The sequence below is a fragment of the Phalangium opilio genome, unplaced genomic scaffold (assembly GCF_054372755.1).
Source record: "Phalangium opilio isolate 3A_F unplaced genomic scaffold, DU_Popi_V2 ptg000329l_1, whole genome shotgun sequence".
In the NCBI taxonomy this organism is placed as follows: domain Eukaryota; kingdom Metazoa; phylum Arthropoda; class Arachnida; order Opiliones; family Phalangiidae; genus Phalangium; species Phalangium opilio.
In genome coordinates this window covers 4,866,438-5,010,616 of record NW_028324226.1, presented here as the reverse complement: position 1 = coordinate 5,010,616, position 144,179 = coordinate 4,866,438, and the positions used below count along the sequence as shown (strand labels likewise).

Here is a 144,179-nt window from a genome sequence, read left to right as displayed (position 1 = left end):
TCGATAAGACTGAGGTTATCACTTGACTGAAGGATCAGATATTAATTTTTCTTTCTAATTGAAACTTAAAGGCATGCTTAAGAAAAAACAACGTTCCATTACCCTTTTCCGTTGAAATAACTTATTTTACTGGTAATCAATTTCAAAAATTTACTTATCTCGGGTTTTCGGGCACAATTCCATTCCCCCAAAACATTTTATCATTACATTAATTACTTTTGAGAGAGTGCGTGTATGGCTTGTTTTTCAGTTTATTAATTAAACGATAACTCAAAACCTTTGGCCCGGACATCAAAATGTCATAAAACATAAAATACTTCGAAGAACACTGCCCATAATTATTAACACCTTTTATTAACCTTTCAGAAACACCCTGTATCTGTTGATTTGTATAATTCTCCACTTGTACAATATCATTATAGTTTCTGAGAGTCTATTTCATAGGTCCCTCCCTGAATCTTTTGAGTGTGAATAAATACTCATTCATTCATTCATTCATTAAAAACACCCGAATGTGGTCTTGCGAAAAAATTGTAAATAATGATATCGTGCTTTCGCTGTCTTTTCAAATCTTGAAAAGTCGAGGACGTAGGAGTATCATTTTCACGATAAGATTTTGCCCCTTTTAAAACTAATTAATTGCCTTCTACTACTTTAATATCAGTTAAACAGTAAAGATTACAACCGCAAAATTATATGGTACTTGAAATTCAATGCGTAAAATCTTCAATCTTGTAATATTTATCATACATGTTTATTCGTGTCTTGACACATTTTGTTCGGGGAAGAACTAAACAATTTTAACCCCACTGTGATCCTTTGACCTTTTTTGAACTCAACCCTAAGGGTCGAACCCGAACATTGATGGATTTTGAGGTTTCAATTTCGTGTGGATAATTTTGTAATAGACTCTTCCATTAATTCTAGAAGATAATCAAAAACAAAGGGGTTGGGGAGGTCATCTTTTTGGGTTATTTCCCTGGCACCAAGAAGCTCCGCTAGAGGCAGTGCGAGTCGGCTAGCCTTCCGTGTTTAGTGAACTCGAGCTCCGTCTAGCGATGCCTCAAGGCACGATGGAAATAACCAAATAGGGCAGTCAGTGTGTTGGGTTCTCTTCAATAATTAATAGAATGGTCCATATAGTTTTCGAAATCTTTAATTTTCGTCGCGTTTTGCAGTCTTTTGGGGGTTGTTCGGTATATTTGGCACAATGAGGGAAACTCACGAGGTTTGAAATTTATTATTGTGTATAGAGAAACCTTTGTAACCCCAATCAGTTCTTCGTCGTGCCGAAAACTGACGTACTTTTGATGCAATTCCCCTATGGAATTTTGAACATTCAAAAATAACAAAAATACAAGATTTGTTTCGTTTATACGTGATTTAAGAATGGGTACAAAAATTTATTTTTGAGAGGTTAAAATTTCGAGGTTGTTTAACTGAGATATTTAAAAATCTGATATTTGGAATTGGGAGTCAATTGGTTCCGTTCTTGGTGTAAATTTAACCTGGAAAGTACCCAAGTCAGGAAGGAAATGTTTAACCAATCCTACTAGTTAAGAATATCCGACCCCTCGATTTAACCTCGTATTTACACACAAAGATCACGTGGTCAGAATTAGCATTTATTGTTAAATTTTATTGAACTACGTCTACACTTAAGACTCGTGTGTTTCCGGGTGTCTGTTTAAACTTTTTCCTGACTTTTCTTCCTCTATTATCAAATTTTAGTGACGCCATATTTAAAAATAATAATTATTTTTCTCTTATCTTCTTATTTATCTATGTTATTACATCATTATGAACGAATCTTTCGTTAGAAGAATCGTGTCCTTAACTGACCTTAACATTCTATTCCCCATGGCACACACTAGCAGTTAGCGCCGCGGCCAGTAACGAAATATAAATGAGTCAGTTTCCGTTAAGTAGTTATCTTCGTCGTAAGCTTTATCTTACCATTATTCTTTTCCCTGACACATTTTCAAGCCCACGTGTGCTGCTCATAAATCAATTTGGCATATTTAAAGAGAGGATAATTTTTTTTGTATAAAATTAAAGGAAAGGTGTAGGGCTAGAATTGTTGTTAATCGGCATAGCCTATAAAATAAGTGAAGAAGAAAAATAAGAAGGAGAAAGTGATGGAGTAGTAATCATAAGTTTATAAGATATGTTCCATAAGTATGACACTACCTATACTTCGTAATGCTAGAGAGGTACAGCTCGAGCTGGTTCGAAAACGACAAGCGAGAATTGCATGTCTACACTCGGTTAGTTTTGCAGGACTTTATCTTCCTATTTAGTCTGTACTAAGGCTTTGACAGCACCTCACCAGGCGTCGCTTTACGAGAATCTATGACGCTTCACTTACGTCACAAGGTATCGGTAACCAGTGACAAACTTATGGAATGTATGTTATGAACTTACACTATAACGTTGCAGTCTGTACTCCCATCTACGGAATGGCTACGAAGTCCTCCCAGCATTCTCAACGTTTTGCTAGGGGTCGTAGGGTATAATTCCTTCTGTGTCTTAAAAAAGAAGCTAGTTCTCGTACAAATACAATGGCGCTAAGTGGCTGCACTTAATTATCGCCTATCGAAGGGTAGCCCTGGGCTTTCGCAAGGTACACTGGGAGCAGGATGAAAAATAATATGCCCGGTAGAGCCCAAGCACTTTTATTTAAGAAACTGGACATTGGCCACCTAAAATTTTGAAACCTTGGAACGCTTTTAATTACTTAAGCGGCCATAGAGCCCCCAAGCATTTAATTCTTAAACTAGCCCAGATAATTTTTAAAGTGGATATTTGTCCAGGGCCATCGCCTTATTTCTTAGCCTGTCCAATACTTTCATTTCAAGAAGCGATATCTAGTTTACTAGGGAGAAAGTGTAAGATGCCCAACTACTCGCGCGCCATAGTCCTAGTTCCCCTTTCAAAATTTCAGGGGGGGGGGTGAAAAGGGGCCGGGCTATTTCGCCTCTCCTCAGTCGGAAAATACGTAATTTTCGTCTATATATCGCTTCTTGTTATCTTATAACTACGTAATAAAATAATTGGTGGTTTAGCCATTGTTTATAAAGACAAAAAAAGTTTAAATATCCAGGAAATTCTTATGTTTTACTCTTGATTTCTTTTTAGTAGATATTAAAAATATCATTTCAGTCTCTCTTTAAAGCTCTCTTGTAAAATATAAATTTCTTGATTTAAGCTTTCTTGAGCTTATATATCGTTTGTTTATGCCATCAGAAATTCAGAATACAACGTCACTGTTATAAAAAGCATCTCTTTACGACCAAGGTCGTTGAAAACTCGAACCTCTAAAGTTGGCCGCGTACGTAGACTTTTGGGAAAATGATATAATACCCTCCTGTAAACTTTCTCAAGAAGAAGAAAGAAAAGATGCCTTGAAAATAAGACAGTAGAAAAGATATTTCCCAAGAATGCAATAACAGGGAGTACGTATTATGAAGGAGAGGATCACGCGCGTTAAGGAACTGGCGCGTTTTCTCTTCGTTCACGAGTCATCGCGTCATGCGGAACATAACTTTTCGATGTAAAATAAGGCACTAGGCAACCCTCAGTATCGGAAACTGCAAGGGGGTTAATACATTGCCAACCGTCTCTGCTCACTCTCATGATACATAAAGACTACAGCGCAGGCGCAGAAGGCAAAGTTTTACCCCAGTCTCTTTCCCTTTTAGCAGAAGGGACTAGAAGTATCGAGGCAACTAAATTCTTCACTTGGCGAAAGTGATTATTCTTGATAACACACCAACTGTTGGCTCTCTGGTAGCGGTTTCCGAATTTTCCCTCCAAAACGTGAGACGTTCGCGGTGGTAGACGGCCGAACTAGATTCAAGCACCAGGATCTATTACCAATGCTAGAGCACTTTACTTCTAGTCCCTTATCTTACTTCTGCTTTTAGTTACATCGAAATGGTCTATTAGACCCACTTATATGTACCGATACTGAGGGATGCCTACCCCTTTTTTACCTCGAAAAGGTCTATTTATCAAATCGACGTTTTTTGCACCTAACAGGTGTGCGGGGTCAGGCACTATTGCGCCCCAAGACTATGATGCCAGCGGAAGCTCGGTTTTCCCTTCACACTTTTCCCTTTCGTAACCAAGGACTTGAAATTGTAAACCCCTGCCCAGCATACAGATTTTCCACTCCTTCTATTCATCCTCCCAGAAAATATGTTATGGCATCTCTTCTTGGAGGGGAGGGTTTGAATATCCGAGTGCATGATGTAATCTACGATTCATTTTTCTAACGGGGTCGTTACGCGCGGTTTTTTAGCCTCCCCAGACCGTTTTCCATTCTGAGTCTCCATGCACGTCCTTCATTTATTTTTCTGCGTAATTACGAGTATTATCATCTCTCCCCCGCATTTTATATTGTTAGTCCTATATTTGTCTAAGGTTTAACTAATTACCCTTAATTTCGAAGCCGCGCGGGAAAAAATAATTATTTTCGCGCTAATTTGCACGCTAAATTTAACGCTTGTTATTATAAACTTATTTATAGTAGACAGGTGCACCTGAATATCCAATTTTGCAAAATATGTAATTTATTTTTTTAATATTTAAAGAGGCCAAACCACTTTACCACGTTACTCTTTAGTAGGCACGCAATTAGAAATATTTTTCCAAACCGCCGCCATCTTGAAAAATGGTGGCCATAAATATAAATACCCTTCTTTATGGAATATTAAACGTTGATTGCTAACAAGCAACGCCGGGTGTCTTTGCTACATTTTCACTTTAAGAAAAAACGTTCCCAATTAATTGCTGCGAGTTTGTTCAACCGATGTACGTGGATTATGCCTACTAAAGAGTCCTAATCCCACCTTGAATATGCACAAACTACTTTTACTCTATGAGCTACTACATTATATATCACTCCACTGCGTGGATCCCCATCATGTACTTTGTTTCCTTGAGGGTTGATTATAATTCTGCCAATATTGGCTCGAGTATATTAAATAGAAGGTGTTAGTTGGTTTTTTTTTATCAAAATCCAAACCCTGAAAGATTGTACAGTGATAATTTCCCTAGCTTCCTGTAGACACAGGGAAATTATAGGGCCATGGAGGAGAGAGGTGAAATGCAATAGAAATGTTCGTATGGAATGAAAGTCTCCCAGAGTACCTTGCGCACGCCCTCTACCTTTGACAGGGGAATGTTAAGTGCTGCCGCGTAGCGCCATTTAAAAATAGAAGCCAGTTCTCACGAATTAACTTCTATTTTTAAGAGACGGGGGGCATTGGGGACGTTTTTGTAAACCGGGTACGACCTTACTTAAACGCTGAGGCTGCTGGGAGAACTTCGTTGTCGTGAAGAGGCTACGTTTGGAGTAGAGATAGCTCCATCCCATCTCTCGGATTCTCTCCTCCAGTTAGACATCATTCCTTCAGTGTTTTCCGAAACTGTCCAGTTTAAATCAGTTACAAAGATTAGAGATGGGCCGATACCGAAACCATATCGGTATCGGTTTAAACTGGTATCGGCCCATCTCTACCAAAGATGGACTGGACTCAGATGCCCTGGTAAAACCATTATCCCTTTAGTACAAGAACGCTGAGTAACTGGCCCCTCGAGCGTGCCCAAAAAGTTGTATTGAATTTTCAAAGAAATGAGAAGAAGAAAAAGTAGAATATTTCACCCTCTCTTGACAAGCCTAACATTATTATTCCATTGTTTCGACTAGAGTACTAAGTCATGGATACTTTTATGGGTTTAGCAAACTCTAGTTACTAGCCTAGTTTTCATCCCCAAATTCGATTACAAGCCGAAAAAATGTAGGAGAAAAATAAAAGTAACAAGTTAAGATTTGTTAAAGAAAACAAGAAACGAATTATTAAAGTCTCCCTTCTCATTTATTTGTCTTGTTACTTTTAGTTTTTCTTTACATCTTTTACTAAGAAATTAGATATGTCTAAGTTTTACGTAAAAGAATGGATTTAATTTAATACACAAGGAAGGAAGTAACGCTAATATAAAATAAGCAGACACGTAATCTCTAAGGATATAAACATACTTTAGACTGTAGAGTTAATCGGCTGAACACTGCTAAGAAATTTAATTTAAATTCAGTGGCGTTTTTGATGTCTTGAGATGTTTGTGTTTGATTTTATTGCGCTCGTTATTACGAAAATGTTTATATCATAAAATTTTACAAATGAGCTTTATATCTACCTTCATTAATTATTAAATTTGTTTTATATATAACTTTAATTATTGAGCTTGTTTATTTTATTTAAGAAAATTAAATTTTTTATAAAAATATCTTTTAACGAAAATAAAAAAAAGGTATGTACGAGACAAATCTAATTTTAATTCTCGCTCAATGTGAAGCGTGAGTAATTTCAGGTGTGTGTTATCTTTGTAATTGATGCTCGCTTAAACGCGTTAACAATATGAATTAAAAGCTCTATGTCCATGTTGAAAATCTAGATATCTAGAGTGTGATAACATCAAAATATTCTTTTTATATTGGTCGTGGAGTCTTGGGTAATACTAGAAGTGTATGATACTTCCCTTCGAGAGAAGTGTACCAAAAAGCGGGGTAATTTTTTGTAACATGATTCTTCCCAACATCGGAGCATTTGGAGCAAGGTGACTAAACCGAATCGCATACGCGATAAATAGTTCAGTACTCTATTAGCTCTTAACTATTTACCAAGGCGCATGCGCTTGTGGATTTTTGTTCCACGTCAAGACAATCAAGGTTTGTAAGTTGATTGCTCAGGATTTAGTACTGGCAAACAGTATAGAATTCACCCCACGGTGCGATACCCATGTAAAGTTTGATGAGCGGGAGAGCAAACAAAAAGGTCCATGAGCCTGGGAAGAATCATGTTACATAGCTAAAGTATAAAGAGGATACAGAGTGTCATCCTTCTTATATTATCCTCTTCTGGTAATACATCGTTTTTGGGCTAGGAGGGCTCATACCACTTACACAATTGGCGGACAAATTAGTCAGCAATATTGTCCTCCAAGTAGCTTGACCTAATTGTGTAAATGATATGATTCCTCCTAGCCTGAAAACCATTTATTGAGTTGAAATTTTAAATTTCCACGAATTTTTGAGTATCTCTTTGTAAAGCAATCAATTCAGTACACGGAGAGAGCAAGATTCATGGGCAAAATGAACAAATTCGTGGCTGCTCGAACCAGTATTGAATTTAATCATTATGTTTTCACTTATTTTAAAAAACTTTAAAGGAATCTTTATTATCATATTAACGCAAAAAAGGGTGATTTTATTAAAATACTCGAGAAAAAAGAAAAAAGTGCTACGGAAAACCAGATAAATTTAGCAACTTGTATAATTATCTTAACGAGCTCGGGAAAATTAATGTATTCAATTCGTCGGAACTTCGCTTAATTTAATAGTCAGAATACGACAGCCGCTTCCAGCTATCTTTGAAGACACTAGCACTAGACCGACGTGAATACGTAATTAGATATATGTGAATTTCAATCCAAAATCTCAGAGTTAGGATACGAAGTCTAAACACCTAAGTGTAAATATATGGTCAAAGGGAGAATTAAAGTCGCGCGTGATCTGAATCGAAAGGGTCTATTAGAAAACGTTAAATATTTGCATAAAATCCCTATCTCCCACTTTCATTATCAGTATCCCCCCCCCACGCCACCAAAAAAACCCCGTACAAAAAACCGATTTATTCACCACGTGTTCTGAACCATCTTTTAAGACAAATTTTTTTTGCCAAAAGAATTTTTGTTAATTTTTTATTACACCATTTAACATGGGGTGTACTTGAAATTTTAATGGTATGGTATTTTGAACCCAATTGTGTCACGTGACAAAATAGGGGGAAAACTCGTGCGATGATTTAATAGGGTTAATACCATTTTGCGCGCGCTGTCTTTAGTCAAGGTCTTTTTAAGCCTAATTTCGTGATAAAAACCGGAATTAGGACTTTGTTAGTTGACGCAGATAGCCCTCCTGGGTATTTATTATACCACCCGTGTTATGAATTGATAAATATTAAAATACTTGACATTATACATTTTTTAAATATTATGCCTTTTTCTTTCATTACAGAATCAAAATAGCTACGAGACACTCAAGACGTTCAATATGGCTATTTTTGGAAATTGTTGTCGACGCGTTGCCGTTGTACTTCCATCCAGAGCCAACGGCAAACGTTTTGTCTATTGGGCCTTGGTCTGGACGGCCTTGTGTTACTTAGTCATCCAGGTAACCAATAAGCAAGTGGCGGTGACGAATCTAAATGTGCACGTTCAAAGAGGGCTGTTGCAGAAAGCCGTCGTCACGGAACAGAATGGACTGCCAGTAGGGGAAGGAGTAGCGCCAAACCGCTGGACGGTGGCTCAAAAACCGATGATGGACGACGAACTAGACATCCATGTCGATAGAACGCCGGAAATAGCTGAAAACCAGTTACTTGCCAGGTTGACGAATTTGACCAATTTACCCAAAGAGTATTGGTCCATGGATACCAAGCAACGGGCGGCTATGAGCACCGTCACGGCTTGCGCTAGATTCCCAAGCCTGTACGACATCGAGTTCAACAATGTCTACTGGCAGAAGATGATGACGCGTAATGGCTCCTCTTTCTACCTCTACGGCGCCTATTACGACGATAGGTGGCGTGGAGGCCCAACGGCCCAGATACGAATCCTTGGAATGGTGGATAGGGTCAAGCCTCCTCCGGCTTACTGTCAAATTTGGTTCACTCCTCAAAAGGATAAGGATGGAAATAATCTAAAGTCGCCACTTTTCGCGCCAGTTGCGTATACTTACGGTTGGGTAAAACAGTGGGGTAACTACAAGGACAACATACTTCAACCGTTCCTCATGTCGTGTCGGGTACCCCAGAAGGACGCTGCCGGTAGGATACCCGTGTCGGTGTCCTTAGTGGAAAAGCAGTGCGATAAGCAAACAACAAACTTGCGCGTCATCGAGGACCGACCCTTTAACGCCGGTAACGTGTCTCAGTTGTATCCGCCGCCGCCATCGGATGCCACTTCTTGGAACAGTCATAACCACACGTTCTACAAAACAGTTTCCTCTCCTCCAGGTGATACGGATATCGCGAAACGCGGTCATTTCGCCGTTTGCGTCAAGGGCCTCGATTTCCTTCACGAGGACCTTAGCGTGCGACTCGTAGAGTGGTTGGAGCTTCTTCGTATCTTGGGCGCCGAGAAGGTCTTTCTTTACGAGTTGGAGATACATCCTAACATATCCAAAGTGCTTCGTTACTATCAGGATGTCGAAGACTTGGTTCATTTGACACCCATCACCTTACCCGGAGCGCAACCCAACATGCCCGGTTTGCGGCATTTGTACTTGAAGGCCAAATTGACCGCCAAGCGTCAAAACGAGGTCATACCCTATAATGATTGCCTGTATCGTAACTTGTATCGTTACGAGTATTTGGCGTTGTTAGACATAGACGAAATCATCATGCCCAAGAACCACGAGGGTTGGCGCGACATGATGGAGAACGTCGTCAAATCCGCCATGGCCGTGCGCAATTATACTCGCGCCAGTTATAACTTCCGGAACGTCTACTTTCTGGATGATTTGCAGGACGGTAACGAGTTGGCCCACGAGGCGCACGAAGTGGGCATTCCGCGCTATTTGCACATGCTGCAACACGTGTACCGTTCGCGTAACTACACCAAGCCAGGTTCCTACGTCAAATGCTTCCATAACACTGATCGGGCCGTTTGGCTTCACAATCATTTCCCTCTAAGTTGCTTAGGTACCTGCACCACGTGGAGCGTGGAACCGGAAGTGGCTCATATGCAGCATTATCGTAAAGACTGCGTCGGGCCCTTGAAAAAACTTTGTTCCAAAGACTATAGGGTTTTCACTACCAGAGACACTACCATTTGGAAATACAAGAACGAATTGGTAAGAAAGACCAATTCGGTGCTAAGTCGACTCGGATTTTTCGGGTAATAATTTAAATTGTCAAGTGTCCTCCGCTACGTATCCGCCAAATGTTGGATAAAATTTCTTCCACCAACACCGCAATTATCAACGTACATTACATCTAAAATAAACCCCCCACTCCCTCCATGAAAACAATTTAAACCATTTTTAAAAAGATTTAATGCCGCGTACCCTTAATTAATTAAGTACTTTATTCATAAATAAATTTTTTTTCTAAGAAATTATTAAAAATTAACAAATTATTAATGTTCGTTGGTTATTATTCCCAATCATAAATCGAACCACAAAATTTTCACGATAATCGGAGCCATAGCTTCAAGTACTTCCCAAAAACAATTACTTAACCATACAAACATAAATAAATACATCTTCTCATATTTAAATTTAATTTTTTTAAATCAGTGTAATTGCGGTATTTTTTAAAAGTGAACTACTATTTAAACAAAGAAATAAACAACCCCTGTTTAACCGCGAAATACGCCTACGTTTCGACAATAGGTTAATTTTAATTTATGCGTTTTAATTAAAACATTCCATTTTATGAGGTCGGGAAATTAAGCGAAACTTAACTCCTCGTTAATTAATGTGAGAACGAACTGTGCTAATGATTAATTAAATAATTAATGAATGAATTTCGCGGGTTTTTAAAAAGACAATTCCATTTACCCGTATATACTCTTAAGAGTCAGTATGTGCTATATACGTATTATATTTTTTTTTCTTTAGATAATACATTTTGGCTCTAAAGGATTTATCTAAAAATAAAAATAAAAATTAAATTGTATTTCTGTAACTGATAAACGCCAAGTGTCTTATAACTTTATAAAAAGAAAAATGTTAATTTATGATAATTTTTTATTTTTCTCTCCTTACTTGTCCCTTAAACTGTGTGGTTTATTTTTGTGGCCCCCGTATGTTTTTTCTTCCACTTTTCGTGTTGGAAAATTGTAAAGTTTTACCTAATTGATAAAAGAAAAATTCTGGCGAGAAATTCAGAAATAAAGGAATGTTCCTATTTTTCTCATAAATATATCAGAAGTTAAGAGTCTTTTATATTCATATTCTTATCTTTGGGTTCTTTAATATTACAATCAGAACTTTATCAAGAATACTCGTGAATTTTTTATTAATTTTTTTCAGAGGAGACTGACACAAAGTTATCAGTGTTCTTCAGTAGGTAGGAAAGTTCTCTTCAGCTGGTGTAGAAATTTCAGCTGTATTCTTAATTTTTCAACTAATGTTTTAAAGGTATTTTGGCTGTTATTTTTGGGATAATTTTTATCAGAAGTATATAATACTTCTCTTCGAGAGAAGTGTACAAGCACAAATCGGGGTAATTGTAACATGATTCTTCCCAACATCATTTTTCATTTGGAGCAAGGTTACTAAACCGAATCACATACGCGATAAATAGTTCCCTCATCATTACTCTATTAGCCCTTAACTATTGCCAAGGCGCATGCGCTTGTGGGTTTTTTTCACACCACGCCAAGACTAGGTTTGTGGGTTGATTGGTGGGTACCAAAAAGTTGTAAAATTCACCCCACGGTGACGGTGAGATGCCCATCTGAACTTAGTTTGATGAGTAGGAGAGCAAACAAAAAAGGGGTGAGCGTGGGAAGAATCTTGTTACATAACCGAAGTATTAAGAGGATACAGAGTGTCATACTTCTTCTATTATCCCCTTCTGTTTTATTTTGAGATCAACTCAAATGTGGTATTGTCCGGCCTAAGGTATTTCTCAGTGACTAATTTCGGTAACTTTTTAATTAAACAGATTAAGATCTGCATTATATCTTAGCCCTTTTCTTCAAATTCGACCTGTATCATTAGATATTTGAGGTCAAAGGTCAATCCATTCAATATCTTTAGCGAAATTCAATTGACACATTTTTTTAGCTCAGTTCGGAACCAATCAATTTCATTGCAGTTGATTTTTTAAGTAAATTTAAGGTAAAAATTGCCCAAAACATATTTTTAAACCGCTTTAAAAGAGAAAAGCATTGATTACGAAATATGTGGTTACATCAGTGTGTATTGCATGCTGACCTTAATTATTTTCCAAAGCTAGCTGTCACTCGCCCTTTAAGAGTGTAGTTATGACGTTATCATATTTCTTTTTTAAATAATAAAATAGTTTTATCATTAGATTGGAGACCATTTAAAATACGATCCTTTCCACACTAGAAATCAAGGTATGGGGAAAATTATAGCAATAAAACCTTTTTTATCTCTATCATTCACAGAGCTAAGTGAGCCAATCTCGGGACGGAGTAAATTCTTTTGGAAGGTTTTTGGTGGTAAAGATTAACCTGGGATAAACTTGTTCTAAAGGAGGAACGTTTCTCAAACATTCCAACGCACTTAGATTTTTACCTTTCCTGGTACACGTAAACGAGCCCAAAACGACAGCCATTTGCAGTAGTCTCTTTACTCTGGGGTTCGTTCCAAAACGCGTGAACATTTAATTGGCCTAGACCTCCTCCCTCCTTCATTCTGAATTGTTTTTGTTTTGAGAGATTGTACCTGTACTTACGTCTACATTTAATCGCTTGGGAAAACATTATTTACGTCGAGATCTTTCTCGTTATCATGGAAGTCCATACCAAAATGAGTGTTCGGTATTTTTACTAACATAAGTTCATAAGATATGGTCTCTAAGTTTGTCACTGGGTACAAACTGGAGCTTGTCATGAAGTGACGATAGGTCATAGATTCGAGGTAAAGCGACGCCTGGTGAGGCGCTGTCAAAGCATAGGATAGGGGCCGGTGAGGGACATTTAATATGGTTTCTGTAGTATATTTCCTAACATTGTCAAAGGTAACTTCGACCATGTCACTATGATTTGAGTAAAGTGTCTCATGACATCAGTAGCAAAGGCAGGGACATAACTTGTTCTGAATCACTGCAGAAGTATAAGTGACGCCCAGTTTGTGTTTGGACGTCATTACAATTCAGAGCATGGTTATAAGTATTTCGCCATAGTTCTTACGTAATAATGTCAAGGTCATTGGGAACCAAAGCTAAAGGACACCCCATTCCCTAGAATAAGCAAAAAAAAAAAAAAAAAATACGCTAGAGGAGTATAAAATTACCTTTTAGCTATATACAGGGTGATTTAGCTATTCTAGCGTTACCCATTGAAGCTTTGACGTCAAATAGCTAACCCACCAGGTATAGTTGTCAAAATTTGAGTCCCAAGTAAGCTAGTACCAGGGATAGATTTAATTTTAGAAGTAGGAATGGAGAACAGAGTAATCTGGGCACGCGTCAAAGTCCCGGACCCCTTCACCGGGACGGAGGGGTGTGAAAGAAGAGGCGGGTCATAGCGACAGAGGTAAAAAGGAATTACGTATTTTTCGTCGTCCCCGTCAGCAACGTCATCAAAACGTAGTTTAAGTGAGCCAATAAGATAATTTAAACTTTTCGTTACGTGTTGGAGGGAGGGGCTCTATACTGGGCTATGAGTCGGACTGAAGTAAATACTAACCGTTCTCCATTCCTACTTCTAAAATTAAATCTATCCCTGCTAGTACTTTTAATCTTTGGGATGATAAATGTGGAATTTTGTATTGCACCGGAAGTGACGTATTAGCGGGTATTATCCATTCTTCTATAGCATATAGTTTTCCATGACGTTATATAGATAACGGGAGCTTATCTTGGCATCAATTGCACATAAAAGTGGGATGAACTCTATCTAAATAAATATAGAATCCGGGTTTGGGTTGTCAGAAAGAAAAAGAAAATTACAGATAATAGACCACCCCGAGGGCGTTATATTTGTTTTAATTGGGATTAATGCCTGCTCCAACGAATGGATGAGAACTAGACTATCTACAACAGACGGGCTATAGGCTACGCAATATTTTAATTCACGGAGCGCTTCTGCTGTTAGCGAGCGGTTCAGCTCGATGGCGGCGAAAATTGTTTTCTGCCGAGGTCACTTTTTTTTACTCAATGATGAATCATTTTTTAGTAGCTCAGTGTAGAATGTAGTCACATGATTCATTTACGCGATTATAGAAACTCATCATAATAATTTACTATGGATGGAAGAGTTCTCGTTAAATAGATTGCGAGATAATCTTGAAATCTTTGATTTAATAACGGGAAATGTAGTGAAATGTAATACCCGGCGTAATCAGTGTGAAAATTATCGCGAAGGATTAAATTGTCGAGGTTACTATTTTCATACTACCGAATTACTCAAAAAATAGGGCAAAAATAGATAAGGGAAAGGTCCAGAGATTATTTAGATAGGCTATATAAAAAATAGGTAATTATGGGTGTATTTCATGGGTCAACTTCTGAACTATGTAAGAAAATAGGCCAAATGTAGGCCTATAGAATGGGAGGGAGATGGGTGCAGACTGGGGTGTAGAGGTGTTCGTGCTGCGTGTTTACGCTTCGGTTGTTCCTATTTGGAAAAAGTAAATAGAGTAGTATTATTTTATAAATGTTGAATTTCCCCTCTCTAATCCCTCCGGACCTCCCCGCCTTGTTGAAAAAGAATCCTGCCGCGCGCTTTGTCTTTGAATCGAATTTGTCCGCTAAACCGCCGCTCCGCGTTCCACGTTCGGAGAATTGGAGTGCACTGGTGCCACGCTGGAGCAGCGTATCGCGTCATCATTTTGCTATTGGAACGAAGAGAACGGGAACGGGACCTCCGCGTAGTCGCTTTCACACGGAGTAGTGTAGTGCGATTCGCACTCTTTTTTACGTTCCCCGGCAGCCACCTTATTTTTTGCATCAGTCTTTCTCGAAGTTCGTAACGAAAGCTCCGGTGGTCTAATCGAAGCCATCGATACTTTCTCGCCGAAAGTTTTTGTTCCTGTTTTGGTAAGTTATTAACTCGCTACTTTATAACATATCAGTACTTAAATTGTAAAATTTAACCGCGGTAACGCCTATTTCGGTCAACGCCGATCGGCACGAGTTAAGCCTCGGTTGTACAAAAATTTTCCCTCCATTCGGGGAAGTTTCGGCCTTACGTGAATTTCGTGCAATGGCTTTTACATAGAAACCAAGGCCTAACGTCTATAGGAAACGCCTAGATTTAGTTTCGTTACATTCGTATTGTAAGTGTTTTTACGAATTAGTTTCATCCGTTAGGTTTAAATTATTGTTTAAGTGTTAGTCTATCGTTTAAAGTAGTTTTTACATTCAATTAATAGTATAATGTAAATATAATTAGCCAAGATTGGAGGAGGTAAGGGTGAATTTCGGTGTTGGCATATTTAGCGGTGGAGAATAGGTCACGTACTTTATGGGTGTTAAATGTTTTGGGAAATTCTAAACCCGGCCTCGAAACGTTCCTCGTTTTAGTGTTCTTTCGTGTAGGTGTATGGTTTTCCCAATGTAATTTGCTTAAATCAAACAGGGTTGTTATTACAGTTGTTGTTATTGAAAAATCTCCCCATGAAATTCCCTTCCAATTCCGTCAGTTTCATTTTCTGTTTTTAAAACTGTATGTAGTTACTTACAAGTGTTTCTGTATTGCAACAGCACACTTCAATAATTCAAAAATGCCGAAACCTGTCAATGTACGGGTTACTACTATGGATGCGGAGTTGGAGTTTGCCATCCAACCCAATACCACTGGCAAACAATTATTCGATCAAGTAAGACCAATTTTTTTATTTTTCATTTATTTGGAACTGGGTCTTCGTTTTTTTATGCCTGGGAAGTTATATGAGCAAAAACTAAGTTAAATGACATGAAGTAGATTATAAACTGATCCCTTCCTCTTATTCCCGACCTTGTAACAGTAATTTGAGAAATTTAGCGAATAGGATATTGCTTCGCTCATGCTAAATTTAAGAATTAAACCATAGCAAAAGCGGGGAAGGTATTAAGCACATACAAACCTGGAAAACAGGGAAAACCTGGAAAAATCAGGGAAATAAATAGCTGACAAAAACCTCAGGGAAATTTCGAATTTTTTGTAAAATTCAGGGAAATCAGGGAAATTTGCGTCAAACAGGGGCAGAGTAATTAAGCAAAATGTTTATAAACATACCCCCCTCCATAGGATTAACATTACACTAAACTTTGGAGGCGCATAACTCTGGTTATGTTAGAGATACGGGGATGTCCTTTGAGTATGTTATAGTCCTATTTATCCCCCATCTAACGATACTAAAAACGTACGGCTACGACAAACAGGGGCCGAGTAATTAAGCAAAATGTCCGTAAACATCCCCTTCATAGGATTAACGTTACACTACACTTTGGAGGCACATGTCCTTTGAGTATGTAATAGTCCTATTTACCCCCCCCCCCTCTTTCGATAACATTTGATCCATAAGATATTCTATATAAGGGAAAAACATGGAAAACTCAGGGAAGTATATGGGGAAAAGCCTGGAAATCTCAGGGAAATTTGTTTTCCAAAAGTTGTGTGAACCCTGAACTGTAAAATGAGGAAGTTTTGAATTGGAACTAGAATAATGTGGGCATAGGGTGGAAAAAACATCAGGGAATTCTAAAACCAAACTAATCATTTCTGACAATATCAGGGAATTTTGAAACTTGTCAAGTGTTGATAGTTATGTGAGATAAAGTGCTGTTGAGTTGTGATTGTGATTGATAGGCGATTATGTTTTAGTTTGTTATCAGTAATGGTTCAGTTTAATTTATACAAATTTCTTAATACCATTTCCTTAGGTTGTTAAAACGATAGGTTTAAGGGAAATATGGTTTTTCGGACTCCAATATACAGACAGTAAAGGATATTCCACGTGGTTGAAGTTGAACAAGAAGGTAAGCTTAAAAATTAACAAATATAGACCTAGTTAAAATTAGAAATAGTTTTAACGTTTCTTCACATTTAAAGGTATTAAACCAAGATGTCAAGAAAGAAAATCCACTGCAGTTCAAATTCCGTGGCAAATTTTACCCTGAAGATGTAGCGGAAGAACTTATTCAGGATATTACAGTCGTAAGTGAATTTGTTTTTAGTTTTATTACATGTACTTCTGATTTCTTTGCATTGGACGGGATCAAAGTCTTGTTTTCACTAGTATTTAAAAACTGTGGAAGTCTAAAGATTAATTATAAGCAATTGAATGTTACCTATTACTACTAACTTCCTCTCTTTTAACGTTAAACAAAGCTCGCCCTAAATAGGTCATTGTTTTGCTAGAATTTTCTTTTTGTGGGGTATGAGTCCTTATAATGGAATTTTTTGGGAGGTGGTTTGCATAGTTTGGTTGTTAAACAGTTCAAACATTTCTTTTTTTTTGGTTTTTTTGTCTTCGCTTCGCTGTTTTGATGAGATATTGTGAAAGGTAGTGGGAAGGTTTTATTGATGGTTTTGTTTTTATCGGAAGGTTATTTATATTATTATCTGAACCTTTTTTGTATTATATTTAGTTAAATGTGGGGTTATTTCCCAAAAAAAGGGGTCTGAAATGCAACCGGAATTATATGGGTACTACTCCTCTATCATTCGTAAATAGTGTTTCATGTGAAATGTAAGAAAATGTTCTTTGAACAGAGAAAACTAGTTGACTGGGAAATGTAAGAAAGTGGGCAGTGTTCTTTGAAAAAAGATGCTAGTAGCCAGTGTTTGATTTGAAATGTAACAAAATGTCAAAGATAACTATTAGTCAGTGTTTCATGTGAAATGTAAGATAGTGTTCTTTGAAGAAAGATAACTATTAGTCAGTGTTTCATGTGAAATGTAAGATAGTGTTCTTTAAACAATGATAGTAATCAGTGTTTCATGTGAAATGTAAGATAGTGTTCTTTAAACAATGATAGTAATCAGTGTTTCATGTGAAATGTAAGATAGTGTTCTTTAAACAATGATAGTAATCAGTGTTTCATGTGAAATGTAAGATAGTGTTCTTTAAACAATGATAGTAATCAGGGTTTCATGGGAAATTTAAGAAAGTGTTCTTTAAACAATGATAACTAGTAATCAGGGTTTCATGGGAAACTTAAGATAATGTTCTTCAAACAAAGATAACTAATAATTAATGTCTCGTGGGAAATGTTAAGAAAGTGTTCTTTGAATAATGGTAACCAGTGTTTAGTGGGAAGTTTAAGAAAGTGTTCTTCGAAAAAAAACTAGTAATCACTGTTTCAAGTAAAATGTGAAAAAATGTTCTTATAACAAAGATAACTAGTAATGAGGGTTTCATGGGAAATGTAAGAAAGTGTTCTTTGAACAATGGTAACTAATTATGAATGTGTTTTATTTGGTTTTTCAGCGCTTGTTTTATTTACAAGTTAAAAATGCCATTCTAAGTGACGAAATTTACTGCCCTCCCGAAACGTCTGTTCTCTTGGCCTCTTACGCTGTCCAAGCCAAATACGGAGACTATTTAACGGAACATCACAAATCTGGATGTTTAAGCAATGACAGGCTCCTTCCTCAACGAGTTATGGATCAGCACAAACTTACGAAAGAACAATGGGAAGAGAGAATCACTAACTGGTGGGCGGAACACAGGAGTATGCCAAGGTAAGTCAACCATTACCTGGATTAATATCTCAGGGTTCATACAAACCTGGAAAACTCGGGGAAATAAATAGTTGACAAAAAAACTCAGGGAAATAATATATGGGAAAAACACCTGCAAAACTGGGGGAAAAACCTGGAAAACTAGGGGAAATATATTGGGGGGGGGGAAAACCTGGAAAACTAGGGGAAATACATTGGGGGGGGGGAAACCTGGAAAACTAGGGGAAATATATTGGGGGGGGGAAACTAGGGGAAATATATTGGGGGGGAACCTGGAAAACTAGGGGAAATATATTGGGGGGGGGGGAAACCTGGAAAACTAGGGGAAATATATTGGGGGGGGGGAAAACCTGGAAAACTAGGGGAAATATATTGGGGGAAAAAATCTGGAAAATTAGGGGAAATATATTGGGGGGGAAAAATCTGGAAAATTAGGGGAAATATATTGGGGGGAAAAAATCTGGAAAATTAGGGGAAATATATTGGGGGGAAAAAATCTGGAAAATTAGGGGAAATATATTGGGGGGAAAAAATCTGGAAAATTAGGGGAAATATATTGGGGGGAAAAAATCTGGAAAATTAGGGGAAATATATTGGGGGGAAAAATCTGGAAAATTAGGGGAAATAATCTGGAAATATATTGGGGGGAAAAATCTGGAAAATTAGGGGAAATAATCTGGAAAATTAGGGGAAATATATTGGGGGGAAAAACCAGGAAAATTAGGGGAAATATACTGGGGGGAAAAACCAGGAAAATTGGGGGAAATATATTGGGGGGGGGAAACCAGGAAAATTGGGGGAAATATATTGGGGGGAAAAACCAGGAAAATTGGGGGAAATATATTGGGGGGGGGAAACCAGGAAAATTGGGGGAAATATATTGGGGGGGGGGGAAACCAGGAAAATTGGGGGAAATATATTGGGGGGGGGGAAAAACCAGGAAAATTGGGGGAAATATATTGGGGGGGGGGAAAAAACCAGGAAAATTGGGGGAAAAACCAGGAAAATTGGGGGAAATACCAGGAAAATTGGGGGAAATATATTGGGGGGGGGAAAACCAGGAAAATTGAGGGAAATATATTGGGGGGGGGAAAAACCAGGAAAATTGGGGGAAATATATTGGGGGGAAAAACCAGGAAAATTGGGGGAAATATATTGGGGGGGAAAACCAGGAAAATTGGGGGAAATATATTGGGGGGGGGAAACCTGGAAAACTAGGGGAAATATATTGGGGGGGGAAAACCTGGAAAACTAGGGGAAATATATTGGGGGAAAAATCTGGAAAATTAGGGGAAATATATTGGGGGGGAAAAATCTGGAAAATTAGGGGAAATATATTGGGGGGAAAAAATCTGGAAAATTAGGGGAAATATATTGGGGGGAAAAAATCTGGAAAATTAGGGGAAATATATTGGGGGGAAAAAATCTGGAAAATTAGGGGAAATATATTGGGGGGAAAAAATCTGGAAAATTAGGGGAAATATATTGGGGGGAAAAATCTGGAAAATTAGGGGAAATAATCTGGAAAATTAGGGGAAATAATCTGGAAATATATTGGGGGGAAAAATCTGGAAAATTAGGGGAAATAATCTGGAAAATTAGGGGAAATATATTGGGGGGAAAAACCAGGAAAATTAGGGGAAATATACTGGGGGGGAAAAACCAGGAAAATTGGGGGAAATATATTGGGGGGGGAAACCAGGAAAATTGGGGGAAATATATTGGGGGGAAAAACCAGGAAAATTGGGGGAAATATATTGGGGGGGGGGAAACCAGGAAAATTGGGGGAAATATATTGGGGGGGGGAAACCAGGAAAATTGGGGGAAATATATTGGGGGGGGGAAAAACCAGGAAAATTGGGGGAAATATATTGGGGGGGGGGAAAAACCAGGAAAATTGGGGGAAATACCAGGAAAATTGGGGGAAATATATTGGGGGGGGGAAAACCAGGAAAATTGAGGGAAATATATTGGGGGGGGGGAAAAACCAGGAAAATTGGGGGAAATATATTGGGGGGAAAAACCAGGAAAATTGGGGGAAATATATTGGGGGGGAAAACCAGGAAAATTGGGGGAAATATATTGGGGGGAAAAAACCAGGAAAATTGGGGGAAATATATTGGGGGGAAAAACCAGGAAAATTAGGGGAAATATATTGGGGGGGAAAAACCAGGAAAATTAGGGGAAATATATTGGGGGGGGGGAAAAACCAGGAAAATTGGGGGAAATATATTGGGGGGGAAAAAACCAGGAAAATTGGGGGGAAAAAACCAGGAAAATTGGGGGAAATATATTGGGGGGAAAACCAGGAATATTGGGGGGAAAAAACCAGGAAAACTCAAGGAATTATATGGGGAAAAAAGCCTGGAAAGCTCAGGGAAATATGTATGGGAAAAACTTAACAGATGTCAGCTGTATAGAAAAAAGTTAACGTTAATATTTAATAATAAACCGCTTATCTTTAATTTTTCTTTAAATAATTGCAGGGAAGATGCCATGATGGAATACCTTAAAATAGCGCAAGATCTTGAAATGTACGGAGTGAACTACTTTGAAATTAAGAATAAGAAAGGAACGGATCTTTGGCTGGGTGTCGACGCGCTTGGTTTAAATATTTATGAGAAAGATGACAAGTTAGTTTTCAGTATTTATTTTTTTCTTTTTGATTTATTTATTTCAGCGGTTGCCACTCGGAATTAATTGAAACGTTTTCGCTTTTCTTAAAGATTGACGCCAAAGATTGGCTTCCCGTGGAGTGAAATTAGAAACATCGCTTTCAATGATAGGAAATTCGTCATTAAGCCTATTGACAAAAAGGCTCCCGATTTTATCTTTTTCGCCCCACGTCTGCGCATCAATAAGCGTATTTTGGCTCTCTGTATGGGAAATCACGAGCTTTACATGAGAAGGCGCAAGCCTGACACTATCGAAGTCCAACAAATGAAGGCCCAAGCTAGGGAAGAGAAGCTTTCCAAACAACAAGAGAGGTTTGATAGTTTTTTATTTTTGTGGAATGGGGCGTGTCTTTGGGAAGTAGCTAGACATTATGGTTTGGACATTGACAGAGTTCATACAAACCTGAAAAACTCAGGGAAATTTGCTGCAAAAGGGTTGCTTCAACTATAAAAAACCCACTTCTGTTGTTATTAAAATGGTAGGCCTATTAATTATAATATTATAGCCTACGTTAATCAAGGCCTGCGCATAGCCTTCTGGCTATGGGCGGCATTGAAAGGACGCGCCAGCTTGTTTTTTGCGCTTGATTCTCGAAAGGTGGCGCTTTTAGATAGTAAATGTTAAGGGATCTTCCATTTATTTGAATTTGTAGAGCGGGAAGATTAGAGGGATCATGCATAAAATTGTTTTGACTAAAATATTTTTTATATAAGGAAACGCATGCATTTCTTATATATCATTATAATTATTATTATTTAAAAGATAAAATTTATAATAATAATTATTAGAAGGGTAAAATTTATAATAACAATTATTAGAAAGATAAAATTTATAATAACAATTATTAGAAAGATAAAATTTATAATAATTATTATTAGAAGGATAAAATTTATAATAATTATTATTAGAAGGGTAAAATTTATAATAACAATTATTAGAAAGATAAAATTTATAATAATTATTATTAGAAAGATAAAATTTATAATAATGATTATTAGAAAGATAAAATTTATAATAATGATTATTAGAAAGATAAAATTTATAATAATTATTATTAGAAAGATAAAATTTATAATAATTATTATTAGAAAGATAAAATTTATAATAATTATTATTAGAAAGATAAAATTTATAATAATTATTATTAGAAAGATAAAATTTATAATAATGATTATTAGAAAGATAAAATTTATAATAATGATTATTAGAAAGATAAAATTTATAATAATTATTATTAGAAAGATAAAATTTATAATAATTATTATTAGAAAGATAAAATTTATAATAATTATTATTAGAAAGATAAAATTTATAATAATTATTATTAGAAAGATAAAATTTATAATAATTATTATTAGAAAGATAAAATTTATAATAATGATTATTAGAAAGATAAAATTTATAATAATGATTATTAGAAAGATAAAATTTATAATAATTATTATTAGAAAGATAAAATTTATAATAATGATTATTATAAAGATAAAATTTATAATAACGTAGGCTCTGATTGAAATTTTTATTTTAATGTTGGAGTCGCAAATATTCATTATATATTATTATAATTAGAAAGATATTATAGAAAGATAAATATTATAATTATAGTTAGAAAAATCAATTTTATATTTATAGTTAGAAAGATAAATTTTATAATTCTTATTGGAAAGATAAAATTTATAATTCTTATTTGAAAGATAGAATTTATAATTCTTATTGGAAAGATCCAGCGGCTCCAACCCAGCACTTATGCTTCTGCTCTCTGGCTCTCTGCACGAAACGGGATTTGGATTGCGACACACGTTGCAATCGCCCGCGAAAACCAATTTTAAATTTAAAACCGTACTCTTAAGAGCGCACCAAGCGGAGACACGCGGCGAACTAAAATGCCAAAAAAAAAATCCTGGAAAGCCAGTATGCGCGGGCCTTTATTAACGTAGGCTCCGATTATACGGAACTTTGGAGGCTCAGAACTCCGGTTCTATTAGAGATACTGGCATGTCCTTTGAGTATGTTATAGTCCCATTTGTCTACTTTCCAACAGTAGCAAATACTTTGGGTTACCGCAAACAGAGGTCGGGTAATTAAGCAAGATGTTCATTAACATTCCCTCCATAGGATTAACATGGGCTTATTTACATGCAACTTTGGAGGCTCGTAACTCTGGTTCTATTAGAGATACGGGGATGCCCTTTGAATATATTATAGTCCAATTTATCCCCTTTTCAACGCTAGTAAACACTTGGCGTACAGCAAACAGGGACTGAGTAATTGAGCAAAATGCTCGTTAACATTACTTTCATGGGATTAACATGGGCTTAATTACACGCGACTTTGGAGGCTGGTTCTATTAGAGATTTGGGGGTGTCCTTTGAGTATGTTATGGTCCTATTTGGCCTCTTTCCAACGGTACTAACAGGGGTCGAGTAATTACGCAAAATGTTCGTTAACATTCCGTCCATATGTGGGAAAAAATTTGGTGAAGTCGGTTTTCCAAAAGTTGTATGAAATGTATTGGAATATCATGTTTTGGGAAAGTGAAATTATTATAATGATTTGTGATAAACATTGGGGAATATGAACTGTTACCTATTTATTTATCCATACACGCAATCATAAATGTTTATCACATCCCATCCTTTTCTTACCTTAGAGAGAAATTAAGGCGAGAGATGGAAGCTCGAGAACAAGCTGAGAAGAAGCAACAGGAATACGCGGAACGTCTGAAGGCCATGATGGAGGACATGGAAAAGAGGCAAGAAATGTTGACCGAAGCTCAAGAAACCATCCGTCGCCTGGAAGAGCAGCTAAAATTGATGCAAGCCGCCAAGGAAGATCTCGAGAAGAAACAGAACGAGCTCGAAGCCCTCATGATCAAATTGAAGGAGGATAAGCAAATGGAAGCCGAAGAAAAGGCGCGACTAGAAGAAGAGATCCGATTAAAACAAGAGGAAGTACAGAGAATACAAGTGGAAGTCAACGAAAAAGACGAGGAAACGAAAAAGCTTCAAGACGAGGTTGAACAAGCTCGTAAGAGGCAGGAGGAAGCCACCGCCGCTCTCGTCGCCGCCACCACTCCTCAAAATATCCATGTCTTTGAGGATGAAAACGATGAAAATGATGATGAGATGATGACCAATGGTGAAATTGGTAAGTTTGAATTGGGTTTAACGCTCGTTGTTGTTGTTGTTGTTGTTGTTGTTGTCGGCAGTGATAGTTTTTGTGATTTAAAGTAATTAACACGCATTCTTTCAAATTGATTACGGGACAAGCAGGTGCGGATTTGACAGGCGATGACGTTTCTCTTAACTTACCACGTCCCGAAGAAGACCGTAAAACTCAAGTTTCCAAAGAAAGGCACCTCCAAGATCAATTAAAGGTGCGATACGTTGAAAAATATACATTTCTAATGAACTTGTGAATAATGATAAGTATTCCACTGGTATTTGGGGCCCAAAACAGCATGATATCTCATTTTTTTATTTATTATTTTACGTTTTTATTTATTTATTTGCTAATTTCTTTTTTTTTTTTTAATTAGACCGAACAGGCCTTATAAATAGTATTATTTATTTAGGCCCAGCCTAATTTTTACTAAACTATAGTATCAAACCAGAAGATCTCAAATATTAAGACATTTCATTATGTCTAAATTAAATCGTTACTTTTCACCCAAAAACGTTTTTATTTTTTTTTATTCATTTGATTATTTATTTATTTATTTACTATTTATTACTATTATTTGTTTTTTTATGGAATAATTAATGTTTTAAATGGGGGGAAACCCGTCAGTTCATAAAATTAAGGTCCCTGTAACCTTCCATTCCAAAATTAACCATGAAGAGTGATTCCCAAACTAACCTGTTGGGTTGGGGGTATTATTTCCTTCATCCATTCCCTGAATGCACAGGTTTGTTTATTTCTCAGTCCCATTAGATCATTTCAATAATTCCAGCTGAGAAGCTAACACCGCAAGAGAGAACCCCCCCCCACCCACCCATAATGTTAATTTCTTCGCTCCGCGTGTAGTGAACTCTGGCTTTGTCTGGCGGTGCTTTTTGTTGGGAGGGATTTACCCTATCATGGCCGCCCTGCTCTTGTGCGTTGGTTTCTCTGCAATAAAAAGACCTTTTCGATGTAAAAAAGGTGTTAGGCAACCCTCAGTATCGGGACATATAGGTGGGGTGGCGTAGCGGTTAGCGCTTTCGCCTCGCAGCAAGAGGATCCCGGGTTCGATCCCGGACTGTGGCACCGGATGAAAATCTGGGAAGAAATCCTTCTGCGTAGAGTTTGCAAGTTCTCTCCCCGCTTGTTAAAGGAGTTTTCCTCCGCGGTCTAACCCGGTTTCTCCTTTCCATCAAAACTTGCAGAGGTTAACGGTAATAGTTAGTATAGGGCGCTGTCGGTTAGCTGTGGCATAGGGGCTAGCCACCACATCTCTATGCATTGTAAAGGCGTTAGATAAGTGGCAATAAGTCGCAAGATGACTTGGTCCAATTAGCTAGCTGAACTTTATTATACATTGTCATCTCTGCGCACTCCTATGATACAAAGCAGGGTTCGTACGGAACCTGGATAAGTCAGGGATATGAAAATTAGGGGAAAAAGTCAGAGATTTAAAGGGATTTCGTTTGGTGTATCAAACAATGCTTCGAGAAATACAAAATATGGGACAGGTGTTATGAAATGGGCTCTGGTAAGCACCTTAAAATGGTCAGGGATATTGCCAAAATTTGGTCAGGAATAACCTGGAAAAGTCAGGGATTTTCAATGTAAAAATTTCGTACGAACCCTGCAAAGAGACTACAGTGCAGGCGCCAAAAAGTGAGGAGATGGAAGGCAGTTACATCGAAATGGTCTATATTGCCTTAAATCAATGCCTTAATTTTCATAGCTACAAACTCTCGTCACATAAATTTAACCAGAAGTAAGATGAGACTAGAAGTATTGAGCTAACCAAATTCTTCACTCGGCAAAAGTGAATATTCTTGATAACACACAAACGGTTGGCCCTCTGGTAGCTGTTTCTGAATTTTCCCTCTCTCCAAAACGTGAGACGCTCGTGGGCGGCGGTAGACGGCAGAACTAGATTCAAGCTCCCGCGTCCGTGTTCCGCGGCTTTAGGTTGAGGGGAAGGGGGTAGGAAATGTTTTTGGAACTCAAGCCAATTTTTTTTTCTCTAGTGTAGGCGCGATGGAAGCGGCATAAAATCCTCAAATTTGTTCACTAATGCCACGATCTATTACCATTGCTAGAGCTCTTTACTTCTAGTCTCATCTTACTTCTGATTTAATGTGTAGATTCTAACAAGTTTAGAACATTTACGATTTACATTACGATAAGGCATTGCAAAATGCATAGTTGGTATGACTAGTATAAATCCAACTAATCGCGATTAAACAATTAATGTTGTTTCTAATCAACTTGCTTCCTTCCGTTTTTTGAAATGTAATCAGATGTTGAGCAAGGAGTTAGCGGTATCCAAGGACGATGCCAAATTGACCAAGAACGATCTTCTCCATCAAGAGAATGTCAGGCAAGGACGAGATAAGTACAAGACGTTGCGAGAAATCCGTAAGGGTAACACAAAACGAAGGGTCGACCAATTCGAAAACATGTAATAAGGAAGAAGAAATTGAGGAAAGTGAAACATTTTTTTTATTATTATTGTTTTCCTCTCCCCCCAAACAAAAACACCATCCATCGTTAAAAAAAAAAAAAAAAATCTCTTAGCGAAAGATTATTTTCAATCGGTTGTTTTAAACAAGCATTAAATTTAAATTTATTATAAAGTTAAAAACATTGAATTAACCATAAAAAAGAAAATGAAAGAAAAACATCTACATCCAGATTGGACTTGGCTATTCTTTAATATAATAAAAACAATCCCCTTTCAATTTGTTTGTTTGTTCCACGTCCTTCTTCCGTTATTTTTATTTTTATGTTTTTCCTCCCAAAATAAAAATTAAGAAAATTAAATTAGATAACCCTCCACTTAGTAACACCATCCCAAAAATATAAATTCATAATTTATTCATTTCACGAGTCCACCAATCAATCAACTTTCTGCTCTTGCTTTTGGCTGTATTAATAAGCGCTTTATTTTAAAGAAAAACAAATTAAATATAATTAATTCATAACCATTTTATTTTGGTTTAAAAACTAATTTTTGTAGGTATTAACTCTCTAATCCTTATTTTGGGCTGATTTATTATTTTTTTTAATATAAAACGAATTGCATTCCATATTAATTAATTAATATTTTTTATGTTTAATTAATGTAACATAGGAGAGGGGAATCGTTTTTGCGTAGTTAGTTTTTCACCTTAGCATGCTTTAAACTTAATTAGATTGAGTTTGAGAACAGTTTTTCCGGATTTGGAGTAATTTACTTGAATAATAATTAGTATTTTTGAAAATATAAACGTCCCAACTTAAGCCTTGGCTGTTGAAAAGTCATTAGTGAATTTGACTGAGAAGTTATCGTTCACAGTAGCTTCTAAAGGACTTAAATTTTTTGTGTGTACAGGGTAAATAAATCTGGAATGATTGTTCGCAAACTTGAAAACAAATATTTCCCCTCTTCGCTTAAACTAACTTATCGTGAAAAGTATTTTCTAAAAAAAAAACACACTGCGTAGCAAAGATAGCGAGAGCGTTAAATCGGACCAATTGAAACGGGAACTTTTTTAAAATGGGAGAATTTTTTTACATCGTCATAATTTTTTTTCCTCATTTTGATTAAAAGAATAATGAATTAATCAGATGTTAAGTATTCCTTTTTTTTTGTTGGCAAGGCGAGATTTTTTATTATTATTAGTATTTTGGGTTTAAAAAAAACTATAAATTTAAAATAAAATCATCGGGAGAAATTTTTTCGCAAAAAAACCCCCCCCAAAATCTTTAATATAAGAAACGATAAAGGACTTCCATATTCTATTTTCTTAATAAAAAGAATAAAAAAAAATACAAGAAATAAATAAATAATAATAATAATAATAAGAGACTGTTTTAAAAGGAAAAGGTTAAAAGGCCCACTACATAAAATAAAAAATATCAAATTTAACTTTAAAATTTTATAAAAAAAAACGAACTATATTTAAAAAATAAAAAAATTAAGAAAAATCTTGTTAATTTAATTTAAAAATAATAAATGATTAAATTCAAAGGATGCAAGAAAAGGTTAATAATCGGATTTAATTAGGACCTTAAGTAATTAAATTTAGGTATAAATTAGTAAGTATATAAAATATTTTTTCCCAGCCTAAAAAAAAAGAAAAAAAAAATGGTTTTAGTATATTTTAATTAATTTTTTTGCGCCTATGAGGAATTAAAAAGAAACTGAAAAAGTAAATTGTCATAAAATGTATGTTGAACTTGTTCATGTTGGAGAGAAAAAAAAAATCAACTTGTGCCTTTTTTCCCAAAGTTTTTACATCATTGTATACTCTATATTCAGATATAAGAAAAAAAAAAGTTCGATAAAACTTAAAAATTTTGTAATTTTTACATAATTTTTTGGGGAAAAAAAAAAAAAAAACGATGATCAAATTAAGAAATTAAGAAATTTATTTTTCTTTTTGATTATCGATATATATGGTTAATTTTCTTTAAAATTTAAATTTAAATTTATCGAATCTGTATTAACCCCTACCCCTACTACTACGTCACAGTTAAACCGGTTAAAAATTAAATGAGAATTTTTTAATAGAGTTAAAAATAAATAAAATGTGATTTAACTCTTGAAATTCTCTACCCTACTTGACGAGTTAATAAATTTATCTCCTAGTGGATCTGATTAAATTATAAATTTATTAATTACTCAAAAACCATCCCCCTCCCCTCCCCCCTTAATTTTTAATTTTCCATCCAACAATCTGGTTACTTAAAAATTATAAACCCTCCTATATATATTAAAAAAAAATGAAGACAAGAAATTTGGAAAAAAAGGAATATTGCCAAAATAATAGTCCTTTTTTTGTTTCAGTATAAATGCTGAATATCTTAATTAAAAAACGAAAAAACTGTACGTTTTTTTTATAAGTCCATGAGTTAAGATTTTATGTAAAGCTAGTTAAATAAAAAAAAGTTTAAATCAAAATTTCAAATATTGAAATAATTATTTGAACATCAAGGGGTCAATGGAAAATATAGACTATTCCATTAATTCCAGTAGAGAACCAAGCACCACGGGGATGGGCGCCTTGGGTTATCTGTTTCGCGCGCAGGCCCGTCGAGAGGGGGGAAAATAGACCATTTCGATGTAACTAAGTGGGAAAGACACGGGGGTAAAACTTAGCCTTCGTTTTTTGGCGCCTGCGCATAGCCCACTCGATCTCGGGCAACACGACGCAAGCTGCGCGCGCTATAGAAGCCCGTTCAAAGAATTCCATTTACATGTATAAGCGCGACTTTTGAAGAAAATTCAAAGGAACCCAAAATTAACAGCAAGTTCTATGGGAGGAGGTAGGGTTTTGGCCAGATCCTGATCCTTTGTCCTATTCATCCAAATAACCGACGTGTGTTTTGACGTGTTTTATTATACCAAGAAGGAATATACTATAAGAAGGCCTAAGCCGCGAGATTTTAGCTTCTACTCTTACGAAGGTGTCAGCTGACATGTAAGCCCCACCCCTTTCATTCCGTCGTTGCTCTGCGCTTTCCCATTTGATCCCGTGGGGATAGGTCATACATGTTATGTAATAGCCTAGCGTAAAGTTTAATAGATGGCGCTGGCGGATGATCACGTGGTACGGGCGAGTGAACCCGAGTCGGAAAGAGCTAGAATGATCATTATACAATGTGCTACTGACCTGTTAACAATAAACTAAATTAGACTTTATAAAGTGTTACTTTATTAATCACAACATGGTGATAGAGGTGGGATAGAAGTGACAAACGTACTGTATCACTCCGCTCAATAGATTAGCGACGAACAACGATCCCTGGACTAATAATAATGACAAGTTTCAAAGGCCCAACGCACTTTGTGCCAGGCGCGGATCCAGCCTCGGCCTGGCGTGAGTATAAAGAAAGTTTTGAAATCTATGCGACTGCTGCGAATTTAGGCATAGAGACTGTATCTCGACAAAGAGCAACGTTTCTGCATATATTAGGCCCGGCTGGCCGACGCATATATAACACGTTAACGATACCTGAAACTGGCGATGCACTAACCCTACCTGTGATTTTTGCCGCACTCGACGCTTATTACGCACCCTATAAGAATGTAACCTACTTGCGATACCTGCTGTTATCGACAACACAAACTCAAGCACAGACATTTGATGAATTCCTTATTGACGTGCGGACCAAGGCCCAAAACTGTGAATTAGGTACTCTACATGATGACATCATCACTTTAATGATTGTTAAGGGTGTTAGATCCGAAATAATACGCAAAAAGCTTCTTACAATACCGCGTTTGACATTACGTGAAGCAATGCAGATATGTCAGGCTGATGAAAGTTCCACCGTTTATGCCGGGGCAATGTCCAGCCATCAAAATCGAGACTCTCATACACAGCCTATAAGCAACATTGATGTCATTCACCGACAAAACAAGATGAACGCCTACCGCCCTTCGGGTCGCACCCGCACTCGGAGGCCACTCACGTCACAACCACGTTATGGACATACTCGTTTCTCGGGACGCCATCACAACCATTCGACTCAATTTCGCCCCGGGCCGCCCCACCATTTGCACCCGTACAACACATCACCACGCTGTTCTCGATGTGGCACCTCTCATGACAATCGTCCCTGCCCTGCCCAGACTACTTCCTGTGTGCGTTGCGGTATTCGCGGCCATTGGGCTAGCCGCTGCCGGGTTACTCACGCTATACATAGTACACATCCTTTACCAGTGAATGAAGATTATCAACGACATCAACCGCCTGATATGTACTATACAGATTATGATACAGAAGATTCCAATGACACCGAAGAACACTACGATCCCAACGTGCCCATGGAGCCCTTTTGGGGACAGAACCAGGAATACACTGATGATTACGTCACATACAGCCTCACATTACAGCCGCTTTCGGCAGGGAATCTTCCTATTCCGTCCTGCCTCACTCTACATACATTGGCTCAGGATAAAGATGAGATATATGATCAGGTCTATCTGTATGACTCCCCTACCACTTTCAAAGTGGATACGGGATCGCAAGTAAATATCATAACGGAACAGATGTACAACTCCCTTCCGGAACGACCACCAATCTCGCCTCCCTTGCATACAATCACAGCCTACTCGGGTCATATGGTCCCAATGATAGGAGTCACCATGATACCCTGTTCTACACTTAACGCCAAGGCTACATTTCCGTTCTATATTTCAAGAGAATCCCGCACTCCCATCCTTGGCGCCAAGGCTTCAATGGGATTAGGGCTGATTTTCAGAAAGCCGCCAAATGGACAAATACTCCCATTGCCCCACAAGGATATGATTACCGCCAACGTTGACTCACTTCTGATTCAACCTCAAGCCGTCATACAGCAATATCACGAATGTTTTGACGCCATAGGACAACTCCCAGGTGAATATTCCATAGAACTCAAACCTAATGCGATACCATCCATTTCAGCGGCCCATCAAATACCTTTTGCATATCGGAACGCAGTACATACTGAACTTCAACGTATGCAACAGGAAGGTATAATTATCCCCGTTACGGAACCGACAGACTGGGTCCACCCAATGGTGGTAGTACCTAAACCAAGTCCAGATTCAAACCAAATCAAAGTCCGTATATGCCTGGACCCCAGGAAACTTAACACTTCCATAAAACGACAACCATATCCTCTTCCGACCACACAGGAGATATTTTCACAACTGCGGGGAGCTAATATCTTCACCGTATTGGACGCTCAGAGTGCCTTTTGGCAAATTAAACTCACTGAAGAAAGTTCCAAACTCTGCACATTTGCCACACCTTATGGACGTTTCCGGTTTACCCGTTTGCCTTATGGTATCGTCACAGGCACTGAAATTTGTCAACATGCAATGCGCTCACTCTATCCTACGAGAGACTTCCCTAACGTCTACATTTCTACAGACGACTTCCTAATTGCCGATGCTGACATCACACGCCATACAGATACTCTCATAAAAGTATTTGATCGCGCTATTACGACGGGATTGAAGTTTAATTCCACAAAAATGCAATTGGCCGTTCCTAAAATAAACTATCTGGGTCATATCATAAGTGCCGTGGGCATTGAGGCTGATCCTAAGAAAACCACCGCCATTTGCTCCCTTCCACCTCCACGTGACAAAGCTGCCTTACAGAGTTTTCTAGGGATGATAAATTACATTGCTAAATTCATCCCTGAAGCCAATCAGCACACGGCACCCTTGAGAACACTATTGAAGAAGGAAGCGGTTTTCACGTGGGAGCCAGACCACCAACAACATTATGACCAACTTAAAAAATTCGCCTCTACAACACCGGTCCTAGCATTTTTTAATCCTCAAGCTCCAATTATTCTCTCCGTTGACGCAAGCCAGATAGGCGCAGGAGCTGTCTTAATGCAAGACGCGCACCCTGTCGAATACGCGTCGACTTCTTTCAATCTCACCCAATCAAGATATGCCCAAATCGAAAAGGAACTCTTGGCCATCGTATTCGCATGTGAACATTTTCACTACTATGTGGCCGGCACTCCTATCACCGTCCATACAGATCATAATCCCCTTATTGGACTTTCGAAAAAACCGCTCCATTTAATATCTCCACGCTTACAAAGGTTGCTAATGAGACTTTTTCGTTATCAAATTAAACTAGTATATGTCCCAGGACCACAATTGCATATAGCGGACATGCTATCAAGAGCCCCGCAACAACATCAACTCATTGATACGACTAATCTAGAAGGACCACACACAGCAGTTCATGTCATCACTGCCATACCAACAGACGAACTAGCGCAATACAAAATGGCCACAAATCAAGATGAGACCTTAGTAAAGGTAATAGAATTATCACAGAAAGGCTGGCCCCGCACTGTGAAAATGCTCGCCCCTGAAATGCGGCCTTACTGGCCACACCAAGAAGAACTTTACACGCAGGACGACCTGCTGTTTCGGGGAGCTACCTTGGTAATCCCTAAAGCTATGCGGACGCAAATCATGAAGAAAATACATAATACACACCAAGGTATCAACTCCTGTATCGCAAAAGCAAAGATCAATGTTTTCTGGCCATCTCTTACTCGGGATTTAACAGAGTTCATCCAAGCATGTGACATATGCAACAACAGAGCGAGCGCAAACCAAAAACTTCCGTTAACACCTCATCCGATACCGACCCTACCATGGGAACTTGCCGGCATGGATTTGTTTCAAGTGAACTCTCAGAAGTACATATTACTGGTGGACTACTTTTCTAAATACATAGAAGTACAAGAAATGTCTCTGACAACTACACAAGCGGTCATGGTCTTTCTGGACGCTCAATTCGCTCGTTACGGCCCCCCTCAACGCATTATTTCGGACAATGGTCCTCCTTTTAATTCTGCCATATTAAAACAGTTTATGCTACAATGGGGAGTGGACCATGTGACATCTTCGCCACATTACCCTCGATCCAATGGTATGGCTGAACGGGCCATTCAGACAATAAAAAACTCCCTTATTAAGGCTCAACAGGAAGGCAAAGGCCTACAGCAGGTTCTTCTCGAATATCGTACAACGCCAAAAACCAACCTACCTTCCCCAGCCGAACTTAGTATGGGACGCCGTCTAAGAACTCCAATGACAACAACAAACTATGCCCTGGAGCCGCACTATACGCTCCGAGACACACGGCACCAACTTCGAAAGCAACAAGACGATATGATATCCCAGTATAACGCAAAAGCAACAAAAAATCTACCACCGTTACATCAAGGACAACTTATACACTATCAGGCTAACCATAGAAACTGGCTCCCAGCTAGGATTATCGAAAAAGGGCCCGAACCTCAATCTTACATAATCCTAACAAACGATGGTAAACAGCTGCGCCGAAATCGGATACATCTGAGACCAACCATAGCCCCGACAATTGGCCGGCCTATCAGTAAAACGAGACAACCAATACATACTGAACAAACAAGCAATATAAGTATGGCACAGACAATAGTGCCATCGAAACGATTGCAGCGGACCACTCTCCAAATAGAAAATCTTAATGGCAGGGAAACAGGACAGATATCGCAGACAAATGAAGAAGTTCAGCCAACAAACAGATTACAGACACAGGACAAACCACAAAGTCCACAACAAATATCATTACCACCATCACATGAACCAAACCTAAGGAAGACCTATCCAACAGTGCCAGGAAACTCACCACGACTCGCACCACCATCGACAGCCAATTTGATGTCCCCAATGGCATGCAAAGGACCTCCTAAACAACCCGCGTTCACACCACATTTATCATTAAATAACGCAGGCGACACCATTATAAGGACAAGAAGCGGACGGATAACTCAGCCGCCGCTATGTTTTAAATAATATAGAAGAAATTGTAAAAGCGAAATATTAATTGTAAAATAGACTAGTGTATGGTATATTGTCAAAATATTAATGATGGAATAAGTTAGAGATTTTAAAATGTATTTGTAAAATATTGGAAGAGAAAGATGTTATGTAATAGCCTAGCGTAAAGTTTAATAGATGGCGCTGGCGGATGATCACGTGGTACGGGCGAGTGAGCCCGAGTCGGAAAGAGCTAGAATGATCATTATACAATGTGCTACTGACCTGTTAACAGTAAACTAAATTAGACTTTATAAAGTGTTACTTTATTAATCACAACAATACAGACGCGAATGACGTATTCTGATTAGAGAAAAAAAACCTCGAGCGAAGTAAACAGAAAATGTTGCCATTAACAAGTTAGTTAAAGGTTTTCAACCTAACTTGATAGATATTGAATATGTGTCTCTACGTGAAAATAGTCTTATAATTATTTCTAAATGGAATCAAGTGGTCTAATGATTGCCTCTAGGAAAAGAACCTAACAGGGCGACATCCCGCCTGTGTGTTGGTTTCTCTGTAAGGAATTAGTGGAATGGTTTATAGCATATTTGCTTCAATCTATGACTTTTAGGTCAACTGCCTTCATTATACTAATAATAGATATAGTTCAAAGGTCGAGGGGAAAATAGACTTTTGTGTTTGACCCCCTTTGTTCCTTAAGACGGAACAATGATTTGTAGGTGGATCCAAAGACGATAGATATGGCTTGAAACAATAAGGAATTTGGTGGACTAGTAACTTTCAACGGGATAAGCCTAAAGAATTATTTTAATTATAAATTACCCCGTAATAGTAGGTCTAGATCGAGCTATTCGGATTTGCGTAGGTCAAAGGTTAGACGCCCAATGCGGTGAAACGAATGATAAAATTAGCCATTTCTTCTCGGGCAGTTGAAGCGTGCGGTTTAAATTATTAGGGTGACTGAAACATTTTTCATTACGTGCGTATTGTAGAACGAAGTTTATAAATGATTCGGGAGTCGCGCTGCTTTAGTGGGCTTTAAAACTATCGTGAAATTAAAATTAAACGCAAATGTTCTAACTACTGGTACGTTATTCTGGAACGATGATTAAAAGAAAACGCCGCCGCCATCATGAACGTGTAAGTTGCGGAGCTTTTTTGACCTATTAATAAACGGCGTTTATTTATCCTTGTAGCTAGTGGAGATAAACTAAATGTTTTATAGTTAAATAAAGATTCAGGGATAAGGCGAGAGGCAACCTGAGTCCTGAAGTATTCATGGTGTATATTATGTTAGTTTAGGGTTTAGTTTGTTAGCTTGAGTTCAATGAGGAGGGAGAGAAGGGGGGGGGGGTTCAGGTTGCCATCTTATGGCCAAAAATGAACTTGAATACATCGTTTTAATTGATTGTCTAAAGTGGTTTGCTTATAAGAATTATTCGTATCGAAACCTCTCACCCGCGTCTTGGAGCCACTTACCCTTAGAAATTGGTGTCAAGAAGCGATATCTAGTTTATTAGGGAGAATATCTAAGATGCCGAAGTATTCGCGCGCCATAGTCCCAGTCCCCCTTTCAAAATACAAGGGGGGCGTAAAAGGAGGCCGATCTATTTCGCCTCTCCTCAGTCGGAAAATACGTAATTTTCGTCATTCGCGTCGCGCTAATGTGAGTTTTCAAGAACCAATGAGATGCTGGTTGTAATTTAGAGGCGGGGATTAACTCCGGACCTACGTTTGTTTGGACTGGAGATAAAGGTGGAAATGTGGAGGCGAATTTATACCTTCTCCCTAATAAACTTGATATCCCTTCTTGTTGGTGTGCCTTGAAGGATAGTTGTAGCCTCCATACCAGACGTTGCAGTCTGTACCCCCACATAGTGACGTGTTAGGGTGGGTTAACATTAAGTTGGGAAAATAAACAGGTTAAGCGTCCCATTTTATTCGAAAATTTTCAGGTATTTGGGAATATCTCTAACAGTGTTAAATGTAGGAAATTGTCAAAAGAAATTTTAAAATACCAAGGGCCAAATGATTTTTATGCTAAAACGGTTCATCCGCACAATGTCTACGCACAAACACACGGCTCAAAAGTTCAAAATTATCACGCTTGATTGCTATTTTATTCAATCAAAGAACAGCCGTCGTTGATTCGATCGGCTTTCGGCGGGTGTCGTTGGTAACGGGACAATTTTTCTCTATTTCCATTCTCCCTCACTCTCTCTCTCAACTCAACCCTCAAGATTTACCAGGCGTATAATGTACTTGTCCGAAACTGAGAATTTGCCATCGAGACAGGAGTATCGCAACCACCATAAGTTTGACTTAAGTATAAATTCGGAGTGAAACTTATTAACAAGGAACAAATAATTTTACACGAATTTTCGTTCTGGTCATTGCTTTGTAAAAGGAACAGTAAACACCACTAATCGGTGTACATTAATTACTGTGCCTTTGAATATGCTAAAGGGATTACGCGTAACTCTTCAAAGTTCTAAAATGATTACACGCACCCTGTTTTCAGTGGTTATCTCTGTTTATAGCTGTCAGAAATTTGTGATGTGAAATTACAGTAATTTCTTATGATAATTAGGGACTTATATTTTGAGAAAAAATATCGGTGATTTATTATAGTAATTAGTACAATACACCAAAGTTTTACCCCTGTGCCTTTCCCTCTAAGTTACATCAAAATGCTCTATTTATAGCTCAGTATTTCGTAAGTTACCAATTCACCTATCCCTTGTAATCAACATGCGAATTTAGTTGTTGTAAACAGCTCTTCATTCTGTGACCGGCTCTAAATCGAACTATATATTTTAAACAAAAATAAGATTTTTTGTAACTTGGAGATTTATGGAAAACCAATCTAGTAACACTTCGCATTCCGCATTTAGTAAGTAGAGTGATCACTGCTTTCCAGTTCAAGCCGTGCAACACATTTCCCTCGGAATTTGCGCTTGGAAACAAACCAATGAAATGAGGCATACTTACGTTTGTATGTTACTTAAGTTCCAGAGAATCTTCTGATTTTTCACAGTGATCCGAATTTTGAGAAAAGTCGCTGGTGGATCGAGTTATTGTTCGCTTTTGTCGGTTGGGGATCAGTTATGACTTAATTCCTCCAGATCTTTTCTTCCTCGGTATTCCAAGCCTTCTCTCTTTCACCCTTGGCGGCGATGATGGGCTGTCAGATCAAACTGCTTTCCACTTTTTCGGCTTGTCGCGTCCCAAATGGTTTTTATTCGGCTTTACCCGTCGTCCGATACCGTTTGCCTTTGGTCCCCCCTAACCTGTAACAAAAGGTTCGAAAATGGAAATAATTCGTTCCCGTATAATTTCTATACAAGAACACCGATTATTATGCTAATGAGGTCGCCGAATACCAGAGATAATTAATCTCTACCCACACCCACCTTTTTCTGAACTGTATTTCACATTATTTCCAAAAACGTATTGTTCTGCCAGTTTTATGATTACATTTCCGTAGAGAAATATGTGAGGACTCCGAACCATCCAGAAGAACACTCGAAAGTGTTTCGTCATAATACAATGTAATAAGAAAAGATAACTAACTAAACGTGTATTTATAACACAAGTTAATGTACACCACAATCTTGTTGCAAGTGAAACGTCCCTTTCTTTGTTATCCATTCCTATTATAAAAATAATTTACAGCTGACTTGGATTTTAAAAGTCTTAACTCACAAGTGAACTCACAAATACGTTTTTTTTTCAACAAACTAAAGGATTTTAAGTTATTTCGAAAACAACGTCACATAAGTATTCAAGAGTGACTTCGCCTCTTTTTTAAAGGGAACATAAACCTACATTCGAAACTATTTTCTTTTACGTCACCCAAGGTTACACCCCCAATAACCTTACTCTTTAAATACACGAAGGTATTATGATAATTAAGCATTCATGAACTAATCTAGAACTAGGCAATAAGAACGGAAAACTAAAGAAGAAAGTTACTTGAATGTATATCTTCACCTTTTGATATTCCATTTGCGACTGCGTCAATCAATCCACGCGTGATCCGTCAGTGAACGCGAACGTATTCGTTAAACGTTACAATACGCGTTCGGATAAGCCGCGGCTTCTCTGACGGTACCATTCCTTCTATGGGAAGATATGTCTAGTATTTTTTTCTGTTCGCGTGTCCGTAGTAGTCGCGTTGGTAGACGAGGGCCAAGGAAGCGCGGGAGAAAGATTCTCGCGGGATGCTGGTCGGGATCAAAGCTCCGCCTCTCCAGGAGTCCAGGGTATCCCCCGAACTTGGTTCTCTGCCTCTCTATCCATTCTCCCATCGTCCAATAAAGTTTTGCCGGGATATAATAGTAGCCAAATGAAACGCCAAGGAGAATCCAAGGTGGGCGGAGCCCCAGTCACAATGGATTCTCTAACCGGCCAGGAGCGGGGATTCCGAGAGAATGGAAGAGGCTGAAGAGAGAAGAGACTGGGGAGAAAGATTCGCACGTGCGAAACTGGGGAATCTTTGCAGCGTCGCACCATCCCGAACAATAAAGAAATTTTTTTATATCATAGGGGCTTTCCCGCCAAATATCTGGGATGAAAAGGGGGGAAGGTAATCTTTTATATACTATATACTCTCCACTGAGGAGTCCATTGGTTCCAATTTAGTACAAGGGGGTCTGTAAGAAGATAGGAACTCTTTATATAAAAACCTTATAAAGTAGTCAAAATTTCCCCCTTTTTGGGCCCCCGAGGTTCGGGGCTTCCCGGCATACTCCCGGTAAAGTAGCCAAAGGTGCTGTATGGTTCGCCGGTTACTTGATAGGGTGACTCGTCGCGGAAAGCCGACTATGTCCGGTGGTGGGTCCAGGAAACAGTTCTCATCGTCTTCTCCTGGCAAGAACTCTGTCGATTTATCCGCGGGACCCCTTCACAGAGCACCACCGTCTTGGATCACTAACGATCAGTCGCGATTTACTGGCGGCGGACCACCTGTGGCCCCTTCTGGCCTCGGGTCCGGTAGGGGAAACGTTTCAACGACCATGATGGGTGGACCGGATGTCCCCGTTTCGCCACCAGAACATAGGGCTAATTGTCGCGATCATCCGCGTAATTCGGCGGCGTTAGTGGACGCCGGTTCCGTGGCTCCCAATGACGGACCCGGTCCCGGAGGTCCGCACGCGCCGGGACCAGGAGGCTTGATACTACGTTCGGCCGAAAGGTACCAGAGGACACCCAAATGCGCCCGTTGTAGGAATCACGGAGTGGTGTCCGCTCTCAAAGGTTAGTTATATTACTTATAATTTTGACTTACTGTTTAAAAGCCCTAATTAGTGAAATACATGCTGTTTAAATTATTTGCCTATCAATTTTATACAATTCTAATTACCCCATCCTAAATAGCATGCTAATTATTTACTGTTCATATTCAATAATCCGTTTATGTTGAGGAATAGCGGTACATTAGAATCCCAGCATGAAAACAAATTATATAACATAGTTGTTAAATTTAACCTACTGAAACTTAAACTGAATAGTCTACTAACTGAAAACCTTTCCAGGACATAAACGTTACTGCCGTTGGCGAGATTGTGTCTGTGCAAAGTGCACGTTGATCGCTGAACGCCAGCGGGTTATGGCGGCACAAGTAGCTCTTCGAAGGCAACAGGCCCAGGAAGAGAACGAAGCGAGGGAATTGAGTATGCTATACGGTTGTCACGAAGGCATTATGGCCATGCATCGGGCTGGGTTCACCTTTTCGGCCGCCATGACGCATCTTTTGGCCGGAAGAGGGGGATCTGGAAGTTCTACCACTAATAATAATAACGCTGCCAGGGCAACTGCTTCTGCAACGTCGACTGAGGTCACTGAAGCCGTTTCTTCCAAGGTTATTCCGGAAGCTGTAGCCACCTCTTCCGGTGGTCAAGATGTTAGCAAACCCGCGGATAGTCCCGTTTCTTCAGCTCCTGGCTCGTCCCCTGCCAAGGAAGAATCAGGCGATGGAGAACCTGGTAAGTCAAGTTTTATTTTTTAACTAGCAGGGAATTGGCAAACAATAACTATACATCGACATATTGATAATCGAAGGACTAATTTGAAAATCGTGAAACGCATATTTTATATCTAATATGCACCAGGAATACATAAAATTAATTGGAATCATTGTGCTTCCATATTTCCCACGTTATTTTCTATGCGGGTTTGGTGTGGGCCTGGCTTACATACTCCGTCACGCTTCATAATTCTGGCGTTTTTCTAACCGTTATTTCATTGGTTGGTAGCAATGAGAGTTCCAACGCGATGTCAAGGTGCAATGTGCGGCGAGATTGATTCTTCGCGAAGTAAAATTCGTCATATATAATGATTAGTATAGCTCTTCCCAAAAAAAATCCCCCTAGATACTTGGAGAAAATGAATACTTAATTATTCCTGTTAGCTGTAGGTATTCCTGTATTCACAAATACACATATTTCGCGCTCAGCGATGTTAAGACATATTAGAAAGAACACTTGAATGCCGTAGCTAGAAAAATTATAATCCTTGGTTTAAAACCGTGCTGAAGGAATACTAGGATAAGTGTACCGCAACCTTAATCTTTAAACCTCACCGCCCTGGAGATGGTGCACTTACCGCGCACTGTTGCTATAAAATTCAGTGAAAACTAATCAGACATGGGACGGAAATCTCCCTTCCGATTATAGACTTCTGAAACATAATTGATATCTTGGTTCATGCCATTGAGGTACAACAAATGATACTTCTCAATTTCCAGTGGCCAGGGTCAATGGAAACTAAATTTTACCGAACCCAAAAATGTCTCCATATCACTCTTATTTCTCCCAGCACACTCAATAAACGAAGTAATACTTATTGAAAGGCAGGGAATCATAATGAAAGGAAAAAATTGAATTATATAATACACTGAGAGTAAATATAAGTTTCAATATCCGTTGCAAAAAAGTCCGTACCTTTTATCATCTTAAGGGAAAAATTGGCTGGTGATATTAAATAGAAGCAATTGTATCGAAAGGAAGGTTTCAACTTAAGTATCAAGGACCCGCAGTTCCTCCGATAATATGAGCAAGAACTTTGGAGTTAGCCAAATTTCCTGATCCTTCTTCTATGGCGGTGCTGTACCGACCGTGGGGGTCATTTCTTTTTGTTAACTTTCAAACCACAAGTACTTCTCTTTTCAACCATAAAAAAATATCGGGTCCATCTCCGGACTTCTTAGAAACCCCCTTTTAAAGGGATACTAAAATTAACTTTCCCATCATAATTTGGTGTTATTTGAATGTATTTCATGGTCTATAATAATGTCATGACAAGTCTATAGTTTCATGACATGAATATCTAGGCATTTCCAATAATAAGGTATCCAGTATGCTAAATAATAGTTAAACCATTAAGGAAGGTTTTTTTTTTACATTTCTGTCCACCATTTTTCAAGATGGCCACGGATTGAAAAAAATTACGATATGTTATAAACTTATCATAAAGCTGTAGGAATCATTGTGCCCCATACATCACATGTTAATTTCTATGGGGGTTTTGTGGCATGGGCTTGAGAACTTACTATCCGTCATGCCTCATAATTCTGACGTCTTTCTGACTGGGTAATTTCATTGGTTGGTAGCAACGCGACGTCAGGCGCGCGCCAAAGGTGCAACACGGCGCGAGATAGCTCTTAGGCGAGGTAAAATTCTTCATATTGTAACCTTCCGTAATAATTCAGAGACCTCCTCCAGGGGTGTAAGGTTACATAGAGGATTAACACACAGAGTTACCTCTGACCTTTCCCCGTACTATATAAGCATCGACTGCTTATCACTATTAAGTCAGTATTTCTTTACTACTAAGATGTAGTAGTATGCTCGAGCATAGGGCGTCTTCGCCCAAGTATTGGACTTCATCATTAATTAGTAATTATTATTATTATTTCTTTAATTGTATTAATGCAAGTCGGCATTATTTATTGTTTAATTAGTTAGTTAATAAAGTATGATTGAATCTAAGGAACCAGTATAGTTTATTCTTAGTTTAGCCAAGGCTTTTATGGCCACGTGGGGCGACTTTATAAATATCGCAAGCGTGGTTACAATATATAATGACTAGCTGTTACCCGCGGCGTCGCTCGCGTGTAATAAGAACTTCCATCAAAATGATACAAAGAATGGGTAGATTCTACTGATGACTAATATTTTTGAAGCACCCTAGGAGCGAAGGCACTCGGCGTTGCCCGTCAGCCTGTCGGGACATTTTTTATTACTTTTCACGCGGACATTATTCCATAAAGAAGGGTTTTTTAGTTTTTGGCCACCATTTAAAAAGAAGGCAACAAATCGAACCCAAAAGACCTTTCAGCCCGTCTATAGGTTAAAGGAAACCCGTGTACTAAATATCTGTGAAATCGGTTGAAACGCGCGGACTTTGTTGCATAGAGAAGAGTTTTTACATTTCTGGGCGCCATTTTTTAAGATGGCGGCGGATTGGAAAAATCTTTCTTAGTACGCGCCTACTACTTATGAGTAACGTTCCTGCAAATTTTCAGCCTTCTAGGGCAAGCGGTTTGGGCTGGGCGTTGATTATCAGTCAGTCAGTCAGGACTTTGATTTATATAGATATAGACAAAAGGAGATGATCCAAAGGACATAGCTTTCCAGCCTAGGAATGAGGGTAATGTGTGTCAGGTTTTCTCTAACGAACGTCTCATCTCGAGTGTTCCTAAAACGTGATATCCCAAGGCTAGGCCGAATGTATTTACTGTAGAGTAAATGGTAGTTGAACACCCAAAGTTTTTCTCTACTAACATTTTTTCTCGGCGCAAACTAACATCAGCCGCGGAAAGCTGGGTCTCGCTAAAGAAATTCCACCCCCCTTAAAAAATGTACGAAACTTAAATTTTTCGATGGGAGGTTGGGTCCGCTTGTGATGAGCTTTTCGGCCAATAGAGAGACGTAGATCCGCTCGCGTAGATCTAAGGCGATCGGAGTTTACGTTATGGCGGAGCAAGTTAGGTGTAAATGTATTAATTTAGAAATGGATAAAAGGCTCTCAAAATAAACTCAGAGTATTTCCGCGCCAGAAAAATATAATTCCGTCGGCTTTCTCTAAAAACGTTTGCACACCACACGCCATAAAAAACGCAAACACAGTGCACTTGGATGAACCCTCCATGCTTGAACTTACTCGATAAAAAAATTAACCCCGCCTGTTTTACTTCACTCTCCACCGCTGTGGAGCGCTGCTTCAAAAGCTCGTTTTCGGTCGTGGCCGATATTTTAGAAATTTTATCTCTTCATTCACGCGAGCTCCGTTGGAAACTTTAAAAAGCTTAACGTCAGAACTTTCAGACACAGAGGCTACGGCAAAAAATCTTACATAGGAACTTGGTGTAAGATTATTCTACTTGTGATATAGATTAGTCTAGCTCTTCCCACAAAATACGACTAGATAGCTGAGAAATTGGCTACACAATAATTCCCGCTATCTGTATGAATTCCTAATTGAAATGCCAATGAGGTTTAATTAATACCTTAACGAGTTCGAGCTTTGGTATAGTTGCTATATGCAACGATCGCAAGTAAAATACTTTATCCATGGAGCGTTTAAGAGCGCCTTTCCAAATAGTCTCTCACGAATCCCCTGTCAAATTCAACAACCATTTCCTTTTGATTTCATAAATGGAATTTTTACGTATCCCGCCTTTTACCTTCGGTGTTCTCAGTCGGTAGTCGCATCTAGCTAGGACTGGGGTTTTTTAGACCCCTAAGCTACCCCTAACCAGCTTTTGAGTGCTTAGTTCTTGTGAATGAGATGAGTATGAAAGAAAACCGCGTACAAAGTTACGAACGAATGAAGATTGAAGAGAAAGTTCAGTAGCAATCCATGTTTTTATTAGGGTGGTAGGTTAGGCTGATGAGTTGTACAGGGGTGCCGGACGGTGTGAAACACTTTTACAGGCGTTGGTAGCCTAGAGACGTACTTTTAACTTACCGTAATTTTACCGTAAATACCAATAATTTTCTGCTTATTACTTCAGTATTTATCTTTTTTTAGCTTAAACCTGCATACGACAATCTGAAATTACTACATATAATACCAAAATAGATGGTAATTTAAAATTCCCAACATTTACAATCAGTAATTTACTCGGTAGTTCATGTTTCTATGGAAACCACACTGTAGCTCTTCCCATAAACACTTGGTTTAAAAGTCCTGCCAATTTTATGACAGGTAAAATAGTTCTTAAGAAACGTCCGGTTCGGTCCAGAAATGACCCCCAGAAAATAGGCTTAAAAATAATAATTAAAATGTGAGCGGCTAACTTATAAATTCTAGCATAAGATTATAAGATATGTTCCATACTTCGTAATGCTAGAGACTTATAGCTCGAGCTAGTTCGAGAACGACAAGCGAGAATTGACTACGCTTGGTTAATATTGCAGGACTTCCATCTTCCTATTTAGTCCTTGATAGCGCCTCGATATATGACCTACGTTTGTAACCAGTGACAAACTTATGGTGGCAATATATCTTACGAACTTATGATTCTAGTAATTCTTAACAATTTTTAAACCTAAATAGATAGATTGATCCACTTTGAAATGCAATTATTTCTAAAATTTCTCAAGAAATTACGAATGCAATTATTTCTAAAATTTCCCAAGAAATTACGACGAAAATTCAAATAAAAAAGTCAAAATTGAAATAGACGACAAAGAGAGGGAGAAAAAAAATATTTTCAAATAGAGAAATTGAATGTTTTTAGCAATTCAAATAGCCATTTTCTTCTTCTCAACCTTTATAAAGTGAAAATATTTGACAACCGCTAGGGGAAAAAATACGAAGAATTAGAATATTTGAATAATATCATCTCTAGTCTCAAAAATTTGGAATAAATAAGATCGAGTGAGGAATGAAATATATAAATTTAATGAAACGTCCAAGCTATTCAAATGAATAGCGTATAATATCCATCTAAGCCCGTGGATGCAGGCTGCAATTTTAATAATTCTTCAGCACCATAGTATACGATTCTTTTCTTTCTGACATTTTGGAATTTCGGGGTTGCCAAATAAAATTGAATGTCGCGGGCGCGCTCCCGTTCAGAAAAAGACCACACTGTCACCCTTATTGCCTTTTTTGGTCGCTTCCGTATTGGGTGTGAAATATTAAAAGGCGCGAAAACCGTAGCCGAAGGCGGCAAAAGTTATGTCTGTGACGTGTCATAAGCTAGCTGATGGTGACCATAGAAAAATGATGGTTCCAAAAACCATACCTCCTCCTACTTCATATTATCCATTGTTAACTGTTCCCGAATGTAATAGCTCAGACTCCGGATATAGCCCTTTAAAGGAGAGTTTATATTCATGCTTACCATGAATATTGAGTTTTATTGTGTACTGCCGTTCGAGGCAAGCTGTTCCTTTTAAAACAACAAAGAGTGTCTTAGGTTTGTAATGTATGTTTTACGTCAACCTGGAATCGCCAAGTTTCGTTCAATGCCGTCTTAAAAGCATTGGAGGCCTCTCTGCCAAGACAATGCAGGCCCCATATTGAAATAAATATATACAGACCCGCCATTTTAAAATATGGCGGCAAATGCAACAACAAAAGCCAATGAGCCCGTCTGTAGGATATAGGGAACCAGTCTGCAAAATATTAATGAAGTCTGTTAAAATGCACGGAAGTTTTTCCTAAAAGGTTCTTTTACATTTCCAGCAAGACTGGCCGCCATTTTTTAAGATGGCGGCGGATTGGAAAAATCTCTCTATGTAGGTGCTTAGAGTAACGTCCCTGCAAATTTTCAGCGTTCTTGATGAAGCGGTACGGACTGAGGGTGGATTATCAGTCAAGTAACGATCAAATAGAACATGGGGCCCCTGTGTTTGTTGGACCCCTGGGCAAATGCCAATCTGGAAAAATGTATAAGACGGCCCTGGTACTGAAATCATTTACACCTTTTTAGTTCAATATTCTTTAGAAAATGAAAGAGATTCCCGATTAAAGCTATATCATATCTCTTTTTTTGTTGCCCTCGTTGGGTACATAGTTTTGGGGAGGCTTTTCTAAATGAAGTCTCTGGAATTCGGATCGGGGGACACACTATGAAATACACTGTATATACGCGGAGATACTCGTTGGAATGAACTTCCATCGAGGGCCCGCATCCAGCCATTCGGGCAGACGCCTGGAAAAATGATTAAATTTTTCTAGGGGGTACCTAACTGTGGGAGCATCGTGATAGCCAGAGGATGCCCTTTTTCGGAAAAACTGGAGGTGAGGGAGGCGGAAGTCCCGCGACAAAGTCACTATATAGCTCAACTGTTTCGCGCTTCTTTACACTATATCTCATGGTAAAGGATGACGAGGGCCCGCCTGTATACTCCTCTAATAAGGATGGAGACCCATTGAATGCCTCTCTTCTTTCATCCTCTCTCCAAAGAGAGCGGTTTCAATTAATCCCTTTGGGCTCGAAATTGCATTCCTCTAATTCTCTTATCGCCCCCCCCCCTCCCCTTGCTCTCCCTTCTTTACAGCGTGAGGAATTTGCATATTTGCCTTTATCAATTGGAAGTAGATTCCGATTTATGATTTCTAGTTATTATCACTGACTTATTGATATTTTTAAGGATTTTAAAAATGATTAATTGGGAGTGCTGAATTTAGTTCTGATTTTTGAGCGTGAATACTTTTAAAAAACTGTTTAAAGAGGTTATGTGAGATAATTTGGATAAATACTTGAACAGTCCGTGTCAGGATATATTCCATTTCAAATAGACAAGTGACAGGGTCACGCGTGGCATTTCTAAGAGAATGCAATGCTTTTCCCCATTGCAACACCGATGTTAAGAAGTTATAAATTTTTTTCATCGCACTATCCATCCCCGATTTTTTTCTAGTCTGCTTTCAATGTAGGACAAGTTAAAGTATGTTACTACGTCGCCATCTCAATATTTGATTTAATTATTTAACTAATTCACTTTAACTTAATTGGTTCTTGTTATACCCCCATACTTGACTTGAGTATAGCACTTGCCCCAGCTATCATTGGCCCAGGAGCAAAATCAAGCCAAAAAAATAATTTAATTATGTTAATTTTGTAAAAAAATTTGGTAAATTCCAAAAGAATAAATAAATCAAGCCAGGGACTTTTACCTTTCGACTGATATGAAGTAAAAAATTCAAATTGAAATATTAAATACCAGATTTTAATTAGTACTCTTTAACAACAATCAAAAATATTTAACATAAACTTTATTTTGATTTACAAAAGAGGACCTTGATAGAATTCGTTCTTTATTATTTAAAAGAGTATTAAATTCAGAAATATTTCTAATTAAATATCTACAATATTAAAGAAGAGGTTAGCAATTAACATGAAATGTGGATCAGATAATGTTGCAAGTGGACTTCAATAGTTTTCCACCTTAGACCTGCCAGGCAAGGAAGCCATACTCGTAGGCTCTAATATTTTGAAAAGAATAAAAATAAATAATTTACCTATTCACTAAAGAGTAGGCCTCCTCTTCTCCCAGCTTAAACTTCGATGCAGTGTTACCAGTCAGTCAAGTTGGTCAAGTACTAAGTGAAACTGAACCGCTCACCTAATTATCTGCGCAATCTCTTGACTCACCAACGGCCTGGCAACGCTGTGACAAAACCCTTTGTACACAATTTCCTTTAATACTTCATAACGAAACAATATGTTCTATTCAATCCCCCGTAGTTAACCTCACGGTGCGGTTAAAGGTCATTTCCTATACTATAACTATAGCTTCCGGGCACCCCATCCGTTTAGAGCTTCAAAAGCTGTCCGTTGCGCCATATACTTCCTCACCTACACAATATAATATCACTCCCCGTTTCCATATATCGACGTCGGACAAGCCAATCCATTTTCCCCCTCTCTCTATTTCAATAGAAATATTGGGTTCACGATAGAGAGGGCTAACTCTATATATATTATATTAAAGAAACTGTATAGATTCATGGTAGCTCTGGCTTCGGGAAGTGTAAATGCAACCAAACTATACAGAAGGAAGGAAGGAAAATGAGGAAGTAGATCGAGATGGGAAGAGAAAAAGCGTTTAATATCATTGGCACGCCAAACTCGCGATACCTTGCGCCTCTCTAAGATATTTCATTTTTGCACTTTGAAAAGATGGGTGGAACGGGGTGGGGGAGCATCTCCTTTGACTGAGCTTACATATTTTAAGCCTTTTAACCCCGAAAATGCAGAGTGGAGAGTCGAGAGAATCTTGGATGTCTTGGCACATCGTAATTTGGATCAAGTTTTCTCTCTCTCTCGCGAAGGTGCTCGTTGGCGCTACTCTACTTGCCTCGGGGACGGGTTGGAGCTAAAAGAGTTCATAACTTTTCTCTCCCTATCCGAGATGGTTTTTGGGTTTTACTATCTGAAGTGTGTTGCTTGAAGTATAGATGATTAGAAACGTAATAGGAAAATTATTATCATTGTTATTTCTATGGGTAAACTTATGGGAACCTTTTAGTGGAAGGTTAGAAATTTTTTCAAAAACTGAAAAGCAACCGTAGCAATTTCAAACTCCACTCTCACAAAGTGACTGATAGCCAACGCCCAAGCAAGCCAAACCGCGTTACCTAGGAGGCTGAAAATTTGCTGGGATGTGATTTTTAAAATTGTAGGCACGCACTAAGAGAGATTTTTAAAATCAGTGGCCATGTTGAATGAAATGTAGGCGAGAAATGTAACAAAAAGAAAACCATTGTTATGGAACATTTCAACAGATTTATTTAATTTTTAGTACACTGGTTTCTTATATCTTATGAACGGGCTTTATTGCTTTTGGCTTTCGTTTTTCCGCCATATTTAAAAATGGCGGCCCAAAAACTAATAAAATGTCCCAGCGGGTGGATGAGAAATGCTAGATACCTTTGCTACTAGTTTTTTAATATAAAATAAGCAATTGAAGTTCAAAATTAAGGTGCTAGACAAAATCGTAAAAAGAATTGAAAATAAGTTAGATCCAATAAAAAAAATTAACCAAATGAAAACGTGGGTCAAAAGGTTTGGATTATTTTCGCATTAGTGTTTTAATCCTGATGGGTATCAGGATTTAATAAAAAATATTACAAATGTTAAGGTGCAGAAATAACACTGCCCTTAATTGCTGACAAACCTTCAGAAACACAATGTATAATCAATTAAAAGGGATAGAACCACCATGTTTGAACCAAGGTTTTTGACGTATCGTTTGCCATAATTAAAGAAACCTTAACTGGATAATGTCTTACTATAGTTGATAAACTTCGAACTTGGGTATTTAAAAATGGATCTCCTTCCTCGGCATCTCTGCTCAAAATGAGTTCAGCCTTTGTTCGCCGAAATAACTCTATCCGCTATGATGAAATTTTTCTATGGGCGGGGCTTATAGTTCCCAACCCGTAAGATAGTCGGGTCCCTTATGAAAAGGTCCAGGGACCAGGAAAACTCATTTATCAGAGCCACCGTTTAATACCGCGTCACCACCGTCTCTTCCCGGGTTCCTTTTAATAGTATAACAGTCCTGCATGGTAGGCTCGCTTAACTCGAGAGCCTGATATTGGAGGTATTATTTTATAAAGTATATTTTCTTGACGGGGGAATAGTATAGGTCATCGCTCGTATGTCATATTAACGACAATGGAAAACCTGCGAAACTATGCCACTCTTCCATAAGATAGTTCCTTTTTTCTACCCCAGAATCTAGCTAGGTCCCACTACGTCTCAAAATAATAGCTGGTAATAGATTACCTGCACTTCTTAAAAAAAAATAAGTGCACTTTTCTTCGTCATAAGTTCATAAGATATGTTCCATAAGTTTGTCACTGGTTACTGAGAGCTTGTCATGAAGTGACGTAGGTCATAGATTCGGGGTAAAGCGACGCCTGGTGAGGTGCTGTCAAAGGCTTACTACAGACTAAATTGGAAGTTGGAAGTCTGCAAACCTAACCGAGTGTGTAGTCAATTCTCGCGTCGTTCTCCCTCGAACTAGCTCGAGCTGAAAGTCTCTAGCATTACGAAGGATAGGTAGTGTCATACTTATGGAACATATCTTATCAACTTATGCTTCGTAGACTATCCACTTGATGATGAAGCTAGGATCGAGGAAGTTATGTTCTTTATTATAAGGTGTCTTGAAAAAGTGTTAAGATGAATGGACATTCCTTTATTATAGTTTTACCTTTACTTAATTAATGGAAGTTGTTTGGGATATCCGGGTATAGACGAAATAAATGGTTTGGGCCATTTTGGATATAATTTTAGTCTAGGAATCTGTGATAGTTTAAAAAGGTTAGGGTCCTTGACGTTGGCTTGTTGAATGGTGATACGTTTGGGTATGAACATTAATGATCCATTTGTTTCCACGCACTAGGTAATGGACCATGACAATAAATGTCTGCTAAGTTTATGAAAATATATAAAGATTATCAAAAACGTTATCACAATGTCTTATTACTTTTAATTTGTTTGGAGTAGTGATGAATGTAAATCCGCATTTGCGCGTCGGTTCGGTTATCAATATGTCGAACTCACTTAAAATTACAATCGTCAACCACGCTTTCGGTTAAATTAATTTCATATTTTTGACTCAATACGTAACTCTTTGTTTCAGAATGGAAAAGGCGATGTATCTCCCCGCCCGCTGACAGCCACAGTCCTTCGATCGAGACGGCTCCTTCCCCTCCGTCGCTTTCTAAGCCTGATGAAGAACCTCGATATAACAACAAGGATATCAACAATAAAGACAGACGAGATGTTCGCTCTGATCGTAGGAATAGTTTGGACGTCACCGTAGACGGCGAATCATCCAATCCCGCAACCATTAACCAAACGTCTAACCATTCAAACTCTTCTCCGGACATTCATCCCCAATCTGAAGAATCTGGTGACGAACCGGAACGTCCAACTGCCACAACTAACCCTCAAGATTCGAACAAACGTTCGCCATTGGTTATTTTGTCAAGAGTATTCCCTCACCATCCCAGGGAACTCCTGAACGTGGCACTGCGTCGAACCGGTGGCGATGTCCTCCAGGCCATTGAGCATTTACTACTACCCTTTGTTGGCAACCCCGCAGCGGATGGGGACACGACTGACGGCGATGATACGAGTCCACCACCACCGGCTCACTTGCACACGAACCCACAGACGCCATTAAACATTCCACAATCACACTTAATGCCCTCAAAACCATACGCTAATCACATGAGCAGTTTACCAACGGCTTTTCCGGGGGTTACCAGTCCGAGTTACATGCCGATTTTCCCTGGGTTGGTGTCCTCATCCGGACACGCTTTCAGGCGACCACCCTATTCTACGACATCGCCGACTAGTCCATCGTCTTCTAGTGGTAGGATGGTGTCAATGCCACCTTACGGGTCAAGTGGGTTCTTTCACGGGTTGCCACCTAGCGCAGCCGTAGGACAAGCCGCCATTTTTCCACCTAATCATCCCGGACTCTTCGGGATGGTAGGGGCAGGTGGTTTCGCTGCTGCTCATCAATTACCCGAAGATTTAGTCAAGAAGAATAATTCTGGTAGATCGGGTACATCGAGGAGCGTAACTGTAGGAGCACCCGCTAGTTTAGAAGGAAGTCCCAAAAGTTCTTGGGGCAGCAGAGAAGAATCGCCAGTTGGGCATTCAACGTCAAGAAGGTTGGATGACGTTGGGAAGAGAAATATAAATGCGGACTGATTTGGTTAAATGTTTTAAAGCCCTATCCCGTTGTTAATCAAGATGTTTAATGAGATATTTGGACCTAAAGTCAAACCTTGCGCCAATATCTATAACGTTAGAATGATAAAAGTGCGACTAAATCAGAGAGAAGGATGGTTTCTGAAATAGAAGCTACAATCGGGCAATGCAAAGAGTCCATGTCCACAAACGAAAAGGTAATCTCTCTTCGTTGCCACTGTCTAAATGGATCCACGTAACAAATTCATCTTTAGGGATAAGGACTGGCGCTTTGGGTCCAAATAGCTTTAAAAATTATTGTAATTAAACGTGTTTTAAACTAAAGTTAGGCAATAATGTAAGTCGTAAAATTATAAACAAAATTGTTAAAATTTCAGTGTTAAATATTGAGAATGAAGTTCGATAAACAAAGAAACCTAAATAATATCTCCCACCGTAATTATTAAGAAATAGTTGTATATACGAAACAAATCAGTGTAGAATCGAAGTGTACTTGTATAAATTAAATAAAATATTAACTATAACACCTGTAAAAGTATATTCCTCATAATCTTTCAGTTTTATTTGCACGGAAAAAAATTGCATGTTTTCTCCCAACGCGAGACATAAAAATTATTTTAATCTAAAGTTTCCCCGAAGTTCGGACGTATTTCTTTAAATGTGAGCCGCGGGCACGCGTTAAATTTCATTTATCACACGTCTACCATCACGATTCTTTTGTCCTATTGTATAGCCGTGGTTCTTTTGTTGGTCTAGCACTATAACTTGAGTCTTGTTTACCGTGCATGTACGGCAACAATATTTTGGTTCTTCAACACCCATAAAAGTCCTTTCACCTAGTCCTTTTGATTTTTAGTTTTAACCACTTTTCCACAACCATTCCATTACTCTGTCTTTGAACCCTTTATGCTTTTTGACGTGATATCTTTAGGGTTGGTTCAGATGGAACCATTACCTCGAGTTGTTTATTGAGTGTTTTTAGTTCTAACCTTGGTACAAGGATGGAAGAAATTGCAGGCACGTCTGCTGAATTTTCGACCGAAATGAACACAAGTTCAAGTCAATGCGAGATACTAATGATACGTTAACGCACCCTTTTCCCTTGGTATAAACAGACAAGATTTAGACCGAACACTTTGTCTTAAAGGGAACATAACCTCTTATGATTTTGTCCTTCGCATGAAGGCTCAATCGTTTCCAACGTCAACTAAAACAATGAACATTTCAAATTGGAGTCGTGTATCCATCTACAAAGAAGTTACGAACAATCAAGTTATCTTGAAGACTAATAGTCTGCTACAACGAACTTACTCGTAACGCAACACCCTCCTATTTCTTCAATGTTGGTAGTCTAAATTGTATGGCCTGAGCGGACTATTTCCAACATGGTCGCCAAAACCGAGGTAAGAGATAGGAGGGTGTGACCTCACGAGAAAGTGGTAGCAGACTATTGACGTCGCGTCTCTGTAGTGCCTCCCCTCTCAGTACCACTCTATAGGCCCCTTCATGAAACAGATGACTTATTAGGTCTCAGGTAGCCCATTCCAGTCCTCAGTCAAGACAGATAGGTCTATCGCGTAGAAAACATAACTGCTCGTATCTTCGTTAACTTGTTTCCAATTTGAAATATTAATTACTTAACATGCACTTTTGAATAAAAATAAGGAAAACAAGTCCTATCGCATGCATTACCGTTAAATGTGGTGGGGCGTTCATTGTGCCTTGAACGTTATGCTCTCTTTACAAAAGTACTTACACCTTGTTCTGAAAAACAAGAATAGTTTTTTTCAATATAGAAATCTTGTCACGTTATTTCTCGGCACTTTGTATAGACTGCGAACAAAATAAAATATCTCCACCCTACATACCTATAAGAAGAATTTTATAATAAAGAATCCCAGGTCTTTTAGATGCTGTTGAAAGCGTCCAGCGCAAGACATAAGTATTGTCATGTTCTTGCTTTGCCCTTACCAGCTCATTTAGACCTAGCTGCAGAGAGGGACGAAATTTGTTGAAGTATTTGAATTTCTTATTGTATAAATACATCTCGGGTCCATGGACAGCCAAAAAATTTTGGGTGTCAAGTTTTATAAGGAATCTGGTTACCGTTATACCACCTTTCGAATTATTATTATACATTTAAAAAGATTGACACATTTTCTATGAATATTTTTCCTATTCTCCATGCAGTTTAATCCAATTTATACTTTGACATACACTACTGATAATGTGTATATACATAAAAAAAAGTGTCCCGCTAGATCGCGAGGCGTTGGTGAAAGCGCGTGACATTGTCACATTAAAGAGATGTCAACCCCCCTCCTCCTAGTTTTTATTAGAAGTATATTAAAATGATGTTATGATTCGTCATCTTTTCATCAATTTTAGCAGGTATGGTACTGATTTCGATGATATTCTTAATTGATTCTGAATCATTGATAATTAGATGACTAGAAAAGGTTTACCTTTAGCCCTCTAAGAACGAATTGTATCAGGAAGTATGTTTTCCACTTTGCATATATTAGATGCGCGAAAAGCTTCTGCTTTCAAATGAGAGCAATGTCGTATAATAGGCCTGCCTCTTCTGTTTAGGTTCCTTCACACAGTTTCTACAAAGCATCTTGAAATGATGTCTAAATGGCCTGCGGTTGTCAATATGTGATATTTTACAAGTCATTTTCCGTATTTTTAAAGTTAAAACAAAATACGTCTTAGGAGATTGCGAAGTTATGTCAGGAAAGTATTTTTTATAAGATATGTTCCATAAGTAAGACACTACCTATACTTCGTAATGCTATAGACTTACAACTCGAGCTAGTTCGAGAACGACAAGCGAGAATTGACTACACTCGGTTTTGCAGGACCTCCATCTTCCTATTTAGTCTGTACTAAGAAAGGCTTTGACAACGCCTCACCAGGCGTCGCTTTACTAGAATCTATGACCTACGTCACTTCATGACAAGCTCTCAGTAACCAGTGACAAACTTATGGAACACATCTAATGAACTTATGACAGCACTAACGATCCCAATTCGATTTTCCAATTCCATCACTTTCGGTTAATAATCTTCTATTTCTGTAGCTTGAACGTTACAAGGCTATTCTGGGATGTTGGTGAGGGTGCTTTTAGCACGTGCACGCGGTCCTTGGTTCCCTCCTCTATACTGTATAGCTGTTACAAACCCTCCAAGAACGCGCGAAAACGATGTTTTTGTCGAGGCATTATTACAGTTAGACACAAAAGAATCGGAATCCGGCCGCGGTTGCCACTGACAGATTCAATCGAAACTAGATAGCTTTTTCTCTCCATCCTTCCTTCGTTCCTTGGCCCAGGATTCTTTCTCTCTTTTTTTGGCCTATTTATACGTAAATGTTAACAGGAACAGCAACAACAGTTGCATCTTGTTCGAGGATCGACAGAAGGATTTGACACTATCCAAGTTTCGAAACTATTACACTTATCGCTCACTGGCGTTGGGGACCAACACGTGCGTGAAATACTGAAGAGGCGGTTTGCTTGCTGTACTTGTCTATAATGATAACGGAAACCAAGTTATATCCGGGAGCATGAAACCTAACGAATTTTAAAATATAATTTTTTGGAAAGGGTGATATCATTGTTACGTTCATATTTTGTAAATACGTTTTTCCAGAAGTATATAGTACTTCTCTTCGAGAGAAGTGTACCTGCACAAAGCGGGGGTACCTAATTGTAACATGATTCTTCGCATCATCATTTTAAATTTATTATAGCAAGGTTACTAAACCGAATCGCATACGCGATAAATAGTTCCCTCATCATTACTCTATTAGCGCTGCTTAACTATGTCAAGGCGCATGCGCTTGTGCGATTTTGTCCCACGTCAAGACAATCAAGGTTTGTGGGTTGATTGCTGGGGATTTAGTACCAAACAGTTATTGAATTCACCCTAGCACGGTGCGATGCCCATCTCACGTTTGATGAGCAGGAGAGCAAACTAAAAGGGTGAACCTGGGAAGAATCATGTTATATAACTAAATTGTAAAGGGGATACAGAGTGTCATCCTTCTTCCATTATCCCCTTCTGGTTTTTCATAGAGATGTCAAAGGAAAGCGAACTCAAAGAAGCTGGAGCTTTTTTTAGTAAGGAGCACGCTAAAATTTTTTCTTTTAATACACGCGTATGTATTAAAGAACAGAAACGTTAGGCCTCTCTCTGAAGCAGATCATGACGTAAAGTTGTAATGAGACTGTAATTGGCTAGCCTATGCTATAATAGAGGTCAATCGCTTAGGGTACCCCAACGAAAACGGTAGTACCTCCCTTAATGGATACCATAAGTTTATAAGATATGTTCCACTAACTATACTTCGTAATGCTAGAGACTTTCTGAGAGCTAGTTCGAAAATGATCCGAGAATTGATTATACACTCGGTTTGGCAGTGTATCTTCCTATTTAGTCTGTACGACTAATGTGCCTTTGACAGCGCCTCACCAGGCATTGCTTTAAGAGAATCTATGAGGTTTCACCTACATCACAAGCTCTCAGTAACCAGTGACAAACTTATGGAACATATCTTATGTACTTAAGATTTCACTAATATTTAGTTCACTGGTTGCCTTTCCTTCAAGCTGCGTGAAGGAAGGAATACTATTTCGAATTATTTTTTCCACAATAATAACAAAAGGAAGCTGTAAAATTGGGAACGAATTTGATATGTTTTTCTTTCTTTTTGGGCCGACTAAATAGAATCGGTTTCTTTTCAGTTCGGAAATTTCTTAAGTGTTTGCCATATGTTTCTTGAATCGAAAGTAGGTATGTACTCTCTTCATGGTATCTTTCCCGTTTCCTTTCGCGTTTCCTGCCAAAGAATAACACAACACTCGAAAATGTTGGACAATGAGAGACTGCGATTGGATTGGAAATTGTTATTAGAAAAGGTAGGCCTATATCCTCGGGAAAAAATTAGAATACCCAAGTTTTGTTGAAAGAGATTCTTCACCGTGTTTTTTAAGGATTAACTCATTGAGCTATACTGTGAGGGTAGAGGGGGGTACAAGACGTGACGTCAATATTGGTTGTCTAAATCTTACAGAAAATAAGATTGACACTACTCTCTTGGAGTTCGATATTTTCTAACCTTCCACGGTTAAATTATAAAATTTTAATTAGAATAAATACAATTGATCTGAAAAACTGGGAGCATGCGCGACAACTGGGTGAGAGACATTTGGCAGCAACGATTGGGTGTCCGACAATAGACCTTTCCCATGTAAAAAAGGGGTAGGCAACCCTCACTAATGGGACATACAAGAGGGTTGACACAATGCCATCCTTCTCTGCGCACTCTAATGATGCAAAAAGGTTACAGTACAAGCGACAAGAAAAGCGACATTGAAGGCAAAGTTTTACCTTTCGGTTTCATTGCCATCCATATGTTGCATACCCAATTGTCAGCCCTCCAAATTGTCACGCTCCCAATAGAGCTATCTCAGATGTGACGTCAGTGCCTAGGTAAAACGCCACAGGCTTAGCTTTGGCAGTGGGCGGCCATGTTTGGTACCGCTTTGGTTCTATGGGCAAATAGCATGGGTGATGTCACACTAAGGTTTCTGAGATAGCTCTATTGTCTTTCACCCAGTAGTCGTCATCCAACTATATTTCACCCAGTTGTCGTAAACCCTGAAAAACAACACGAAATTAAATAGCCATTTTGGAGATCAATTTATTTTAAATTGAAACTAGATATATTAGGCGAACTGAATTTCTTCTCCGAGTCTTCCTCTGTTATGGAAAAAAAACTGGTGCATGCACTTCTGTGAATCTCTTTCTGCAACGTCTCCCAAATCGGAATGGGTTTGAATAGAAAAATTCACCCATTGTTGCCAAACTTTTAAGCCTGTTATATTGGGCGTAATCGTAACACCTAGAATTGAATTTGATTTTTTTTATCCATCCCGAGGTCTCTATCTTTTAGGCTGCGGCAGCTCTCAGAGCCGACACATACGAGTACCCTAACCTCTATTTTAATCCATTGAATCAATCGAATAAAAGAGATAAAAAACATTTTTATTTCCTATAACAAATCGAGGGGAATATTCATATTTGAGGAACATATCGGTCGGGGGTCTGCTCTGTTCTGTCTCTACATTGTATACAACTTTAGTATATACTTTTGAATGTAAACTCGCGTCTCTGAATGGACAAAAACGCGTTATTCTATCTGTCTGTCGCGTCAGAAGCTCCTCTTTTCGATTGTTAAACGTTTTCAAGTTTCACGCAAACTTTGTTAAACGTTTGTATAAAAACTAGGCTTAACAATGTACAGTACCAACCGCTTTTTTTAGGCGCATTAAGGACCCCGACCTCTTTGTTGAATCATGGAAATATAAGTATGATTTATATCCGTAATGTTGTTATAAAACGTGCGGATTAAATACTCTAGACTAAAGTTTAATCTGAGATAACTGCAGAGTTCACCAGGGTTCTCAAGATTTTACAAAAAATAGTTTCGTCTAGCCCATTTACGTTTAATTTAAATTACACCAACGACCAACTGATACTATGAAATCAAACCATCTTAATCTGTTGTGAAATTGAAAGCATTTGAACACAAGTTACTTTCTTTATTGTGTCACAAAGTATTTATTACGAGCGCCTTGAAGTTTCTCAAGAAAATAACCCCGAAACTTGCCTATTTATATCGATTCGTAATTCTACCACGTGGTAATTTCAGTACCAGGGATACATACAGCTTATTGGAATCATTGTGTAGCCGTTTTCTCAACGTATCTTATAGGGAGATTTTGTGGGAAGAGCTACACTAATCAAAATGTATGGCGATTTTACATCGCTGGACGCGGATAATCAATCTCTCTGCTCGTTGCACCTATCAACCAATGAAATCACAATTAGAAAGACCTCAGAATTATGACCCACAAAACCGCATTGTAATTAAACAATGTTCATTCCTTTTAGCTCTATGTATTCCTGGTAGTACTGGTGAATTAACCAATACTTATCGTTACTTATGCTAGTAATGTTGGTGCTCAGAACCTTTGGGAGTACGTTGCGATGTTTAAATTTCTATAAATTACCGACAAAACTGTATTTTATTTTCCCCGTAATTTGTTATTGTAATTTACCGTTTTTAAAAGTTACATTAATTTAACATTTCTGTAACAACAATAGAACAAGAACATAATTAGTGAAACCGGCTCTCTCACTGCAGTTCTCATCTTAAATCGGTAGCATATTTCATTAGAATTTTTTGCATTACGCGCTTCATGATGCTGATAAGGTAAAATATTGGTCAATTGTCCAAGAGTTGGTCCTTTTGTAGTTTATTTGAAAAGCTAATATATCGTAACACGTGCGTGTGCTAGATTCTAGAGAAGCTTCTATTCTGTCGGAGTCGATGCAGTTGAGGCGGTGAAGCGTGTTACTTCGAAGTGCAATGTACTTCAAAACTGGGCTTCTTTCCATAGACGAAACGTGTCTCTTCTTACAGGAAACTTCTTTAACATGGTTATATTAAAAGGAGGCCCGAAATTTAATGTTAAAGTAGCTCCCTGCTAAAAGGTCGTGTGAAAGGGCTACCTGATAAACCTAGAATATCAGATTCTACGTCCGGAACACTTTAAAATGTAGGTAAAATTACCTTCTCTCCGACGAGGCAGAGGGGTTAAACACTTTTGCGTGTCTTTTGTTGTTACTTTTTCACGAAATAACTATTGAATTCCGTGAATCAAAAATTCATACAGCTAATAGAAAAAATTATGTTGGCATTTTCTCAACATAACTAAGCGGGTTTTGTGATAAGAGCTAGACTAACCATTATTGATGACGAATACCTTGCGAATAATCTATCTCAACAACCTTGCGCGCACCTGACCTCTCGTTGCTATCAACCAATGAAAGAAAGAACAGTTAAATAGGCGTGGCAGATAGTACTTAAGGCCGGCCTACAAAACCCGCATAGAAATTAACGTGGGGTATGAGGGCACAATAATTCCTTTTAGCTGGTTGTATTCATGTGTAAATAATTAGATATTCAAATTAATATGCAGATTACTTAAAATCATTCAATGAAATTGAATCGAAACTTCACGCGTTTTTTGTACGATTCTAAACTGAAATTCTTGACTGAGTATTACAGAACTCAAGATTAATGTGAGTAACCTCTCTATTCTGTTCTTGTGTGGTTGAACCAGAGAAAGAAAATGTATACAAACACTCAAAATATGTTGTAGACGAAGTAAATATAAGGTAGCCAATCCACGTCCTCTTGAGAAATCTTTACCTCTATTGTAGACTGAAATATCAGAACTTTGCCCTGATTTCTCCAGGACATCTTGCGCAAATAAGGACAAAGATACAATCTACCCGGTTTACATAATGGTAATACAATTTGCTATAGAGTTTAGTTGAAAAAATATATCATCGTGATTCATTTATGCTAATTAATAAGCTCTTCATAGACTATGCTGATAAATTTGCGGAAATTTGTAGAATCTATCTATGCCTATACATATTTCCGTGGAAAACAAATTTTTAAACGTTAAAAATTTCACCGCGTAAGTTTGGGCTCTAATCGACATAGTACCACCATGTATGTATTCCTAATGGAACGCAATTTCAAATGTGACGTAAGTATTTTTCAATAAATGGCCCTTTTCGTTTATCAGTTTGAAATTTTTAACTTTAAAATTAGAAAAGACCTAATTAGGTATTTAAACCAATTGCATTCAGAACTATGCGCGAAAATGTGTCAATTGAATTGGGATGATAACTCAATCCACAGATCAAATTGTGATCGGACTTGGTTAGGACAGCAAAATTAGAATCACAGATATCAGTCAGAGCGACGAAAACAGACACGTGACTATTTGATACGTGACCTTTCACCTCAAATATCTCAGGTCACATACTGAATTTAAATTGGACTTTTTTCCGACACAGACCTATTACATACCCTAAATCAAAATCAAAGGAATGATTTAGATTAGTCAAGTCGTCGCTGTGAAACATCGCTAACCACATTATGACATTTTTCTGCCCCTAAAATCACTTCATTTTCTTGCTCCGCTGCAATTATAGTGTCCAATAGTACCATACCTTACTTCCGGCGCCCATATTGCCGCACCTAACCATCACACGTTTAGAGAATTTAATTAACATCCTTATGTGTAGAAATTGGCCCTTATTGAAAAATCTGCAAAGTTCACATAATCCCTCCATCTATGCACAGTTAGAAAGAAGCCATGCGTTACGAAATCGTTTGTGGCCAACTGCAGCGTACAGATACACAAGTAATAGCAAGCATGCAGGCGGACGATGAGTGAAGGGAGATATTTTATTGAATGACACAATAGACTCGATCGGTGGGTGAACACGCCGTGTAAATCGCATCGGAGAACCATCGGGCCGTAGAGCACGGACTGCGTAGCAAACTTTATAGTGTATTTATAAAAATATATAAAAAGTCCTGTTTGCCGGCTTTTTGTCATCCGATTCGAAATGAACTCTCTCAGTCTGTGTTAACAGTGGCCGATCACTATCTCTTTTCGATTGAGTAGCACCCGACATAGTGTCCCTCGGGGGAAATCCCAGGCTATACTGGAATGAACACCCGAAGTGGGGACACCCAAACAAGATTAAATCCTAATCACCTATATCAAATACTTCGAAGCGTTTAAACTGTATAAAAAGTGATGGAAAAACCTTTTTCACATTACAAAACGATGTCCTGAACCACTTAACACTCGGTTAACATTGAACCAACCTCGATCCAAGGTTTATCCATGGGAAATTGATCATTATCGGATTCCTTATATAGGCTTCTGAATTCGGGATTCCCAATAAATAATTGTCTAAGTAACCTAATAATCATAGGTATGACTTTTAAATAAATTGAGTGCAAAATTAAATCAAAATTGTGTTGGGTAATCACTATTCAGGCAAGGGCGTAAAATTCACGAGAGTGCTCAGATACTGGGATGTTTCCTTTAAGGAGAGAGATGGAGTTGGAACCCTATACCTATAACGTTGCCTCTGTGCCCCACCTACGGCGCCGAAGTCCTCCCAGCATCCTTAGCGTTTAGGTAGGGTCGTACAGTACAAAATTGTCAAGGACGCCCCCTCTGTCTTAAAAATAGAAGCTAACTCTCATCAAACAAATACAATGGCGCTACGCGGCAGCACTTAACAATCGCCTACCGAAGGGTAGGGGGCCTTCGCGAGGTACACTGGGAGGGTTGCCGTGCCGCAGATCGCCCCTTCTCAGTTCCACTCCATCGTACCTCATTTCTCCCTGTTGTTTGAACCCCCTTATATATGTAACGTTACTTAGGGTTGCCTACAATTTCTGTACCTTCGAAACGGTCTATTCTATTGCATTATACTGCACAATTTTCAAAATAAAAGTAAGATCCAAATTAGTCTGTCTGCCTGTTTGTAACGCACTGTTTGAAAAACATCAAACAGTAAACAACAGAGGCATACTTAGGGCTTTTAGTTTACTTATTAAGAAAACTAATCGGTCCAGGTTGCCCCGAATTTTCTAGTGTAAAGATATGTATATAATATTGGTAGTTTTCCAGTTGGTGGCTCAAAATATGCGGGTGCAATGTTGGTTTTGGTTTTTATTCGAAACCATTTGGAGAGTTTTTTTTTTATTTCTTCTTATGGGTGTAGTGTAAGGTATTATGATTTTGAATATAGGTGCAAAAAGGGGCGACAAATCTACACGCTTCATAGGGGCGATAGAATGTCTAAGAATGGATAAAAACGTTGCTATTGTCGGATTTGAAGAAACGTAAAGTGACTCGGATTCTGAATCCGCGTTCGATTGGAAGATATATCTTGTTTGTTATTTTTTTACTTCTCACCTGTGGACATGCATACAGCTCCACCGAGTAGGAAAAGGTTTTTTCGGTATTTAGGTAAAGGGGAATGAAGCCAGTGCTCAGTATTTTAGAGTTCAGTGCTTTTTATATCATTAGAAAATACTTTTCCACCTCATTTGTGAAATTCACTCACTGACTTGCCGATCTTTGTTAGACTCTTATCTGACCCTGGTCACTTGGATTAAAGGGATACTCTAGGCTAGAATTTATTTCTTTTTTATCGAAAAAACGTGTAAAATAATGAATATATCAATTGGAGCCATGTTTCTCTCTACAATATTAAATATTATACCATAAATTAAGTTTCCCTAATGGCCCATAATGGACAGTACACGTTAGGCTACTCCCGAGGCAGTGGGGAGTATCCCTATTGGACGAATCCGTCAGGTGGTACTAGGCGCCCAATTGGGATATTTGTTGTTTCACATTCATAACTATTATATTATAATATTTATTAATCTTTAAGAAACATTTTAAGATGGCAATTGCTACAATTCACGCAACTGCTAGATATAAAATCCCAACAAGAAGTTATATCTAGTATCTCAGAGAGAAGGTATAAATTCGCCAGATTTCCAGCTTTATCTCCAGTCCAAACGTAGGTCCGGAGTTAATCCCCTTCTCTAAATTACAACCAGCATCTCATTGGTTCTTGAAAACTCACGTCAGCGCGACGACGCGAATGACGAAAATTACAGTCATATTTTCCGACTGAGGAGAGGCGAAATAGCCCGGCCTCCTTTTACGTCCCCCCTTGTATTTTGGAAGGGGGACTGGGACTATGGCGCGCGAATACAAAGGCATCTTATACCTTCTCTCTGAGATACTGATATAACTTCTTGATCCCAATAAAACTCAGTGGATTGGATTTTGTAAATAAAAACCCGGGTTTTTCCAAAGAGGGTATAAAGAAGAGCTAGCTGCTTTGGTAGTACTCGCATTTCTATTTTATTTATTTATTTATTTATTTGTTATATTATCCTCATAATATCCGGTTCAACGTATTTCAACCAATAAGAGGACAGAAAAAGACGCGCGCGCTCACCGGAAGCTTGGAGGAAAACTTTCAAAGCACGAACACTCCAGTCAAGCCTTCCACTCCTCCCCTTTATAACCTCTTTGGTTTTTCAAACCCTGCATGTTTTCCGATCTTGAATTAAAAAATTTGATTAAAAAAAGTACGGTTATACGTTGCAGATTTGGTGCCACTGTCGAATTGCGTGCTGTAGACCTTCAACAAGAGACGGTGTCGTCCTTCGCACCGAGTACCGACACAAAGAAAGACATGGCTACACACGGTAAGTGCTGAATATTTTCATTACATTTTTGGTAACCGGGAAAATATGCTTTTAAAATGTATTTTTCGAGAAGTGAACCCTCTTATTTCTGAGGTTATGTGTAGATAGGCGTGCATCAACGACATTATTTTCTTATATCCATTTACGGGCTTCCGAATGGACATATTGCCACTTCAATGGTTACCAATGAATGTATTCTCTCGCCCATGGCCCCGTGTTAGAAAAAAAAACTGAATCCATTCTTAGAATAGCCTCGGGGACTCGAAGTTATTTTATCCCAATGTGAAATATACTCTTTTCAAGTATTATCTCAATCAAAGAAAGGTGTATGTAGTACATTTGCTTTTGTACAAAAAAGCATATCGCGACCGTGTTTTCGGGGTAGAGCAAATACATTTGTCCTAGAACCCATATGATACCTGAGAACATTCAAAATTTGGAGGCTTGACTACACTCGGTTTTGCAGTCCTTCGTCCTGTTTACTAAAACTTTGAAAGCGACTCACCAGGCATCGCTTTACGAGAATCTATGACCTACATTATCACTTCATTACAAGCTCTCAGTACCCAGTGACAAACTTATAGCACATAGCTTATGAACTTGTGGTATTATGCAGGGATAATTTGAAAGGGATTTACCGGCGCAGGGATTTAGTAGTCGCATTAGCTTTAATTGAAGAAACCAAATGAACCAAAATCATTTACTACCGGTATCGGCAACGTATCATTGTCGACGGAGGCAATTTCGAACATTCAAGTTGGATGTATTTATCGTAATGTGTTATCAACACATTCTTTGGAAGTATGGATACTGGAGTGGCGTTGTTGGGGTTATGTGTGGCTGTTTAAAAATCCCAGCATGCTCTTCTCAAAGTTGGGCGTCATTGAGTGCAGCCATCTCTCGGTGGAAATACTTTACTAGCCTAGCCATGCGCGTCTAAATAATAGTTCTTGTTGCTATAACCAGGTGGTATCTAAAGCTTATGCCCAACCGAAAACTGGGGTACTATGAGTAAATTTTACGGATATGCATGGGAAGGGCCTTCCCGTGTTAGTGCTATAGAGTATGATTGCTACACCAGTATAAACCTGACCTCCTCCATGTTCCGGTAACCCATAACTTGGTTTTTTCAATTAAAGGTATAAAGACTACTAATTTCCCTGCATAGCACCAAAAAGTTAAGATAAGTATTATAAAATCGTGCAAAAGCTTATGGAAACCCAGGCTGGCTATACGTTCCTAGGTCTTGTAAATGGGTTCTTGATTCGGGTCTACGGCGCGAGGTTACGAATGATTCTTTAGTGAAATAGACAATCCCATTTAGAACTATTTTTATGACACTCCTTTAAGGGGAAAAGGAATAAAAGTGTTTTTCCAAGCTATATGAATGGGATTATACACTAGAATTTTTAACATAGGGTGAGGTCGATCCTAAAAGCATATAGCCCATGACCTATACCGAACACATGCTCCGAAAAAACTGAATAGTAAAATGAATTATTTTGCTACTAAGCCTAATTAGGGTTGCTATAATAGTAGCCGCCTCTATCTACCTATCGTCGTCTAGGTGACGTTAATAGATAAAGCCAGTACCTGAACTGTTGTATACCACAACGTAGATTATATTTGACCAAAGAAATTTGAATGTTATGGAAATATGTGGTTTTCTGTTCAATTTTTGGATTTTTTTTGGGAAGTGTTTTCGGGCGAATGCTTTGCAATTAGGGACAATTCAAGAACATTGGCTTAAAGAGCACATTTTGGTCTATTAGTTTTGCGTGGCGCAAGTAGCCATCTTATTTACAACCGTAAATTTGACAAAAAGAGTTTGAATGCTATGGAAAAATCTAGTTTTCTGTTAAATTGTTCGGTTTCTTTTCAAGTGTTTTCGGGCGAATCTTTTGCAATTAGGGAAAGTTCGTGAACATTGGTTTAAAGAGGACATTTTGGTCTATTAGATTTGCGTGGCGCAAGGAGCCATCTTATTTACAACCGGTGATTTGACGCAAGGAATTTGAATATTATGGAAATATCTAGTTTTCTGTTTATTTTTTGGATTTGTTTGGGAAATGTTTTCGGGGGAATGCTTTGCAATTAGGGAAAATTCGAGAACACCAGTTTAAAGAGGACATTTTGGTCTATTAGATTTGCTTGGCGCAAGAAGCCTTCTTATTTACAACCGGAGATTTGGCAAAAATAGTTTGAATGTTATGGAAATATCTAGTTTTCTGTTCAATTTTTCGGTTTCTTTTGAAGTGTTTTCGGACGAATGCGTTGCAATTAGGGGAAACTCGAGAACATTAGTTTAAAGAGGACATTTTGGTCTATTAGATTTGCGTGGCGCAAGTAGCCATCTTATTTACAAAAAGAGTTTGAATATTATGGAAATATCTAGTTTTCTGTTCAATTTTTGTATTTATCAATGTATCAACCCCTTGAATGTCCCAATACTGAGGGATGATACAAAAAGGTCTAGGTCTATTTTACATATTTTGACCAGGTTTGAGTCGTTAACTGACTCGCTATACGAAATTACCTACGACGAACAAAGTCCTAAGCAGGATACGGCTCACTGAAAAAGTTGAAATTTCCTTGTTTTAAATTAAAGGAATCGCCCATTTTAACTTACTTTGGATTTTAATTTCATTAAGCAAACGAACCTTGAGTACAAGTAAATACTCCAAATTCGGGTACTTTATCAAAAAAGAAAAAAAGAAATAAATCTCAATCTGTTTTTGATAAAATTAGAAATTGGAAAAAGACGAGCCATACTTGAATGGCGCCAAAATACATTCTAAATAGTTATCTGATACTTGTTTACGTAAAAAAACGGTTAAAACTCGGGTTTTTTAAGCAGGCGTCCTTTTTATCTAGTTACGGTAGGAGACTCTTGAAAAAGTAGATATATCCCCTTTTCTCGGAAACAAAGCTTTCCAGTTCGGAATGGTGTCGAATTACCCACTTCTTTCCGCTCCAAAATACTTCCCTCCTTGTGTTATGTCCTCTCTCTCTCGCCCCATCGACATTGGAAGGATACTCGACTGAGCGGTGGTCGCTCGGCCTGCTCGGGTGCCCAAACTCCAAAGAGTAGAACTAGAGCTACACGGAGATTCGAGTGAAGAGGCTGTGAATTTAATCAAGCGAGTCGATTCAAAGCTTGCCTTTCAAGAAGTCTACTCGAGTTTTAAATACCGCCTATAGTTTAGTTTTTCCACAAGAAATTGCAGAATTGCAGTGGGGAGGTTAGATTGTATTTCCAGTCATATTGTAAATCTATCAAGCGCGAAATTAGAGGCTGCGTGTTTGTTATACAAAGTATTTTAATAGTTATTTATAAGAATGTGAATCATTCCGGGATTGGATTAGTAAATAGAAAACAGTCTTAAAATTTCGTAACCCCAAAACCGATTTTGTGGACACCTTCAATATAAAATTTATGACCGCTAGGGTGAGGGGCTAACCACTTTTATCTCTGTAACAGTCTCAGTTTAATTAACGGTTTTTAAATATTCCGCGATGTATATGATAATTTGGTACCAAGAAGCGATATCTAGTTTACTAGGGAGAAGGTATAAGATGCCTAAGTATTCGCGCGCCATTGTCCCAGTCCCCCTTTCAAAATACAAGGGGGGACGTAAAAAAAGGCCGTAGCTATTTCGCCACTCCCCAGTCGGAAAATACGTAATTTTCGTCATTCGCGTCGTGCTGACGTGAGTTTTCAAGATCCAATGAGATGCTGGTTGTAATTGAGAGGCGGGGATTAACTCCGGACCTATGTTTGGACTTGAGATAAAGCTAGAAATGTGGCGTAAATTTATAACTTCTCCCTAGTAAATTAGATATCACTTCTTGCTGTTACTAAGTTTACAGCCATCATTCTACAAATCAGAAATTTCAAGCTAGGCCAATATGTTGGTATTTAATTTCATATGCTTTGTCCTCTCACAGACGTATATACGTCTATATCACATGCACCTTGACATTTTTATTGATAAAGTTCAAAATGCAAACAAGAAAATTCAAAATGGGTCTTTGGGTGCCCTTTATCCTTTTTAAATGGGCCGAACTAGTCTACATTAAGTTTTACAATAGATAGGAACCCAGCTATACTTATAAACCCATTGGCTACCCCGGGAAACCTCTTTGTAACAGATTGACATGGAAACCGATAGCGGTTCAACTAAAGAGTTTCTACAGCGATCTGTACCTGCATTGGGCTGGAGCTTTTGGGGCCCCGTATTATCTCTCTTTTATTACAGACTGAATCTCGGAGCTTAAGCGATCAACTGGGGGCCCATCATGAACGGGACCAAAGAACAAAATTCTCGGCGTAAAATCGAATGATAATGGATTAAAAAGAAGAACTTCCCGACCTTATTATGATCCGGTTTTTAGGGAAAAGTTAATTCTTTTTGAAATAGTATTCTTCTTTTTTTAGAAGGAAATGCTATATTTGGGGTTGGCGGTCTCTCTTTGAAATTGTATATCAGGAAGAATTTCAAGGATTTAAATTTATGACATATTCCATTGAGTATTGATATTGATAGATATGTATTAGTAGCAAAAACACCCGGTGTTGAACGTCAGCCCGTCCGGACATTTTATTAGTTTTTTAGGCCGCCATTTTAAAAGATGGCGGCAAATGGAAGTCCCAAATCCGTAACCCCGTCTATAGGATATTGGGAATTAGTCTACTAAATATTAGTGAAATCGGTTCAAAGTCGCAATGAACGTTATTGCATAAAGAAGACTTTTTCTTTTCGGGCCGCCATTTTAAAAGATGGCGGTAAATTGAACACGAAAAGCCATAAAGTCCGTCTATAGGACACAGGGAACCAGTAGCTAAAGATCAGGGAAATCTGTTGAAAGGCGCAATCAATGTTATTCCATAAAGAAGGCGTTTTCCATTTCTGGCCGCCATTTTGTTCAAGATGCCAGCGGATTGCAAAAATCTTTCCTAGTGCGCCCCTGCAAATCTTCAGCCTTAGGGTAAAGAGGTTTGGGCTGGGCGTTGATTATCAGTCAATCCGTAGGCATAAGTCAAGACTTCCATAGATATAGATATCAATGAAAAACTATCTCAAAGCTTGGAAACATTTGCCAGCAACCACTCTCGATACTTCTCCTAATGCTTTGGTGTTGTACAGGGAAACACATGAGGTATTTCAGGTGTTTGTTGAATAATACGTTTGGCCTAAACGAAATGATCACATATTGGGACGAGTTAAAGATAACGTCAGACAATATTGCTCAGACTTCCGAGGGTTCGCGGAACCCTTACCTTATATGCACCTTTTTGTAGACGCTCTTAATTGTTCAATCAAAACTAGGATTAAACTAACAAAAATATACATAGTGGGAATCGGTGTAATGAAATTTTTAATACATAGAAATATTTTCGAACGATTTTCCTCGCGTCACTATCTCTTTAAATTGAAATCGTTCTGCTTCAGTTGACTCTGTCCGAACAGCATAACACCAGTTACCAACTCACATGATTATCGCGCTCGGAGTGTTATTTTAAATCGTATACAAAACTGTATCACCCCATTGAAAACAATAGCGCAATTTTCGGCATTGCATCCACCTCTCTGGGCGATTTTTATTTTTGGAACTGTACATTTCTTCTATACAAGTATACGTGTCCCATCCCGTTAGAAAGCGTGTCGAGGTGTCATTGGCAGTCCTACGAAACACTGCACGGAGGAACGATATATCTCGTATTTTTTAGGTTATTCTTGCAAAGGAGGCTTCGTATATTCCCGCCTCCTGTCAATTGATACCGCGCTGAACATCAGCCTACCCAAAAAGAGAAAGATAAAAAATATCCCTGGGTAAATATTAATATTAACGACACTGGAGTAACCGTACCATGGTATCAACGCGTAGGAATCCAGGGAGGAGTAAAAAAGGAGTCGATTTGTGTGGTCAAATAGTATAAGCGGCTACTGAGAGGGGAGGACGTGACGTCAATATTGGTAGTCTAAATTGTATGACCTGAGAAGACTACTTCCAATATGGTCGCCCAAAAACGAGGTGTGACGTCACGAGAAAGTTCGTAGTAGCAGACTATTCTACACTGCGGAAAAGGGGGTCTTTCTTGTCACGTGGGTCATCGTTTGTATATTGAGCTACTATTTTGGGCCCTATACTAAATGCACTATTTCCAAAAAGAATTTTCGTAGTGATTGTGCAACTACAGCCAAGGAATGCTTCTGTTCCTCATTAAGATTCTCACGAGAGGGCAGTTCCTAGCGCGAGTTTGCGTGAACGCTGATGCCGCTTGCCACGTGATAAGCGATAACAAAGTTTTCCAACACCCCCCTCTTTCTCTCGTTGTGGGAGTTAAGATGTACGGTTGTCAGCCTAAAAAGCGCCTACAATATGTCTCCTTTTCTACTCGCCCCTGATGAAACGAAGAACTAGGCCTATTTGTAAATGTAGATGGGCGCGTAACCGTTTTTTAACCACTCTCGTTTCGGTTTCCCGCCAAATCTCGGCGCTCGTTCGTGATCAATCAAGTGGAAAAATGATCCGGGAGTCGCTTCCCCTTTAGTTTTTATCGTTGGAAGAGGCTGCGTGGGGGCCCAAAGCGCCAACTATAGCGGAAAACAAGGATTTGGCGGTCTCTACTTTTGGACACAGAAAACCTCAGTGCCTGAAGAGAGAGAGAAAGAGAGCTTTTCAGCACGCGTGTTTTATGTAATGTATAAGTAGTAAAAGAGTGAAAAACTAGCACATTTTCGATGGACTATATCTCGTATCTCTATCAGCAGCTGCAACTGAACGTTTTTTTGCACCCCCTGCACCTCATTCTCAATGCGCTAGATATCTGTAAGCCGTGAGAGTTTCTAGGCTGAGAGAAGCCATCAGCACTTAGTTTTCATTTATTATTTAAATAATTATGTATTGTGGAAATGCTAATTAGAATATCGTGGTAATCAACCACTGTCAGAGATTTAGAATGACTGGTATCTCAGTCAACAGAAGGAAAAATAAATTGCCTCTTACAGTGTATGATACCATCTTAGCCATTCACACAGTTTATAGCTATTATTTGCCCCAATATACCAATAGATACATGTCCTGAGACAAGATTAATATAAAACTTATTACTCATGTTATTAAAATGGTTTACATCGTTGAATTTTTACATTTCATGGTGCTAAGTTAGTGGACAAACATTAAAAACTACTTTTGACCTTTTGAACCTTCCCAAAAGCGTAGGACTATAAAATTTCACAAGAGCACCATTCGCAACTAAGTTTTAAACTCTAACTTGAAATATATCTTTCATCCTTCAAGTTGATATATTTTTAATTGAAATTGGCTTTAATTAACAATAAAATAAAATAATTTCGAAATGTCATGACCTCTACAATTCTGATGAGAAACTACCCTAATTTGCAAATTAAAATTAACAATGAAATGACATAATAAAATAATTTCCAAATAGCATGACCTCTGCACTTCTGATAAGATATAATGGTTTTCAATCGAAAATCCAGCCCATAGAAAATGTAGAATAAAATTTTAATCAATTGAACCTAAATTTTCTTGAAACTTATCTTCTCAAAGAAATAATTTTCTAAATTCGAAGAATCCAATTTCTTTATCTCAAGTTTTAAAACTTAAGATTACATCCTCTGGGGACACAGTAAAGATATCCATTTTTTCTTCTTTTTTAGAAGTTATGTTAGAAGACAAAAAATAGAGAAATTTGTGCAAAAAAAAAAAAAAAAATTGGAAGGGTGGCGATGGAATTTTTTTAATCTTCCCCCAGGAAATAATATTTACTAGGTTTAAGGTTTTGAAACGAATTCGTCTGTTACAGACAGATTTTGCCCGCTCGCAGCCAAGGCCCGAATCAATTTAGATTTAGAGGAAAAGTGTTAGAGCAAAAAAGGAAAGGAGTTTCGTGCTCTTCATCCCAAAGGATGAGTTTTTTCATCCTTTGCAGCAGGGAGAAATAGAAGAGGAGAGATATTGTACGTGTTCTTTAGACTAACAACAGTACATCTTAACTCCTGCAATGAGAAAAAAAGGGTAGATCAGGGATAAATGAGGTAAGATGGATTCGGTGCCGTAGGTGGGGTACAGAGGCAACGTTTGGGGCTTCCACTCCATCCCTATCGCCTTCAAGGGAAACTTCGTTATAGAGAGCTTTCAGATGGGATAGTAGTACGTCACACTCTCCCAAGTCTTACCGCTGTTCTGGTAGACATATTGGGTGGTCTCAGCTTCATTCCTGCTTTAAAACCACCAATATGGCAGCGTAAATTATGTCACGAGACTCAGCTCCTCCTCCAACTGAAAGCTCTCTATAACTTACCACGTGGCAAGCGCCAGCAGAGTTCCCGCAAACTCGCATTACGAACTCCCCTCTAGTGAGAGTCCAGATAAGTAAAAAAGCGTTCGTTGGCCCTAGTTGTGCAATCAGTACAAGACTTCTTTTGAAAAAGTACATTTTGTAATGGAGAGAAGGCGCAAAATAATAGCTCAATATATCAACTGTAACCCACGTGACAATGCGGAACCCCCTTCGACCCCCGGTCTCCCACTGTTAGAGTTTAGGCTCACGGCGTAGAAAACAAATTTACCCTTTAATACGTCTCCTTTTCTGCTCCTCCCTGTTCGCAGCATTCCTTAGTATCTCTCTTTCATTCTGGGACTGGTGCATGGGTATTTTTAAACTGGTTTTTCATTTCTCCTGAGGAGTATAGTTTTTCTTTTAGCACTTGTATATGTGTCTCGCAAAAACAATCGTAAATATAAGCGCTTCAAGCAAATTTATTAATATATTTAATATTAGACAATACTCAAGGGGAAAAGTCTGGAATGTTAAATATATGCGGATGAAGATCAAATTAAACTGCTTCGTATAAATGAAAGTAGTGTTGTCAGATAAAGGGTAATATTTTTGAAGACTAAATTCTTGTGTTCGACGAAGTTAACTTTTAACCCTAAAGGGCCGTGGATTTTCTTATTAAATTTCAGAAGTTGGTTTAAAAAAAGTCTACAGAAGGGTAGGCACATAGCTATTTGTGTTAGTTTGATCGCCTGACAGCGAATTAGGCTGAATTTTTCGCTAATAATTGCAATCTTGTTTATCATTTTGAAAATGGGTTTTTAATTGGGCAATTATTTAAGTTAAAATGAATTCGAATGTATTTGTTTGTTTATATTTAAAACTGATACTACTTGCACTCTGATCTCCGCGCGAAAAAAATGTGTCAATTGAATTTTTCCCATAGGATTATGTGGGGTGACCTTTAACCTACCTCAAATATCGTGGGTCAAAGATGGAGTTTTTGAAATTGAACTTCATCACGACGCACCCTAGCTAGGCTTTATGATGTCCTAGCGGTCAAGTCATTGCTTAAAACGAGGCGTAAGCGACGCTATCATATTGGAACAGACCCATACTATCAATTGTCTTCCACTCGTTTTGCCCTCGTGTCAATTGTTGTCCTCTCATTTAACTTCATATCAATTGTCATCCACGAGATTGACGAGATTATCGAACAATGAGGCGCGAAAATGCTTCCTTCTACGAAAAGATCGCCATCTATTCCTGTGATAGAATTTAAAAGCATAATTCACACGAATAATTCCAAGTAGAAATATATAAGTTTGTGATTGAACATGTATGTATACCAAACCTTCAATTGCAGTAGTACAGAATAACTTTCTTCTAAAGAAGTTAATTACTTAACCCAAATTTCAGCCCTGTTTTCGATCGATACAAAGTAAGCGTATTATAACCCCGACCCTTTTGTAATAGTAAGAATTCTAAGGTGCAGTTATAGATACAAAACCATAATGTTGCATGTATCTCGCTTATATAGAAAATCGCAATTCAATCCATTCATGAATTACTTTATGTTATTTCACATAAGGATATCGTGTGCTGGAAACTGTTCCATGGTAGTTTACTTTCAACATCCAGTATGTTTAACTCTTCATATTACCAGAAAAGAATTTTCAAGTCTATGGAGACGGGAAATAGGAAGGTATTCTATTGCGATAGATAGTAGTGAATTCAGGATCAAACTTTGGTGGTTCTTAATGAAAGAAAAGATGTCAAATAATGTTCAGAACTGAGGTAGTGAGTGAGGGCCGTCAACTATTGCCACTGCTGCCGAGTGGGCGCGGTTCATCTATACATGTACCAGGGACTTCTCAGGTAATCAGGGACTGGAGCGTGAGGCTAACACTGTTTATAGTGTAAAGTATGGAAAATCGATAACTGATTTGAACCCTCAAGTTCTTTGACTTTTCCTTCCTTTAGTCACAACATGGAGTACGAATCTTATAAGGACTGGCAAAATGTTTAGACTACTGTACTTTTTACAGTATGCGAAAGTAGTCTGAAAATTAAGGTCGAGCTAAAGCCAACTTGGGAAGGGGGAGGGGTTGTTCATATGCCTTTAGTTTCTGCTCATTTCCAAGCAAGTGTTTCAATTAAAAAATTTCAAGACTTTACAAACCGAAAGACAACATTTCAAAGATTACAACAAAATTGTGAAAAACTTTTATTTTTGAAATTACATTAAGTTAAATGACATTAAATTTAAAGTTACTAATTCCAATATATCTTGTCTTTCCGTCGTTTAAATTGCATAAAATTTTGCATACACGCGCATTTACACCTACGCTAGTGGTTAATCGAGACAGTTTTGGAAAATGTCAATTATTTAACTAATTAAGTAACTAATTAAATTAATTTATTCGCTTAATTAGTTATATAATTGACATTTTGCAAAAGTGTCTCGATTAACCACTAGCGTAGGTGTAAATGCGCGTGTATGCAAAATTTTATGCAATTTAAACGACGGAAAGACAAGATATATTGGAATTAGTAACTTTAAATTTAATGTCATATAACTTAATGTAATTTCAAAAATAAAAGTTTTTCACAATTTTGTTGTAATCTTTGAAATGTTGTCTTTCGGTTTGTAAAGTCTTGAAATTTTTTAATTGAAACACTTGCTTGAAAATGAGCAGAAACTAAAGGCATATGAACAACCCCTCTCCCCTTCCCAAGTTGGCTTTAGCTCGACCTTAAGGGATGCCAATCTACGCCTTATAGACCATTCCATTATTGACGAGGGTGAAGAGAACTTTACAGGGCGTAAGGGTTTGTCAAGAAGCACCGCTAGAGGCAATGTGATACGGCAGGTATAGTGAACTTGGGCTCCATCTGGTGTTGCTTCGTGGCGAGTAGGAAGGAGCCTCTCCGCCTCTGCGCGTTTGTTTCTCTAGAGTAATTAATGGAATGCTCTATTCACGCAAAAACTGTGAGCTTTCACAATTTCAACGGAAATGGAAGTAAATTTTCCCTAAAGTCACCATTTGTCGGTTCCAAGCTTGAGAGATTAGAAGCTACCGCTTCGTCCATCTCTTTCTGACATTTTACACTCCATGATATAAAACCGCTGCATCAAACAACTCATTTGGACTCGGTACCGAATATTTGAAGGTTCGAAGAGCGTACGAAAAAATGTTCTAATCGCCTCTTCCCAAAACTCCGGCCTCTTTTGTGACAAAGAGGCATTGTTCTTTTGATCGTATCAGGTATTCATACGGCTAATAAGAATAATTGCGTAGCCATGCATTTTCTCAACGCGGATTTTGTAAAAAGAGGTGAAGACTAATCATGCGTGACGAATTTTACCTGGCCAATAATTTATCTCACAGCTTGTTGACCCTAGCTGGCGCACCTGACCTCGCGTTACTACCAACCAAATGAAATCACAGTTATAAAGACGCCAGAATTATGACACGTGACGGATAGTAAGTTCTCAAGCCCGTCCCACAAAAACCGCATAGACATTAACATGGGATGTGTGATTCCAATTAACTGTATGCATTCCTGGTCGTATATCATATTATAGACGGCATTGGGGGCTGCTAAAACCTCTCTGACATAACAAAACACCCAATGGGCTTGTACCAACCGAAGGTATAGACCGAACCCGAACGAACACCTTGCTTCCGCAAAATTTTGGCCTCAGTAACCTATTACGTGAGGAGGAAACTGACCGCGACAAAACTCGGAAGTTACCTTCGACCAAGGGACGAGAACTATACGCATATATAGACACAAAGCAGTTCGTTGAACTTTTCAAACAAACCTCCCCCGCTTGTATATGCCACTATTATTTTTAACAGCCTGTATCCGGAATATTGTAGGCGTATACACCTTACTTAATTCACCTAGAACATTATTATTATTATCATAAGTTTATAAGATATGTATTACATAAGTATGACTCTTCCTATACTTCGTAATGGTAGAGACTTATTTAAGAGCTAGTTCGAGGGAGAACGACGAGCGAGAATTGAAGTCCTACACCCGGTTAATCTTCCTATTTAGTCTGTACTAAGCCTTTGACAGCACCTCACCAAACGTCGATCTACGAGAATCTATGACGCTTCACCTACGTCACTTCATGACAAGCTCATGCGGTGGTAGACGCTCTGGATCTCTGTGTACACCTGAGTTCAAAAGAGTTCAGCTTTGACAGTGCATTGAGTTGAAATCTTTCGGAACTCACAGTTCAGCTTTGACAGTATATTGAGTTCAAGGTATTGTACACCTGAGTTCTCAAGTGTCACCCCCTCGACAAGCTCCAGTTTGTAACCAATGACAAACTTATGAACATATGTTATTATTACTTGAACCCTTCTGACAAATTTACCTAACAGTTGTATTTGTACAGGTACATTTACAGCGAGATTATTTTGCATGAAGTTCATTCATTCATTTTTTAAGTGCATTTTTTGTAGATAATTTTGCATTTTCGGACAAAATCAATTGAATAATCGATTTTATAATGGCGCTACTCTAAATCGATACTTATTTTTCGTTTGTAGCTTATGTTTTGTAAATGTTTCCCGGAAAAAAGGGTTTTAGGCAGATTAATCAAAAAGGAAGAAGATACTTCCGGTTTGTTAGATTTAATCGGGGACATTATCTTACTTTTAGCAGATTATGCTTGGTATACAGTCCAGTCCATTATGTGAAACGTCGGTCTATTCAATTACATTAGTTGTCCCTCAAGAGGGTTTCATTGGCGACTGACAACAAGGACACTAATAATTTTTGGGATTTTCAGTCAGTTTGTTTCAGTATAAATCATACCTGAAGGGGATAATAGAAGAAGAATGACACTTTGTATCCTCCTAATACTGTAGTTATGTAACATGATTCTTCCCACTTCCCAGGCTCACAATTTTTGATGGCTCTACTGCTCATCAAACTTAATTCAGATGGGCATCGCACCGTGGGGTGAATTATATAACTGTTTAGTACTACTAAATCCTCAGCAATCAACACACAAACGTTGATTGTCTTGACGTGGGACAAGAATCCACAAGCGCATGCGCCTTGGAAAATAATTAAGCGATAATAGAGTAATGATGAGGGAACTATTTATCGCGTATGTGATTCGGTTTAGTAACCTTTCTTCAAATATTAAGGGATGTTTGGAAGAATCATGTTACAATTACTCCGCATTGTGGTACACTTCTCTCGAAGAGAAGTATTATTTACTTCTGACCATTAAATTATGCAAGAGACACGGGAAATCCATATCTCCCAGTCTCCACATTGAAAAGGTCGAACTTTGTCGCGTTGGCGTGTTACTCGCGTTAGTTAGGAACTTGGAGGATAATTTTTTTATTTATGATAGAATGAGATTAAGGAAGCCCTGAATAATTAGTAACTGCAAGGGATGACCCCTTAATTAAATTAGAAATCATTGTCTTTTAGTTTCTTGATTAAATTTAAGGGGTCATCCGTAAAATACTCCATCCAATCTTAACTCGAAAACAGTGGCAAGGACAACAAAATGGAGATAGAAGTTACATTTTCGACTCAAAATCGTGCACCCAAAGAACATCCCCCTTAATTTATGGCAGACTTATCAGCGACACCCTGTATATCTGCTTTTAACAAAAACTGGGTATACGTACATTTTAGACAGGATCGTTAGACGTTCATCTAATGATTATATTGACTTTATTTCAATATTTAACCCCATTTAAACACCTGCTCTGTAAACTAGCATTATAGACGTTTAGCGTCTTAAACGACACCAAATTAAGCAGAAGAAAATTAATTTCTCAGTGTTTTCCAAGTCACTAAAAGACTATATTGATAGTTTTCTGTTTTTTTTTTTTTAATTTTCGTTCATTAAAAAGAATAGCATAGACTTCCCTTGGAACTCTTGAAATGGACGCTTTACTTAACGCTATTAATCATTAACGGCTTAGTTAATTAATACAGTTAAAAAAATTAATTGCAGGTACACGCTTATAATTACTACCATAGAATAAATGAGGCTATGTATTCGAATACAGGACCATTTTAGCCTTGGCTTTTTCTAGCTATGCACTGAATCATGTTTTCGAATGAAATTATTGTGTCCCGTACGTTTTTTTTTCAATGATAAATTATGATCCTCAGTTATTCATTATTTAATTTGAGGGGTCGGATATTTATACCGAAATGTATAGGTTTTTATTTACTATAAAATCAGTCGAGTTATTTTTTTGATGTTGGGGATCAGTTTGCTAAATATTAGTGAAATCGGTTGAAAAGCGCAATCAACGTTAATCCATAAAGAAGGTTATTTACATTTCTGGCCGCCATTTTTCAAGATGGCCGCCAATTGAAAAAATCTTTATCTTTCTTACAGGGTTCCTACTAATTAAGAATAACGTCCCTGCAAATTTTCAGCCTTATAGGTAAAGCGGTTTGGGACTGGGCGCGTTGATTATCATTTGTTTCTGACTCAAATTTAATACAAATTTTATTTGTCAGGAATTACGATGTCAAATGTCCCATCTCTTGGCTTAGCCTATTTTAAAATAAGCCTAGTGGTTTAGTAAGGTCTCTTTTTAATTCTTCTCGCTTCATGGATCATCGTTGTGGTCTGATGCACCTTAATAAAAATATCGTTCAAAGTTCAAACTGCAAACTGCACTTTTTAAAATCTCAATTTTTGGATTTTACGACGTGTTTAGTATAACTTCCAATAGGGGCTTGGTAATTCGGGCTTATCTCCGCACCCATCGCCATTATGGTATGTTTTTTTTACAGAATCAAAGCTATACAAGCCCCTCCTCCTGGTAGTGTTCGTACGGGGACCCCGACCCCGACCCCGAAAACCGGGGATCCCCGACTTTTTCCCCCGACCCCGACCCCGGTACCTTACACGTAAAATGTAGTCGGGGTTTTTTTCGGGGTTAGATTTTGGTTAGGTAATTTTTAGCAAATTATTTTTTGTCCTGCGCCAAAAACAATCATCTCATTCGTCTCAAATAAGTGCTCCGCTTCTCCTTTATGAAAAAAAGGGCAAGGGGGTAACTAACAACAAACAAAATACAGTAAAAACAGTCACCAAAATTCCAAAGTTAACCATCCTCCCTCTCGTAGATCGACGGCCCTCCCGCGTCCTTTGTAATGGCAATGGTCTTTTGTGGGAATCGTAGCTGCGTAGCTCGGAAAGTCGGAATTTATTGGGCATTTTTACAGTTCGAATTTGTATATTAATAAAGCTTCTTTCCAAACACCCAGAAACTTAACGATTTTTTTTATCATTTTTCCAAAATTTTTCAGCATGCGATGTCTTACCCCGACCCCGACCCCGACTTGTTTTTTTCGGGGATAACCTGCCCCCGACCCCGACCCCGACCCCGATTAAATTTTTACCCCGTACGAACACTACCTCCTGGTATGTTTTTTTACAGGATCAAAGCTATACAAGCCCTCCTCCTGGTATGTTTTTTAGTGTGACGTTGCATGACGTAGTACTACCAAGTATAGAAAAAGGGGACGTCAATAGACCATTTCGATGTAACTAAAGGCCTTTTCAGACGATGCAATTTTTGGACTCATTTAAATGAGTCAACTTGAGATGAGTAAACTAATTGGGTTATGTGAACAGAAGTTGGACAAGTTGAATCACCAAATTAGACTTTGATCACTGACAAATTTTTGCTAATTCAACTTTTTACCCATCTAGTTCAGTCAAAAGTTGTATCGTCTGAAAAGGCCTTAAGAAGGAAAGACACGGGAGTAAAATGATGCTTTCCATCTGGCTTTTTGGCGCCTGCGCTGTAGTCTTGTTGCATCATGATAGTGCGCAGACACGGCAATGTATGAAGTCCCTTGTTTATCCCGACACTGAGGGTTGCCTACTCCCTTTTATTTCCACGAAAAGGTCGTTAGAGTATATTTTTATATTTTTTGTATATTTATTATGAAAACAAGGCGATTTTGTATTATGAACTATAGCACTAAAAGTCAATAGACGACGTAGTCTATTGACTTTCGTTAAAGAGAGGCGTTGCAATAACATTGAAGAAAGAAATTTACATAAGATGAGACGAGGATAGTTGTTTTTCTTATATCCACTGAGACGTGTTGATCTTAGACTTCAGTCGAGGGACCAGTAACTAATGTACACCGTTCTCTCATTAATTTATAGAAATAAAAATAGGCCGAATTTACTTCGAACGTCAACAGAACACACTGTTGATAAGCCTGCCATAATTAAAGGGTGACATGTTCTTTGGGTCAAACTGAGTGGTAGTTAAGTGTCAAAGAACATTGGTTCTACAACTTTTGGTTATGGAGACATGGGCTCCAAAACCATTGGCCCCTCAAACAAGGAAATAATCACATATGTTTAGTTAGACCATACGTGTATAAGTTATGTTCCATAAGTGTGACACTACCTATACCTTAACAGCGCCTCGGCATCGCTTTACCTGAATACGTCACTTCATGACAAGCTCTCAGTAAACTTATGAACTTATGGTAAGACATATCAGCCTTCAATAGACCAATTCGATGTAACTAAAAGGGAAACTCATGGGGGTAAAACTTTGCCTTCCATCTCACTTTTTGGCGCCTGCGCTGTAGTCTTTTTGTATCATGAGAGTGTGCGGAGACGGATGGCAATGTATCAACCGTATATGTCCCGATACTCAGGGTTGCCTACCTCTTTTTTACGTCGAAAAGGTCTGTAGTCTTCAGTCGAAGAACGTTAAAGTATGCTATTAAATGGGTAGAAGTGTGCTTACACTGGTAAAATAAAGCTAATAACACCACATGTGTAAAATATTTCCTCGTTTTGGGGGCCATGCAATCAATGTTTGGGAGCCCATATTTCCGTAACTGAATATTGAAAACTCAGTGTTCTTTCACTGACACTTTTCATGAAGTTTCACCCAAAGAGCACATCCTTTAATATCAGAAACACCCTGCATAGTCTGAAGCTACTCAACTTTATTTAAAAAAAATGTTAATCTAATTTTTCGAGTATTTATTTCCCAGTTTAACAAGTTGAATTAAAACTTTCTAAAAGTTTATTATCCGGATAAAGAGAAGGGGAACTACAGGTTTCGTCCCCTTTTCCAGAGCATAATTTGGAATATTGCATTTATACTGAAAAACAAAACAAAAATTTCTAGATATTGACAGGCAAGCACGCTATGAAACTATAATCCATTCCAGCCGGAGATTTTCTTATTCCCAATATAACAAGCTTATTTTTCTCAACTCCATAACGCGGTTCTTTTATTCTGACGTATGGCACTCTGAAGCTGAGACGAGTCCTATATATATGCATTTACTACCTATTATTAAACTGTGGGGGGTATGAAGGAAGAAATGAAACGAACGAAGTTAGTACGAGGGGTTCGACACTGAATGCGACCTATTAACGATCGTTTGACCATTGATTTATTATGATGGAAAATTTAAGCGTATAAAGATATATAAAAACATGCAGAAATTCAGAAAAGTACAATCCAACCTTAGAAAAATCATATTTTTCAGTTGTTTCTAATATAAGGTAGTTTATTTGCGAATGCGATAGGCCTTTTAGATGTAAATAAGGGGGAAGGTAACCCTCAGCTAAGACCATTAAACACAGTGGTTGATACATTTCCGTCTCTGCGCACTGTTATGATACAAAAAGACTACAGCGCAGGCGCCAAAAAGCGATATGGAAGGCAAAGTTTTACCCCCTTTTCCTTCCCTCTTAGTTACATCGAAATGGTATATTGGCTAAATATGGTTATCCAAGACGTTGATAACAGTTTTGTCTTCAGCTTTCTTTGAGACGAAAGATAAGTCAGTCATTCTGATTCAGACAAAGTTTTAAGGAAGTCGTTGGACTTCACTAACATCATTCCAGAAACGTTTTGTCATTTAAACAATTTCAAACATTTCAACATTTGAAATAGTTTGAGTTCTTGAAAAATTTATCATCAACCCATGTAAATGATATTGATACATTTTATCCACTGATCAAACTCGAATCGGTTCGAAAGTCGAGTCAAAATTTTACCTGACTGATTGACACTAAGAAGTGTCATCAAAAACATTCCTAAGAATACACTTATTTTTCTTTTATACTTGCGCATTTTTGTTTCAGCTTGTTAAACTTTATTTTTCCGTACGGTTGAGCAGAGTATTTTCAAGTTTCAGTAAACCTTTCAAAGTTTGGGTACATTGTGTAAAACCGTAAGTTCATAAGATATGTTCCATAAGTTTGTCACTGGTTACTGAGAACTTGTCATAGATTCTCGTAAAGCGACGTCTAGTGAAGCGCTGTCAAATACTTAGTACAGACTAAATAGGATGATGGACTGCAAAATTAACAGAGTGTAGTCAATTCTCGCGTCGTTCTCGATCTAGCTATCATTAAGTATCTAGCATTACGAAAGTGTCATACGTATGGAACATATCTCATAAACTTGTGGAACATATCTCATAAACTTATGGAATTGACACTTGACACTCCAAACTTAAAAAAAAACACAATTTTCCCTCAAACGTTCTAATAAAGGAGTTTCGTAATAACTCTAGAAGTTTTAGTGTCGAACCCTTCGGTCCGAGACACTCCGCTTTGCCGCTATACAGTTTCGATTGGAGAGACCGCGGTCAGCTTATGTCCAGCCCGTACACCAATCCTTCCTCTGTTACCTATAAACTTTGTTTCTTACTCTCACCAGGTGTGTCGCACCGGACTGGTCACTGGAGTAGCGGAAGAACTGTACACACGAAAACGCCTCGTAGTAGCGGAAAGGTGAAAGTTGCGCGCCCTCGTTTTCTAGAGCATTTACCAGAGTCCCCCTTAGTTTTCTTCACCGTTACTCTCTCCCACTTCAGTCGGACTTCTTTACCAATTCCAAATCTACTTTTTCTTCATCGGGTGTTGTTTTTCTCGGGATCTTTCAAATCATTTTATCACACCCTTTCTGGACATTCGTGAATTTTTCTTTGCTATTTGCGGCTTCTTTTTGCCTTCCTGGACATCAGTAATCCTTTCCTGGAATAATGTCCTTTCTTGGAGTTCAAATTTTCAAACACGAAGTGTACGTAAATTTTTCCAACGTTTTTTACGTAGAATTAAATTATAGTTCAGATGCGGAGTGTTACACAATGATAAATTAGTACTTGGAAATTGTTCAAGTTGAGTAAATATATGGACAACTTACTAAGGGATTGACGGTTAACGAAAATCTATGGTGCTTTCGCCTACTTAAACCTCCGTATAATACCCGAACCACTCTATAATACCCCATATAATACTCGAACCCCTATATAATACACCTCTATATTACTCTATAATACCCCATATAATACTCTATAATACCCCATATAATACTCTATAATACCCCATATAATACTCTATAATACCCCATATAATACTCGAACCCCTATATAATACCCCATATAAGACTCGAACCCCTATATAATACCCCATATAAGACTCGAACCCCTATATAATACCCCATATAAGGCTCGAACCAATATATAATACCCCATATAAGACTCGAACCCCTATATAATACCCCATATAATACTCGAACCCCTATATAATACCCCATATAATACTCGAACCCCTATATAATACCCCATATAATACTCGAACCCCTATATAATACCCCATATAATACTCGAACCCCTATATAATACCCCACATAATACTCGAACCCCTATATAATACCCCACATAATACTCGAACCCCTATATAATACCCCACATAATACTCGAACCCCTATATAATACCCCATATAAGACTCGAACCCCTTTATAATACCCCATATAATACTCGAACCCCTATATAATACCCCATATAATACTCGAACCCCTATATAATACCCCACATAATACTCGAACCCCTATATAATACCCCACATAATACTCGAACCCCTATATAATACCCCACATAATACTCGAACCCCTATATAATACCCCACATAATACTCGAACCCCTATATAATACCCCATATAAGACTCGAACCCCTTTATAATACCCCATATAATACTCGAACCCCTATATAATACCCCATATAATACTCGAACCCCTATATAATACCCCACATAATACTCGAACCCCTATATAATACCCCACATAATACTCGAACCCCTATATAATACCCCATATAATACTCGAACCCCTAAATAATACCCCATATAATACTCGAATCCCTATATAATACGCCATATAATACTCGAATCCCTATATAATACGCCATATAATACTCGAACCCCTATATAAAACTTAAGCCACTATATAAGAGTTATAATTTAAGCTCTACCCTTTCTGAAGTTGTGAAAAAATAAGAATCTATTCGAGCCGCCATTTTCCAAGATGGCCGGGAAACCTTTACGGCTATTTTAAAGAGTAAAATGAACTATAGTCTTCGTATGCTTAAATTTCTGTCAAATTGATTGATATTGATATTAATGGCAGTTTCTTAAGGAAGAAAAATTGACGGTCAAGAGTCCCTTTTGTATTAGTTCTCGTGTAAAATGTTCACAACAGCGGTGAATTCAGTTAAAGGGAATTATTTTGGTGAAGCCCCTTATTAAAAGTAGTCATTGAATCAGTCTTTATTTTCTGCCAGTTATTAAAGTAAGTTAAACTAATGTAACCCTTAATTAAGAGTCCCTGCCGAGCACTTATATAGAGAAATTTGTTTCATACTGGTCATTGTCCACTGCGAACCTATCTACCCTATGACGATAAAGCTATTATTTTGGTTTTCGAAATATAAATATTCAGAAATATAAAAAAATCCCCAAATTGAATTGGAAATACAATTTTTGAGCATATCGACTCATTCGCCAAAACAATCTTTGTGACTAAGCGGGAAAGACAATCATGATATGACGTCATAATTCAGAAATCGATCGAAAATAATCAGCTATAATTAAAATGCGGTCTGCTATAAATCGACATCAATTTCTAAAATTAAATACTTTATAGTCCAAATCGACAAGATATTCATTGATATATTTTCGTAATCAATTCAATTCAAATCAAATCTTTAAGATAAAAATGTTTTTCGAACGATTTTCCCGTGCTGGTTTTGGGCCCCGATCCCCCTTCACTTAAGTTTTGTCCTGGCATAGATAGACTCTAATTAAAACCCAAATTAACTTTGAAATTTCAAATTTTCACCAGTTTTAAAAATAAATTAAATTTCAGTGAAACATTGGCGTTTTTTTTTCGGGGTCTGAACCACCTGCCTCCATTTGACCATGTACATACCTAGGCCTAGTAATTTTTGCTGTTGGAATTTATTCTGGTCTATAAATGTATAAGCCGCGAGCGGTTTTATTCTTTCTACATTCGGAGTGGTACGTGTACGAGCTCGCGTGACAATTCTGCTGGAAAGTTGGCCTCGTTTATATATCGACTGTATATATATACTAGCTGTTTAGTATAGAAAGATCGAAATCTAGGTTTCCAATTTCATTGGCGCCCCGGGACGTACAGTATATACGTAACGGATAAACTTTATTTCGACTAATAGTGCAGCTGAACGAAACTTAAAAGAAGAACAAAATTTATTCAGATAGTTACTTACCCCTTAAAGTTGGGTTTTCCCAGGAGCACCCATGATAGAACGGTTCTACCGTATCAGGGTGGGAAATAAGGATTTTTTTAAACTGGACATTAGGCCAGCGACCCGACCCACCTGGCCTGAAATAAATAAACTGGTCCATGACCAATGACCACGGCACGTAGTCTGCTAAACTAAAGAAGTGGATAATTAAACTTTTGAATTAATGTCTGGACTCTAGCTACCCTTGAATTTTCTTAGTGGTCCCTTGGACCACTGACCCCCCTCCTGATTTAATTTTTAAACTATTCTAGGCAATTTTTAAAATGGTCATTTCCCCTGTGCCATCGCCTTATTTCCCACGCTGTACCGTATGCATGTTTTCAGACGAGGAAGATTTATGCCTTTTACACCAGGAGGCAAAGCTGGCTACTTGGTACTGCATTTTGTCCCCAAAGTAGCCTGGAATTCTGGTGTAAATAGTATCAATCCTCATAGTCTGAAACCTATGTATAGCCTACGAAATCTGGTTGAGGCCTGCGAAATTCTGTTGGATTTCTTAGGTTGTTTCACCCGTTCAATTTAATTAATATTATATCATAGCATGCAAAAGGTGACCTACGTTGACCGTCGGAACAATTTTTTTACTTTTCTGTCCGCTATTGTAAAACGGTGGCCCTGGCGGCAAAATGTCATAGTACATTTTCGATTCGAAATCGTCCAAAGAAAATACCCCTAATTTCTGACAAACGTTTCAGAAACACCCTGTATAGTTGTCCAGTCGTTCAGTGTAATCGGTGTACCACCTTGTACCATAAGTTTATAAGATATGTTCCATAAGTGTGTCACTCGTTAATGAGAGTTTGTCATGAAGTGACGTGGGCGAAACGTCATAGATTCTCGTAAAGCGACGCCTGGTGAGGCGCTGTCAAAGGCTTAGTATAGACTAAATAGGAGAATGGACTGCATAACCGAGTGTAGTCAATTCTCACGTCGTTCTTGAACTAGCTCTCATTAAGCCACTAGCATTACGAAGTATAGGTAGTGACATACTTATGGAACATATCTTATAAACTTATGCTTGTACTAATGGTATTAGGTTTACTTATTCTCTTGAAGACGCCCTTACCCTTGACAGTGCAAACACGTGACGAGTAATTGGTGCACAGGGTATCTCAGAGTGATTAGTCCCTTGTTTGTCATGTCCATTATTATACAGTTGAAAAATGGGCAACCATTTGCTGCAAAGTTTATTGTTCGTAACTTCTTCACGACGATATGACAGAGGGACACGCACTCTTATTTATAACCAGAAGGGGATAATAGAAGAAGGATGACACTGTAGCCTCTTAATACTTTAGTTATGTAACGTGATTCTTCCCAGGCTCATGCACCTTTTTGTTTGCTTTCCCGCTCATCAAACTTCAAATTAGCATCGCACAGTTGGGGTGAATACTATAACTGTTTAGTACTGAATCCTCAGCAATCAACCCACAAACCTTGATTGTCTTGACGTGCTGGGACAAAAATCAAAAAGCGCATGCGCCTTGGCAAATAGTTAAGCGCTAATAGAGTTATGATAAGGGAACTATTTATGACGTATGTGATTCGGTTTAGTAACTTTTGCTCCAAATGTTCTGATGTGGTGAAGAAACATGTTCCATTTACACCGCTTTTTGGTACACTTCTCTCGAAGAGAAGTATTATATACTTTTGTTATAACGCACTTTATAGAGTGCTGCGTCCCAACTTATACTAGGCATTCGAATCGATTTAAAAATAAAATAATGCTTTCCGAGCTACATATAGACGGTTTATTGGCTGGCGTCTTAATTGAGTCTCTTGACCCATTCTCGGAAGTTCTTCATTTTACGTTTAAGAAAGAAACCGAAACCCGGACCGTATTCCGTGATGAACTCAACAGAATTTCACTGTTGTTCTATAAATAGTGTGCAGAGAAGGGTTGCCAGTCTTTCGTGAGTACAATTCAACCGCTCAGACTGAATTTGAAGCTTGTAGTTTTGTTAGAGGTGGATGAAACCTTTCGTATGATGTTAACGACGCTCTAATAGTCTATATTTCTCTCTATCTTCTTTAGGCGACCAATCAGAGCTCTACTTCAATATTACGTTATCGTTTTATTCTCTCCGACGAATATAGTTCGACTTTTGAGGCATTAGAGTACTTTTGTTCTCAGAGATCAAGTCGAGTCTTTAGAGACCATTTCGATGTAAAACGGGGTGGGTGGGCAACTCTCAGTATAAGTGACATACACGGGGGTTGATCCGGTACCAACTCTGTGCACTCTCATGATCCCTAAATCCTACAGCGCAGGTGCTAAAATCAGGATGGAAGGCTAAGCCTTTCCCTCTTAGTTGCATCAAAGTTGTCTATTACCTCACTTTCTGTTATTCTAATTTGCCTTTGACAGTGGTAAAGATACGTCCTTCTCTATGCTTAAGATAAATTTTCCCACACTTTTATAAATCTGAATTATAACAAATATAACTGTATAATTATATAATTATATATTTATAAGTGAAAATATTTCCACATAAAATTATACTTTTCCTTATTTAGTATTACAACACTTCACTAAACGGAACTAATCTTGTGAACCATACTTTGGATAACTATTTTTATTATTCGAAACAACACCCTCGGGTCAATAACAAAGTGACCTTTTCCATAATTATCAATTACAACAGAAAGGGCAAAACAACAAACAACAAATACCATTAATACCAATAACATATAAGAGACCAGAGAACGTTCGGTTATGCAATAGCGCCGTTATGTAAGCTTGACCCCCACTATTATCGGTTCCCTTACGCTTCATCGCCATCTTTTTAAGTATGAAACCAAACTGTCCAGTGCCAAAAGTTTACCTCATGGACAGCTAAGGTGAAAATTCAAACGTTCTCGGGTGCTATATGGGTTCTTGTTAATATTGTTAATACTTTGTCATATATGTTGACTCGAGCTTAATGGATATAGATAAGCTATCTCTTTCAAAATGAGTGTCAGTTACCGTAAATTTCCCCAGTGATATGCCTCGCAACTTTAGTGTTTCCAAATCCCCTATAAAACCCTAGAATTCCGTGGGCGATGGGATATTATCTAAAATAGTTTGGGGAGCATGAAAATAATTGTTGGCGGTCAACTTCATGAAACTCTTTCTAAGTAATCAAACACCTTGAGAGATAATGGGCGTGGTTTCCAATCGATTTAGCTCGAAATTAGCATGCGAGTTATATGGCCTACTCTTCTATGGTTTTAGCTCAAAGTTTAGCATGCGAGATATATGAGCTCAAAATGTGAATAAAAGTTATGTGGGCTTAAAATGTGAATAAAGGTTCTGTGGGCTTAAAATGTGAATAAAGGTTCTGTGGGCTTAAAATGTGAATAAAGGTTCTGTGGGCTTAAAATGTGAATAAAGGTTCTGTGGGCTTAAAATGTGAATAAAGGTTCTGTGGGCTTAAAATGTGAATAAAGGTTCTGTGGGCTTAAAATGTGAATAAAGGTTCTGTGGGCTTAAAATGTGAATAAAGGTTCTGTGGGCTTAAAATGTGAATAAAGGTTCTGTGGGCTTAAAATGTGAATAAAGGTTCTGTGGGCTTAAAATTTGAATAAAGGTTCTGTGGGCTTAAAATGTGAATAAAGGTTCTGTGGGCTTAAAATGTGAAATAAATGCGGGCTCGAAATGGGAATAGACGTTAAATGGTCTCTATATATCAACCCTAAAGCGGTTTTTGAAATCTGCCAACATCTTGGAAAATGGCCGCCCTCAATCTCAAAATACCTCATTGTTACGCGTATTTTGGAATCAAATTTAATAGAGGAAAATTAAACATATCATATGAAATTAACTCTGTTGCCAATTGGTAAATAGTATTTCTCAATGTCACCACTGGCCGTGGCTCACGGAATTCTCAGACCGCGTCTACTCTCACCCGATAAGCAAAATGCGTCAACATAGTCCCACCATTTGTTTCCGAGAATGGTCACGGGAAATTAGCGACCGGGACCCCTCTCTTTAAAATCCGTATTCGGTTCGTTGGAGTAATGTCGGTATTCAGCTGCCAAGACTGATGTCCGCAGCTAGTCGATAGACGTAGGTTAAACAAACACGCTTTGACGTAATTACAGAAAGGCGTTGAGCTACGCGCAACCATTTTCCCTGGAGCTGTAGCGCCTTACGGCGAAGGCCGTCTTAGTTGAGCCTTGCTTCATAATAGATCCCGCATTAACGTGGTAGGTAGAGTAGATGTACGACCGTCGAGCTTAAAAATGTCACGCATGCTCTTGTGATCAATACAATTTCACCAAGGTTTTACCCTAAACTTGCTGTTCACTGGCGGTCTTTTTCTCTTCTTTTTCATAACGTTAAATAACCTTAAATCCGTTTTTTATTTCCCATACAAAATTGAGCACCACTCCTCGGCTCGTTTAGGCCTAAAGAGTTAAAATACGGTATATCGCGTGATGCCCTTAAGCTCATATCAACTTGGGGTCTAAGAAGGTACTTGGGAAGTGTGTCGCACAAACGGCCCATATCCAAGTCTTTTTATTTTTGGAGGGTTTATCGTACCTTCTTGGTAATGACGCACGAACTTTCAACTCTTAACTTTAAGGCCGCGCCACAGCGAAAAGGGTTCTATCTAACTGGAAACATAGTATCGAGACTAACTATGGAGCGACTGTGCAGATTTTCAAACTCAAACTAGGTCAAAATTTGAGGGATTGGAATCCCTCAAATAGACCTTTTCGACGTAACAAATGGGGGTAGACAACCCTCAGTATCGGGACATAAAAGGGGTTGATACATTGCCATCCTTCTCTGCGCACTCATAATACAAAATGACTTCTGCGCAAGTGCCAAAAGCGCGATGAAGGCGGGGTTTTACCCTCGTATCTTTCCCTCTTAGCATAAGTTTATAAGATATGTTCCATAAGCATGACACTACCTTTACTTCGTAATAATGCTAGAGACTTACAGTTCGAGCTAGTTCGAGAACGACACGAGAATTCACTGCACTCGGTTAATTTTGCAGTCCATCTTCCTATTTAGTCTGTACTAATCCTTTGACAGCGCCTCACCAGGCGTCGCTTTACACTGAATCTATGACCTACGTCACTTCATGACAAGCTCCAGTGACAAACTAATGGAACATATCTTATGAACTTACGCTCTTAGTTACATCGAAATGGTCTATTTTGACCCGAGATCGCCCACAGAACTCACTGCACGTCGGTCCTTTCACCCTTTTGGAAACACCCTGTATATTTCCAGTTTTTAAAGACATAAAAATGCGTGTGATATCCAAACTTTCTAATTTTATTTTAAATTTTGTAATACCATAAAAAACGATATGTAGCATCATGCATTTCTAGAGATATTGCGACGATTCGGGTAACTTTTTTATATCCCATTCTGGTGGACCGCTACTCATTTATCGATCAAATTATTCAGCTATTTTTATGTGTTCCCGATAGGAACTTTTTTAACAGCTGTTCAAGGCTGATATTACTCTTCGCCGCGCACCTTAGATACCTTCTTCAACCTTTTCGCCTCGAAAATATCTCCCCGCGTTTAATGGTTGCTAAGATAAAACGTCTTCAACGACCTACCTAGTTATTATTATTATTATTATTATTATGGACAGGTCTCGCTGCCACAAAGTTTTAATTAGAACGGGTGAATATTTTACCCTAGAAAGATGCGCAAAGAGATTCATGTAATATTTTATGGAAGGAAGCGAGTCACCTGTCTTTTACATCAGAATGTGACACAGCTATTACTCAATCACTTTGTCAAATTGGTTATTTTATTTTACATTTTCAAATAACAAAACTAGCTTAATTTTACATTGTTTTACAAGTATTTAAGACTACCAAAGGCTTATGGTATAGTACTATAAACGTTACAAGTCCTTTAATCTGTTATTAAACCTTGGACGAAAGAGGTGAGATGGAGTCGTAATCTCCATACCTATAACTGCAACGAAGTACTGCCAGCATCCTCAGCGTTTCGGTAGGGTGGTGTCAGCATGAACACTGGATCCGCAGATCTACTTTACTAGTCCTTTAATCTGTTATTAAACCTTGGAGGAAAGAGGTGAGGTGTAGTAATTATAACTATACCTATAACCTTGCCTCTGAACCCCCATCTACGGCAAAGAATTCCTCCCAGCATTCTCAGCGTTTCGATTACGTCGTGTCAGCAGCCACGTACCTAACAGCGAGGTATTGTGGGAGACTTGAACTGCCGCGGATCGCACATCATCATCACGCCACTCCTTCTCACCTCTTTTCTCCATGATAAAGCTACCTGTCGCTCATGCGTCATCTAATGAGCACGAATTTTATGGCACGACCCGGAAACCTTCGAAGTTACGAGAACATTATTTAGAAAGCCTATTTTTGCGGTGTTTATAAATTATTTATTTTTCAAAATAGGCACGGAACGCGAACCAAACATTATAAACTGTTTTTGCATATGAATGTGCGTCAATTTCTTCTGGTTCCACCTTTTTAATGATCCTTTATTCTATACCCGACAATAAATGAATAAAAGGAACTATTAAACTTTTCTAAAAAAATAAATAAATTCGATATAAATATTACTAATGACCAAAGGTTAGAAATAAGGTCAAGAAGCGATATCTAGTTTACTAGGGAGAAGGTGTAAATTCGCCACATTTCTAGCTTTATCTCCAGTCCAAACGTAAGTCCGGAGTTAATCCCCGCCTCTAAATTACAACCAGCATCTCATTGGTTCCTGAAAACTCACGTCAGCGTGACGCGAATGACGAAAATTTCGTCTAACGAGAGGCGAAATAGCACCGGCCTCCTTTTACTTCCCCCCTTGTATTTTGAAAGGGGGACTGGGACTATGGCGCGCGAATACTTGGGCATCTTATACCTTCTCCCGAATAAACTAGATATCGCTTCTTGTAAGGTGTCTTAAAGGTAATCATAAGTTTATTAGATATGTTGGTTAAGCACGACACTACTTATGCTTTGTAATGCTAGAAATCTACTGAGAGCTAGTTCGAGAACGACGCGAGAACTGATTACACTCGGTTTTGCAGTTCATCTGCCTATTTAAGCCTTTGACAGCGCCTCACCAGGCGTCGCTTTACAAGAATCTATGACGTTTCACCTACGTCTCTTCATGACAAGGTCTCAGTAATCAGTGACAAACTTATGGAACATATCTTATGGACTTACTAGGATTTGTAGTGTATCATGGTCAAAAAATACACAAGCATCATGGGAAGCCGACGGTTGCCGTCAGTACGTCGGGACATTTTCATGACGTTACGGCCGCCATTTTAAAATATGGTGGCAAGTTTAACCGCGATAAAATCGGTCTATAGGATATAGCAAACTAGTATGCTAAATATTATTGTAATTGGTTGAAACACGCGGAAGTTATTCCACAAATAAATGCTTTTTTCCATTACTGGCCGCCATTTTTCAATATAGTCGCGTATTTGAAAAATTTTTCTTGGTGCAAACCTACTGCTTAAGAGTAAGGTACTTGCAAAATTTCAGCCTTGTAGGTAAGTCAATGAGGACCTTTACGGACGATGATATACTTGATTCTACAAGGAACACATACAGTTAATAGGAATCATTGTGTATCCTTTATCTCAAAGTATCTAGGCGGATATTGTGAGAAGAGCCAGACTAGTCATGATGTATACCAAATTTCACCTTGCGAATAATCCCTCTCGCTGCATCTAGCATCTTGTGCGAGCTCCAGACCTTGCTTTGCTACCAACTAATTAAATGAAATCACCTAGTTAGAAAGACGTCAGAATAGGGACTTGGCAATTCGTGTTTAGTTCCACCCCCCCCCCAGCGAAATTATGGTATGTTTTTTCTACAGAATGAAAGCTAATTAAGCCCCTCCTCCTGGTATGTTTTTTTAGCACATGACGCAGTTCTGCTAAGTCCCTATTATGACGCGTGACGGAAAGTACTCAAGTCCGACCCACAAAACCAGCGTAGAAAATTGACGTTGGAGATATGAGATCACAATGATTCCTATTAGATGTGTGAATTCTTGGTCCTACAGAGTAGCTCATATTTTTTATCGTGGTCACAACTTCCGGTTCAATTCAAACGCCCTTGAAAATCGTTTAGGCGTATGAATGCATTGGTCACCGCAAGAAAATAGAGTGCTACAGTACAGTACTTACAATATAGTTCCATCAAATTTAGAAATCTAAACCTATTTCTGTCCCAAGCACGTGATATATCTTAGTAGGCCATACCCATAAGTTTATAAGATATGTTTCATAAGTATGACACTACCTATACAAGTTCGTAATGCTAGAGACTTGCAGCTCGAGCTAGTTCGAGAACGACACGCGAGAATTGACTACACTCGGTTAGTTTTTCAATCGATCTTCCTATTTAGTCTGTACTAAGCTTTTGACAGCGCCTCACCAAGCGTCGCTTTACCCTGAATCTATTACCTACGTCACTTCATGACAAGCTCCAGTGAAAACTAATGGAACATATCTTATGAACTTACGCTCTTATTTACATCACCAGGCATCGCTTTACGAGATTCTACGACCAACGTCGCTTCTTGACAAGCTCTCAGTAACCAGTGAGAAACTTATGGAACATATCTTATGTCATACCGCAAGAACCTAATTCCTAAAAGCTTTCGCGGACGCCCAATTCAACCAGTACTTAATATCGAATATAGGTTCATTTTCCCCAAACCCTTTTACAAAGGGCGGGTGTCTAGATCTTTGATACTAAAAATCGTTCATTGGATAGATTCACCTTGTAATTAATGACGAAAACGACGTAAAATCATAATTCCAACCAACTGACCCATTTACAACCGGTCAGTTCGTTGACGCGTTAATCGATAACCTAGCGGCTTTAAGCATTTATAGGCGCTGAAATTGACCACGCCAAAATACCTAGAAGACTGAAATTCACTGAATTTAATACTTTTTACACCTATCGCTGCACGATTTCAGTGTAGTGTCAAAGGTTTTTTCATTAATCGGAAAATTATGATTAGGCCTAAAATATAAAAGTTTTGGTCAATTATGTCTGACCGGGATAGATGTAGTTGGTGACCTTGGGAGGTTTTTTTCACTGGCTCGAGTGTTTATGTGTGCGTGTCTAGCCCAATGGACACACGAGAAACAAAAACTGGTTAAGAAGAGATCAAAGCACATATTGGGTCAGAAAGACTTGAGTTTTAAATATTCTACTACTATGTTGGAGAATTTTGGGGCCTCGCGCAACTTCTCTCACAATTATAGACCGTTTCGTAAATTACATACAGAGGAACCAACACTAAGGGGACCACTATTAGGGTATTCTCCCTCTCGCCAAGAAGTACCGCTAGAGGCAATGCGAGTTGGCTAGCCTCCCGCTGTAGTGAACTCCGGCTACGTTTGGCGTTGCCTCTTAGAGCCCAATAGCGGCCTTGACCTCTGTGTGTTGGTTTCCGAAATGGTCCATTGAGCTAATCCCATACCCCCTACCAATGCCCACTCGAACAGAGAAAGAGAGAATCACAGTTATACTGTCCAAAGAGTAAATCACGCCAACTTTCGGTGCGGTTCCCATCTAGTCTGTACGAGTACGTAATGTACACCAAGAAATTAAGCGTACTTGTAACAGTGTGTTGGACATCCATTGAAAATAGAGAGGTTAAGCATCGCCTTCATGAGTAAAAGCGACTCTTTTCTTACGCGAACGTGTAGTTATCTTCTAATTAGGTTTTACGTGATTATTTGTTCTTTATATCGTTTTGCATAATGTCATTATTTATAAATAATCAGGAACCTCCGTACTATGGAGTCGGTAGTTCTAACCAAGTATTGCCTTCTTGTTTGAATTTCAGGATTATCCGCAGGCCGAACGTCTGTTAGCGGTCAGCGTTGGGGTACTATCTCCGCAATTAGATCATGGTTTGCCGACCCAACCCCTTCAGAGATAAAAGAGATAACGGGACGTTGGGGAGGCGCTTTACTTTTAGACACATTTGGTCCATTTTACCCGTTATCTGTTGTTATTTATTGGTCTCCATGGGCGTCTTGACCTTGGCGATACAAATTCCGTCGGTGGATAGATATTTATACAACATAAATTTTACGGAAAGTAAGTATCAATTTCTTAAAAGCTTCTCTTAATTTAGCGGTCTCTGCCGGATTAACCAATAGACCTTTTCGACGTAAGCAAGATGGTGGCAATTCTCAGTATTGGGACAAAGAGGTTGATACATTGCCGTCTCTACGCACTCACGTGATACAAAGAGACTGCAGCGGAGGCGTCAATAATCGAGATGGATGGCGTGTCTTTCCCTCTTATTTACATCGAAATGGTCTATCGGGAATGTGTCTATAGGCGACGGCATTGCCCTAAAGGGTTTTAATCCGACTATGGTCAAGATATTAACTAAAAATTTGAAGTAAAAACTAAGTGACCTTCTTAGTACGGACATGTTCATTTATTTCCATGTCGTAATGAGTGGAATATTAATGCATTACCTAAACCATAAGAGATATGTTCCATAAGTATGACACTAGCTATACTTCGTAACGCTTGAGACTTACTGAGAGCTCGTTCGAGAACGACGCGAGAATTAACAACGCCCGGTTTTGCAGTCCATCCTCCTATTTAGTCTTTACTAAGTCTTTGACTGCGCCTCACCAGGCGTCGCTTTACCTCGAATCTATGACCTACGTCACTTCATGACAAGCTCTCGGTAACCAGTGACAAACTTATGGAACACATCATATGAACTTATGTAACATACCTTATGAACTTATGCTTAAAGTTACCGGTCTTTGGACAATACAAAAAATACCTGGCGTAAAGATAATAATTCCCTGAAAAAAAACCTTCGTTATTTCTTTTTTACACCAGGCTGCGCGAATTTTGGTTTCCCAGACGCGGAGTTGCTCAACGAGTGCGGATATTGCGTGGGTGGTAGCACGAACTTGCCACTCGACTACGGTAAAGATTGCCATGGAAAATGTGGGGACGCTGTCTTGGATTGCAATGGAACTTGTGGAGGACAAGCGTATATTGATGAATGCACGGGAAAATGTACATTTCCAGGTATGGAATGGATTCAACTGTGTTAAAATAGCGTCTCTAAACAACCTTGGTTAATTGTAGGTCAAAAAGACCCTGAAAACCGTGACTGCTTGGGTTTGTGCTTAACTGGAGAAAATGCCGAGAAGGTCTACCACCCAGACGATTGTGGAATATGCGGTTACGGTCCTGAAAACTTTCCCAGTCCCTTTAAAGACTGCCAAGAGAACTGTGTTATACCTGGTACTGTTTTCTTAAATTAGTCTAAACGATTTCTTTTCCAACATAACGGTGTTATTTTTTATCATAGGAAATGCAAAGGTAACAGAGTTTCGACAATTCTGTGGATTTTGCAGGGATTATCGTAACCTGACGACCAATGAAACGTGCGTGGACATCGAGTGTGTCAACTCGACGGAAATTGTTTGCGTTGAGTGCAAATCGTGAGTAAATTGACCATTAGTTTTGGTATGGCAACTGAGGTGTGTTGTCTTACTTCGGTCCTTGGTCGTTTATACCAAATAATACCATTAACTATACACTTGACATTTTTATGGATTATCAGAAACAAAAGAGACATTTGCGGAAACTGCGATAAGAAGGGTACCAAGTGCCTGAAAATTAACCACATCTTTCCAACTCACATTCCCAGCGACACCGGTGTCGACGTCAGTGTCCATAGCTCGCGTCATTGCATCTGACCATAGGTTTATAAGATATGTTCCAAAAGTATGACATTACCTATCCCTCGTAATGCTAGAGTCATACAGCTCGAGAACTACAAGCGAGAATTGACCACACAAGATTTTGCAGTCCATCTTCCTATTTAGTCTATGCTAAGTCTTTCACTGCGCCTCGTCAGGCTCGCTTTACGAGGACCTGTGACGCTCACTTGTGTCACTTCATGACAAGATCCAGTTTGTAGCTAGAGACAAACTTATGGAACAATCTCATGAACTTATGACTTGACTAAGATCTTGTGGGAAACTTACCCTGACTCGTTCTTTTTGTAGATTTCGCTCAAAGGCTCCTTTGATGAGCAGAAGAGAAATATGACTTGTATAATAGAGTCATTGACGGAACCAAACAACGTCAAAGCCAACATAAACGTCACTAGTTTCATAAATTCCAAAAATCCAAACACAATCAAGTGCCCAGTTCGTTTGCCGATCGGAAAGTATCGAATTGGGGCTCGCGAAAATAAAACCATGGGAGACACGGATACTCCCATGACAATCTATTTGGAAAATGAATTTCTCACAGTTTATGATAAGAACAGTAAGTCTACCATACAAATTTGTTTTTAGACGCAAGAAAAATGTATTTTTCACAATTTCCAATAGTGTCTTATCAATCCATGACACCGACTAGCGTACACTATAGATCCATCCTAAATGCCAGCAGTCATGAAAATGACGTAGAACTTCATTTTGAAGGAAAAAACGTTCTAGAAGCAAATTTAACGTGTCTCATCAGAGCGAAGCGTAAGTTAGATCATAAGTTCATAAGATATGTTCCATAAGTTTGTCCCTGGTTACCGAGAGCTTGTCATGAAGTGGCGTAGGTGAAACGTCATAGATTCTCGTAAAGAGAAGCCTGGTGAGGCGCCGTCTAAGGCTTAGTACAGACCAATAGGAATTAAGGTAGACTGCAAAACCACGTGAAGTTCAATTCTCGCTTGTCGTTCTCGAAGTAGCTCGAGCTGTAAGTCTCTAGCATTACGAAGTATTGGTAGCGTCATACTTAAGGAACACATCTTATAAACTTATGTTTAGATGATGTTATTAATAAGGTTACAAAGCTGATGTCTCGCGTTTTTCAGGTTGGCCTCGCTGGTTAAGCAAAAAGTTAAATCCGCACAAGGATCCCAGACCTCACGTTTGCATTCTCCCTTTGGTTTGGTCATCGCAGGTAATCCAGGTTAGACCAACTTTCGATGGAGCACATGCTTTGGGTGTCTTCGACTTTACCTACTTTGCCGCTGCGCCTCAAATTGAAAGCGCGCTCATATCCTCGGACGGTTAGTGTTATCACTACTTTATTTCCAATTACGTACTTGTCAAATTGATAAAACACCCTCGTGTTCCCAGGAATCGCAATCAGCGTTTCGTTTGATCGCACCATAAATATCTGTACTTTGCAAAAATGCCCTTGTTCCGACTTACTTGTGGAGTCTACAATGGCCAAGCTGGGAGCTGGAGTTATTTGTAAATGGGCCACCAAGGCTCAGTTGCTCATCTTACCTAAACAAGCCCTTAGAGGTAAGTTGGCCCGTATGTTTTATATTCCCGAAGCGCGCTAAAAACTATACGCCTTTTTATTGCAGAAGACAGCATTAGAATCGAATTCAAACCCAATATTCTTAAAGAGGATGGCCAAGAGGTAGCGTATGCCGCTACCGAAAATCTGGTAACAACTTAATACATGTCATTCCTTGTTATGGTTCTTGCAAAACTATACGTTAACTTTTAATTGTAGGAGGTAGAGGCAAGGCGTTTTTACACCGAAGCCGCTCAAATGGTGATCAGTATAAGCGGGCCCAATAAAATTCCCTCCTGCGGCGAGTTTACCATCTTTGGTCATCACAGCGCTCCGAGTGACGGTCAACCCGATTACATATGGACCGTAGTTAGAATGGATGATGAGGATGTATCGAGTGAACTTCTAAGTGCCGTGAAGGACAAAGATGGTAATATGCGTTTTTCTTGATATAAAATTTGCTAAGAATATTACCAGATGGGGATAATAGAAGAAGGATGACACTCTCTATCCTCTTAATATTTTAGTCATGTAACATGATTCTTCTCAAGCTCACCCTTTTGTTTGCTCTCCTACTCCTCAAACTTCAGATGGGAATCGCACCGTGCTTGGGTGAATTCTGTAACTGTTTGGTACTAAATCCTCGACAATCAACCCACTAACCTTGTCTTGACGTGGGACAAAAATCCATAAGCGGGTCTTGGAAAATAGTTAAGCGCTAGCTAGTATAGTTATGATGAGGGAAATATTTATCGAGTATGTGATTCGGTTTAGTAACCGTGCTCCAAATGTTCCGATGTTGGGAAGAATCATGTTACAATTATTCCGCTTTGTGGTACACTTCTCTTTGAGAGAAGTATTGTATACTAAGCCTAATCTTATGTTTTTATATACATAGACCCCAATACCGAATTGAATCTGGATCTTCAAAGTGAATGGTTCGAAATTGGGGTCCTTTACACCTTTAAGCTGGAAGTGATATCTAAAGGTGGAAACCGTTACTTTAAAACGCACCAGATCCAAAGAATGCCTTATCCCGGCCCTTTCATAGTGGCGTATTCCAGCGCCAGTATGAATCTGGAACCACTTAGGCCAAGCCAAAGGTACTTTAGACATTAAAACGCATTTATGTTTTCAACATTTATCCCTTAACTTCAATCCCGCAGTTTAACATTATTTTACGAAACAACCTTGCCGAGATGCCTAGGCAGTAGTCATCGAGCCATTGCCTTTTGGACGTGCAGCGACCCGAGAGTCAAGATGAAGGGTGAAAATATTGTAACGCGTATTATTCGGATTAAACCCTACGCTCTTCCTGGTAAGAACGTAATTAATTAATGTATTTATATCATATATTCAAATAGCTCTAATGACCTTTTTTTTGTTGTTCTTAATTGCGTAGAAGATACCGTCGTCACATTTACCGTCAACGCATTTTTGGGAAACAGCAGCTTGCAAATGACTTCTTCCTCCGTCCAAGTTAAGGTGGGCAAACGGATATTTGTGGCCAAAATCATGGGCACGGGCAATCGGACTATAGGCAGTCAGATGCACATCAACGCTAGTCGAATCGTCATGAAGGGAGAGGCTTACGGAGACACAAAGGGGCTACCCCTGAGGTACGAATGGCGGTGTTTCGCCACTCACAGGGATCCCAGTGACAAGGAGAAAGTTAAGGAACTGCCCCAAAGGTTCCCTTGCTACAATTATGGTCCCACCAACGTCTCTCGGTTGTATCTTATCAATGAAACTGAACAAACTCAGAAGGATATAGTCTTTAGCGCCAAACAGATAGACACTTCTATCGTCTCGAAATTGACTTTTTCCCTGCGAGTGTATAATTCGTCCAATCCGGATTATTTTAACGAGGACAACACCACAATGTTCATCTCAGAGGAGAAATGGTACCCTCAAGTAAGAGTTTTAGTCATAAGTATTTACATACGTTCATAAGATATGTTCCATAAGTTTGTCACTGGTTACGAACTGGAGCTTGAAATGAAGTGATGTAGGTCATAGATTCTCGTAAAGCGACGCCTAGTGAGGCGCTGTCAAAGGCTGTGTACAGACTAAATATGAAGATGGGCTTCAAACCGCGTGTAGTCAATTCTCGAGTCGTTCTCGAACTAGCTCACAGTAGGTCTCTAGCATTACGAAGTATGGGCAATGTCATACTTATGGGACATACCTTATAAACCTATGGTTTTTGGGATAAAAGCACTCGAGCTTAACTCTCTTGGACGTTTTGTGATCTATTTAAGTCATTGTTCTTTAGGTAATATTTTTTGTTATCATTCAAGGTTGTCATCGAGGAACTTAAAGTTCGTAACGTGCCTATTCACATAAAAAAGGACGGCGTGTATTTGGTTCCCGCTGGTGCTAGTCTCATGGTTGAAGCTTATATTGTTCCTGTTCCTAGATTCAAATTTAAAAAGATTCTTTGGAATGTTACGGGTTAGACGAAAAATAAATTACATTATTTCGTAATGGTTTCTGAACGTTTTAAGTTCAATTTTAAGGTATCACGGAGTCATATTTTTTCGCGACATCTTTAGAAAGGACACACTTGTTAATTCCTGAGGGTTCGTTTTTGTTCTTCCGTCGTGCGTTCTTGTGTGTCATGCATTTTCTTTGCAGGAAAGACAGTTGGATACGGTGATTACACGGTAACTTTGAACGTCTGTAATGGAATTGGTACCGTATGCAATACAGATCGTATAGATTTATATGCCGTTCCTGGAGTGTCAAATTGCAGAGTGACAATTGAAGATTACACCGCATACGAGAGGGTACGGTTTTCAATAACTTCCTTATTTTAACATTTATAAACTCGCTCAATTTAACTTAAAGGTTCAAGCGGAAATAGCAGCGTGTCACGTTCCACTAGGTCGGTCTCCGCTGACCTATCAACTTTTCTTCACCAACAGAGTCGGCGAGCTCGTTGCATTGACGGGACCACAATACGCCAACGTTTTTAACTTCGTAGGTCCACCTTCACCCGGCTATTTCATACCTATATCTTCGAACGACACCAGTAACGATACCATCGTGACTGTGACTTTTGTAAACGAGGAAGATCTTACTAGCAACGTTACGTTGACCATCGAAGTTTGCGATGGTCTTTTCATATGCACTCTTTTAGAACCGGAAAGAGTAATTGCCAATTCGTCGTCCAATAAGACTCTCGAGACTATGAAACTTATAGCCGAAGCTACAAATTTGGCCTATGGCGGTGATTCTATTGTTCTTTTTACTCAGTACATGCATTTGGCAAATTTTACCAGAGTTAACTGACAGTTGTTCTGATTTATATAGGAAACTTTATAGAGGCTTTGTCATTACTCGCGGTGCCAGCCCGATTTGGCCAGCTTGATTTGGTTGGCGAATACATTCTGAGTTTTGTAAGAGAAGCCATACTCCAAGTGCCTTTGATGCCTGGTCAGGTGTCGCTCATTTACGACTGTCTCGAGCCTTTCATTCACATCAATAACAATAAGACGCTGAAGGTGGTCTTGGACAGTATATCCAGCGCGACCACCAAAGCCTTCCATCTTTCGGTATCTGCCAAACCACACCCTTTACATTAATGAAGTATTTTATCTTAATGTCAATGTCTGTTATTAATCAGATGACGCCTTCGTTAGCCGCTTTGAACCGAGCCTATGTTTTCACGTCAAATGTGGCTAAAAACAATCCCAACAACGTGGATTTATTACGGCATGTTTCTAAGACGCAAGACGCCCTAATTCAGACGTTAGTTCGATCGGCACCTTTGGCTCAACGATTGGAATTTCGAGACAAGACCGACATTAACAGTTCTGTATTATATTTGTACCACATGTATCTAAACAACGAGCTTTTCTATCTCAAGGATAATGTGACGGCCAAGGCATTGCCAGCTGTTACGTTGCGTTTCAGTCCCAAAGTTCGAGAGCAGTTGCGTATTTGATCACCTAACTTTTATATTAGCAGGATTCTTAGTTAAGTCTGAAATCATTTGTTTAGGATTGTATCGAGACCTTGTGGTCACGCTGATTGCCAAGAAGTTTCTATTCTTTTCATTCTTTATCCTGGTATAAGTTTGCACCCGGAAGGCAAAGTGGGAAAACGAGTTAGTCCTGTAATTAGCGTCAAGATCTTTTCTCCACAAACAGGTAAAACTTTAACACAAAAACAACGGATTTTCTTCTCTTTTTTACTTAGTCTTGAAATAATTTAGTACAAAAACAGGGTAAAAAAGTAAAATTTTGAACCACATACCATTAGTTCGTAAGATACGTTCCATAAGTTTGTCACTGGTTACTGAGAAAGAGCTTGTCATGAAGTGATGTAGGTGCAACGTCTTAGATTCTTGTAAAGCAATTCCTGGTGAGGCGCTGTCGCTCTCGAACTAGCTCTCCGTAAGTCTCTAGCATTACAAAGTGTAGGTAGTGTCATACTTATGGAACATATCTTATAAACTTCTGGAACATATCTTATAAACTTCTTTAACATATCTTATAAACTTCTGGAACATATCTTATAAACTTCTGGAACATATCTTATAAACTTCTGGAACATATCTTATAAACTTCTGGAACATATCTTATAAACTTCTGGAACATATCTTATAAACTTATGGAACATATCTTATAAACTTCTGGAACATATCTTATAAACTTCTGGAACATATCTTATAAACTTATGGAACATATCTTATAAACTTATGGAACATATCTTATAAACTTATGGAACATATCTTATAAACTTATGGAACATATCTTATAAACTTATGGAACATATCTTATAAACTTATGGAACATATCTTATAAACTTATGGAACATATCTTATAAACTTATGGAACATATCTTATAAACTTATGGAACATATCTTATAAACTTATGGAACATATCTTATAAACTTATGGAACATATCTTATAAACTTATGGAACATATCTTATAAACTTATGGAACATATCTTATAAACTTATGGAACATATCTTATAAACTTATGGAACATATCTTATAAACTTATGGAACATATCTTATAAACTTATGGAACATATCTTATAAACTTATGGAACATATCTTATAAACTTATGGAACATATGTTATAAACTTATGGAACATATGTTATAAACTTATGGAACATATCTTATAAACTTATGGAACATATCTTATAAACTTATGGAACATATCTTATAAACTTATGGAACATATCTTATAAACTTATGGAACAAATCTTATAAACTTATGGAACAAATCTTATAAACTTATGGAACAAATCTTATAAACTTATGGAACATATCTTATAAACTTATGGAACATATCTTATAAACTTATGGAACATATCTTATAAACTTATGGAACATATCTTATAAACTTATGGAACATATCTTATAAACTTATGGAACATATCTTATAAACTTATGGAACATATCTTATAAACTGATGGAACAAATCTTATGAACTGATGGAACAAATCTTATAAACTGATGGAACAAATCTTATAAACTTATGGAACATATCTTATAAACTTATGGAACATATCTTATAAACTTATGGAACATATCTTATAAACTTATGGAACATATCTTATAAACTTATGGAACATATCTTATAAACTTATGGAACATATCTTATAAACTGATGGAACAAATCTTATGAACTGATGGAACAAATCTTATAAACTGATGGAACAAATCTTATAAACTGATGGAACAAATCTTATAAACTTATGGAACATATCTTATAAACTTATGGAACATATCTTATAAACTTATGGAACATATCTTATAAACTTATGGAACATATCTTATAAACTTATGGAACATATCTTATAAACTTATGGAACATATCTTATAAACTTATGGAACATATCTTATAAACTTATGGAACATATCTTATAAACTTATGGAACAAATCTTATAAACTTATGGAACAAATCTTATAAACTTATGGAACATATCTTATAAACTTATGCACATACTAAAGGAAGTTACGTTTAATACGAGTACTAGACCACGGACACAGAACGACTTATGTCCATTTGTCTACTATATCTAAGTCACACCGAGTGCCCCAGGATTTGTAGAGCCATGAGTCAAGCGATTTAAATAGCGAGAAAATATTTTGAACACTTGTTTTCATCAAATCCAATAAGAAATCAACTTAATTTTTATTTCATTAGGGAGAGAGATCAGCGTTTATGAAGATGGTGGCTTAGAACTCCATTTTCTGCAAAGAATCGTTGACAAAAATAGTAAAAACGTGACGGGCATGATCGTCAGGTGCCATAAATGGGATGGCGAAACGTGGTCCATGGAGGGAGTTCAAACTTTGGGTATTAGTGAGAATCGAGTACACTGCGTTGCGTCCCAAACTGGACTTTACACCGCGTTGGAAGTTAAAAGCGGTGAGACAAAAATATACCAGTACTTTTCATAATATAGATGCGACACAGGTAATATTTCTCCCCGTCTCCACTCCGTAAGAACTATACTTGGAAAGTTGGACTGATACACCTCAGACTACCTAACCATGGACAGGCAACTGAATAGGGAGTTAGGTTTGATTGGAGCAACTCCTGGCACTAACGCTGTGGCGGCGGGTGTCGCAAGTTTAACACCAAACCTTTGTAGAATAGTAAAATTCGGCTATAAGTTGAGGTCGATAGACGCTCGAGGGGGCGTGATACGCATTGCCATTTGTTAACCCGGGCTTACATGGCTTTGCCTGTCCATGGTTAGGTGGTCTGAGGATACGCTGGTAAATTATGACTCCTAACGTATCTCAAATATCAACGTAGCTGTGTAAAGATTCCCTGTGTCGCCTCTATTGTTTTCCTGAATAAATCCGTGATAAACTGAGCCTTTTGGGAAATTGTTATATCCGGGAATCAAAACGATGAAAGAAAACAGGTGTTCGAGAGAAGGATTGAAGAAGACCCGGATATAACAACAGTGACAACGTTCTTGGGACCATATTTCACTCTTTATGGCTTTTAGTTTTAATCTCTTAGTGTCTATGGCTACCGGTAATTTTTCTTCGTGTTGTAGTGGTATTTCCTTAATTGGATAGTGATAAAACATTCGTTGTTTTATCGTCGTACTTTGTGTCGTACCAGTTGTTGTTTTATATTTAGTTGTTGTCTTAGGTTTATTTGAGTGGTCTACGCTATAGAGATGTCCGTCACCACAATAACATAAAGCTTCTCTCTCTCTCTTTCGCTGTGTCATGGAGACTATCTCTCTAACTCTTGTCTCAACTAGCGCACGAGCTAGGCCTTAGTTCGTCTCTGTCGTTAACTATTCACTGGTAATCCTTAATTCACTCTTGTAGTCTTTTTTCTCTTTCTATCTCTTTTTTCTTGACTTTCCTAAACGCACCCATTTTGTAATTACGAAAGACACTGGCCCAGCCACTAATATAACCAGAAGTATATAATACTACTCTTCAAGAGAAGTGTATCGCAAAGCGGGGTAATTGTAAAATGATTCTTTCCAACATCATTTTTCATTTGGAGCAAGGTTACTAAATCGAATCACATCCGCGATAAATATTTCCCTCATCATTACTCTATTATAACTATTTGCCAAGACCCGCTTGTGGAATTTTTGTCCCACCACGTCAACACGAGGTTGGTGGGTTGATTGCTGAAGATTTAGTACCAATCAGTTATAGAATTCACTCCAAGGTGCGACGCCCCTCTGTAGTTTGATGAGCGGGAGAGCAAACAAAAAGTGTGAGCCTGTGAAGAATAACTTAAGTATTAAGAGGATATCCTTCTTCAATTATCCCCTTCTGATATAACGCGAAAAAAAAACAGTAACTTTTTTGTTCAAGGCTTCTTTAACACAAGGTGATCTTGATTTATATTCGATTAATGAGGCTGGACCAGACCATTCGTAATTTGCACGTTAATGCACTGAGCTTTCTACACTATACTTTCGTTTCTTATTGAACCAACTAATACTCCTTTAGTGACACCCGTAGTTTAACCAACCCTGTCATTCATTTCATGTATTTATACTTTGGCCATCTATTCTTTATCCACTTCGCTTTTCGTGCTTCACCAAAATATCTTTTTTCCACGCAGGTATATCCGGAGGAACGATAGCCGGGATTGTCGTGGCCGCACTTATGTAATTATAATTTTAAAGGCATCCTTTAAATCTCTTTTAATTTTCGGACGAGGTCAAAAGGTTACGTGTTATTTTTGTAGGTTCGTAACCATTATGGGCATGGTGGTCATGTTCTTCATTCGATTGAAGAACATCAAAGAGAACCGCGTCGGAAGTTCCTACTAGAGATCAAAATATAGCCCTTTTTGTGATAAAACACTACGAATCGTGGAAAAGTCTTTCATTAGAAGCGTTCTTCTCCTTCTGTCTATCTTGTTCCTATCTCCACCCTGATTTTAAAACTAATTTTAGGCCTAGTTGGTACAAATATTAAGGCACGATGTAGGAATACCGATAGCCTAAAATAGAAGCTATTCTTATTGTTGTATACAAAAAAAAAGAAACAAAATCGAAAGGTATTTATTTTTGATTCGTAATAAAGGTTTATCCGGCGGAGCCATAGCGGGAATTATCGTGGCATCGTTGATGTTCGTTACCATCATGGGAATGGTGGTGATATTCTTCATGCGTTTGAAGAAAGAAGCTAAGAATCAGGCCAAGATATCGCAACAGGAATTAGCTCGCGCCGAGGATGATGCCTTTTCAATTCACTAATCTCCTCAACGTTTAATTGGTTCCGATATCTGGGAGTGAAACAAAAAGTCTCTTACAACTTGAATTACAAAAAAAAACCCTCAAATTTCGAGACATTTGGTGCCGAATCCCGGGACCCAAAAAAAAACCATTCCCAATTCTAATTTATCCCAACGGTTTTGGTATCAAAACCAGAATATAAATCAAATCCCACCCTTAAAGTTTGGATTACAACCCTTGAAACCTTAAACCTATTCCAAGCAATTTCGCATGATTAGGTTAATTAGTCCCGAGTTCCACACTAATTACTGCAAAAGATTAAACATTGATACCGACACCTACCTCTTCCTAAAACTCCTTTCAACTCTAGTAGTTGCAAAAATTATTCTAAAATTGCGCACGGTTATTGGAAATTAGCTACAAACTGCTAACCCTAAATCCTATCCCTATTCCCTTTCAAACTGGTTTGGTGCCGAAACCCGGCCGGGGCTCGATTCTGAAAAGCTTCATGAACAATAAATATGCCGTTTTTGGTGTTCGTCATTTTGAACTACAGAAGAAATTACGAAATGTCGTTAACTATTGATGAGGTTATTATTAGTCGAATAATGTTTATAGAGGGAGATGGCGCTTTCTGAGCACAAATTAGTATGTGTATTTCAAGCTCCTGTCTCATTATAAACGTTATCCTGTGATATAATTAGCTTTTGAGGGAATAGCTGAGCTCGCCAAGATTTAAAGCATATTCTGGCAGTGAACTAAAAGTCTAAAACTAAATTTTTTTTCTTCTGGGGATATATGCGGGACCATTTTTCAAAAAACAAGAACTTAAAATTCTAGTCAATATTCAATCTTAAAATGAATCAACTTTCCCCGGAGTTAAAACAAATGTTCTAATGGAAAATTTCAAGCATTTTAAGTTTGGATGGTGTATATAACTGATGAAATGGAAAAATCCGTCCACGGAACATCCATCGCCTTTTATTTAAAAGTGGGCTTAAACAATCTAAACCGCGATTAACCAAAAATAAATATTTAAATTACATGAAATAAAAAGCGCGTAAAATTTCTTATAAAAAAAACCATTATATTCTTCGTATAATCGCTGCCACATCTGTGAATTATATAACGCTTTTTCTAACAAGACAAATTAACATAATTAACTTTACAAATATTCTGAATTGGATGGTGTATATAACTGATGAAATGGAAAAATCCGTCCACGGAACATCCATCGCCTTTTATTTAAAAGTGGGCTTAAACAATCTAAACCGCGATTAACCAAAAATAAATATTTAAATTACATGAAATAAAAAGCGCGTAAAATTTCTTATAAAAAAAACCATTATATTCTTCGTATAATCGCTGCCACATCTGTGAATTATATAACGCTTTTTCTAACAAGACAAATTAACATAATTAACTTTACAAATATTCTGTACAGCCGTGAATATATAAAACTATGAAACATACTAACTAAACCCATTAACAAATATACTTTCAAAATATTAACATGTAAAACTACAGAAACTACAAAATAAATTGTTTTGTAAATATATTGAAACACACTCTAATTGCTTGCGCCTACTAACACTATTAACTCCATAAACCTACTAAATTTCCTGGTATTATTTTGATAACATACGTTTTTATCACCTTTTTCTAATTAGCTTTTTAATTTAACGGCGCCTTATTACCACTGGGTGCTTAATCCTTGAAGGAGAGAGGGATGGAGTGGTAATCCCCATACATATAACGTTGCCTCTGTACCCCCACCTATGGCCCCGAAGTCCTCCCAGCATCCTAAACCTTTATTTAGGGTCGTACAGTACGGAATCGTAAAGCATGGCCCCCATGTCTTAAAAATAGAACCTAGTTCTCATATAAATACAATGGCGCTACGCGGCAGCACTTAACCTGCCGAAGGGTGGGGGCATGCTCAAGGTACACTGGGAGAGTTTCAGTGCCGTAGGTCATCCATCATCATAACCTCTCCATCTTATCTCTTCTCTCCCTCCATAATCATCCTTCATTTAGGGCTTCAGAACATGTACTTATAATAATAAAACGAAATCTGGTAAGCGATCCACTGACGCCATGTACAGGGGGTAAAACGTTCCCTTCCATCTCTCATTTCGGCGTCTGCGCTCTAGGCGCTTTGGGTCTAGAGAGAGGGTCAACTCCCTTGTATGTCCCGATACTGAGGGTTGAATACCCCCCTTTTAACATCGAAGCGGCTTATTGTAATAGTTTATCACATCCGAATTGGACAAACAAGTTAAGAGATACTTCAACGAATGGACATCTAGAACCTAAACTTAATGTTCTATCAAGAAGCGATATCTAGTTTACTAGGGCGAAGGTTTAAATTCGCCACATTTCCAGCTTTATCTCCAGTCCAATCGTAGGTCCGGAGTTATCCCCGCCTCAAAAATTACAACCAGCATCTCCTTGGTTCTTGAAAACTCACGTCAGCGCGTCGCGAATGACGAAAACTACGTATTTTCCGACTGAGGAGAGGCGAAATAGCCCCACCTCCTTTTACGTCCCCCTTGTATTTTGAAAGGGGGACTGGGACTATGGCGCGCGAATACTTGGGCATCTTATTCCTTCTCCCTAGTAAACTAGATATCGCTTCTTGGTTCTATACACAACTTTAAGAAAGTCTCCAACGTTTGAACAGTCTCTTATTAGCTCAGATTGGCATATTTATCTATAACGATATTTGATATGGAAAATAAGGCCTACATGCCCAAAGGGCAAATATTAGCCAAATTATGAGACATTTGGTTTGTTTAAGATTGGTGAAGTTAGGCCAATAATAGCTTAAATAGCTATTAATATGAGCCCAAACGTTTCCAGAGTAGAACCAAATTGTCTTTATAATAAATATCTTCTGACCTATTAAACATTTAAACTGTATTATGAAATCAGTTTGCGTAGCGTTATACCCTTTAAAGCATTTTGAAGCGACTAATGCATGGTTTTCACTGACCAAAAACGCTGCAATATCCACATGCCGATGCCGCCCCATTTTTTCAAGGGTATCTTGCCATAAGTATGATACTTTTTAATGCTAGAGACTTACTGAGAGCTAGTTCGAGATCAACGCGAGACTTGCCTACACTCATTTTTGCAGTCCATCTTCTTATTTAGTCTGTATACTAAGCCTTTGACAGCGCCTCACCAGGCGTCGTTTTACGAGAATATATGACGTTTCACCTATAAGTCACTTCATGACAAGCTCTCAGTAACCAGTGACAAACTTAATGAACATGTTTTATGAATTCAGTGAAAACCAACCTTAAGATTTTGAAGCCGTTAGTAGGACAAAGTTATTTCTACTATGTTTTGTTTGACCAAGCATTTTCAGGGACCCTCATTGCTTTTGGTCTGATTAAGGGCGGTCTGGCCCAACCCCTAAAGCTTCCCTTTCGAAATGGAAATATCGAGTTCACTTTCCAATTTCAAAAGCAGTTTACTTGACCAACGTAGCACCTGTACTTTAGTAAGCTGGACCATGATGTCATCAACAAAGGCATATGATTCGAGCTCCTCCCATAGTTGTAAGTATAGACAGTGTGCACTAAAGGGGCTAGAGAAATTTCATACCCTCGTTTCTTAACTTTAAAAGTGTTTCAGTGTTGCCAGTAATTTGTAGGTTGCGGGTTTGGAACTGAATGATCACTGAATCGATCAGAACTACAAGTTTTTTCAGTCTGTTGTAGATTGCGCGTTGTTTAGACGTTTTCGGAAACTACATACAGAGAAACTAACACACAGGGGCTAGCCCCCATTGGGGTATACTCATTCTCTGCGTTGATTCTTGGCGCGAGGGAGAATACCCCAAATGGCCGCCTCGCTCCTGTATGTTGATTTCTCAGTATTGGTCTTAAACACCCACAAATGACTGGCACACTCAATAAAATCGAATCCACAAGAATTCCATGTGTCGCTTATATGTTTTTCCTGTATAGGCAATTTACAAAATGAGGAATGTTCGATATAATATAACAATATAGTTTATTAATAATAATTTCACTCTGTTAAAGCGCTCATAATGAGAACGGATATCTTTACAATCGCGCAAAATCGTATATAACAAAAATTAAAATATTAACAAATATCTTTTAGTTTTATTGGGTTTGGGGAGTTAACAGTTGTTATTTATTATTGACACTTAAGATGATGTTTGTGGAAGACTTGATAATTCTTATTTATATATTTGTTATTTAAAACATGAATAACGTTTACAACAAATAGACGTCTTCAAACATTAGCAATTAGGTTAAATTACATTAACTAACTATTAGACCTAACCATTGATTATTTAACAAGTTTAGCACCCCACTGCCTTTTATTTATTTTAAATTTTAAAACATATACATTCTCCCCTTAGCAACCACTCTTATCTATTTTATATAAAAAAATTTGATAACTTTTTAAGATACCGCGGAGCTTCTAGTTGCCATTATATTTTATCTTTGGTTTGTTGAAATTGAAATTTCTTCGAGTCATTGAAGAAATTTGTTCATCTCTCGAGGTATAAATCTACTGGCCGTTCCAAGAGATAGCTTTCAAAATTTAAATCGTTTTTGTTATATGATTGAAAAGAGGGATGGTGTTTTAGTGTGACAAAATAAATTTTAATTTAAACTCTTCACGCTAATAATATAGGCATTTATTTTTATTATATAATATTATTATTATAATTATTAAAGTATAATCTTTTAAAATTTCAACAGCATTAAGCCAAATAGGTTTCCAAAAATAAGCTTCCTAATTTAATTTTTAATTTATTTGATCAATTTGATCGTCCTAGGTTTATCTATTCGTGAATTTCCCACTAATTTAGATAATATATCAGATGCTAGTAATTTTAAAATACTCCCATCAACAAAATTTAATTCCCAATCTAATTAATTTATTTCTTTTTTTTGGGGGGGGGGGATCATATTGATAACAATTGTGCTTATATTTTTTAGAGTCCTTGTCCTAAAACTTGGTTAAATTTCTCTAAGAAGATATCGACGTGGTGCGGTTGAAAGGTCATGGTTGTACGAATACGCAAAGTCTGTGCGCCGCTACCCCCACAATGGACACCATTTTTGTGAAGGGCTGCTATGGCTTTATCTCTCAACTGCGGACTTGCGAAGTCAATCGCGCAAAAGGTGCCTCTACCCCTAGGAGAATTCACCAGCGACGGGTACTTTTGACTCAAGTCGTTTAGTCCATTCAATAACTTGGCACCTGATTTTTGAATTGACGTCAAGAGGCTGTCCTTTTTGATGGTGTTGATAACCTCCTCCAAAAGAATCAACTTGCTGGGGTCACCCAACCACGTGTTAAAGATGCGGTACGATTCCTTGGGTCTCAGGCTGCTCTTGTAAAAGTAACCCCCCGTCAGCATCTTCTTACTGAAGGTTACGAAATCCGGAGGGTCATCCAGCTTCCAGTGCTCGTGCGCCCACATTTTTCCCGTGCATCCACCACCCGTTTGGACCTCATCGCAGATGAACAAGACACCCTTGCGGGCGCAAAGACTGCGCAATTCGCGGAAGAATTCGTCACTGGCGTGGTTGTCACCACCCTCGGCTTGTATGGGTTCGACGATCAAACCGGCTACGGGGTTACCCTTCTTCTTGTATTCTTCAACCAATTCTTCTACCCTATCCAAGCATTTTCGGTCCTCTTTACCGTTTTCCGCCGAATTTTCCGATAAGGGGTACTTGTATTTGGGAAAAGGAGCTATGGGCCAATCGAAGGCCGGAACGTCGATCTTGTGAATGGCTTTGGAATGAGTGGTCGAAAGTGTCCCGAAGGTTCTACCGTGGAAGGCGCCTTCGAAAGACAAGATGCTCAGTTTGGGGCTTCCTGGTGGCAAATTGAACATGCAGCTGTCGAGTTCCTCGGGGGAGAACGGTGCTTCACCCCTAGTCTTCTTCATGTACGAAAAACAAACGGCCTTGAAGGCGTTCTCGTTAGAACAGGAACCGCAAGCCATGGTTTGAACTTCCCGTAAACCAGGAGGCGCAACCGTTAGTAGCGCCGACTTGAGACGATCCGCGAAGTCTTCGGGTGGTAAGATGCCCAACGCCGGTCGGTTAACCAAAGTGGATATATTTGCCGGGTCCTGGATAACCTTGATCAAAGCCGGGTGGTTGTAACCCAAAGGAATGGAGGATATTTGAGTGTAGACGTCCAAGAAGACGTTCCCATCAACATCGTGAATATAATTTCCGAAGGAATTCTTGTAGTCCACAAAGAATTGTACCGCCAAGGCGTTCTGAATCTCACCCAATTGTTTCTTCAGTGTCTGTGACTTGGGACCTGGGATTTCGGTGACAATTTTTGGAGCAGTCGGTTCGGCTAGTTCCGATGCCTCCAGCGACGATGTCACGCTGAAATTGGCGCCTTGTTGGGAAGACTTCAAGATGCCTCCAGCATTGGCGAATTTCTGAAGTCGAACGAGACGAGGTATCAGGGCCATGATGCCTATTTGACAGTTGTACGTCCGTAAGTTGTTTATCTACAGTCTCTCTAACGTTGACGTACCTGTATAAAATTAACGTTTATTCTGTTACGTTTTTCCCGAGGCAATACTACCTATACCGCGCGTGCTGCACGCGATTGTTATAGTAAAATTGGAAGACTCTACAACGCAGGCAACGTTATAAAACGCATGCCCGCAGTTTATCCAATCTAGCTTTAATTGAAACCTAACCTATTTTTTTCTTCTGTAGTGCTATTGCATTTATCAGATCCCCTTCCTTCTTCCAACGTTTTCGAGTTGTCAATTGAACCTTGTAAACATGTACTCTGATAGTAAATTTTTTCCTACCCCTCTCTGGTCTAACAAACTTAAATCTAGATAAGCCCCTTTACAAGTTATGTTATAAAATCCGGTTGCAACTAGCGCACTGACGTACCCTACTCATTTCAGGGTTGCCGACGACGGGAGGGTAGTCTCGGGGGAGCCTTGGCGGTTGATAGTACACTGTACTCCCAGAAATCTTACCTTATTTTCCCAAATCGCTAATACACCGACAGTCTCGATCTTATGCCAACATAGTTGAGCTTTATCTTCTTGGGTTAATGAAGAGCACTATCTGTGGGTAGGGTTTGGTTACAACGAACAGTTACTGCGTGTTTATATCCCGATACTGCTGTTTAGAAGCTTTTACGAGATCATTTCGATTCAGAATTTAGCCTCCATAGGAATTAGCTTCGACTTTTGGGTGATGGTGAGGCAAGCGAAGCGAGCGTGTGGGATGAGGAGGCGTTGCCAATAGAGACCGTGAGGAAACATGGATCCAGAACTCGGTTTGTGCCCTTAATAAAGGCGCCATCTGCCTTTGATTTTGATTCTTACGCAACAATCTTTCTCTCTATCTATAATCTCACCGGGCCGGGGTTTTCGAATTAGCTTTTCTAATAAGCATACCAATTATATCACGGTTTCATTTGGTTTTAGAAACCGACGAAAACTTAAAGGGGCTTGTCCAACCGTGGGACATACGACGATCTTCCCCATAGATCTTAGCATAGCGGGTCTGTGAAAAAGGAGAGGTGTCGAACAGTCCCTTTAATGAACCTTTAACCATCAACCATGGCCAGGTCAGTCACACCATGAGTTGTATGTCCTCCTTGATTGATTAAATCATATGGCAACCCATTTTTTGAACATTCGATAATTTAAATACTTCATCTTTGATGTTCAAATTAAATCTAATTTCATTGCATCAAGAATCTGCAAGCCTATCTAATCTTTATGAACCCCAGCCTCACTTGTACTAACAACGTTTTCAAAACTTATTAACACCTCTTCAAAGTATTAAATTAAATGTAAATATATTTAAATCATTAAGTGAAAGAATAGTACGCTTATCTATATCCTTGACCCAGTTACCTTTTAAAACTAATATTACCAACAACGATCCATTTTTTCCTGTCACATTGTCTTTATATAATATGGACAATGGTTACTATGTAATTATAGAAAGATATTGGAATATACTCATGGAAAATAAAACATGATTTTCTAGGCAATATGTTTTGGGTGGAGGGATTAAAAAGTGAAGAATAGGTTTAATGTTTATGACAACAAAAATGTCGTGCAGTTTTAATAAAATTTATATCAACCTCATAAACAGAGAAAATTGAAGGAAAACATTTACTGTTTGTTTGTCACGCGTCCCTTCAATTTTCCAAGTGACAATCTTTAATTTGAAAACTTTTCAAATGTTAGATTGCAAAGTACAGGTAATCATAGCGCAATTTAATCCCCCTGTTGCTTTTCCCATCTTAGAGTATAGCATTGCAGGTGACCCTTTTCCCGCTTAATCTATAATGTTAAAACGTTAAGGCAAAAAAGTTTCGAAAGTAAATAATTTGAAGTAAAATATAGTTGACTACTAACCCAAAGTAAACACAATTAAGCCATAAAAATATGGATTCAAGGTCAACCAGCTGCATTTGTGTGTTTATCGTTGCGTGCCTTCAGTTTAATCATACGTTCATGAGATATGTTCCATAAGTTTGTTCACCGGTTACTGAGAGCTTGTCATGAAGTGACGTAGGTCATAGATTCTCGTCAAGCGACGCCTGGTGAGGCGCTGTCAAAGGATACAGACTAAAGAGGAAGATGGACTGCAAAACCGAGTGTAGTCAATTCTCGCGTCATTCTCGAACTAGCATTACGAAGTATAGCAGGTGCCATACTTATGGAACATAACTTATGAACTTCTAGTTTAATCTACACTCGCTTGAAGTAAATGCTAGCGTGACGCTATGTTTGACACTTGACACTTTTTTGGTATGGTCAAAAACTGGACTTCTGACAATATTCAGGACCGTGAGAGATTCGAGCGCCTTGAGAAAAATCGATGTGTTTTGCGTATATAATACAATATATATGTTTTATTTGTCATACCGCCCGCGAGGCTGCCTGTACTTCGAATATAGTCCGATTTTAACGAGACCTCTTGGTCGACGCGTAACGAATGTCCATTCACCGGTCAATATCACTTTGCGCAGTATATCGGTTCACGCTGTTAACTTTATAGACTCGTGAAACCGTCCACTCGCTTGAAGGCCGTCACCCTATCAGGCGAGAATTGTATTAACCGCGTATTGTGTCCCAGACAACTAACAGAAGTAAAGACACCAAAAATCGGTTTTCATTTTTCGATTGACTTAAGAAGAAGAACACGTACATTTTAGCACATTCGTGCGGCTCGGGGCATTTTAAACACACCTAGCTAGTAAACGGGATAAATAAAGGAGAAACTTTATCAAAGTGAGGAAAAAGCCACCGAATTATCGGACACTTTCCTAAACAAGACCTTGCTATTAAGAAAATGAGTTACGGTCTTGACGGTCAAACGGGTATCTCCCCGTTCGACAGTAAAATGGAAGCTGTTAACGGAGTTACCAACGGGTTTTCATCCAACGGCTTTTCGTCCAACGGGAAAACCGATCATCATAAAATGATGTCGGCAACGGGCCGAACTCATAATTATTTGGATTTCTTGAAGCCTTTATACACGGTATTAAACGTAACCGGTCTACTCTTACCCAAATCGTCTGCCACGGGAACTGAACGTTTCAGCAAAGAGGAGGCGCCGAAAGGGTCCACCATGAAGAAGATGGGCTTTCGCAACTGGCTTATGGTTATCTTCGCCTACATTTACCTGTTGCACAGTTTCATCAGCGCTACCATGGTTGGTGGTGGAAAGATGACGTTTTTGAAATGGTCCGCCGTTATACAACGTATTATCGAATCGACCATCACCGTTTTCAGCTTGAACCACTTTTTAACCAGTCAAACCGACATCTACGCCATCTTTGGAAGCTGTACCAGATACATCGGACAATTGCCACCGATCGAGGTCACCCGTTTGAAGAAGAAATGCATAAGGGTCGTCTTCTTCATCATCATGGGTTTTGTCCTGTGTTACGCCGTTTTGCCCAATGCCATGCAAGACAGCGATTTTTATGTTCAATCGGCATTTTACGGACTCAACTCGACCTCGGAATTGACCGCTGAACAGTCTTCGTGGATTGTGGGCGTTGATTTTAGCTTGAGAACCATCCTGGACACTGTCTCGCTTATCTTGATGTTCACTTTCGTTACCGTCTCCTACTTCATCGGGGCCTCCGCTAAATTCTACGAACTGAAACTGATCGAGACCAAGGACACGAGTGTAGTGACCCCGGAAGCCTTGCATCAGGTTCAGAAATACCACGGCGAAATCACCGACTTGTGTCAGAGAACGGATGCCATTTTTACACGCATCACCTTGGCTTGGTATTTTGATTTGGTTCAACGGTTCTTGCTGCTCATTCCGGCCATTTTGACCTCCGTGAAAGCCGACCCGTTCTACGTCTATTTCGGGCTGTCCATCCAGTTTCTCTACTACTCTTACGTTTTCACTGTCATGTCCTTGTCCGCTTCAAAGGTCAAAGAGGTTAGCCACGACGGAATGTTGACCGTTCACCGCATCGCCAACAAGATACCTTCGAGCGATTGGCACTCCCTTAACCTGATTGTCAATCTGATGGGTATGATGTCCACTTCGCAGATGCACTTGACCGCTTGGAACTTCTTCATCATTGACAGGAGTCTTATTTTGACCGTCTTAAGTATGGTCCTCACTTACACCGTCGTCGTAATTCAATTCTTTTCTGTCTAACAATAATATTTAAAGAAAAACTTCAAATTCAAACTTCGTTTCATCAAAAGTAAAATAGAAAATAAGGGATAGTTTGAATAATATCGGCTTACCCAGTCTTCTCTTGTCGAAAACGTCAGGTTTAAAGAGAGCCAAACCTTGTTATAATCCCCGTAACAGAGCTTTTGTTTTTATGCGCACTCTCTTTATATTCTAGTTTACTTTTGATTTGTCTAGAACTAGTTTAATTTTACACAATTCACAAAGTATGTGGAAATATAATACCATATTTAATATATGTTTGTTAACCTTAATATTATCATTAACCGTGTTTATATAAATATGAAATATAATATTAATTCTATTCACTACAATATGGTTATTGTCCATATGGAAATACATATAATGTTGTAAGATATGAAGGTACCTTTAATAGTGGTGTCCAAAATTACCGTGACGGTTGTTATTTTGAAAATACGCACTCTCTGTATAGATTACACGAAGTATAGATCCATTTTAAATATTTTAAAATCACGTAAATTAATTAATAAAAAAATTAACTAAAATATAAGTTCAAGCTTATATTAACATAAAATAAAATTTATGTCCCGTTTAGTTCAAATAACACCTTTCGGATTTTGCCTACGTGGTAATACCGTCCATACAAAATCTGATATAGTTCCTAAAATTCTTACTTCTTTCCCCAACTATACTGTCCACTCGCTTTGACCTCAGATCAATGATTTATCCGAGCTTTGACCTACAAAAGTTGATATTATTGAATGACTAGAGGAATATATATGTTTTTTTTTATTATTATTTTCCACTCTTGATTCAACGTAGGGTTCGCGAACCCCATTACTGAATCATAAAGATGGGGGACTCCTGAAAAATTCGAGGGGCTAATCACTCTCATATTACCTAACACCGAATACGGGTCATGTGACTCATGTCATGAATTTATTGTCATATTTCTGCTCAAGAAGTGATATCTAGTTACTAGGGAGAAGGTATAATTCGCCACATTTCTAGCTTTATCTCCAGTCCAAACGTAGGTCCGGAGTTAATCCCCGCCTCTAAATTACAACCAGCATCTCATTGGTGTTTGCAAACTCACGACTGTGCGACGCGAATGACAAAAATTACGTATTTTCCGACAGAGGAGAGGCGAAATAACCCGGCCTCCTTTTACGTCCCCCCCCCCTTGTATTTTGAAAGGGGGACTGGGACTATGGCGCGCGAATCCTTATATCCTTCTCCCTAGTAAACTAGATATCGCTTCTTGTTCTGCTCTAATTTTCTTGTTTTTCGTCTCTCGCTTGTCTTTGGCGTTGTGCGGTTGAAAGCTCTTGATAGTTAGGCGTTGTAAACATTTGGACACCTAACCAAGAACCCATGTAAGACCTGACAACGTTTAAAGATAGAATTTGTCAATTATCTCAAGTTCTTTCCCCAATTATATCCCAGCATCACTGCCTTATTGGCAAGCTTATATCAAAAGTTCATGAATAGACAAAAACAAAAAGTGTACTTTGTTCACAGTGCCCAGTCTTTGACTGTAGACAACATGTAAAATGAGAAGCAAACGACCATCCTCTCAACGACTACACTAACGAACCTATGAAGAAGAGGTTCTTGGGGGTTAAAGGTTTATAGAAAATAGTACTCTATGGTGGCAATCCAAACGTTAATTTTTGGTACTAGAGCTAAAATCAGCTACTTTAGGAGCCAACGCGTGTTCCCTGATGTGGGTCGTGAAGGTAATCGTAGTTAGTACACAGCGAGGGAAAGGAGCTTTGTCATATTACAGTACGGTGCGAGCAAGCTTTCATGAAGTATACAGGGTGTTTGTGAAAGGTCCATCAATAATGAAAGGGCGTATTTATTGGGTCATTTTGAGTCGAAAATGTTCTATGACATTTTTCCGTCCGGGCCACTGTTTTCAAGTTATGATTGGAGTAATTTACGGATGACCCCCTTAAATTTAATTAAGAAATTGAAAGACAGCGCTAATTTAATGAAGGGGTCATCCCTAAAATATTCAAATCATAACTCGAAAACCGTGGGTCGGACGGCAAAATGTCATAGAACATTTTCGACTCAAAATGGCCCAATAAATACGCCCTTTCATTATTGATGGACTTTTCGAAAACACCCTGTACATTTTATTCTTATCTACGAACATTTGCTAATATCGACGCAGTTCAAGCGTATGTTTTCAGGTCTTACATGATTGTATGACTTGCGTTTTCACAAATTTTAAATGAATCTATTCTCTATATTTTAATTTTATTTAACATTCATGCAGTGGCGTAACTGTTCAAAATAATTAAAGCAACGCTTACTAGTTGGCCTTTTTTAATTAAACCGGATGTAAAAGCGTATAATCGTACACGATGTATACGTACACGGTACATTCCATCGTAACAGTGAGCGTACATCCCTGTTCATAGGGTAGTGTAAAACACGTCTCTCATGTCGACTTAGTTTTGAGATTTATACTATAAACTATACGTCGTTGGCGTGAAGATTTGCATATAAAGTTTTTGAGGTTAAGCATTGTAAGCTAATCGCTTAAGTCTAGTGGGTTTTAAAACTTTAATTGTACTACTACAGTACTATTACAACAGTACTGTTACTACAACTATGACTCTCACATTTCACTAGAGACGTTAATTGGTCTTATCAAGAACGTACATAGATAATACGTTTCCTACGTGCGCCATTGTGTTCGTTCGATTTAATGTTGCTTAGTTCAAATTAGAATACGATATATATGTATCTTTACCAATGTTTAATTTTAAGGATCAAGGTCAATTATTAATTGTCTCTTTTTGAAATTGGGATTGGGGAATAAATTAACGAGTCGAAACTGAAAAAGAGCTTACGACTGAATGTTCCTAATTTCGTAAGTTCAAAACTTAACGCTCTTGATTGTCGTTCGCGAAACTGTTACCTAATTTTGTCCGATTAGTATAAACGTTGTTTTAAAACACTTTAAACTAGAATATTTGAGCTAAACAGTGTTATTTTGAATGAAATAAATTATGGCTTTCTCGGTTCAAATTATGGAGGGTTTCCTAACGGGAGTTCTTATAGGATTGTTATGGATTTTAGTGTTACTTATAGTTTTTGTTGTCGGTTGGACCATTTACGCTACATACCGGCTTCGCACGTTTAAACGTATGGGCATACCGGGACCCAAGCCCACGATGGTTCTGGGTAACATGGTGGAACTGATGAGACTGAACGATAGCAAGACTATTGAGTTAACCGGGAAATGGATCGATCTGTACGGAAGCGTGTTCGGATATTACATTGGTTGTACACCCTACATGGTCATCAGCGATTTAGACAAAGTTCGACGCGTCCTGGTGACTGACTTTCAGTGCTTCACCGACCGACCTCCGCTTTTCGTCGACGTCTTACCCATGAGCGAATCTTTCGTTCACGCGAAAGGGGCCACCTGGAAACACCATCGTTCGGTCATCACTCCGGCATTCACCCAACAGAAGTTGAAATCCGTCGTCCCCGGTTTGATCGAAACGGTGGATGTGTTAGTATCAAAATTCGAAGCGTCAATCATCAGTAAAAACAACGATAACCCTACTGGTGTCCACGATTTATACCAAAGATATGTTCTTGATGTCATAGCACGTAGCTTTTTCGGCATTCAACTAGAGTGTCAGTCGCAAATTACTAATATTTTTTTACGGGCAACTCGACATTTTTTTGACGGTATCGCCAACCCTTTTGTCTACTTGGCTCTGATTATCCCACCACTTGGAAGGGTTTTAGGTCTTTTACATCCGTACACGAGCTCTGGAAGAACCATACGCGACGCGATTGACAGCCTTGTGCATCTGTTCAAGATGGCATCCGATATGAGTGGCAAAACGGGAAATTTCTGGGAAGCCATTCAGAGTAAAGCTAACGGTAAAAATATCATGAACGACGAGAAGGTGGCAATAAATGCATTTCTATTAATGATCGCTGGATATGAAACAACGGGTAAGACTTTGGCCTACACTTCTTACATACTGTCTAAGAACCAGGAAATTCAAGAGAGACTGTACCGTGAAATTACCGATAAACTTGGAACGGGTGATAAAGGACACCCTGACATGTCGGAACTTGACAAGCTGACGTATTTGGAACAAGTGATACTTGAAACTCTCAGAATCTACCCACCCTTTTCCAACTTTGTGAACAGAAGGAGCATCAAAGAGGTGGACATTGGCGGGGTGATTGTACCAAAGGGTGTCAACGTGGAGATACCAGTCTGGCGTATACATCACGACCCCAATATCTGGCAGGACCCTTGGCAGTTTGATCCAGAAAGGTTTAAGAAAGAGGAAGGTGAAGGAGTTGGTCGGTTGCCCAACCATATTCATCCCATGGCTTTTCTTCCCTTCGGTGCTGGACCGAGAATGTGTATCGGAGTACGTTTCGCCATGTTGGAAATTAAAATGGCTCTAGTTTGTCTTTTGAGAAAATACCAATTTGACTCTTGCCCCGGGGAAATGGGAGAAATGTCTCTGACATCGGAATGGGGACTTATCAAACCCAAAAGCGAGGTGTATGTCGTGGTTAAACGAAGGAATATACTCTCACAGTCTCCTACAGCAGCTTAAAATTTTAGGTTAATATAGATGAAAATGAAATTAACATTATTGTTCACTTTTTTAAAATAAATGCACAAAAATGGTAAATTATAAAGTGAAAATATAGCTGTTGTATTTATCTCAAATGGAAGTGTCATATTGGTTGTGCAAAAAAAAATATATTTAATTTGTTTGTTTGCTTGCTTGCAGTTATTTGATTAATATCTACTTTGTTACACTCATAGATTTTCAGTGAAGGAGAAGTAGTTGGCTTTCCATGTCATCTTCCTGTAGAGCATAATAATACAGTCAAAAGGTAGGGAATAGGGATCTGCCGGTTTCCTAGGTGCTGCATGGGCCAGTTGTTTTGAATTTGGCGGGAAAGAAGCTGATTGGTTTAGATCGCACGTCAATAAATGTGAGAGGTTTTCGTTTCCTTAAGATTACGGAAGTTTGGCGGTGTCGATCTTTTTCTTATCTCTGTAAGAAAGATTAAAGTCTTAAATTTTAGTTGAAGCCATATATGTTTAAAAAAATTGTTAATATTATGAAACCTATAATAAATGTCAATTAATTATGTCGTCCATTGAACGGATCGGCTGATCAAAAAGCTTTTGAAGCGTAAGCCTAGGCTTAAATCGTGAAATTTTGAGTAGACAGTAGACTCAAGAGAAAAAGTTTAAAAAACTTTGAACATGGATCACGAAATTTTATCTGCTGTGCAAGGCAGTTTATCACCGGGTGATAGATGTGTTATTGTATCCTTTTGAAACCAAAACATTCCCAGTGAGTAAAATAGTAGTATTTCCATAACTTATTATTACAACTAGTATATAGAGGCGGGACTCGTACAAGATTGGGTCAAAATGAGCCGCATATTGGCTCTCGTAGAAAGAAGTGGTGAACATGGCTTCTTGATTTTCATGTCCAATAAGCCTAAAGTAACATCTCCTGGCGATTTAATCATTGAGACAGCCTTTCCTGTCAATGACGAGTTCAAATGTGAGATTGGTAAGTTCCAATCTAAATCCTAAGCATGCCCGTGACTTTTAAGAACTTAACTCTCTAACGAATGTTGGATCGTTTAATTTAAAAATTTAATGTTTGTCCGCTTGTTTCATACCTAAATAATAAGACTTACATTATTAAAACACAGTAACCTAATTAATTCCACCCCTGTAACTAATTTCATTTTTAGATACATCTGGTATTGACCTTGGAGCTGGTATGTTTATATTTGCTTTGTGTAATAAATATTGTAGGAAATGTTATAATAAGTTTGCGATATTTAGTTTACTTTGTCTATCTCAGCAGGAGCGGACGTTTATGTTAAAGTAACGTCTCAAAAAATCAAGCTTCTGTTTGAGTTACCATTCAGCCCTAGAACAAATGCATTTGTTTCAGAGGTATCCAGAGCCAGTGAAGGTAAATTTGTCACAGGGTTCATATAAACCTGGAAAACAGGGAAAACCTGGAAAAATCAGGGAAATAAATAGTTGACAAAAACCTCAGGGAAAACTCAGGGAAATTTAAAATTTTTAGTAAAATTCAGGGAAATCAGGGAAATTTGCATCAAACAGGGGCCGATTAATTAAGCAAAATGTTCACAAACATACCCTTCATAGGATTAACATTACACTAATCTTTGGAGGCTCATAACTCTGGTTCTACTAGAGATATGGAGATGTCCTTTGAGTATGTTATAGTCCTCTTTATCACCCATCTAACCATACTAAAAACGTACGGCTACGACAAACATTGGCCGAGTAATTAAGCAAAATGTTCATAAACACACCCTCCATAGGATTAACGTTACACTACACTTTGGAGGCACATAACTCTGGTTCTACTAGAGATACGGGGATGTCCTTTGAGTATATTATAGTCCTATTTATCCCCCATCTAACCATACTAAAAACGTACGGCTACGACAAACAGGGGCCGAGTAATTAAGCAAAATGTTCGTGAACATCCCCTCCATAGGATTAACATTACACTAATCTTTGGAGGCTCATAACTCTGGTTCTACTAGAGATACAGCGATATCCTCTGAGTATGTTATAGTCCTATTTGCCCCCCCCCCTCCTTCGTTAACATTTGCTCCATAGGATACTCCATATACGTGAAAAACCTGGAAAACTCGGGGAAGTATATGGGGAAAAAACCTGGAAATCTCAGGGAAATTTCAAATTTGTTTTCCAAAAGTTGTATGAACCCTGAATTGATGTACTTTTTAGACTGAACTAAATAGTTATGTTTATACAGCTGGTGAAAAAATTAGCTCGGGGTTTTCGTGGCTTAAAGCTTATAGAAGTACAAACCCGGATTGTTTGTCTCCGAGTCTCGATGCTCTCTTGTTAAGTAATGAAACAACTTCATTAAATATATCGGGAGGAAATGGAGGTGGAATTACACCTATTGTCGAATTCCTACAAAATACCGAAGCAAATAAGAATGAACCAGAGCTGCCACGTAGCGAAGAAGGAAACTCAAATGTTTTAGGTATCAAATTTTAATCCTTTTATAGCAATTGAATAAAAATTAATTAAGAAATTAGTAAATTACATAATTTCTTCTGTAGGTTTTGATGACAATTTTGCTGACGTTTTACCTGATGAAAAATTCAACCATTTTAGCAAAGAGATGACGCAATCTTCTGAACCGTTTTACGACAAAAAGTTGGTGTCTTATTAAGTTATTATAAATTTGATGGTTCCTTAGTCTTACTCAATTTTAAAAAAATAAAATACTCTTGTTTACTTTTTACTCGTTTAGTATGAAAAATGCAATGGATATTGATTCACCTGATGGTTTTGGAAACATTCCTCGACATAGGTACTAAAGAAATTATAATGGGGAGTTTGATTGATTTGTTGTTGTTTATTTATTTATTTATTGAAAATGTTTTAGTATTGCCGTTGGAGCAACACCGCTAGCTGCCAGAGAATCTGTTGTTAAATTACAGATGGTTATGAGAGAGGAAGATTACACCAACATCAGATTATTCAGGTATAATATGGTTGTTTACTTGTTAAGTGACGTCCTACGTAGCCCTATAATACTCTCCATAAGTATGGGAATGCCATAAGGGCCTATAGTATTGAATAGACTGTAGCGCCATCTTTGTTTAAGGTGAAAAATTCGTTTGTTAATTTCAAACCCTGAGCTATTCAGGTATAATATGGATGTTTACTTGTTAAGTGACGTCCTACATACCCCTATAATACTCTCCATAAGTATGGGAATGCCATAATAGCCTTTAGGGAAGATACTGTAGCGCCATCTTTGTTTAAAGTGAAAAATTAGTTTGTTAATTTCAAACCCTGAGCTATTCAGGTATAATATTGTTGTTTACTTGTTAAGTGACGTCCTACGTAACCCTATAATACTCTCCATAAGTATGGGAATGCCATAATAGCCTTTAGGGAAGATACTGTAGCGCCATCTTTGTTTAAAGTGAAAAATTAGTTTGTTAATTTCAAACCCTGAGCTATTCAGGTATAATATTGTTGTTTACTTGTTAAGTGACGTCCTACGTAACCCTATAATACTCTCCATAAGTATGGGAATGCCATAAGGGCCTATAGTATTGAATGGACTGTAGCGCCATCTGTGTTTAAAGTGAAAAATTAGTTTGTTAATTTCAAACCCCGAGCCTCACTGTTCCCAAGGACTACTTTAATAATTCTAACTTAAATATATAGGGTAAGGGGCATTGGTTCTAGAGACTAGTTTAATAATAAGCAACTCCGCCGCCAAGGGATGGCGCCAGAGGACAAACCTCTTTAAAGGTTTTTCTTAAATCAGAACAAATTAAGAGGCATGACCGACTGTGATTTTCCTTCCTTCCTTGATTGAGACGGGTTATTGGTAGGGATCACAGTAGCCCATAGTTTATAGTTATATAGCAAACTGCCACCGAGAGATGGCGCCAATGGACGCCCCTCTTTAAAGGTTTTTCTTATAATTGGCCATATGTCTAATCAGCGCCACTAGCGGATGGTCTGAAAACTACTCCCATAGAGTCTAGGTATATTTAAGCGGGTTTGCAGAATTTCCGTCAGATGGCGCGGCATTCGAGCCACCTGGCGGAAATTCTGCAAACCCTCTTAAATATACCTAGTCTCTATGGGAGTAGTTCTCAGACCATCCGCTAGTGGCGCTGATTAGACATATGGCCAATTGGAACAAAATAGATGTATAACCTATTGTGAGTTTCCTTCCTTCATTGAGACAGGCTTTGGGTCGAGGTTGAGATCACTGTAGTCTTTGGTTTATTTTTCAAGCAAGTGCGCCACCAAGAGATGGCGCCAGGGGACTCGCCTCTTTAAAGGTTTTTCTTAAATAGCAAACAAAATAGAGGCATGGCTTCTGTGATTTTGCTGCCTTGATCAAAACAGGTTATTGGTTGGGATCATAGTAGTCCGTGCTTTATTTGCAAAGCAAATCCGCCACCAAGAGATGGCGCCAGTAGACGCCCCTTTTTAAAAGGATGCATATTCATGCTGAATATTGCTTATATAGAGTATTATAGGCTTATGATGACAATAATTTAATGGATTATAATAAATTATTGATAGAATATTTACTGGAACTTGGAATGTAAATGGAAAATCTCCGACAGTTTCATTGGCTGATTGGTTAGCCAGTGATTCGGAACCTCCCGATGTTTATGCAATTGGCTTTCAAGAGCTAGATCTCAGTACGGAAGTTTACATATTCAATGACACGGCTAAAGAGGGGGAGTGGCTTTGCGCTGTTATTAATGGTTTGCACCCGAAGGCCAGGTATCAAAAGGTAAATAAAATTAATATTTAAACCTTTCAAAAACTGAATTCTAATAATTTCTTAGCGGGAAAAAAAAATTAAAAAATTCATATTCTGAGTTCTCCCTTTAGGTTTATTTCTAATTTACTAATTAAATATTTATTTTAATTGTTTATTTTTAGGTGAAATTAGTTCGACTAATTGGAATGATGTTAGTAGTTTTTGTCAAACTGGAACATTATCATTTTGTACAAAATGTCGCTGCGGAAACTGTGGGAACAGGAATAATGGGAAAAATGGTAAATTTAACTGTTTTTAATTTAATATGTTTTAATTGATATTTATTTTTACAATGTTTTATTTTTATTTTGTATTTGTTTTAATTGATATTATTTAATTATTCTTTTTTTTTTTTTTTTTCGACCTTTTATTTTCATTTGATAGGGTAACAAAGGAGGCGTTGCCATTCGTCTCGATCTCCATAACACATCTATGTGTTTTGTAAATTGCCATTTGGCTGCTCATATTGAAGAATTTGAAAGGAGGAATCAAGATTATAATGATATCTGCTCACGGATGACTTTCTCTCAATTTAAACCGCCAAAAACAATTAAAGATCACGAGTAAGTACAAAGTTATTCACATTCTCTTGAATTGTGCAAAAAATCTTAGGTTTTAACTTTTAAGGGAATTTAAATTTGTCAAATATTGATATTGGTGGATCAGTTAGTTTTCTTATAGTTTGGCGCGCTTTACTTGAGGTACGACGCGCCTTTTTGTAGTATGTCGCGCTTTTCTTGTCGTGCGTCGCGATTTTCTTGTTGTATGTTGCGCTTTTCACCTAGTACATCTCGCAAATCACGGCTTGCGTCGTCCCCTTTTCCACCGCACGTCTCCCCCTTTTCCGCCGCACGTCTCCCCCTTTTCCCGCCGCACGTCTCCCCCTTTTCCCGCCGCACGTCTCCCCCTTTTCCCGCCGCACGTCTCCCCCTTTTCCCGCCGCACGTCTCCCCCTTTTCCCGCCGCACGTCTCCCCCTTTTCCCGCCGCACGTCGCCCCCTTTTCCCGCCGCACGTCGCCCCCTTTTCCCGCCGCACGTCGCCCCCTTTTCCCCGCCGCACGTCGTCTCCCTTTTCCCCGCCGCACGTCGTCTCCCTTTTCCCCGCCGCACGTCGTCTCCCTTTTCCCCGCCGCACGTCGTCTCCCTTTTCCCCGCCGCACGTCGTCTCCCTTTTCCCCGCCGCACGTCGTCTCCCTTTTCCCCGCCGTACGTCGCCTCCCTTTTCCCCGCCGCACGTCGCCTCCCTTTTCCCCGCCGCACGTCGCCCCCTTTTCCCCGCCGCACGTCGTCACCCTTTTCCCCGCCGCACGTCGTCACCCTTTTCCCCGCCGCACGTCGTCCCCCTTTTCCCCGCCGCACGTCGTCCCCCTTTTCCCCGCCGCACGTCGTCCCCCTTTTCCCCGCCGCACGTCGTCCCCCTTTTCCCCGCCGCACGTCGTCCCCCTTTTCCCCGCCGCACGTCGTCCCCCTTTTCCCCGCCGCACGTCGTCCCCCTTTTCCCCGCCGCACGTCGTCCCCCTTTTCCCCGCCGCACGTCGTCCCCCTTCTCCCCGCCGCACGTCGTCCCCCTTTTCCCCGCCGCACGTCGTCCCCCTTTTCCCCGCCGCACGTCGTCCCCCTTTTCCCCGCCGCACGTCGTCCCCCTTTTCCCCGCCGCACGTCGTCCCCCTTTTCCCCGCCGCACGTCGTCCCCCTTTTTCCCGCCGCACGTCGTCGTCGATTTTCCCGCCGCACGTCGTCGTCGATTTTCCCGCCGCACGTCGTCGTCGATTTTCCTCGCGTCACGTCGCCGATTTTCCCTGTCGTAGTTCGCAGTTTTCCCTGTCGTAGTTCGCAGTTTTCCCTGTCGTAGTTCGCTCTTATCAGGTGGTATGTCCCAGAAGAAACGCTGACATTTCTAACTCGACCACGTATCCTTACATTAACCACGGAAGGCGGTATTGTTACGGTATAATATTTATATGTAATTCTTTGAGTAAGCGCTTACTTATAAGAACTATACGAAGTGATTTTAATGACTTGTTGAATTAAACCAGGTCTAATTACTAAAATTAAATCCAATCGAAACGCATTAACATATTGGCAATTGATATCTCTTTATTAGACAAATATATTGGTTTGGAGATATGAACTATAGGATCATGGATCTCGATTTGGAAAGGGTTAAGGCTTTGATTGAAAAGCAGTGCTACGCCATGCTCCTCGAACATGATCAACTTAAGATGCAACACGGCTTAAAGAAAATCTTCGTCGGTTTTACCGAAGGTTCCATTCATTTTGTACCCACTTATAAATACGATCCTGGAACTAATGACTGGGATTCAAGGTACCATAAAACTTCTCTAAGCCTATATTTTATTCCGTCACCAGGGTTCATACAAACCTGGAAAACAGGGAAAACCTGGAAAAATCAGGGAAATAAATAGTTGACAAAAACCTCAGGGAAATTCATAAGTTTTAGTAAAATTCAGGGAAATCAGGGAAATTTGCGTCAAACAGGGGCCGAGTAATGTTCGTGAACATCCCCTCCATAGGATTAACGTTACACTACACTTTGGAGGCTCGTAACTCTGGTTCTACTAGAGATACGGGGATGCCCTTTGATTATGTTATAGTCCTCTTTATCCCCCATCTAACCATACTAAAAACGTACGGCTGCGACAAACAGGGGCCGAGTAATTAAGCAAAATGTTCATAAACACTCCCTCCATAGGATTAACATTACACTAATCTTTGGAGCTTCGTAACTCTGGTTATATTAGAGATACGGGGATGTCCTTTTAGTATGTTATAGTCCTATTTATCCCCCATCCAACCATACTAAAAACGTACGGCTACGACAAACAGGGGCCGAGTAATTAAGCAAAATGTTCGTGAACATCCCCTCCATAGGATTAACATTACACTAATCTTTGGAGGCTCATAACTCTGGTTCTACTAGAGATACGGGGATGTCCTTTGAGTATGTTATAGTCCTATTTATCCCCCATCTAACCATACTAAAAACGTACGGCTACGACAAACAGGGACCGAGTAATTAAGCAAAATGTTCGTGAACATCCCCTTCATAGGATTAACGTTACACTACATTTTGGAGGCACATAACTCTGGTTCTACTAGAGATACGGGGATGTCCTTTGATTATGTAATAGTCGTATTTACCCCTCCTCCTTCGTTAACATTTGCTCTATAGGATACTCCATATACGGGAAAAACTTGGAAAATTCAGGGAAGTATATGGGGAAAAACCAGGAAATCTCAGGGAAATTTGTTTTTCAAAAATTGTATGAACCCTGGTCGCTTATGCTAATTATTTTACTCTCTAAGCCTAATTATTTTAATGTGTTTGTCTCTTAAAGTGAAAAGAGTCGTCCTCCAGCTTGGTGCGACCGGTGTTTGTGGAGAGGAAAGCACATTTCGCAACTGAGTTATCGTTGCCATCCTTCCATGCTGATCAGCGATCATAAACCCGTCAGCGCTGTTTTCCAATCGGGTGTTAAAGTGGTAGATGAAGTCAAGTACCGCAAAATTTACGAGGAAGTCATGAAGAAGCTGGATAAGTTGGAAAATGAGTTTTTACCACAAGTTGCTGTGGATAAAACCGAAGTTCATTTTGAAGATGTCAGATTCATTGAATCTCAAGTTCGTTACCTTACCATCGCCAATATAGGACAGGTAAACTTGATTTCTTTTTATAACGATTCAATTCACTTAAAGTTTTTTTGATTTGATTCATTTAATTCGGTCTGGTAATTAATTTGCGCCCGTTTTATTACTCCTTGTATTTATGTAATAACCAACGGAGTTATGCGCTGGTGCGCAGTTAGTTTGTTAGTTAGTGGGTGTGATGCACGCGAAAAGGCAGTGCACACGATTTTATAACGATTCAATTCACTTAAAGTTTTTGTGATTTGATTCATTTAATTCGGTCTGGTAATTAATTTGCGCCCGTTTTATTACTCCTTGTATTTATGTAATAACCAACGGAGTTATGCGCTGATGCACAGTTAGTTAGTTTGTTAGTTAGTGGGTGCGATGCACCGTATGCGAAAAGGCAGTGCACACGATTCCATGGATATTGTAATCGTAAAGGGGACTGGTAAAAGTGACAGACAGCTTTGATAGTTCAAAAATCTTGGCGCGAGGACGGTTTTGAAGTTCAGTATAAAGCTCGGGTTCTAAAAGGAATTGTGAAACGTATCTTATAAGAGTTTGTAGAAGTGTAGAATCATTTTTAAACTCGTCCTTGAAATGAATCATTTCGCATTGTTTTCTAGTCCCGTATGAGTATATAGAGTAATTTCGGTTGAGAGGGGGAGTGAACTGTGTATCCCCTACGTTAGGGGCAACTTTGTACTAGAGAATACTATTTGCCCCCGGAAGGGAAGGGGAGGGGGGATATCACTAAGGTAAGAGATAGAGGGTTATGACGTTGCCGTATATGGGAAAGAAATTACTCTATATTGTCCCTGACCCGCGCGTTTTAGGACCTCGGAACCAGTTTTCGTATGAAAGCCTTCCCTCACTGGGAGACTAGACGTGGTGAGGTTTATTTTGAAATACCATAGACATCGGGAACACCTTCAATAGACCAGTACGTTGATGTATTTAGTTTTTTAGCAAACGAAATTGTGAAATTTGTTACTTCAAGGGTTTATTTTTGATTGTGTTGATTTTCTACGATTTACTACGGAAAGAGAAAAAAGTATGCTAAACTAGAAATGGCACCTTATAGTGTCGTGGTCACTGTATCCCTCAAGTATTGAATTGGGCGGGTATTTCTCAAGTTTATGTCGGACTCTTCGTAATTTTATAGTGTGTGTTCGACACTGTAGCGCCTTATATCGTTGTAGGGTGCTGTACAACCTTAGCACATTTGAAAACCACACGGAGTAAGGCAAAATGATTTTTGCCCTTGTTTTCTTTCGAGAGGGTTGGTGTATTGACACGTGCGGCTGTGGGCCATGGTGCCAAGTCATTTTGGATTTGGATACTTCTTTTTTGATTTTATTCATGAAATGGTGTTACTGGCGCTACTTTCTCTTTTCTGTTTGAACCCCTATAGAAAGTTAACATGGTCATGGAAGGAAAATAAGCAAATTTTTTACTGGACATTTGACTAGTGAACACGCCTTGTAATCTGAACCGTAATAAGACTAGAAAAAATAAATAACATTAAATGTTATAAAGGTTAGAAAAGGCAAAGGCAAGCGTTGTGCGCGCAAACCCTGCCTTTGCCTGTACGTTTATAAATTCCACCTTAAAAGGATATCAATGATTAATAATAAAAAAAGAAAAACACTGTCTGACTCTGACAAGTATCCAGTGACCGCTCCCCCATGTTTTCCCAAAAGTTATCCTACAGTTGACCAGTGACCCCTCCCCCATGTTTTCCCAAAAGTTATCCTACAGTTGACCAGTGACCCCTCCCCCCTTGTTTTCTCAAAAGTTATCCTACAGTTGACCAGTGACCCCTCCCCCATGTTTTCTCAAAAGTTATCCTACAGTTGACCAGTGACCCCCCCCCTTTATGAAAAACCAAACACCCTAGTGGCGTAAATTTGAACTTGCGATTAGCATGAAAGACCAACAATGAGGATCTATTCTATTCCCTTACATTGAATTTTTAAATTAAAAATAGGTTCCAGTTCAATTTGAGTTCATAAAGAAACTAAATGATACCCGTTATTGCAAAGGTATCTATTATAACACCATTTCGTAACCTATTTTAAAATAATTTTTTATAAAAAATAAATGGTCTCTAATTTAAAGATTGGCTGAATATCAAGCCCTATGTTTCGTTTATCATGCCAGGTAAAAGAAAAATTATTAGGGTTAGGCAAGAAGTGATATCTAATTTATTAGGGAGAAGGTATAAATTCGCCTCCACATTTCTAGCTAGCTTTATCTCCAGTCCAAACGTATAGTAGTTCCGGAGTTAATCCCTGCCGCCTCTAAATTACAACCAGCAATCATCTCATTGGTTCTTGAAAACTCACGTCAGCGCGACGCGAATGACGAAAATTACAGTCATATTTTCCGACTGAGGAGAGTGTAGCGAAATAGCCCGGCCTCCTTTTACGCCCCCCCCCCTTGTATTTTGAAAGGGGGACTGGGACTATGGTGCGCGAATACTCAGGCATCTTACACCTTCTCCCTAGTAAACTGTATATCACTTCTTGGGTTAGGTTAGTCCCAGAATAGATATCAAAAAGTTCTTTTTTATTTCAAATCCCTGTTTCTCTCGTCTCCGGAAAATCTTCGCAGGAGAAAAATGCGACATAGAATTAAAAGTTTACGTGGATAAGAGAACTGCGTGGAAATTGAACACGGTTAAAGATCGAATCTACGACATTCTTGTACTTCATCTCGAAGGGGGAAAAGATATTTTTATATCCTTTTTTTTTTACTTTTCTTTTTACTTTAAATTTTGCCAGGTTTTTGCCAAGAATGCTTTTCTTTGTGTGATTTATATTTCTTTTTGTTTATTCTTTCTTTATCTATCTATTATTTAACCATCTTGTTTTTGTGAAATTTTTTTCTTAACGTTTACGTGTACATTACGGTAACGGGTAACTACATTCCAAGCTGCTTCGGATCCTCCTTAGAAGCTCTAGTACAAATGCCAGGACCAATAAGAGATGTACCCATTGGAAAACTCGTTGAATTGGTTTGTATTTTGTGTTGTCTTATCTTAAAGGGATTGGTAGGATAGCAAAGGATGATAGTTTTTGTTTCTGACCACTTTGTTTAGCGGGTGACCGGTTTTTGAAACATTTGTCAGTCTTTGAATGACATTGAGAAGTTATTTAGTTTCATCATGAATTCATTTAGTTAGTAAATGAATTCATGGTTTCATTTGCAAGATGAAGGTTTAGAGTATTTATTTAATGTGTGTCCATTATATAGTCTGTAGACTAATGGTGGTAGATAGGTTAATAGATTGTGTATAACACCCACTGAGCTCGTTTTTGTTAGAGGAGAAACCTACGCGTTTGGTAGGGGGTGTGATACTGAGCTAAGAGATAGGTGATGACGTTTGCGTAGGTGAAACTACCATTACTCTATATGCGATTCATTAGGGGGTAAGGAATGACACCTGGGCTTGCAGGTGGATGTTTAATTTCAGATTTCATTGTGAATTAAAGTTTATCCTTCAACCAGTCAGTTACCAGATAAAAACGTTTTCTGGCATACTCTTATGGCGCTCGCGTGTTTTTTACTCCGTGTGGTTATGTAATTACCAACTGAGTTATGGGCTGATTACCAGTTAGTTATTTAGTGGGTGTGATGCACGGGAATAGGCAGTCCAGGCTTACCAGATAAAAACGTTTTCTGGCATATTCTTATGTCGCTCGCGTGTTTTTACTCAGTGTGGTTATGTAATTACCAACGGAGTTATGGGCTGATTACCAGTTATTTAGTTTGTTATTTAGTGGGTGTGATGCACGGGAATAGGCAGTGCACGCGATTCCATGGATATTGCAATCGTAAAGGGGATTGGTGAAAGTGGCAGCTTTGATAGTTCAATAATCGTGGTGCGAGAATGGTTTTGAAGTTCAGTATAAAGCTAGGGTTTTAAAAGGAATTGTGAAACGTATCTTATAAGAGTTTGTATAACCTATATCGTTGTTGGGTGTGTTACAACCTTAGTAAATTAGAACCACACGGAGTATTGCAAAATAATTTTTGCTCTTGTTCTGGCATATTCTTATGCCGCTCGCGTGTTTTTTACTCCGTGTGGTTATGTAATAACCAACGGAGTTATGGGCTGATAACCAGTTAGTTATTTATTTAGTGGGTGTGATGCACGGGAATAGGCAGTGCACGCGATTCCATGGGATATTGCAATCGTAAAGGGGACTGGTAAAAGGGACAGCTTTGATAGTTCAAAAATCGTGGTTTTGAAATTGAATATAAAGCTCAGGTTTTAAAAGAAATTGTGAATCGTATCTTATAAGAGTTTGTATAGCCTTAGATCGTTGTTGGGTGTTGTACAACCTTAGCACATTTGAAACCACACGGAGAATTCCAAAATGATTTTTGCCCTTGTTCTGGCATACTCTTATGTCGGGCCCCGCATTATTTATCACATCTCGCACTAATTAAATTGCGCTAGACAAAGCGCGTGCCAGGAAATTTGGCGCGATTATTCAGAGCTGGAAATTTCAATTTTTCAATGAAATCTGAATCTATTGGATTGTTTATGCATAGCCGACTTGTATTAATAAAGGCCTATAGGTGATCCTCGGTTTTTTTTCTGATATTGGCAATGGCCGTAGTGATCTGCTGCCGCTAGATGTCGTTCTTAGGGGGAAAATTTTGTGGCGGGAACTGCAAAATGAATGAAAATGCCAATATGAGAAAGCAGTGGAGAAAGCTTACTTTTTGCCTTGAGGTTGGGTTTTTTTTGAAATAAAGTAAGGCAGTTTGTTTTAGAAGTAATACATTTACTTGATAACAATAAAGTTGTCTTTATCTCATTTATAGTGCGTTTAGTAAAGTATTTTTTCTACTTTTCTATCACAGTACAATGTAATACTTTCAAAATAAGTGTTTTGATTAGTACCTAACATATGAAATTTTTTGAATCACATTACAACTTTGCGTATTTTCGGGGGATCATTAGGGTTTGACAAGCTTATCTAACATAATATCACATAAATGAATATATACAGTAGGATTGAAAAAGTTTAGTAACTTATTGCGTTATTGCATACTTTAAAATACCTAAAGTATTTTGACGAGGTAGAAACATTAAGGGTTCTTTAACAAAATCAGATATGAATCCTACGATGATTTATAATTTGTAATTTAATATAGTTTTGATTTGTAATTATAATTTTTTATTTGAGGTTCATGTAATTGGCCAACCCCGTGAATATGTCTATATTTACCAAAACATTACTGGCGTATTTTATGGGGGTGGATACGAAATCTGAGGGAAATACGCGCCTTAACTGCGGAAACAATTGGGTCTGGTGGGACGCTGAAAATGGGGGAGGAATAGGTACGCTGAAAATGGGGGAGGAATAGGTACGCTGAAAATGGGGGAGGAATAGGTACGCTGAAAATGGGGGAGGAATAGGTATATATTAATTTATGTGATATTACGTTAGATAATCTTGTCAAACTCCTAATGATCAACTATGCCAAAGATATAAGTGACGTTGAAGAAACAGTCAAAACGTACAAATAAAAACCCTTACCCCGAAAATATGCAAAGTTGTAAAGTGATTCAAAAAACTTCATATGTTAGGTACTAATCAAAACACTTATTTTGAAAATATTACATTGTACTGAGATAGAAAAGTAGAAAACATACTTACTAAACGCACTTTAAATGAGATAAAGACAAATATATTGTTATCAAGTGAATGTATTACTTCTAAAAAAACTGCCTTACTTTATTCAAAAAAAAAACCCAACCTCAATACATAAAGTAAGCATTCTCCTATTGGCATTTTCATTCGTTTTGAAGTTCCCGCCACAAAATTTCCCCCTAAAGGCGACATCTAGCGGTCGCTAAAAAATTGGTATGCCGCCCCATGGGTAGCTTCCTACCTATAGGCCTTTATTAATACAAGTCGGCTATGGTTTATGTTATCTTTAAATGTAGCGCGTATATAATTTTTTTTATTGCATGATCAAAAATTTTAAACTGACCCTAAATTGGACACGTCCCCCTATTGGACACATCGGTAAAATAGTAGTATTCCCCCTCCACGGATTTTTAAAAGTTTGTACTCATTTCTGATAGTAAATGAGGTGAGGAACACGATGCCGTTAAAAATTTCCACCGCAAATGATTTTGAATTTTTTTTTTTGAATTTTTTTTTTATGAAAATTGCAATATTTTGGAAAAGGAGAAATCTAATAGAAACTGAACCTAACCTAAGCTAACCTAACCTAACCTGAACCTAACCTAACCTGAACCTGAACCTAACCTAACCTAACCTAACCTGAACCTAACCTAACCAAACCTAACCTAACCTGAACCTAACCTAACCAAACCTAACCTAACCTAACCAAACCTAACCTAACCAAACCTAACCTAACCAAACCTAACCTAACCTAACCTAACCTGAACCTAACCTAACCTAACCTGAACCTAAAATATCCCAAACATAATCTAAACAAGTGTATGCGTCCCAAATATCAAATATACAAACAACCATAAGTAATATGTGCTACCTTTTTTTTAAAAAAAAAAATCATTTGCGGTGAAAAATTTTGACGGCATCGTGTTCCCCGCCTCATTTACTATCAGAAATGAGTACAAACTTTTAAAAATCCGTGGAGGGGGAATACTACCATTTGGCCGACACATCCCCCTATTGGACAACAAATTGAAGGGGGGGGGGTGTTCGGACTGTGGGACAACCGACAATCTTCCTCATTTGAGCTTAGCATAGCGGGTGGAATGGGGGAAAGCAATAGAAATTAATCAGGGTTCATACAAACCTGGAAAACAGGGAAAACCTGGAATAATCAGGGAAATAAATAGTTGACAGAAAACTCAGGGAAATTTATAATTTTTAGTTAAATTCAGGGAAATTTGCGTCAAACAGGGGCCGAGTAATTACGAAAAATGTTCATAAACAACCCCCTCCATAGGATTAACATTACACTATACTTTGGAGGCTCATAACTCTGGTTCTACTAGAGATACGGGGATGTCCTTTGAATATATTATAGTCATATTTGCCCCCCCCCTCCTTCGTTAGCATTTGCTCCATAGGATACTCCATATAGGGGGAAAAACCTGGAAAATTCAGGGAAGTATATGGGGAAAAATCAGGAAATCTCAGGGAAATTTGTTTTCCAAAAATTGTATGAACGCTGTATAATCTTTGAAAAGGATTTAAATATCTTGTGTTGTTACTTTGCGTAGGAAACAAAAAGTTTGAAAGAAGTTAAGAAACCTTTATTCGAGATTCCCAAAGAAATATGGATTCTCGTTGACCATTTATTTAAATATGGTTTAACTCAAGTAATTAAATTATAGATGCTTTGACGTATGTATGTATGTATGTTTAATAATTAACAGTGTTTTATATTGCTATTTAACAGGAGGATTTATTCCAACAACCAGGTTTAGGGGCCGAAATTCAAAGAATACGCGATAGATTGGATGTCGGATGGCCAGAGCATGTTCGTATCCTTACAAAAATGTTTTTTAAAGTATTAATTTATAAGCCGAAACAGGATGGTAAGTCCTTATGTATTACCAGAAGTAAATAACAAGTCTCTTCGAGAGAAGTGTACCAGCACAAAGCGGGAGGGTAATTGTAACATGATTCTTCCCAACATCATCTTACATTTTGAGCAAGGTTACTAAACCGAATCACATGCGCGATAAATAGTTCCCTCATCACTAGTTACTCTATAGACCCAACCAACAAATAAACAAGTTGGCTTGGTCTCGTCTCTATCTAAGGGATAGGATAGGATCACGTGACTAACGAAATTGACTGTAGTACCATCTATCGTTGAGCGACGAAAATAAATTTCTTATTTTTCTGATTGGATTAGAGTCTGACTCTTGGGGTAAAACGGGTTCTGCGCATGGCAAAATCAAGCCAATCAGATTATCCCTTTCTCGCCTCAAAACCCGCGGACGAGGTCTGAGCAGTTATAAAAATTCAAAAGAATTGTTGCTTGGGTCTATTAGCGCTGCTTAACTATTTGCCAAGGCGCATGCATGTGCTTGTGTATTTTTGTCCCACGTCAAGACAATGAAGGTTTGTGGGTTGATTGCTGAGGATTTAATACCAAACAGTTATAGAATTCACCCAATGCCCATCTGAACTTAGTTTGATGAGTAGAAGAGCAAACTAAAAGGGGTCCCTCGCCTGGGAAGAATCATGTTATACATAAGTAAAGTATTAAGAGGATACAGAGTGTCATCCTTCTTCTATTATCCCCTTCTGGTATAACTTAACACCGCGAAAATGTTAAAAAAGCCTTAACCAACGTAAACTCAGCTGGTAGCGTGCATTCTGTGGCGGAAGCCTTTCTTTTATTTCTCGAGGCATTAGCAGAACCCATTATCCCCTATAGCTTCCATGATAAATGCCTCGAGTGCTCAAACAATTACATCCTCAGTAGGCAAGTTATAGCTGAAATCCCCGATATTCATCGAAAAGTGTTCCATTATCTCATTATTTTCTTGAGAGAAATAAGGTTACACTCCAATCATAACAAACTTGATCCCAAAATGTTGGGTGAGAATCATTTTTTATCTTTATTAGGGGATCTGGGCGAGTACACTTCATTTGAATAGGGACTTGGCAATTCGGGCTTAACTCCGCCCCTAGCGCCATTATGGTATGTTTTTTTTACAGAATGAAACCTATATAAGCCCCTCCTCCTGGTATGTTTTTAGCTCTAGTGGAAGGTAGCCTGACGTTGCATGACGTAGTACTGCCAAGTCCCTATTATTCTTTTTTGCGTCAGAATATATAAAAAATTCCTTTGTTGAATACAGAGCCAAGTTTTCGAAATTAGGTCGAATGTTGAGGATAGATTTTGTGAATTCAAGCCTATTATTATTATTATTATTATTATTATTATTATTATAGAATATAAGTCTATACAGTTCGAAGGAATGATCACTCGGCGCCGTTTCGACGTACCCCGCGTAATCTCGGCGCCGTTTCGACGTACCCCGCGTAATCTCGGCGCCGTTTCGACGTACCCCCTCCCCCCAGCGTAATCTCGGCGCCGTTTCGACGTACGCCGCGTAATCTCGGCGCCCTTTCGACGTACGCCGCGTAATCTCGGCGCCCTTTCGACGTACGCCGCGTAATCTCGGCGCCCTTTCGACGTACGCCGCGTAATCTCGGCGTCGTTTCAGGTGCGTGCCAACCACGGGTAGTAGTTAGTCGTTAAGTGAGGTCAATGAAGTACTCGTTCGCCCCCTTCCCCTATATTTTAATTCGTTACTTTTGTAACTTTGCTAAAATTGTGAAACGTTTTGTTTCTTAGCCACAATTTTTGGCGGAATTCTGCTGAGATCACCGCCATCGAAGAGTACGCGTACTAACCAACAAGTGGTTGAAAGGAAGAAAGCCACTTTCATTTACCATTTTCTAGTCAATGATTACGAGGAATATTAATTTAATTCTCCGAAATCCCTAACTAACTATTCCTACCCTTCGACCTTACATCCACTTTCATTCTATTAGGAGTTATTTAATATAAATTTTTGCCCAGTGAATGTATATAGACAACCTTTACCCTAACTCCCCTTACATTCAATATCACCCCCCTCGAAAATCAAGTCGATACAATACGATTAATATTTTAATGTTAAAATATGCAAAATTAGAGAAGAATCATTAATAACGGACTACTTTTACAAGAAAATAATAAATAAAAATAATAGACTGAATTGAGAAGAAATTTTGATAAGTTGATTAAAGACTCGACTTTTTAAAAACAATTGTTGTTCGAGCTCTTGGGGATTGATGGCTTATCACAAAATTGTGTCTGCCACTTATTGGCTTTCGTCCAAAATGAGGTAAGATGGAGTGGAAATGATATTATGGGCGACCTGCTGCACCGAAACTCTCCCCCTCCCTCTCCCAGGGGTGCCCCCCCTTGGGAGTAGAGCAAAAGGCCTTGTCGTGGCGGAGGGGGCCCGAGTTCGGTGTGCCGGTTAGGATGGTTCCTTGGGTTCGCCCTTGGTTCGGACCTTTCCCTGCCCCGTTCCGCGAACGTTTTGCTCGGCCGCTTCGCCCCCGCCCAGGTGTTGTTATAGCTCATCCCCAGCTCTTGGCAACCCTCTGGGGGTCGCGGATACACTTTTGGACCGTATGGCACTGCTGTGCTCGGAGGGCCATCCCCTGGCCCCTCGAGCCTTCTGCTGCCTTAGTCCGAGCCCTGTCACCGACCACCTCCTGGCTGGGCTCGCCGCTGACGGTGTCCCGCCTCAGTCACCTGCTTAAGGGGCGTTGCCGGGCCCGCTGGCCGATCCCGTATGCCTTGACGGCGGTTCCGCAGGTACCATTTGGGCATAGGGATGAATGGCAGGAGGGGGGGCGCTGTAGATGCCCCCGCGCGCAGGAGCAGCGCCTAATCACATGCTTTCTGAATGCACCGAAACTCTCCCAGTGTACCTTGCGCACGCCTTCATCTTCCGTAGGCGATTGTTAAGTGCTGCCGCGTATCGCCATTGTATTTGTATTAGAACTAGCTTCTATTTTTAATACAGAGGGGGCGTACTTTAGGTTTTCGTACCGTATGACCCTACCTAAACGCTGAGGATGCTGGGAGGACTTCGGTGGGGGTACAGAGGCAGCGTTATAGCATAAGTTTATCATGCCTCTAAGTACACAAATACGGGTTACAACTGGGCATCTTCCGTAGGCTACTGTGGCGTCAGATCCTAAGAGAGAAAATTTTGAAATTTCTGTCGCGGTGCAGCCACCAAGCGGTCGACACCATTACTAAATGGGTCACATGATAAAAAATCATCCAATGGAATAAAGGAGATTTTTACGTTTTGTATAGGCAGGCATTGGGGGGAACGAATTTTACTTAAGCAACCCCAAATCCCTCTCTCTCTCTCTCTCTGGTGAGATAGAGGCGGTTTCAGTCCTGAAACATTCTAAAAGGGATAAAAGAAACGCTAGGCTAGGCAGACCAATTTTGTATTGAAGTTGAGGTGATAAATGATACGGAGAGAGTATAGGGTTTCATTAAAGGGAGCCAGACAAACACTATTGCCATAGGAGTAGCAGCCATTTCTCTACTTAGAGGCATTATAAACTTATGGTTATAGGTATGGGGATTTTCACTCCGCCCCGCTCTCCGTGCGACGAAGAAGACCTCTAGTGGAAAGGATCTTTTAAAAACGAAAAACGACTCTGAGTTGTACGTAAAAGGTTTGCATACATTTTAGTTCTCGTAAAATCCGCCAGTCTTTGTCATTGGCGTTTGCAAGCAAGAAGCTTGTGAAACCCTTTAACCCTTAGGATTACCCTACTGACCAATAACCATCCCTCTATTTTACCATAAATTTTAAGTGTTTCTTAAGTTTGCTACTTCTAGTAAAGCCTTAGTTGCCTTTAATTGGAGCTAGTTTGAGAATGAGACACTTTTTCTTTGATTAACTCTTTGACAACGACTCATTATGCGTCGTTTACAAAGATATCTGTCTATATAGTCCAACCCCAAACATGGAAGACATAGTTTTTAACCCCAAAAATTCGTTGTGTATTGAACCAAGAAGCGATATCTAGTTTACTAGGGAGAAGGTATAAGATGCCTAAGTATTAGCGCGCCATAGTGCCAGTCCCCTTTCAAATTACAAGGGGGGACGTAAAAGGAGGTTGGGCTATTTCGCCTCTCCTCAGTCGGAAAATACGTAGTTTTCGTCATTCGCGTCGCGCAGACGTGAGTTTTCAAGAACCAATGAGATGCTGGTTGTCATTTAGAGGCGGGGATTAACTCCGGACCTACGTTTGGACTGGAGATAAAGCTAGAAATGTGGCGAATTTATACCTTCTCCCTAATAAACTAGATATCGCTTCATGGTTTTACTTCTTGTAATTGAGGATACTATTACACCACTCTGTATCGGTAAGAAGTGTCAAACTTATAAAACAAAACGAATACACTTATGATATCATCACAATAAAATGGGTAATATCATTTTAGC

General features: G+C 38.7%; 9 protein-coding genes and 3 long non-coding RNA genes across 25 annotated transcripts in view; 9 read left to right on the top strand and 3 right to left on the bottom strand.

The window, feature by feature from the left end:
- LOC149610465 (uncharacterized) overlaps positions 1-10,991 on the top strand; it is a 123,220-nt gene extending 112,229 nt beyond the window's left edge. For all 4 annotated transcript variants that reach the window (XM_089859475.1, XM_089859476.1, XM_089859477.1 and 1 more), the window contains one exon: positions 8,081-10,991. In XM_089859475.1, the coding sequence (XP_089715601.1) occupies positions 8,117-9,967 (1,851 nt within the window). In that variant the 5' untranslated portion in view covers positions 8,081-8,116 and the 3' untranslated portion in view covers positions 9,968-10,991. The remainder of the gene's footprint in view (positions 1-8,080) is intronic.
- A 3,528-nt stretch (positions 10,992-14,519) lies between these two features.
- LOC149610464 (moesin/ezrin/radixin homolog 1-like) lies at positions 14,520-29,209 on the top strand. Of its 4 annotated transcripts, none has more exons than XM_089858922.1 (10): positions 14,520-14,804; positions 15,471-15,586; positions 16,632-16,727; positions 16,801-16,905; positions 18,182-18,435; positions 20,922-21,068; positions 21,162-21,422; positions 23,762-24,258; positions 24,381-24,487; positions 24,650-25,090. In XM_089858922.1, exons 2-10 carry the CDS (start codon positions 15,491-15,493, stop codon positions 24,665-24,667), a joined length of 1,581 nt encoding a protein of 526 aa, XP_089715048.1. In that variant the 5' UTR covers positions 14,520-14,804; positions 15,471-15,490; the 3' UTR covers positions 24,668-25,090. The 4 variants fall into 4 exon arrangements, with proteins under 4 accessions (XP_089715048.1, XP_089715046.1, XP_089715049.1 ...); XM_089858920.1 differs by lacking the exon at positions 24,650-25,090 and adding an exon at positions 26,565-29,209 and having other exon boundaries at positions 14,525-14,804; XM_089858923.1 differs by having other exon boundaries at positions 14,529-14,804; positions 24,384-24,487.
- Positions 29,210-29,850: 641 nt separating this feature from the next.
- On the top strand, positions 29,851-34,897 carry LOC149610463 (uncharacterized). The gene is made up of 2 exons (XM_089858917.1): positions 29,851-31,858; positions 31,934-34,897. Exons 1-2 carry the CDS (start codon positions 30,068-30,070, stop codon positions 34,613-34,615), a joined length of 4,473 nt encoding a protein of 1,490 aa, XP_089715043.1. The 5' UTR covers positions 29,851-30,067; the 3' UTR covers positions 34,616-34,897.
- Positions 34,898-34,926: 29 nt separating this feature from the next.
- LOC149610462 (uncharacterized) lies at positions 34,927-39,278 on the bottom strand. Its single transcript, XR_016376562.1, has 3 exons — positions 38,017-39,278; positions 37,595-37,893; positions 34,927-37,410 (listed from the first exon to the last, which is right to left on the bottom strand). It is a non-coding gene; the product is annotated as an uncharacterized LOC149610462 (long non-coding RNA).
- LOC149610461 (uncharacterized) lies at positions 39,267-52,836 on the top strand. The gene is made up of 3 exons (XM_089858918.1): positions 39,267-39,862; positions 40,141-40,590; positions 51,220-52,836. The coding sequence occupies exons 1-3, from the start codon at positions 39,382-39,384 to the stop codon at positions 52,299-52,301; spliced, it is 2,013 nt and encodes a 670-aa protein (XP_089715044.1). The 5' UTR covers positions 39,267-39,381; the 3' UTR covers positions 52,302-52,836.
- A 7,333-nt stretch (positions 52,837-60,169) lies between these two features.
- LOC149610460 (uncharacterized) lies at positions 60,170-60,650 on the top strand. The gene is made up of 3 exons (XR_016376555.1): positions 60,170-60,276; positions 60,352-60,454; positions 60,596-60,650. It is a non-coding gene; the product is annotated as an uncharacterized LOC149610460 (long non-coding RNA).
- Positions 60,651-69,457: 8,807 nt separating this feature from the next.
- LOC149610459 (uncharacterized) lies at positions 69,458-74,397 on the bottom strand. Its single transcript, XR_016376511.1, has 4 exons — positions 73,769-74,397; positions 73,088-73,197; positions 69,769-70,286; positions 69,458-69,681 (listed from the first exon to the last, which is right to left on the bottom strand). It is a non-coding gene; the product is annotated as an uncharacterized LOC149610459 (long non-coding RNA).
- Positions 74,398-83,278: 8,881 nt separating this feature from the next.
- On the top strand, positions 83,279-109,971 carry LOC149610458 (uncharacterized). Of its 5 annotated transcripts, none has more exons than XM_089858915.1 (25): positions 83,279-83,450; positions 83,523-83,596; positions 96,256-96,512; positions 97,281-97,475; positions 97,536-97,694; positions 97,762-97,894; positions 98,017-98,119; positions 98,465-98,729; positions 98,795-98,935; positions 99,274-99,471; positions 99,542-99,712; positions 99,778-99,860; positions 99,930-100,140; positions 100,609-100,813; positions 100,877-101,028; positions 101,113-101,624; positions 102,011-102,164; positions 102,230-102,292; positions 102,348-102,499; positions 102,561-102,942; positions 103,026-103,267; positions 103,339-103,646; positions 103,716-103,864; positions 105,881-106,105; positions 108,256-109,971. In XM_089858915.1, exons 3-25 carry the CDS (start codon positions 96,320-96,322, stop codon positions 108,426-108,428), a joined length of 4,569 nt encoding a protein of 1,522 aa, XP_089715041.1. In that variant the 5' UTR covers positions 83,279-83,450; positions 83,523-83,596; positions 96,256-96,319; the 3' UTR covers positions 108,429-109,971. The 5 variants fall into 5 exon arrangements, with proteins under 5 accessions (XP_089715041.1, XP_089715039.1, XP_089715040.1 ...); XM_089858916.1 differs by lacking the exons at positions 83,279-83,450; positions 83,523-83,596; positions 108,256-109,971 and adding exons at positions 90,338-90,620; positions 107,789-107,834; positions 107,915-108,041; XM_089858913.1 differs by having other exon boundaries at positions 83,279-83,596.
- A 2,435-nt stretch (positions 109,972-112,406) lies between these two features.
- Positions 112,407-115,635, bottom strand: Gabat (4-aminobutyrate aminotransferase). 2 transcript variants are annotated; one of them, XM_089859125.1, is made up of 2 exons: positions 115,426-115,635; positions 112,407-114,962 (listed from the first exon to the last, which is right to left on the bottom strand). In XM_089859125.1, exon 2 carries the CDS (start codon positions 114,895-114,897, stop codon positions 113,389-113,391), a length of 1,509 nt encoding a protein of 502 aa, XP_089715251.1. In that variant the 5' UTR covers positions 114,898-114,962; positions 115,426-115,635; the 3' UTR covers positions 112,407-113,388. The 2 variants fall into 2 exon arrangements, with proteins under 2 accessions (XP_089715251.1, XP_089715252.1); XM_089859126.1 differs by lacking the exon at positions 115,426-115,635 and adding an exon at positions 115,132-115,320.
- On the top strand, positions 115,599-121,216 carry Gr28a (Gustatory receptor 28a). Its single transcript, XM_089859127.1, has 2 exons — positions 115,599-115,730; positions 115,882-121,216. Exon 2 carries the CDS (start codon positions 117,767-117,769, stop codon positions 119,099-119,101), a length of 1,335 nt encoding a protein of 444 aa, XP_089715253.1. The 5' UTR covers positions 115,599-115,730; positions 115,882-117,766; the 3' UTR covers positions 119,102-121,216.
- Positions 121,217-121,245: 29 nt separating this feature from the next.
- Positions 121,246-123,934, top strand: LOC149610455 (cytochrome P450 3A5-like). Its single transcript, XM_089859124.1, has one exon. The coding sequence runs from the start codon at positions 122,128-122,130 to the stop codon at positions 123,712-123,714; it is 1,587 nt and encodes a 528-aa protein (XP_089715250.1). The 5' UTR covers positions 121,246-122,127; the 3' UTR covers positions 123,715-123,934.
- Positions 123,935-124,115: 181 nt separating this feature from the next.
- Positions 124,116-141,908, top strand: Ocrl (Oculocerebrorenal syndrome of Lowe). 3 transcript variants are annotated; one of them, XM_089859122.1, is made up of 21 exons: positions 124,116-124,442; positions 124,515-124,695; positions 124,883-124,909; positions 124,996-125,109; positions 125,950-126,186; positions 126,266-126,362; positions 126,460-126,519; positions 126,595-126,693; positions 128,265-128,481; positions 128,634-128,750; positions 128,896-129,074; positions 130,617-130,838; positions 131,872-132,187; positions 134,154-134,208; positions 134,285-134,326; positions 134,780-134,909; positions 135,077-135,182; positions 139,407-139,505; positions 139,586-139,670; positions 140,500-140,739; positions 141,503-141,908. In XM_089859122.1, exons 1-21 carry the CDS (start codon positions 124,380-124,382, stop codon positions 141,631-141,633), a joined length of 2,817 nt encoding a protein of 938 aa, XP_089715248.1. In that variant the 5' UTR covers positions 124,116-124,379; the 3' UTR covers positions 141,634-141,908. The 3 variants fall into 3 exon arrangements, with proteins under 3 accessions (XP_089715248.1, XP_089715249.1, XP_089715247.1); XM_089859123.1 differs by having other exon boundaries at positions 124,117-124,442; positions 124,999-125,109; positions 134,780-134,906; positions 135,074-135,182; XM_089859121.1 differs by having other exon boundaries at positions 124,117-124,442; positions 134,780-134,906; positions 135,074-135,182.
- The last annotated feature ends 2,271 nt before the right edge of the window (positions 141,909-144,179 follow it).

Bases quoted from the DNA above. Each gene is read 5' to 3' on its own strand.
- LOC149610463 (XM_089858917.1), top strand. From the start codon at position 30,068: ATGACAAGTTTCAAAGGCCCAACGCACTTTGTGCCAGGCGCGGATCCA. The intron at 31,859-31,933 runs GTCCGTATATGC...CCGACCACACAG, and splicing joins CAGATTCAAACCAAATCAAA to GAGATATTTTCACAACTGCG.
- Gr28a (XM_089859127.1), top strand. From the start codon at position 117,767: ATGAGTTACGGTCTTGACGGTCAAACGGGTATCTCCCCGTTCGACAGT.
- Gabat (XM_089859125.1), bottom strand. From the start codon at position 114,897: ATGGCCCTGATACCTCGTCTCGTTCGACTTCAGAAATTCGCCAATGCT.
- LOC149610458 (XM_089858915.1), top strand. From the start codon at position 96,320: ATGGTTTGCCGACCCAACCCCTTCAGAGATAAAAGAGATAACGGGACG. The intron at 102,500-102,560 runs GTACGGTTTTCA...TTTAACTTAAAG, and splicing joins ATTACACCGCATACGAGAGG to GTTCAAGCGGAAATAGCAGC. The intron at 103,647-103,715 runs GTTGCGTATTTG...TCATTTGTTTAG, and splicing joins AGTCCCAAAGTTCGAGAGCA to GATTGTATCGAGACCTTGTG.
- Ocrl (XM_089859122.1), top strand. From the start codon at position 124,380: ATGGATCACGAAATTTTATCTGCTGTGCAAGGCAGTTTATCACCGGGT. The intron at 126,363-126,459 runs GTTGGTGTCTTA...TTACTCGTTTAG, and splicing joins GAACCGTTTTACGACAAAAA to TATGAAAAATGCAATGGATA. The intron at 129,075-130,616 runs GTAAGTACAAAG...TCTCTTTATTAG, and splicing joins AAAACAATTAAAGATCACGA to ACAAATATATTGGTTTGGAG.
- LOC149610455 (XM_089859124.1), top strand. From the start codon at position 122,128: ATGGCTTTCTCGGTTCAAATTATGGAGGGTTTCCTAACGGGAGTTCTT.
- LOC149610464 (XM_089858920.1), top strand. From the start codon at position 15,491: ATGCCGAAACCTGTCAATGTACGGGTTACTACTATGGATGCGGAGTTG. The intron at 15,587-16,631 runs GTAAGACCAATT...CCATTTCCTTAG, and splicing joins GCAAACAATTATTCGATCAA to GTTGTTAAAACGATAGGTTT. The intron at 16,906-18,181 runs GTAAGTGAATTT...TTGGTTTTTCAG, and splicing joins TTATTCAGGATATTACAGTC to CGCTTGTTTTATTTACAAGT.
- LOC149610461 (XM_089858918.1), top strand. From the start codon at position 39,382: ATGGTTCGCCGGTTACTTGATAGGGTGACTCGTCGCGGAAAGCCGACT. The intron at 39,863-40,140 runs GTTAGTTATATT...AAACCTTTCCAG, and splicing joins AGTGGTGTCCGCTCTCAAAG to GACATAAACGTTACTGCCGT. The intron at 40,591-51,219 runs GTAAGTCAAGTT...TCTTTGTTTCAG, and splicing joins ATCAGGCGATGGAGAACCTG to AATGGAAAAGGCGATGTATC.